The sequence below is a fragment of the Coturnix japonica genome, chromosome 7 (assembly GCF_001577835.2).
Source record: "Coturnix japonica isolate 7356 chromosome 7, Coturnix japonica 2.1, whole genome shotgun sequence".
Taxonomy (NCBI): Eukaryota; Metazoa; Chordata; class Aves; order Galliformes; family Phasianidae; genus Coturnix; species Coturnix japonica.
Genome location: NC_029522.1, coordinates 12,830,595 through 12,974,773, shown reverse-complemented (window position 1 = coordinate 12,974,773; position 144,179 = coordinate 12,830,595). Strand labels below are relative to the sequence as shown.

Here is a 144,179-nt window from a genome sequence, read left to right as displayed (position 1 = left end):
ATAAGCTGGTATTCCTTCAGCTGCCACTACTTTCCAGTTAGAAGTGGTAGAACAAACCAGCAAAGACAATGATTTCCTCAGTTATTTTCAGCATTGCTTCTTAAAAACATGGCAAGCAATCCCCTCACTCATGAAAGCACATCCTCAGAAGGCTGGAAATTAATATTATTAATTAGTGGCAAGTTGACACATCTCTTACTAAAAAAGATAAACAAGGAAACAGCTGAACTCCTCCAGCTTGCAAACAAATGCTTTGCTTTTGTTTTAAGACTACATACTTGTTTGGACTGCTTCCATCACACATGAAAGCAGCAAACTGCTAGTACACATCACAGTCTGGGTCATTATTTTTAAGTGTATGGGTTTTATTATTTTAAATTCCCTAATAATTCAGCACAAAGCTGTAAACACCTGTAAAATACAAGTATGGTTATGTATAGTTGGAATAATACAAGTATAGTTGCAAATAGATAGCCAGAGGGTATGTAAAGATGTAGACACAAAAAACCCAGTTACTAATTAGTACATTTGTGAGAAATACAGTCTGCAGCATAGTTATATTACAGGACTGGCCATTTACTTCTCATTTTCTTGTTTTTAATGATTACCTTTTCCTTTTCATCCAGCACAATGGCTCACAACATTTTTCCTCAAGTCTGAGACTGTGACTAAACTCTAAACAAGTCATGTTGACACCCTCTGAAAATAGTCAACCACAGAGAAATTCATCAAAGAAGAGCACAACAGCAAACTGGGCAACCCTTGTGTCCTGTTGCCTGAAGTTGGAGCCCCATTCTGAACTACCTTCTGAACTGCTGTTGCTTGACTAGAAACTGAGTTCAGTCTGTAACTACAACAAAACTCCCCTCTTGCTCATAATGCATGACGCAGTTCCTAAAACTTTGGATTTAACACTGAAATTATTAAACTTGCAAAGTTTCAAGCCAAGAAAATAGAGTGTCTTTTTTCTGGTCCATGTGAAACAGCTGCCTCTGACTGCACCTGATCAGTCCATTAACTGACCTGCCCTGAAATTTAATATCACTTAGGACAAGGTAAAAAATGCCTTTTTGGAGGTAACAGTATTAAGAAAAGAAATAACTAAACTGTAATAATTGAAAGCTAATGGAGAAAAAGAAATAATTTTCCTTCACAAAGAAAGCACTTTGTTAATCTGACAAGAACTGTAAAGGGTCTCATTCATGGTGGGTTTGTTTATGTTTTGTTTGTTTTTTTTAGAAAGGTGTAAAAGCAACTCCCTCCTCCTTTTGGGCTGTTAAAATGAGTCACTTCAGACCAAATGAGAACCCACAGTGCTGGAATAGCTACTCATCTGAATGACATATCTGTCATTAACAGTGCAATTATGCACCGCAGTCACTAACGTGCATTTCTTTAAATATAATAAAGCTCATATTCTACCTGTATAAATAGTCTGTTTTCTTGTTTATAGCTTAGTTCCAGCTGCCAGTAAATAATCCCTGCTTCCCTTTCACTCTCTACAGAAGCCATCTGCCAAACTACACAGGAGCAGCTAACACTTGCTGCTGAAACTGAACTCAGCATTCTGTTTGCAGTGGACAGTTTCAATTTACCTCTGTTTGGCTTTATGCTCCATGTAGATCTATCTTAAAACCTTTGAAGCTTCAGCCAAGTAAAATTCTTTCTCCTGCCAAAGGCTGAAACCTGAGTTGCTCAAATTAACACAGGCTGAACAGCTAACTACCGTGTAACCAAGGAGAAAACAACTAGAAAGACCCCAGTCACTTCCAGAGGCAAACCACTTCATGCTTTGACAGTAAATTGAATTGTCACACACCTCTGGCTAACAGGACAGAGAGAAAACAGTTCATTGTAAACTTGATATGAAGGAAAAAGTATAGAAAACAAGGTGAAAACACATATACTAAGAAATGCCCCGAATTATTGCTGGCCACCAGGCTGAACGTTTGTGGGAATGAAGGCAATCTGAAGACAACACAGGCTCTAAAGCAACACAACTCTTCAGAGACATTTTTTCAATTTATTGCACTTGGTGATTTTTTAACTCAAGGGTAATTCATAAATTTAAAGTAATTAAATCAGATTTTTTTTTTTTTGTAAGTCACAATAAACTTGAGAATAAAATTAGCTACATAGTATGACTTTTTAAATACATAAATATAACTACATACCAAAGCAATGCATATAATTGCTCTGATTCGAAAATGGCTTTTCCTTCCTTAAGAAAAATACACTACGATAGACTCATCTAGCCTTTAGTGCAGATATTGTCCGTGATCTCAACTAACTTCTCCAAAAGCAAGATAAATTTGTAAGAGATTCAGCCCAAATAGCTCATTTGTCTATTCCCACCAGAAACAAAGGTTATCATTATAGGAAGTGCTTTAACTACCACTATCATCGCTGCTTCTTCATCTGCAGTACTAATTCATCTGAAAGGAAAACAAAACATGTACTAAGCCTATCCTGGAGAACTTTCTTGTCCTGTGACCAACTGATTATCTTGTTCAATTTCAATTCTCATCCTATAGCTGGAAAAAAAGAAAACATGCCCAGACGCAAAGACATCCACCTGGCATCTGCATGTCACATTTGGCACCTGTGTTGTTACCTGCTCCACCTCCTGCTCTGTACCTCACGACCTGTTAGTGCTGCAGAAAGCCCAAAACTGAACCCCAAGGAGCTACACTGCAAGGAAGGATCAGAGAGAAAGGACATTTCTCAGCTGAACATTTTGCATTGTCAACCATCAGACACATTAGCTACAGGAAACACAAACACATTTGTAGTTGAATCCAGTCATTTTTTAGTTTCACAGATCATCTACTTTTCCAATGAGAAATTGTGTTCATCCTTTGGTACCAGTAATGTGAAAGGCAACATAAATAAACATGTACTTGACTCACTTGGAAATGAATTGAGTTATGGAAAAATAACATGATTTTTTTTTTTCTTCCCCACTGATGATATTGCAAGTAGGAGGGGTTTCCACTGTAAATTTTGTCTGTCACTACAAGGACTACAAGCTTGATCCCATTACCCTTCCTCCTTATACCACACTGCAAAAAAACACTGCACAAAATATTGAAATTGAGTATTTCAGGATTGCATCATGTTACAGAGGGCTGACAGCACACAGCAGCAGAAAATCTCTCACAAAGTAGCATATGATTAAGATATGGCAGAAAGGTGGAAGAAAGTGGCTTTATATTATTCCAGTATTAAAATTAATAAATAAATCATAAAACAGCGAGTTCTAATTTAACTTACAATGCAGTGGTTGACAGCGAGGAGTAATTTCAGACTTACATGTTCATTTATTCTGGCCTCTGCTCTGAAGAGAGAGCCTTATCACTGTAAGACCTCTTCCCTGCTAAATCACATTATTTCTATTATTTAGGGAATTACAATATTTGTACAGTTTATACACATGTAATACAATGGGATTTGCATAATACATAGGCATTAGTGCTTTGATTAGCAGAAGAACCTGCACAACCTCTTAAGTATCAGTTTCTAGCTATTCTTTCAACCCAGGCATTTCCATGTCACATACAAAGCTCCCAGAGCACAACCAAGTATATCTGCAGAAGTTTTTTTTGGTGAGTGGCTTTATTTTAGGGGGAAAAAAAAAATAAGCCACCCTAAATCTGTGCTGCAGCTACAGCAGCTCCTACCCATTGCTTGAGGTTCTGTTAATCTCAGAAAATACTGTGTTTGAAGAGAAATTCTTCTCACCACATAGGAGACTCTATACTCTCATACACACTTGTGCAGAAAGTCACAGTTCCTCAGTGATTAATCAGGGAAGGAAATAAGTTATAAAGTGCTTGTTTTTCCTAAACATTGCATATAACAATTCCACTTTTTTTAAAAAAAATTATTTAAAAGAACAGATCCTTTAAACATGAGTGAATTTGTCAGTAAGATAACACACTGTCACTCACAAGAAAGAAGCCCTCAGATCCCCCTCCTCGAGCACCCTTATTCTGCAGAAGATGGACTTCCCCTGCAGTCACTATTGCCAGCTGGCCAGACTACCTGTGTTGTCAAAGATAACACCAGAGTTCCATTTTTTGGTCTCTGAAGCCACTCCTGCTGAAGAAAATTCTTCTTTAATATCATAGCCTGAATTGCTGGCAGAGAATTCAGGGCTATACACTTACACTGGAGAAAAAGTAAACTATATAGTTACATATTAGAGGGGAAATCACTGAGGTTTCACTGACTAGCACTCACATTTCACATACAAGAGAGGGATTTATTATGCAAAACGCTTTGTTCGCCATCCAATTTTTTTTTTTTTCCAGAGCTTGAACTTTCAGAATTCACAGTGCAGCTAACAGAATAACTTACAATGCAGACTCAAAGGAAGGGTGTGCTGTTTTACTTTGGTTCTAGTTGCAAAACAGTTAAGTAGGTTATTTACCAAGAATACAGACTCTTTCATAGCCCTGAACACACATTTTCCCTAAATCAGTATTTGAAAAGCTCCTCAAAACTTAAGGGAGTACTCCTCACACTTCACAAGACAGAGTAAAGGCTCCAGATCCTATTTACTTTTGCTGAATGTCATCTGAATTCATCTCAGAGTGGAAGAACTACACTTCTTATTTGGCTTCCCAATTCAAGCCTCAAACTCCTTTCTCAGGGATTGTTACCAGCTTTTGCCATTATAAATCAGATCATAGGGAGAGGAAATAACACCTAATAACAAAGTCAGTAAAATAGTTTTGCTAATTCTTCCATGTTCAGAGTGGTTTGCCGCAGTTCTATATTCACAGCAGAGCAAGGAGCAGAGCTTGGTGTCTTGATGAACTACCTCTCCATAGCAGATCTATATCCCACAGGAAAATAGTCATTTGAAGATTTGCATGAAAAGCAGATGTGTTCCTAAAGGTGAAGTATCATAAGAATAGAATTATCTGTGCAGATAGGTCAAAGACCCTTTATCTGTGACCCCAGCTATTCTGACTCTAGAACACCAGGAGTAACATAATAAGGATAGCTGTAGAGCACAACCTCCCCAGGGTGGCAGCTAACTGCCACCAGATCTGACCGCACCAGGCAGCCTAGGATGCAGAAGTCTATTTAGGACAAAACTAGTTGCCTTACCTGCTTTACTACAAGCTCTTTGATTTATAAATCACAAATCTACAAATGAAAAAGAAAACATGAATCTCTGCAGCAAAGAATTTATCTCACAAGGCTTATTGTGATTCAAAATCTATTACAGTATTTAAATAATGGTGTTATGATTGGCTTTCCACAAAGCTATTATTAGGTTAATATTATGATTTCACTTTGTCAGCTCAATGAAACTACATATTGATGCCTTGTTTTTCCACAGCAGCTTACCCTGCTGTGTTTATTTTGCTTGGCAGCTAGATTTCGACTTTTAAATAAGTGTGCAAGTTGGAAAGAATGAATTCCATTAAGCCATCTTTTATGAATAAACAAAAGGGATCACAAAAAAAAAAAAGTCTTTTTGTGATGTCTTGAGATTCTCTGAAGTTGCAGTAAGCTCCTCAAAAGAAAGACAACTATTTCTCAGTGAAAAAAACAAAACAAACAAACAAAAAAACTAAACTAAAAAAGGAAAGAGGAATGCAAATTTTAAAGGCCTACTTTCCCCAGTGGGGTTACACGACATTGCCACCTATTTTTCTGGTCCAACAATCAAAAAGTCACAACAAAATTATAATGTACTGCAACAAATATGGGTCTAAATAAGAAAGGTCACATTTCCTCTTTCCCAGAGAATATCTGCTATTGCTGAAAAGGAGACCTTGCATGGTACAACATTTTCCTAATGGTATATTTGTATTAACAAGATGAATGACCATTAACTGATGGATTTAGCATTCTCTCTGGTTTTCTCCTGGAAATATTCTTTATGTCTCTGCTAAAACAATTCTTCAGGTGATGTGGCTTGGGCATAAAGAGATTTTTAAAAAAATCTTAACATTATAGGTGGATAGTTCTATTTTTAATGGCTGTATTTAGAGTTACCAAGAAGAAACACATGTTTTTCCTCCAAAAACTCTTCACCTTTACAGGACCAGAATTGATGTAAGTTGGTAACTTGCATCCTAAGCAGCTTTATTGATATCATTATTCACATCAGGTAGACAGGAAAAGAAAGTTATGTATATGACATAACAGGATTGGATTTTTTTTTTTTAATATATGTAATTGTTTTTACTACAATGCCAATTCAAAGCATCAAACCATCAGCTCCCAATTCCAATAAATAATGATACAAGCAGCAGAGTTTTGTACTTCAATATATAAAATGAACAAGTCAATTCAGTGCCAATACAATGTCACTGCACTTGACACCTTGCTGCATTAAAATCAGTTTAGCGAGACAGTCATTTAGCTAGCTATGCTTCCTACTGATAGCATTTTTCTTTTTTAAGGAAAACAAAGAATATTAAAATATTGTTGCATAGGGATGTTATATTGCAACTGTTAAGTGCAAAAGAGGGCTGGGGAAAGAAGAATGCACCTTGCTCAACAGATTCATGAGTCAACTTAATTTGACTTTCATTGACTAAAGTTCACCATTATGTTTCTATACTTCTGATTTCCTTTCTGTAATAACCAACTCAAATTTTTTCCCCCTCATGGTTGGCAGATTTAAGCATGTGTCCATTAATACAATCTTCAGTACACACAAAGCTCTTACCATCACTACAAGGTTATTTCTCTCTAACACCACCATTCAGCACTCAGGTCCAATTCAGAGCAAAGAAGGTGCAGCTGAGTCTGTAGTTGGTCATAATTTCCTAAGAATGTTCTCTGCAAGATTACTGCCTAATGAAATCATATGTTTATTAAAATGTATGCTACAGTCATTCAATGACATTTAAGGAGATTAAACACAAAGGCTCATGATTTATAAATTATCTGTTCTAACATTAAAAAGAAAAAAAATTAGAAATGGGCTGTAACACACAACACAGCATTCAGCATGGGGTAAATCCCACCTGGACAATAAAGGTCATGACTGTGCCTGTATGCTGGGCATATCCCCATGCCACTACATGAGCATATATGGATAAGTAAGAGTCTCTTACCCAAGTTGTTAATTTCAACTACAGAAATCATCTTCTATGCCTAACATTTATGAGGAAACAGACACATGAAATAAATGTAGACATAGTGGGGCCAAATCTGCCCAGAGCTCCAGCAAAAGTCTTGAGCAAATATCATGGAAATAATCTGTAGCATCTAACAGACAATTATTCTGAAATGTGCTTCAACTTGTTGGCAGAACAGAATAGCTACTTGTTAATTTGCTACCCCAAATTCCCAAAGATAGGAAAAATCTATAGCTCTCTGAAGAAATCCATCCTTCCTCACAAAACCAAAAGTTTTTCAAAAATCTAGTAAAAAATAAAGAACATAAACAGTAAGTTATATTTAATTGATTGTTGATGTCTATCAGAAAAAACAAATAGTGAAATGAGTTGCTTTATCCCTAAATCCAAAACCCATGGGGACACTGAGTAGATAGCTAGATTTGGCTGCAAGAAGTAGCTTGATCCCTCTCAGCTGACCAAGGACTAGACCATATCCTAGCCCAAAGTGGATCCATAACTGTGGATCATGTTGTTTTTTTGGAGGGTCATTCTTGAAGGTGATTTAGGATTTCCAGCATTTGCTGCTAATGACCAACCTGTCTTGACTTATTATAAGAGACAATTTAAACAGAAACCCAGCCTGCTGCAAGAAAGAAATAAAACAAGGCATAAAAAACTTCAGCACTGTCAGAGCTGATCTCTCCCACGGAGGCACACTGGGGTACGGAGACCAGCACAGCTGACAGCACAGTTCAAGTGCCAATTAGAATAGGACATCAGGGAATTTATTTATCAGTTGAGCAATCCAGTTATGACAGACATTTGCTAGTAAGACTTGCACATGGTTTGAAAGGATTTCTGTTACAGTGGGGTGGAGGAGAAAGAATGATGTTTACAATTAAGAGAGAATTAAGATTTAAAGCAAAGAAATAGCTAAAGATTCTCACACTAAGATCAGTTACTAAACAACACTGAAGAAAAGGCAAGAACTGGATATGGGCTATATTTAAATCTCACACTTAAGAAAACCTTGCCACAGATCTGTTAGCTATATATTTTTCCCTAAAATTTAATATCACATTTATAGAATATTTACAAATACTCCTATTTGATGTAGACTTTCTAGTTTTCAATTTGAGAGTACTCTTATACGTCATTACTACTAATATTAATTTCTAATGAATTAAGAATATTAATTTCTAATAAAAGCTTCATTTGTGTTTATGTATAAAAATTAAAGTGAAGATCGATTTTTTTTCTATTAGACATCCTTTCTACTATATCATCTTCTATATCAAGCACTGTTAAGTCAAGCATGTCACATCTGTTATTTAACTAACAGAGATGCTGAGAAAAGTTCATGAGCCATATGCCTGAATGCTTTCATTTGTGGCCTTGGCTCAGTTTAAGATATGTCCTTGGTGAACATAGTTTATTTTCATATCTTTCATTAACTGGGCTCCACTTGCAGAGATTATCCCTGTCTGGACAGACTCTGCATCTCACAGAAAATGAGAATGAAGGAAGGCAGAAGCCCCAGGCAAAGATGAAGGTCCTCTTATCTTCAGCATTTCATAATCATACACTAAAGGATCACTGCTCTTATGAGCACTAAGGAAAAAATATATCTTTGGGAATGAAAGGGCACAACAGATGGATGCAGCAAGGCAAGAGGCAGCAGAAAAGAAAGGCAGTCAAAGTAGTGTTAAAATGGTTTCTTACATAGACTGAAGTCATGTGCTAATTGCAGTTGAGAACTGTTACATCAGATTTCTTGTCCAATTTATTGAATAGCTTAGTCAATATAATTATTCCCTTCTCCTCCCATGTTTTGGGGAGAGAAACGAGAATACAGAATTTACTCCATAACAATTATTAAAATACTTTTTAGAGCTATTAAGACTCAGTAAAATGTCATAGTGCTCTCACATACCAAGAGCTTCTCTCCCCCAGGTACTCTTCTGACTCTAATTTCTAAAGAACTGTAAACTCACATTTATGAATATATGCTTTTATGGCAGCTTCTAAGAAATATAAGCCCAAGCTACTAGAAAAAAAAAGTGCAGTCACTTCCTTACCTGCACCCTGGCTGCTCACTGACAAATCAGCAGACCCAACTTAAAAAAGGCCAATGCTAGAAAAGTAGGAGAGCCTCTGGAGGCAAAGGTGACAGAGAAACAGACAGGGCAACAAGTTCTTGTTCTCCACATCACAAGGCAAGGGGAGGAAGGGAGCATGGAAGAAGGGGGAAGGAAAATCTCAGTTTTACTTGTGTTGTAGTTGATGGTAGGATGTAACAAATTGAATTTCATTGTGCATTTTAAACTTTGCATTGTCTTAAAACAGTTCAGATCATCTTTTCACTCTTTGTTCCCTGCAAAGGGCTGGGAGTGTATAGCCCATGTTAGGCCCAAATTTTGACCAATGTGCAGGAACCACAAAAACAGTGCTGGAACAGAAAAGCTGAAAACTCATCTTGAATCTACCAGCTATTGACTAGCAAGTATTGGGGCATTCTTGCCATGCCTAGCACTGAAGTGGTTTTGCTGGATAATTGAATCAGGAGGAGTTCCCAACAGCAACTTCAGGCAGAAGAGCTGCCTTTACCATCCATGTTGAAGAACCTGCACTCACTAGGTAGAACTCACAGCACTGTGCTTTTCCACAGCTTTGCAGTCCCCTTCCTCCTGATTAGAGCACAGCCTTGCTAGATAAACACCCCAGATGCCAAAACTATTTTTGTCTTAGACACTGCTCCAACAGCCGTTACCACATGGGGTTACCATTTCCTATCCCACAGGCTTCCGGAAAATACTTCAAGTCAAGACATTTCAGTAAAATTGAATTGTTTCCTTTAATATGTAGATCTTTATAAGAGTCTCATGACAGAAGATGTTCAGTGTTGAAAGACAGCTTTATGTGTTACTGCCACAAAAAATGTTATTTTAAGACAGCAAAGGAAAAATGATTTCCATGAAAAAGGCATGTGCCATTCTCCCACACCCATAAATTCTCTTCCTCCTTTCAAGAAGTCCCTTCACAAATATCCCATCAATACATTCTGCGAAGTCCCTTCACAAATATCCCATCAATACATTCTGCAGCCTTGTCTTTACTTTGAAAAGTACTACATGAGAAGAAAAAAAAAAAATCATATAGTTTGCCTTATTTGCAAATAAGGATGTTGTGGTTTTGCTGACAGTACATACTTATTATTAAAGATAGTCATTTAAATAGTACAAATTTGAGTGATAATCAGATAAAGAATATTCATAATAATTACCTTTGAATCCTAATTATCTTCCTGTAAAAACAGCAATTTTTCTACTTGAAAAAAAGGTGTTGTCATTTCACCTGAAATATCAGACTGTGCCTCTGTCAGGCTGAGAGGAGTGGTGCTGCTGGCAGTCTGACCACAGAGCTTAGCCACTTCAAGTGCAAGGAGGTCTACCAATATTTTCTCAGAACCTTTGACAGTTGAATGGAAGAAAACCACGGGTGAAGCACAGGAACAAGTTGTCCATAGATGTGGTCTCTATCCTTGGAGACATACAAGGCGGTCAAGCTTGACTGGGCCATAAGCAACCTGATCTAGCTGTGGATATCCCTGTTCATTGCAGATGGCATTTAAGGGTCCCTTCCAATTAAGTGATTCTATGAAAACTTAGTTCCACATAGCTACATAAGGAATGAAAACAAAGACCTCATACTTAATCTCCAAATTAGTTATAGTACTGAATCTTGAAACCATTATGTGCTTTAAAAGCACTGTTGGGCATCTATATTAACTGTGGTAGATGCTTCATGATTGTCAGTTCTTAAAGATAAAAATTAAGTCCTAACTAGGATTTACCTGCTGAAGTGTTATGGCTCATACGTGATGATAATAATAGAACCTTTTGGCTTTTTAAGTGATTAATCATATTGTGGGGCTGCCCTTTGCTATCAGGTCTTGTCACTGCTGCTTCACAGAAAGATAACAGTTTCTATTTTCCACCAGCTGACACAATGCTCCAAGTTTATCTCTAGCCTCTTCCTATTGAAAACTAGATTTACAGCTAGCACAAATTGAGACAGTGTGGTCTGTAATACTCCATGTCATGGCAGCTCTGAATAGCAAGCCTTGTCAGTCTGTTAAATAAAAATTTATTGCTCAGTTGACAACTTCACTGAAAAATATATTCCAAAATGTTATATTTGTTAGTGAAACAATTAGGTGCTTCCACAAATTATATGTTGTTAGTGAGATTAATGTCACAATAAATGTTAATACAAACAGGCATTCAAGTGACTATTTCCAGCACTTAATTTAAGAATTAAGAGAGGAGGTCCTCAAAAAATAAAATGTTAGAAGATAAATCTACTACTACCACCACTAGCAGCCATTCAAATATAAACCAGTAAAGCAAAATCACATTTTGCAATTCAGTTCTGTACCATTAAAAATGACTGATGGTACAGATCATGGGATTGGGCAAGCAGCTTCCAATAAGTCGGTCCAAGGAAAATAGGCAGGAATGAAAAAACGGATTGATCCAATGAAGACATTTACTGTATGTTACTGTCACTAGTATAATAGCAATGAAGTGCATTCTATTTCACCCAACATTTCACTTAGGGCATCCATAGCACAAATCATGCATCACATTGTCATAGCAATTGTTTAAAAAACAGCCTGAGCACAAAATTATGACTTGCACATGTATTTGCTTTCCTGCAGCAATATAGACTCGGGCCTTCAAGTGACTGCAACATAATGTTCAAGGTGTAAATACTGCTTTAGGATGGAAGCATCCTGAAGTAAAGGATGAGACTTAACACTAATCCTGGTCCAAACTTTCCACTTACCTAATTGCTCTGGACTTACAGTTTTTGAATGAAATTTTCTGTGCTATTGCCTGCTGAGCCTGAGGTTTTTTCCTTTAAGCTTATTTTGAAGAAGCTCCAACACATCAAAAGTGAAGAGAGAGCAGTCAGCATATTTTGTTTCTTTTCTTGACACAAGCACAGTGCAGAGACAGAAGAAGATGCAGAAAGACTTTAGTCAAAAGCAAACAAGAAACTCTGAGTGAGGAAAGATGTCCAGGGTGCTTTGGCAGAAAACTAGGTCTTGGGAAATGGACAGGTACTATGGAAAATAAAGGGTTGGGTTTTTTTTGTTTTGTTTTGTTTCTTTTTTTTTTTTTTTTTGCATAAAACATAAGAGAAACTACTATAATAGAAGACATGCATTGTGAACAGAAAGGCCCTGAGTAGATTATAAGCAACAATGAATCTACAATAGCAGAAACAGAAATTCTAATGAAACCTGCAGCAATGCACAATCTGAAGTTGCACTAGGAGCCCTGACTTTTATTCCCATGTTATAAAAATCAATGGCAAAAGCACATTTCACCTTCCTTTAGCACCTGACTCTCGCAATCAGTCTGGCACCATTATCAGATTATTCTAGTAGTTCCAATTGTATTGTTCTGCACTGCAAATCTTGATATTTGATGCTTCCTGTTCACTTTTACGAAATAATTCCTTCACAGGTAGAATTTAAAAGTTTTCTAGCTTCTGAAAATATATCCAAGATCATACAAGAATAGCACATTAAAAAAAAAAAAAAAAAAGCCAAAATCAGCCAGGATAGCTTTGCTCGTGCAACTATTACTATTCCTGTTCAATATAAATGCATCCACTTCCACTGCACTCTGGGCACAGAACCACCATTAATTTCCCTCATCAGCCCTTCCTACTTTGTGCTCTGACTACACTGACTACTTACAGATAGATTTCCAGAATACAAGTGTTCATATAGTCAACTTATAATTAAAAAAAACCTGTTTTTGTAACGTGAAGAATTTTACAAGTGAGGCCTCTTCCAAACTGAGCCCTCATTGCTTAAAACTTAAACAAGTTTTAGTATTTCAGATGCTCACATACAGCATGCAGACAGTACCTGTATTTATTAACATGTCTTTTAAACACACACTTATCCTCTAATAGATGTAGGGATAAAGGCACACATTAATACATAGGGTTGGAATAGTAGGCAGTTAATGAATGTGAAAATACACATAAATGCAACAAAAAAAAACCCCACACATTTCATGGAAAGTATTAAGTAATGCAGAAAATAGGAAAGCAACAGAAAATAAAGAAGGAAAGATTAGAACTATCATACCATATATTATGACACCAAGTTGAGATCTCAGACAGCTTGAACTCTGAAATTTCATAGCTCTTGTGTATTTCACTTTGTAGTCTCAATAGCTTCTTAACTGGGATATTTAGTAGCTTGCTTTTAAGTCACTGTGAGGCACATAATAAATTTTATAAAACCACTACATAGGAAACTAAAAATCTTTTAGTGAGCTTTATCTGACATTTAACCTAAGCACTGAGAGGATACATCCAGCTAGAATTGGAACTATTTCATTGTTTTTCCACAGGGACCATTTATACCAGGAATACCCTGCTCTTTATTATTAAGTCCCACTGCATCATTTGGTATTGACACTTCTGAAAACAGACTTCTCTTTCTCTATCCTAAGAGCACCAATTGCAGTGAACAACATGAATACAAGGCCATAAGCACAAGATACAGATTTGAAGGTGTTATTTAGTGAATTGTAATTAAATATGCACCATTAAACAATATATGGCAAAAAGATAACTTGAGATTTTCCCCTCACTATTCTGGATTCAGCTTAAGTTCCTACAAAACATTTAAAACACATGTTACTGTCCAGACACATACTCAGCAAGAAAAGAGGAACAACATAAGTTCATAAAATGTCTTTGTACTGACAGGAAAAAAAAAATTAAGGTATTTCACAAGTAACCATTAAACATGGAATCATTCATCACTTCAACTCGAAGCGGGGATCAGACTTTGACATTACCAGTAGAATGAGAGAAGACATAGAAAAGACATACAGTGAGTCATATTCTAATGCAGTTAAATTTCATTTCAGTATTAAAAAAACACGCATCATTGTAATCCCAGTGGTCTGTATGAATATCACTGAAGACAACAAGTTAGAATGCGTTCATGTTTTACACATACTTCAGCAAGGAAGACATTAATGTTCTGGAACATTTTTCTCTGTGGAAGTCTAGAGTAAAGTCAAACAACTCATGTGAACAGCAAATCTTCATTCCCCATTTGTTAGATCCCAGCTGACTTTTGTTTGAAAGACAGTGCTTGTGACTACAGTATGTTGCTTACATTCTTTTATACTATAGTACTTAAGCTCAGATGGGTTTGAGAAAACATATAGTGAAGATGAAAGGGTTTGCTGCAAAAATCTGTTATTATTTACATGTATGGATGGTAGACTCAAGTTGTCAAAGAACTCAGACAAGAGGTGTAGAATCAGTGAAAAGTCAAAGTCACTGAGTGGGGCCAGGGAGCAAACACTATTAAGGACAGATGTCATTTTATTTCTTCAAAGCTTGAGGCCAGACAGAGAGAAGACCTGCAGGAAAGCTCACGTCAGAACTGGCAGAAAAGGGCATAGGAAAGGTGACTGCTGGAGGTGATTCCTGAACTTAAGAACTATTACTCATCACAGTGATTTTGTGAACTGAGAGGAAGTACTGAAAGTACTTCAGTACACTGAAGAAGTTACCCAGTTTAAGCACTTGCTCTTGTAACTTGGATATTATGAAGATTTTGAAATTCAAATACTGTGTGAAGAGATGAAAGCCTAAAATCACATGATGTGATACACAGCTTTTAGGAAACCCAGCCCTACTGATAAGCACTACTGTCTCACACCTGGAATGGTTGACTTCAAAAGTACTTCCTAGAAAAAGAGAGCCACTAAGAGTAGACTAAATACTAAGGAGAATGGCAACTATAGAATAAGAAGTTGTCAGGGAAAAAAAGGCAGCATGAAATAATTTGACAGCTACATCATACAGAATTCCATAGTGCAATATAATCCTGGTTTTGTTGTGCTCCCAGGGAATACCTTCAGGTGTATATATTCTGAGGCTTATAGATATGCTATGAAATGCATTCTTTTCAAGAATCAGAATCTGCCAACTATTTCCACTGAGGAAAAAGAAGAATAACATTAACATTATTTTCATACTTTGTCAGCAACAAAAATTTTCATAAACATTTTTCTGCATGGGTGCAGGTCTAATCACTAACTGAGCATCCCTGATCATAAGTTGTACCTTTAAGTCTTCAGCCCTCATAGGTCACAATAACTGGATGAACACTTTGCTTCTAAAAATGAAGATCTTATTTGTTTCCATTTTTTAAAGCAAAAGAAGAGTAAATGCAGATAGCTAATAAGAAGCATTCTACTTAAGTACTCAGAAAATTATTTTCCTTCTTTCACCTTTTTGTTCACTCATCCTCTCATCACATCCCTACTGCTTCTCAGAGAGCTATAGCATGGCACCACTGCCTGAGGGTCTCAGTGAGCATCCAGTCAGAAGTGTGGGCTGACTACAAGCAAAAGGGATAACACACAAAGGTTTTGTGAGGGCCCTGAGCTCTAAAAGGAAGGACCAAAGCAAAGAGCCTTCCTGTGTGCTGTTTATCATGAAGATACAGTTTTCTCTCCCCTCTGCTCTGTTTGTCTACTTGCTAGTCTCTTTAGGAAGGCTAGCAAGACTCCCCAGTGTAGACTGATCCCTTCAGACTTTCTGGCTCACAGTAGTTATTGGACAAAGCTTCTGAAGTGGATTTTAAAAAAATTAATGAAAAATCTTGTAGCCTGGCACTTACCTTCCCATTGTAGTGCATAGACAATGGGACAGAAAGAGCATTTGAGGCTACAGATGCAGACACAGCTTTAACAGATTTATTTAATGCCCTGAGCAGTGAGATAGCTTAAGCCATCATCAGAGCTGAGAAGGTGTTGGGCAAGCACATATGCTCTGTCCTTTCAAATAGACGATCAGCTTTCCTTTTGATTTCCCACCATGCTGTCAACAGTCCCATTTTCTCAGGCTGTTCATGGCTCAGAGCTCTCAAGGAAGCTATGTCATCCACTCTCTTCCCTGAAAGGGCCAATGCCTTAAAGGCATAATTAAGTCCTAAGCACATAATATTTAGTGACATTTAGTGAAGCATGTCATCTCTGGCAAGCTGCCATGGTAGAAGAAACAGCAAACAGACAAACGTATTTGCATTGTTCTTTCAGTTAGTTTGTGATTTTTTGTAATTGTATTGTCAGCAAACACAGACTGAAGTACTGGATGAAATACACTGGTTAACAGACTGCACTAATTATGCTGATGCATTGAACAGCACTAATATATTTTGTAACAAGCACTGTTTGGTGACAAAAATAGTCTCTAAGCTACACAAAATTCTTTATTTATGCTAGTGACATTTGTATGGCTTGAACCATTCACAAGCACACAGCTTGACAAACAAAGCACTTATCACAGATTCAGAGCAGCATTGCAGTGCCCAGCTCAGCTCTACTCAAGAGACCTCCTCTCTCCCACCTGGCCACACTCCCCTCCACAAATTCAACTTCTTGCTGATCCTTAAAGCAGCAGGAGATAAGAGCCTAACCAGGCAAGGCTAAACAGAAGCATGAAACATGGGAGCAAAAGTGTTCATCATAGTAGCCACAAGAAACATCATTATATCCTGACAGAGCCCTGATTCAAGGCAGGCAGAAAAGCAAATGAATTCTGGCCAATGCAAGCCAAGAATAAGAAGTCTTTCATCATCCTTCATAGCAGCATGCCAAGTTTGAACGTCTTGCAGGAATTCCTCTGATTATTATCTAACATTGGAAGGAAAAACTCAAAAGCAAGAGCAGGAGAGAACTAGAGAATGAAAAACCCTTCTCTTTCAGCCTAGACTGATGTTCACACGTCAGGTATCTCCCATAACATTTGTCTCTGCAGCCCTGCCTCTGGGAGTAAGTGCCCTTTGGCATGTTGCATCAAAGGCCTAGAGTCTCTTGCTATCTCTTCCTCTCTACTTTCTGGGGTTTTTGACCTCTGGAACTCCTCACTATAAAAGACCTTACCTATCTAAAATTACTGTAGCGCACCATCAATTTAATTCTCTATTTAAGCTGCAAGATTTCTAGAGCAACAACTGTTTCCGTACATTTCTGAATTAGCAGCATAATAAGCTTCAGCTTGCTGGATCCTGAGGTATTACTTTAACACACTACTAAAATTACCAAACTGCATTTTCTTATAAAATGTTAATAATCAGAGGAACAACCTTCAAACCACTCTCTCATCCCAGAGACAGTGATTTATCACCATCTTGTCCAGTATGGAGAAGATGCTGCCAATTTTTATTTAATCAGAATTACTTCATGCAATGGATTAGACATTGATTTTTTATTCCCATTTAATAGATTTAGATTGTACTATTTGGTATTAATTTCCTTCTTGTTTTTTAATGTAGTTTGTCACAGCTGGTATTTACCTCCATGAACTCCTTAGAGTTCATCACAAATAGCAAAGTTAGTGATGCTGAAAACATTGCTTCAATATTTTGACAGTTCAGTATACATTCATACTTTCATTTCACCTTTGCCTGTAATGTTGCACAGTTGTCTCTGTAGTATTTACTAAACCTTGTTCCAACCTACTGCACACATACCTTGAAGTATTTTCTTCCTTTCTGATGCAATCCAGGACACAAAAGGTCAGCTGTGCATATTATATTGCAAGACTTCTGTTATTTCCTTCCTCTGAAGGTGTAGGTTAAAAGGAAAAAATCTGAGCCACAATGACCATTCAAATACAGATCTCTTCATTTACTTTACTTTGGCTCAAGTGGTCTGCAAGACTGAAAAGAGCTGTCAACTCTATTTAAGTGCAAAATCATTTAAAGCAAAAGATAAGCAGACCATTTTGTAGACCTAACATCAAAATAGTACAAACTATAATATATCTTCTGTTACTCGTTGAAGTTCGAGTGGGACTACACACTTGCATGACAAACTAACAGTAATAGTTCTTTGCATTTTAGTTTAAAAATGGGGAGGGGACAACAAAGCAGTAGGGATGTAAATTTACTGAAGAGTAGAATGCATACAGAAGCACTAAGATGCAAAAGATTTTAAACTCCCTCTGTCATTTTCTCTAGAACCAATTACTTGATTATAGATTAAACTCCTATTTTTAATACTTCATCAATAGTTAGGACTATGTCTTTACTTGCTCTAATTTTAACCAGTTCACAGTTTCACAGTATTTCTGAGAAATTGACTCAAACTGAAAAAATCTCTGGACTTGAAGTCTACTTTAAAGAACTTCTTTATTTAGTTTTCTAGTATTCTTCTTATGGGTATAAAATGAAATCAAGCTCTATCTGATTTCCAAGGCAGCGAAGAGGAATGGCACCCAAGAGGATCCCTTCTCACAATTTAGAAGATAAAACTGAACATGGATCTTTGTCACAGACAAGCAGTAGGTTTTCCTCATGAAATGCCACTGAGATGGAGTGGAGGAAATGGGATAAGATGATAGTATTGAAAACCAAGATGTATGTTTGATACAACAGGAGTGAGAGGTGATGGGGCTGGGCTAGAGTCTTTAACTATTTATTAATTTTTAAAAGCACTGGAAAGAAAACTCATTTTCTTTGAATGCGTGAACGTCATAGATGTTGTTTAGTTGAAACAGTTTAGTTGAAACAGATGTGTGCGACAATGTGATGATATTTGTGTGGTGATGTTAGTATAACGAAATGCATAGCAAGAAAAACAAGAAAAACATGCACTGAAACAGCCCAGAGGACTGGCTAGTTTGCTAAAATACTTAGAATAAAAGATAAGCTGTGAATGTAAAAACCTCCATCATAATTCAATTACCTCTTCATTTCCCAACAGTGAGTGTTGAATGCTTTAAATCAGCAGCCTACATTCTATTTGCTTAGAAAAAGTAAAATGGGAATACCTCTGAAAACTGACAAAAATCAGGTGAGGTGTTCTTTTATAGCTTACCCACTCCTTGGGAAGCTGTTTACGAGAACCAGTAAATGTGATAATACACAGCATGTAAATCAAGGCTGAAATTCCACCTCTGGTCAGTCTAATTGTTTTATGTTTCCCCTAAGATTAGACCTCATTTTCATAGCTTGAATTACTTGCTGCAACTGAGTGTTAAGCCTACATTCGAAAACTGTAACTTGCTTTAGAAGGATATTATTTCACAGCAACACTGATACATTTAATCACACACAGAGGCACCGAGGACAGCTAAACACATTGTCAGCTCCCATACCTCTATCTGCAGAAGTTTCCCAACACACATGATGAAAAAGGGGTCACTGGATGGCTGAATTGAAAGACATTATCCCATATTTGAATAAGAAAAAAAATATATTCAGGTTTTTTCTCCTTGGGGGTTTAGCACAGCCTGTGCTAAGCCTAAGGGAATCTGTGGCTGTATAACAGGCGGCTGCTTACTAAAGTAAGCAAGAGTGGATGATCTGGTATATCTTAGTTCCTCAGAGATAGTTTTCTTCTTTTAAGGAGGATTACAAAGGGAATATTTTTCTCAGGTTGATCTATAGCACTGGATATTACCCAGCTAATGAAAGATCAAATGAGAAGAAATAGGACAGGATAGATGAAACCTTTGGCCTTTACATGAAACCCATTTGAAGTTGACTGCAGTCCCTCAGCTGGAATCACCTACCTTGAAGATAAAGTAACATGCAGTTAAATGAGTACTCTAGGAAGTTATATTAATTCTAATAACAGGAATTGTCTTAATGCCCAGATACTACTGTTATCCTTAATCCTGATTTAGTGGAAAGAGTTTAACTTTAAAAGTTCATCCTCCAGGGTAAACTAGTGTTTTCATTCTGATAATTTGGAGGTATACAGAAAAAAAAACAAAACAGAAAAATACTGATTATAACGAGTTGAAGAATTTGCATCTGCATATTCATCCAGTTATAATTCTCAGACAATAAAATGCATTTCAAGAAAATAAATGATTATAGTGCACAAGATGAAAAAAGTCTTGAATAGGCCATGAAAAGGAAGCAGGGGAAGGAATCAGAGGGTGTCAGTGGCATTAACAAATTTGTAGAGCAATATCTTCTTTCCAAGGTTCAAGACATTAATACATAAGACAAAGCACTTTTAGCATGAAACCAAATAAAAACTGTAAACGCCAGCATACTCATTAATCTGCGAACATGCAACTCTATTTCTCCTACCTAGAGTATTCTCTTTTGCTTCACAGTTAAGTAATCACTCCACAGAAGCACCAGGTGTGATGGAATACAGAAAAATATAGACAGCATTGTACAATCTAGAAGCAGTTAAGTCAGGTGTGCAACATCTAAAAGCAAATACATCAGATTAGGTGTTAATCAGTTTAGACTTAGCCCTAAAGGAAGAAAAAAAGTAAGATTTGATACAAATAAGTGTTTAAGACATACTAAAATTTGGCCAATCTATTCTAAAATTTTGAAATAATCCAGTTATGCAACTCACCCCAAAAGTAATGCTTCCTGTTTCTTTCCATGAAAACTACAACATATACAAAGAGCAGAATAACACCATTTGATAGAACAATTTCTCAGCTAAAAAATACTATTTTTCAACACTATCGCCACCTATTAGCTAAGCATTCTTTGCCAGCAGTGAACAAGTGCCTGCATACCACATTCTTAACCCACACAAGTCCACAGCTGGTGGGTGACCCACTGTTTCACAGCTGTTATAATAGTTACCCATGCAATTATTTTTTTTTTTCCTACCAGCTCAAACAGATGAAAGTCAATAGGCCCCCAAATCCAGATTATAGAGTCAGCATCATAGAACACTACAGCCAAAATGGCAACATGCTCCATGGTATTCATTCTGGCATGGGGCCCAGCAAGAGAAAGGTTGTCTTTTACTCTGTCCTGACTCTAGAAGTTGCAGTATTCAGCTTAGATTACAGGAAACCTGGAAGGATCACTCTTTCCCCATCCCAACAGAGAGTGCACATCACTTCACCAACTAAAGGCTGTGCCTTGAACTGTTTCTTCAGGGAGGAATTCATACGCTGTCACTTGACAGACTAACATTTTACTAATTTGAGATAATGAGCTGACTGAGATGTACTTCATGGTGTGACAGCTGGGCATGGCCACTTGGAACGTGGCTTGTCTTTCACATCTCTGAAATGCACCATACACTACCTTCACTGTTTGGTCTCTGTCTCTCTAAATAAACATTTAGCAAACACAGATGAATGTCAACAAGTGCCATCTTTTCTGCATGGAGAATTAAATAACACACATTTACTTTATACTCACTTCCATGTCAAATGCCATTTTGTCATACTACCTCTCTGCTGCCATCTGTCACGCAGCAATAGCATGTAATGGAGTATTGGTGGGAAGGTTAAACCTCTACTGCCCTACCAACAACAGCCACCGCCGACATTACAAGGTATCACTGTCTGAGCAGCCCTACTGCTGAATACAGAATACATTCATATTCTGTCCATCAGGATGACAGATACCATCCAAAGTTTCATACAATTAAGCTATTATTAAATTATAAGCCTCTGATCATTACTTGATTACCCATTACTACGTAATGAAATTAAGAAAATAACACTGAACATTTAATAAAACAAAATAGATTGGCAATTAAATGCACAATTGTTTTATTGACTTCATTTCAACAAGCCTTCTCAAGAGTTAAACAACTATGTAAGAGCTCTTTGTACTATTCATTCTGCTTCTTTAAGCACAGGATAATATTTTATTAATTATATATACTGAAATTTATCATAAGCTCCAGAAAAATACAATAGCGTCAAGAAGATTAAATGTACATTGTAGTGTTTATGTTTGCAAACTCTAGATCTGGCAAAGCACTAACTAGATTTACTAGCAACTATCATGCAGCTTTGAATAAAGCTAGTACCATCAGTCCTTACAAATATTCCACAAGCAGACTGAAAGTAAAACATCCAGTTCTTGTGCTTTGCTTTTATTTAACTTCCATTAAACAGTAAATGCAGCTTATGAAACAATCCTCTAAATGCTTCCCTTATCTCTTATTAAAAACATTAAACCATTGAGGAAGTTCAGCTATTATTTTTACTTGGCAGAGTAAGTGAGCCCACATATGCCTCTTGTATCACATATAAAACCCTCAAAAGTTGAAAACAGGTGCTCAAAAAACAATGAAAGAATTACATGAAGATATATTGGTTAGACACATACACCTTAATACATGAATTACCTAAAAAATAACAACATTCCATGTCATTTTAATTAAAAAAGAGGGCAGAAGTATGCTTGTTTTATAGCTGTGACTTTATAGTTCATGTATTTGTATAATCCTTGGCAAAATTATGAATCAAACATAAGGGTACAAGCATAGGAAGAAGTGTGCACTGAATAAAACCCACTGTCTCTGCTTAATTAATTGATCAAGCTTGATAAATTCCAGAGGGCTGACAGAAGCCTGAACTCCCTCGCACATTCTTAATGACAGTTTTTTTTCTAAGGCCACTCTTATGGGCTGTAATAGCAAAGTATGGATAACATCACCAGATGTTCCAGTTCTTGCAGGAACTTCCATTTTCAAATACCTTCAACCATTTATAATTCAGGAAAGGAAAATATGGGTGCTTATCTTAGCTATACTAAATAATTGAGGCAGTAAAAAAATAAAAATATCTTGGCTTAAAATTTGGTCCCACTGGAAGCAAAAGAAAGACCTGCAGGAAAAGAATGACGGTGTACATGCCTCAAGAAAATAAGAATGGAGAACGAGAGCTTCCGGGAAAAATATATTTAGTTTATGTGAGCAGCCAAAAGACCATGACTGAAGGAGAGAGACATCATGTTCCACAATCAAAAATATTAGGAAGCAAATCTTCAGAGTTTCATGGAATAATGTATCCTAACACCAATACATAATGTTTTGATACATTTAAATTTATAGAGTTAATAGTTATTTTGACTTTGTAGATAATCAATGTGTAAGAAGTAAACCTTACCAGACAAACAAGAAAACAATTTCTATAAGTTTTTCCGCTATAAAAAAAATTCCTTTTCAGTTTGGAATTACTCTGTTATATTCTATAAACATTAAAAACGTGATTCGGTCTATAGCAGAATAGTCATCTTCCTTTCTTCTATTCCACTTTTTCCTATTCTCCCCTAGTGGAAAAGATAAACATCTGTCCCCTAAAATCATTTAAGACTACTCAGAATACATGAGGACACACTGCAATTTTCTATCTGCAAAGCATTTTGTGCTACAAGGACACAGTCAGTACTTTTCATAGGAGGAATTATCAAAAGAATAACATATAATCATTGTGAAGTGCAAATATAAAGGCTAGGGATACCAATGCTTGTTATTGCTCTTACACTCATCTTTATTAATAAAATAAATTATATAAATTGACTCATAATAAAATTCTTTCCCACAGGATAGAAATTGAGGAGGTTGCTTTTCTTCCTTTTACTGTTAGTGAAAAAAAAACATTAGTTTTCCACTGGGCTATTTACTAATCACAAACAATTACTCATTAGCCTGAGAGCTTATACTACAGGATTTTGAAATATTGTAATTAGGAAAAACTGAGCATAACATTAATTGTTTGGATATCTTTTTTCACGCTTGCCAGTATTCTCTGTAGTTGCTTAGCTTTGGATTGGATGCAATTCAAAGAGACTGGAGTAACAGAAACTAATGCCAGGCTTAGGTCAGGTCCAATTTCTTTTTAAAGATGTTGAATAATCATATTTTATTCTAAACCAAAAATATGTTGAAGTTGGAACAGAACCAGAATGACAGACTGGGAGAGCTATTTCACAGTTTAAGAACCCTATTCATCAATAACTAATGAAGAGACACTTAAAAGAAAATGTGGTGCACTCTAAAATTATTAGAATGAAGAAAAATACACATTCACTGAACATGTTATAATGATGTCAAGATACTGGATGTTACACACCCTTAAAAATCCACAGGTGTAAAGATGAGCAGCATGGATTAATTAATGAACCAAGTGAAGGGAGGTTTGGGGGCTCAGATTAAATAAGTATCCTGAGAAAAACAGTTTAGGAGTAATCAGATCCCAAAAGACATCTGTGGCAACTCATTCAGCAAAAGGTTGGGCTTTTTTGTTGTTGTTTGTTTGTTTGTTTGGGGGGAGGGGGAGCGGAGGAGGAAGTGTAATTTATTTATTTTCAAATCCAACGGAAGTCACCTACTTCATGCCATGATTCAACAGCATGGGATGGACCACCCTGAGCACCAAAACTGTGACTACAAAGAGAGCACCCATGCTGCTTTAGCATCACTCCCCCTAGGAACAAAAAATAAGGCAAGAGGTTCAGCATTACAGCAATTAGATAATCTTCTTTGAGGATGTTCAGTTCCCTGCTAAAAACACAGCATCCTGTCAGACAGGCACATTAATTTATATAAATTAAGCTGTAAGATTATTTCAGTTCACCAAATGGTGGTTTTGAGGTACTGCATAAGTGTTAAACTATATTTATTGTCTGCCCCAGTATATTTCTTCTAGTGATGGATATATCTGGAATCAGAACAGCACTAATTCTTTTTCTTTTTTAGTTTATTTTCATGAAAATCATTTTCTAAAGTCCGCTGCAGATAGCATAATATTTCTGTATGATAGTCTATTTACAAGTTATACAGTAAATAAAAAAAACCACCTTTCTGCATTATTATGTTTCATTTCAGTATAGGCTTATAATTTGAGTTAATGGAAGAGGGAAGTAAACTCCATTCTTTGTAATAAAATTGAAGTGAAAAAATATATATATATTTGAGAAAACATCTAAGCATGCAAAAGACTCATTTACTCAAACTTTCTAGAAACTTCCTATTAAGAAAAACATCTTTCCTCACACCTGAAACCACCAGCCACAACCAAGGACTGTTACATATTTAGTGAGGAAAGACATTTAAGTACAGAGCAGAATAATGAAGGCTTTCAGAAGTGGTACAAGTTTTCAGTCTATAATAGCAAGCCTTGATAACATTTAAATACAAAGCTCTGCTATCCAAGTAGACACTGAGTCCCAAAGCAAAATACTTTGTGTTCCAGGTCTATTTCTTAATTGCCCAACTGCATGGAGCTGCAAACTAAGCAGTATCAGCATGAAATATCGTACGATAAAACAAGTGAGACTCATTTTGCACATGAAGCAGAAAAAAACAAACACAAACTGATCACTGTGGAGAGCAGTCACACAGCAGAAAACATCGTTTTCATTCCCATTTCATATCACAAACACGTAACCATTCAGCAATTACTTGGCAACTGCCAGACAAAGGCAGGCTTTGTGTTCTCTTGAAGAACACATACGATAATTACACCACGTAGCCCAAGACACTGCAGTATCTTGTAATGATTAGGCCTTTTGATAATGAATCATCACAGACAGTAGCACTAATCAGCCATAACCTCAAACGTAAAAGATATTATTCATGTAATCCCTACATTTATTACTGCGTCTATAGATCGCCCATGTATTTTCCACACCACCATTAAAGTGAAACTGTTATTGAATGCCTATTTACATACAAAGCCCATTAGGTCTTCTGACTGGATCTGGTTCACAATTAACTCTCTTAAATCTTACCAGATCTCCATCAAGGAAGAACATAAGCAAAGAATATTAAAAACACAGGTCTTTAAGCTTTCAAAGTCTGAGATCTGAACAATCTAGGGAGACATGAAGGCATTTTTCAAAAGACTAAGAAGAATTCTGCTCTAGTCTAGAAAGTACAAAGGCCGCATATATTATATACAATTGCTCTCATTACAGTAGGCAGCATAAATCTTGAAGAAGTACAGATAACTACAGAGAATCAAAGAACTGAAGAAAAAAAGAAAAGGAATTCCTACGAATGTACTTGTACTCTGAAGACTGACTTTGTTTAAAGAGCAAAGCCACATTCCACAGTATCCAGATCTCAATAGTGCCATCACAGTTGTTCCAGGAATGGGACAGCAGCTCTGTTTGCTGCTCTTTCAAACTACAATAAAAACCAAAATTCAAGCTGGTTAGTTACACCTTGCTGAAGTCTCCATATGAATACAGTCATACTATTTTCATGTATCTTTCAGTTGTGTGGTCTTGGGTATTCACAAGCAGCATAGTAACAGTAAGGATTTGAAGAGAATATTGAACAGCTGGCAGCTGTTAAAATCTGATCATCACTTCTCATTTACCCTCTGGAACACAGAACCCAGTATACACTATTTCCATTCCTGAGTCATATTCATGAGACAAACAGGTGTATGTAACATCCAGCTGTTTAGAGCTATGAGAAATGCAGATTCTAGGGAGTCATGTTACAACAAATTCACCCATTTTAAGGGTTCCTTTATGTTTTCCTCATCTGAACTTAATGAAGTTTGGCACAGGAGACTCTGAATATGTTCACATGTTTACAAAGATAATTAAAAAACTGAGATTAATTGCTACTGTTTGCAGTTCACATTAACCTCTCAAATGTCATTTTTCATTTCTAGACAACCATTCTAAATAAACAATTCTGTCATCTGCTTTATGACATTCAAAGCTGATTACAATAGGCCACAAATTTTTAGGTGCCTGTCCTCAGTTCTGTGTTCAAGTGTTTAAACACTGAAACAGATTTCTGAACTCTTCCATGAGTAATTCAGATTAATTTCTATTAGTGTTAACTCAGAAAGGCTATTTTTGTGTCACCCCATTAAAACACATGCAAAGTAGATAAGAGGAATCATACAAGTCAGACTATGTGATAATACATATTTGCTCTTTACAGTAATTCTTTAGATTCAGTTGAAGTTAAGCATTTAGGAATAGAACAAATATTAACCACCTGAAAACAGAAACAAAAATCAGGATGTGAAGTATGTTCGGTTTCTCTTTGGTCTCCTGCACTCCTAACTCCTGGCATTGAAAAGAAGAAAAATAGTCTGAAAAACTGAGTCTGACTTATACACTAACAAAAAATTTAAAAAAATAAAAAAATAAAGCCCTTTCTCCCAGATTCTGCTCAACCACACGTCCCTACCTGACAACATTTCCTGCTTAGCACATCATAGCTCTCATTTTGAAAAACAAAGCATAAGTAAAATTCACCGCAAGGTAACAAGCATGACAAAATATTTTTTGCTCCATGACACATAACCTAGAAACTTACAAGGCAACAAGATGCTCAAAAAATAAATGTATCACTTTAAGAGGCAATAAGACCGCTTTGGGAGGGGCAGGAAAGGGAATCTACTTACACTTTTTATGACTGAATGTTTTCAATAATTTTCTCCTAGAGGGCAATAATAGTTAATATCCCATTTTAACCATCTTCCACACGGCATCAATTTCTACTAGAAACATCATGAAAGACTTGTTATTTCTAGCGCACATGTATTTATTCATGTATTAATGGGTTAATGGACAGTATTAGAAAACTTCCTGTAGTAAGAACAGATTCCTGTGTTTAAATTGTTTTATTCTGATTCTCGCCACTCTCAACTTCACCCTTTGGAAATGTTTAAAAAGAAAAACAAAAACAAAATGTGGATATTGCTATGGATGTCTTACACCTACATTACACCTTGTTCTTGAAGCCTATCAGCCAAACTCCAGCACCATAAGCCCCCCAAAAGAGCTCCCACATTAATACTGTATACTTCCAGCTTAGGCCAATTTCTTCAGCATATGAAGTCAAAAATGCTTTTTACATCTCACACAGGTGATGAACAACTTACTCAGCACATCCCATTGAGCAAGTCTAGTTCTTATGAATACCGTCCATTGAAATCCACCTCCCCAGTGGCTTTAACATTCTTTCTGCTAATTCATCCAGTTAAGCTAGTAAGGTTGTGTGTTAGAAACTATTTAACAAGCAACAGAACTGCTGTATACATATCACATTTTTGTGTCTGATGAATGTTGTTGCTCCCACAGGGAGAAAAAATAAAAAAAAAAAAACTGTTAAGAAACTATAGCTTATGCCTTGAAGAAACATGTGCAGAGGAATTTAGGCAAAAAGTGGATACACAGGGTGAAGATTGACTCAGTATCCTTGTACAGCCCTCCACACTACCACCAGTGCTGGTAATAGCCAGAAGCAGCTGTCTGCAAATGGTTCAGCTGCACTCTTGGGGTGAGACTTCGCTACAGAATACAGGAGATCACATATAGCTACTAAGCTGGACTCAGAAGTAACAGTGGTACAGCAATCTCATGGAGTGGCGATAGGGAAGAAGCCCTCTATGTATGATTAGAAGTGACTTAAGTCTTTTCAGACATCCAAATTCAAGTTATTACAGTACCATGTTACACTGACTGTAACAGATAGACTGTCAGCACTCAAGTGGTTGGTGGACACAATGTCCAGGATAAATGACAGATTATGAAGCAATGCATTTTGCAGCAGAGAGTGAGGAATAGAGATACCAAGGAGGACAAAGACTTGCAGAGTGAAAGATGCAGTGTCCATTCTGGTGTTGGGATGAAGGATTAGATCAAAGTTCTAAGAGGTATAGCTACAAGCTAGAAATCTACATTTTGCTAGTGAACTGGGGCTACTCCAGCCCCCAGAGTTAAGACTACATGGACAACTACTTTAGGTCACTTGTTTCTCTTTCATAGCTTTTCATTCACAACCTCATCACACACTTCACCCAAAAAAGAAGGAAGAACAGACAAATCTATTTTGATGTCTTAATTATTTGGATGGACTACACTTTGAGATTTTTATAACTAAGGAAGAACTTCTGTTTGCAAAACCCACCAAGCAGAAGGAAAACAGTCATAGACCAGAGTTTTATTTACCCCTTGGAAATATAGATTCATCAGGTGAGATGAGCTAATATGAGTAGATTTCAAAATCTTTTGATTTCAACAGTTTTTGAGTGTCACTGACTTAAATAGTATAATTTCCTAGAAAGACAGTGATCAAGTGGCATACACCATTTCTAGCCTCAGAAGCACACCACCATATCTATCATAGACAAAATTATCAACAATTACTTCAGGCCTGTATGGCTTTATATATAAAGAATACAAAAATGCAGTTCTGCTCAAAAAAAAAAAATAAAAAATCTTGATTTGGAAATATCTTACAGATTGAAGAACAGCTTTCCAGATTTCTAAGTTGACAAGATCATCTCTTCCCACCCTTCAAATAAATACAGCTGATACCAATGACAACATGCTTACATAGGTCTGGAAAATAAGATAATCTTTAAGTTCCATATATTCAGACATCAACAAAATCAGGTTTGTTTGTTTGAAATAGATTTGTTTTGCCATCACATTTCACCTACAAAACAGAAAGCCCATTAGGACAGGCATAATCTATGCAGCTTCAAAGCTTCCTTTATTTGATAGCTTGCTTTCAAGAGAGATGGTTGAGCTACAAGAATGCAGCAGGACAGGAACACATGAGCTCACCAGCTCCTGAGCATCCCATGAACCTCTTTTTAATGACCAGACACAATAGAACAAAGCAAGATAGCACAGCACATCTTGAGAAGTGCATTTAATACTTCACAAACACTGTAGTGCTTGCTCAGAATACATTCAAATAAATTTGGTGGAGGCTCCAATGCACACACACTTGCTCTGAAGCATGTAATATACTCAAATGCAAAATGAAAGGCAGCTCTGCACTGTCATTTTATTTGATAAAAGAGAATCAGTAACACTAATCATCATAATCCTTAAGTATCTACTCTAGAAGTAGGTAACTCCTGATAACTGAAGCTTTTCTTATAGTATAAGATCTTAACAGATAAAGCTGCCACAAATATCCAAATGCTTTTGTGAGTGCTGGATCATAGAAGTAGTTACAACAATCCCACAGATGAGTTAGTGTCTCATCCTATAACTTCTTATTTTAGCTTATTTAGGAAAGCATTCTTTTGCATTGCAGAATCCTTCGGTATTGTACCTCAGAGTTTAAATGACCATTTATTACCTGCTTGGTAAATAAGAACTTGCATTTTCCTTGCTGTTAATGAAAGGCACCAGCAACATGGACATTTTCTATTTCAGCTGCATTTCATGCACCTTAGTTTTACAAGAAGCAGAACTGAAAGATACACATCCTATCCATATATAGCCTATTTGCAGGCCACCACTGCAATGAACTGATAGCCTGAATTAAGTTCCCAACACTTAAATTCACAGCAGCACTTAATCCAGACAGCCCTACCACCATTCCCATTGCAGTCATAACTGTATCTTTAGGAAAGAAAAAAAACACCACAAATTGCTTTAAGCTCATATATTTTACAAGGCACAAAAGGGCAATACAAGAGTACAGGAAAGAATTTTTTATAATTTAGTAGTCAATTGAAATGGGAGCATATACAACATGAATATATGCAATTCCTGTGTAGATGTGCCACAGGGTTAGTTCTTAGATTCTTCTGCTTGCTAGGGGAAGCATCTCAAACAGTTACATAATTACAGAAAGCTATGAGAAAGTTCAACACAAGTCCTTTTGCGTAAATTCCAGTTCTACGCTGCTTTCTAGAATCTTATATTACTACTATAATTACCCAGAAAAGAAGCAAGTCACCTTTTCAAGCTAATGGAAATGAAATGGCAAGTTTCATAAATGTAATGTTTTAGAATTCATACAGTGCTCATCAGCAAAGAGGGTTCCTCCGTTATTGTTCTTTTTGCATTCTGTTTCCTTATTTCTTTTATAATTTAGTGCCTGCCTTCCTGTTGTTCCCCCTCCCCCCCCCTTTTATTTTTGGGTGTGAGATGGAGCAGGGTATATGGGCTTCTTGAAAATTACTGTGCTCTTCACATATTCTTTTGCCATCAATATCAACAAGAGTAAGACTGGAACCAATAATGCATGTTATGACAAAAGCAGCCTGCAAATTACCCAGCTAGTTCTTACTGCACTGCCAAGAAGGCACAATCAGTAATGCTATTATCCTCACTTTCCACTGCAGAAAGAATTGTAACACTGAGGCTGAGCGACTTGCCAAGGACCTCTGAGGGAAGCAATGTTTGTACAAGAAAATAGACTGAGAAAATCTCTTGGCTCAAAGGGCAAAAAGATCTTATCTTTCCAGAGTAATAAAAAGCAAGCTTCAGCTGAGAATACCCTTGTCAGATATTTAGGTAGAAAATCATGATGGGGAAAAGAATCAATAAAATAATCTCTAATCATTTTACAGGTACTCTTTATTTTTACAGCATTTCAGAAACCATCTACACTTATGTGGTTAAAACACTGAAGTACCCAATTCATTGCCTTTGTGTGCTCATATTTGATCTACAGGGAACAAAGGCAATAAATCTATGCAAAAAATGTGGGCAAGTTTTGAAGATTTTGGAAACTTACATACCTTTTGTACAAAATTTTATTTGTTCATTTGTGCTTAGATACATTCCTAGTTATGAACTACCACTGAAATGATATACATAACATGCATCAGTGCCACACATCATGTGAAAAGGAATTTATTTTGAGGTAATTTGAATTTGAATTCAAATTAATTTGAAGTCACAGTTCAAATAGGTAGTACAAAGTACAAAAGTTAAGAATTATGAATGTATTCAGCCTGAAGTCCTCTAAAGGCAAGTTCTTTGCAGCTGTGGTATTAAACACTGGCAACCTCAACACACTCAGTCTGCCAGATGCTGCTCCTTTACCCATACCTTCAGAGGCAGGCAGGCATTGCTTTCTACCATCAGACTGTTCCCACACTGGTCAGAGCTGCACCACTGTCACACAGGCTTTGTGCAAACCTCACCATTCATTTATTCAGGCAGGAATTGTAGGGCACAAGAGGCTTCTTAGGCAAGGCAGTCCTTCTGTAATTCATGTACATGAACTACACTGCTGCTGAACAGCAAGATTTAGAGGCTTAAAAAAAAAAAAAGAAAGCAAATTAACCACATAATTAATATGACCCCATACAGACCTCTGATGTTAGTAAGCACTGTGTTTGTCACAGAAGCAACAAATCTGAAACTAAGATGACCAATCAAAGAAAGCTGACTGTTTTTCAGTGTATACATTTCACTATGAATTGAAATTCATTCTTGACACAGTGCACAACAAGGCCCTCTTCCCCAGAAGGAAAAAAAAAACAAACAAAAACTTTCACCTGAGGGTGAACTCTAATAGATAATTATTTCTTCTGTCTCTAATTTCAACAGCACATCAATTAACAGTAAGAACAAGGGTGAAAGGATATAAGGAGCTGAGAGATGTACAAAGTATGTGAAAATAGTTTTTAAAGCAGAGTATCTGATTCCTTTGGGCAAGCTACAAAGCAGCAGCTGACATTAGCAACACCACCCCTCAATTACATAGTGTGCAGAGAGCTCAAGAAAGCAAGCATTGCTAGGCAAGTAAGTTTGGGGTAATAGATTTCCTTCCTACACTGCAAGGAAAGCTGAATGGCTGAACTAAAGTGAGGATCAAGAGGCAGAAAGGACCCTAAGGGTTAATTGTTACAATCAAGGGCAATACTAGTAGGAAGGACCGCCCATCTATTCACAGCTGGTATGAATGTAGCACAAAGACCCAACTGGTGTTTCACAGGCAGGTTTACTTACTAAAACCAGCTCCAACAATAAAGCTTGTTAAACTGGTAAAAAATAAAGACCAAGTAAGTTCAAAATAATATAAGAAATACAATGTTTATCCTGAATTAATATGGTGTGATATCTATGTTGCACCATAAAAAAATTAAAGTCCTTCCCCCAGTCCTTCCATCAGCAAGCTGCCAATTAACCAGTCTTCCCAGCCAGCTATCCTGCTCTGATTCTTGCAGCAGAATTTTAACAGAGACAGCAGCCCAACTATGGAGGGCTGTCTTCTCCCAGGCTGAGGGGGTCTGTGACCCAGCTGTAGGTCAGGAGGACTAAACCAGCATTTTCAAAAATGCTTGCAAAAACATGCAGTAAGCTCCAACTACACTACCTTATTTTGCAAAACCCTGGAACACTTCTAGTGAGGCTTTGAGGAACTCAAAACTCATTATGAAAAGGTAGCCAGATTACCTTGCTGTTGGGTGTTTTTCCACGCTCTTTGCTTCTATCACATCGATAGCAGCTTGCTCTGCTGCGTGCAGTCTCACACTGTGGTTATGTTCAAAGCTGCTTTCCAGGAGCCTGTGGGCTGCAAGCCCCAGAGCGGCTGCAGAGACCAGCTGCTTGCCAGGAACAGATACCTTAGGAAACTAGGTGAGGAATGTAATTTAATACTTGATCCTTTAGCAAGAATACTTTGACCCAAGATATGAGGCAAATCAGAGAAATGCACTCACAAGAACATGGACAGGAACTGCTCTGCAGTAAAGGGCAACAATACTCAACAAAAGCTGGATCAAGACAATATAACAAAGAAATGAACACTCACACTGGGTGCAGACAAACACACTTCACTTGAAGAAATACCGACTGCCAGCCTTGCAGAAAAGATACTTGGGTAAGAGAAAAGAGGTTTTTATGACAAGAGACCATCAGGCTCCCCAGAGACAAGACCTTCACAGAAAGAGTGGTTTTGTCTGCATCTCCATCTCCTGGAGACATTAGAGCTAGATGGGTCTCAGCAGGTGATACATCTTTTAAACCTCTGTGATGCTTTAAAGCTTGCTGTCATAGTACCTCCGAGGTCATAAGATAACAAGTAACAGAAGATAAATCTAATCATCACATTATGGTTACAAATTTGGTATCTTCACCACAATCCTAAAAACAAGGAGAAAAATCCCTATTCCTCTACAAGTCAGTGGTAAAACACAAACATACATCAAGGTCTGGAAGGTAGCTTAGAGCATGAGAAATAAATCAGTCACCCAGGAATTTTAGTTCTCCAGGCAAGACATATCACCACCGCTGAAAGCCAAGATCAGCATGCTGGACTAAGTTGTATCATTATGGAAAGAGAAAGTACTGTGTAGACAAAAATCTCAAACTGAGAACAGCCAGATAAGTAGTCAGGGTGACCACACCATTACTTTGGCTTCTGAAGGACAGGAACAATTCTGTTCAGATTTACATACTGACTCCCAAGTGAGGAGCCTTATAAGGTAAGCTTAAGTGGCATGTAGCTTTGTCATCTCAGAACACTACTTCTCTTTTTGTCTCAAAACAGATATAGGTTGGCCTAGAAGAATCCCATGAATTTTCCCCATTTGTCTACATAGAAAAGAAGCAGACTGATGCTCATCATAATAAAGCAGTAGAGCTTTGTCACTGTAGTCAAGAAAGAGGAAGAAGGGAAGGCAACAAGGACTAGATCATAGATTCTTAGAATCACAAGGTTGGAAAGGAGCTACAAGATCATCTAGTCCAACCATCCTCCCATTACCTACTACTAGCTACTAAACCATGTCTCACAACTCCTGATCCAGATGTCTCTCGAAAACTGCCAGGGACATAGACTCCACCACCTCCCTGGGCAGCCATTCCAATGTCTGACCACTCTCTGAGAGAAAAATATTCTAGAGAGAAAAATGTTCTGTAGACAAAATTCCTTATGTCTAATCTAGACCTCCTCTGGTACAACTTGTGGCCGTTTCCTCAGGTCCTGTTTGTTGCCTGGGAGAAGAGGCCAGACCCCTCCTTATTACAACCTCCCTTCACAAACAATTTTGATTCCAGTACTCAGATTTTCCACTTTTACAGCTAGGGTGGTTTCTCCAGGAAGAGGCTGAAACAAAATGACTTATCCCTACTAAGTTTTCTGCCCCAATGTACAAATTAATAAAAAAAAAAAATCCCCAAGTTTTTCAGAGTGCACCTGAAAACTAGTATTAAGATATGCTCCCTATGAAAGCCTACTAATTAACTTGCTCAAACTCTACACATAAAATACCAAGATCTAAGTTAAATATTTGTCTTCAAATGTATTATTCATGAACTCCACTAGCATGCTTTTCAAGTTTTGTATCTTTAGAGATCACTTCTTGGTTTCCTCTGCTCCAGAGCACATGAAGCCCAGGCCAAATTCTGTTCTTATTTAGAACCTAGCTACTTCCCTTGATTTCAGGTGGAGGTATAACCCAGATCAAAACCAATTCTACTCTTGTGTTTCCTGAATAAGGAAGAAAAAAAGTGACTTCAGAGCACTAGAGATCCTCAGTACATGACTATTTCTCCTACGTAACTTTCTGTACCTGCAAGAAAATGCCGATGTCTCTTAAATAAAATTACAACCCACATAAATGAACAAAAACAGGGCAATATCTGATTTCCAGTGAAGATGGCAGCAAACACTAACAGTATGGATGGCATGTTATTTTTAAAGCAAATGTCATTTATTTTTTCCCTGATTCTGAGACAAATTTTTTTCTGAGAAGTACTGGACAGCCCTAGATGCCTCAGCTGATCAGCAGAGCAGCTGCAGGATATGACAACTGAGCAGTTTTATCCCAGGCTTCATTTAACCTATATTTTTCTTCACTCAGACCTTGATGCTTCAGCCTTGACAGGATTTGTACAAACCTCCTTAGCTTCAGTTTTAGCATGCTTTTCAAAACACCTGCTCAAAAAAAAAACAAAACAAAAAACAAACACACCAAGCCACAGTAACAGTCAGTGTGAAACCAGAAAGAGAAAAGTATAGAAATACACACTTAAAAAGTAAAGCATAAATACTGTACCCCACTTCATACTGCATGCTTAAATCTTCCTGCTTATCAACATATTAGGACTTCTAGGTGCTTCTCTAAAAATGCCTCATTTAGATAAACATAGTTACAGGAATGGGAAAGTCTTATCTACAAATAGAACACCAGTGTCAAAAACTAAAGTGATTTACAAGATGTATCAACTAGATATTGGTTAACTGTGTTCAGCTCACACTGTTTAGCCCTGAAATTTAGAGTATACATAGAATATGCACTCTACACATTAAATACAGCTCAGTTAACAAAAGTGCTGCAGAATACATTGAAAGCCGCCTGCCAGCTGTTGTAGGAATACAGTTTAGGGCCAGATTGCAGACCTGTGGAGACTACTTCAAACTAAGATCTTTTATACATCTCAGAGGCAGAGACTGAACAACAGGTTATTCAAGTTTTGATTCAGAAGATGGTTGCAATTATCTTCACAAAGCATTAAAAAAAAAAAAATCCTCTGCACTGCTTCTGAATATTTCTGGAAGCATTTTCCTAAGATATTCTGTTTAATTTTATATAAAGCAAACCCCACAGCTGCTGGTAAACATAGTACCCTTATTTCCTGTAGCTATTGTTTTACCCAGGAATTTTTCAGCACATCCAGCTTCAGAATAAGGTAATGTTAGCTCTTCTATTTCAGGAAAAGCTCCAGAAGTTTGAACATGAAGGTTAGTGCATTTTAATTTTTGGAATTCAACTAAGTAGATCCATATGAATAGGAAAACTTCACAGACTTCTTAATAAGTGTTTGTTTGCTGGTACTTCAAGGGTTTTTTCCTTGCACCAAAGGATCAGATGTAAATCTACTATTCAGAGTGAATATAATACTCAAATTCATCATCATAAAAAAGTCATGCAGAGCAAGTGCTGAACCAGATTTTGTTAACTACATCAATAAAATTAAAGTCAGCTGAGAGATATTGCATTTATTACATCTAAACACAAAGCAGGACTTGACTTTCCACACACCATGTGTCAAGCACTGCTAATTTCAAAATAACAGATTTCTTTCCTCTCTAAAAGGAAATCATTGTGGAAACTGGAAGCTGCTAAGAGGGCACATCCCAGAGTTAGGGTCAGAATCTGCACAGTCCCATGCACATGTAAAGTCTTCTGCACAGCTCTTGGCTCTACACATATTAATTCCCACTCTCAGTCAGACTACACATAGATACTAATGCTCCTGTTGCTGTATCCATTGGCAAACAGTCATCATACCCAAGTCCCTACACAAGCCAGATCTCAGCTGAGATGCAACTCAGAAGACCTAATACACATCATTCACACATTCAACCATACTGTGTTAGCCTCATTATATTTGACTGAGCTCTTTAGAGACTTAACCACTACCCTAACTTGTGTCTTAATGGTTTCAGTCATTAGCCCATAACATTTAAGCTATACAAATATTTGGGGGTATTTATGGTGTTGCATACAAGTACCATTGACTTTAGTTCTAGGAAGAAGGGCAGGCAATTTCTGTTGTCAGATTTTTGGGTGGCAGCTTCTTTCCACACCTTTTTTTAGATTCCAATAAAAACTCCCATTCCCTCTCACAAGCTGACAAGATGGCTGGGATCACAAGTACTACTGGGGGAAGGGGGTGGGGGGAGGATAGGGATAAAGGGTATTTCTATTGCTCTTACTGCAGATATTTGGACACTAAGCACTCAATTATTTCTACCTTCCTTCTTTAACATATCTGACTCCTGGTGACATGCAGTTAAATTCTGGTAGTATTTCTAGAAAGATAATACCATTCCCACTGCCTTTTTTTTTTTTTAAATTCCCTTTCCCAGCTTTCATCTTTCCACTGCTTCTCCCTACTCCTACCAGTAGGGTACCTTATAAATAATTGATGATGCTCAAGCGACTACCTCCTCCTCCTTTCCTCTGCACTGCCTTTTTGCAACCACTATCATAAAAAAAAAAAAAAAAAAAGCAGCCAGGCTACACATTTGTCTTTTTACCACATGGCACCTAAAACCACTGTGGGGACTGAAACTGACAATCAAATTCAGACCTTTTTAGATATGGAGGAGCCAGTATCTTAGATGCCTGCAAGTCTGTATTGGATTTCCAGTTTCAAATGCAGAGAATTTGCTTTTTATTTGGCCTGACTTCTCCACCCCAAATCCTCAGACAAATTCTGACTACACTGGCCTATTTCAGTAGTTACTTTCACCTTGCACTTGACTGTACCACTCTTCACCACAGGCTCTCATATTGATCTTTGCTTCCCTTTTTCTCTTGACAGTTAGTAGCAGATTGCCCAGACATCTAGACAAGCAATTCTACAGTTTGATGTTAAGGTACAAAAAAATTCACATTCAACACCCTCCCATTAAAACTTTTCATCAATAGAGAGGATCTGCTTTTTCCTACTATTTTAGGTGCAGCCCATTAAGTCTTGCAGTGTGCTGCACTGCTCCAGGTTTGTCAGTTAAGACTACAAATTCATTTCCTGTAGAACAACCCAACTCCTCTAATACGAAAGTTACTTGCATGCAGAAACAGCCACTCTAACACTATGCTACACAAACCTGAGAGGAATATAGCCGAATTATAGTAGCAGGACGCATTCAGACCTTGAGCAAGACCAAAAAGCAGCCAGATTAGAGATGAAAGGTCCATAGTCCATCAAAAGGTTGACAAAATTATCCAAGACACCATAGCATTTTGGGTCTTGGATAAAGTCTAAAATGAAAAAGTCTAGAAATGGCTTTTAAAGACGTATCACAAGAGCACAGCATACTAGTCATACTAGTGTCCATTGCAGCATGGATAAAGAAATTAACATAATGTAGCTTTAACTGCTTTGTGCTTAAACATATAATAAAAATAATTGCATATAATCGTATGAAATGTAATAAATTCAGGCAGCTGATCACTCAGATATCTCTACATGCATGAACTATTTGTTGACCAGATTAGGGTATTAAAATTCATCTCTATTCTGTTGTCCCAACTAAACAAAAAGTAAGCTCAGGAGATTTAAGGGGAGCCCTGGGAAAGATGTGGGAATGTTGAAGCAACAACCAAAGCCATGGGCAAGCACATCCTCTCAGAACTGTATCTGTAAGAACCACTGGGCTCCGCTGCACTTACTACTTATTCCAGGGGGAGAGACTCCAAAGATGATATACAGAATTAGCATTACAGCTGATTTCTCAGCCAGGGCACGAGCATGATGTTGAGTATCAAGGTAAGCACAGACCAAAGCAAAATTGTGTACATCGCACAGAGCTACTGATCAGAAGCAACTGCTATACCTCTTACTGACATTACATTATCCTTTTTACAAAATAAATACCCTAAGGGTCATAGAGTCTGCAAGATGCTGATCCACAGCTATTGTAACATCCAGCCTGAAGCACTGTCAGTCTCCTTAATAGTGATAACCATGTTAATTTCTCCCTGCTTGTTAGGAAGACAACTAGCAATGGTGGAAGAGAAAGTCTACACAACAAGCCTTACAAAAAGCCTTGTGACAAACTGCACCAGTTGCCATCAGCAAAATAACTGTAAGTGCAGTGGTGCTCAGCAGCTTCTCATTCAGACTGCTGCTATGAGGTGAATTAAAAGCCATGTCTTGCTACAATAGATGTCAGAGAAAAGATTAGCTGTGGCTTTTCCCTGAAGAAACACAAGGTTCACAGAGGCAAAGGCAACAGAAAAGGGCACAAGAGCTCTTGCTTTCTTCCATTTTTCATATGACTCCGGGCACATCGCTCTTTATCCAAATCTCAACTTCTCTTCAAAAAATGTGGAAAACTGCACAGCAGCACTGTAAGATCCACTGACTAAAGAAGTCAAGTAATAAACAGAGCCAGCAACAAGTATGCAAGACAAAGAAGCTTGTCATGCTATTATACAAAAAGTAATAACAGTTGCAACTAAACTGTTCCTGCTCTCCTTTTCAAAGGTCTGCATTTATCCCTCAGATACTCAGAAAGACATTCATGTAGCTTTCCCAAATTTAGATATGGCCAGCTGAAATTTCCACACCTGTGCCTTCCTTAACACAAGCAAGAGCAAAACAGTCCAGAAACAGAGTGCATTAATTATTAATTATCAATTGCTAATGGAAACACATGAAGAGCACGCAGCATGCAAACCCACCAGCTGCAATAGCTCAACATGGGAAAACAAGAGTCTGTTGTAGCCCCTTCAGACAAGGGACCTCACAATTGACCAAGCCCCACACCAGCTGTTGTTACCTTTAACCATCAACATAAGACTGCCACCTGAACCAGCACAGCCCATTCCAAGAGTGCTTGGGCTGCTTTTTGTATTAGGGCAAGGGGATTTGTAAGGCTTTAAACCACAGAAACATGCCTGAATTTAATGCCCATGTATGAGGGAGGATCACAACTGTAGCATCTATATGCACACAATACAGAAGTGGTGGCTGCACAGTTGGAATAAGGCAAGAATAGTTATGTATGGTTAGAATAATACAAGAACAGTAATGTACAGTTGGAATAACACAAGAACAGTTGTAAATAAATAATCAGATGTTATCTATGGGAAAAACTCATCAACTCTGAGGCCTTTAGTCAAGATGGAAAACATTGAGGCTTGCCACCAGAACTCCACAAAGGAGCGACTTCCAGAAAGAGATGCTGCCTTCATGGTGGTCAGCCCTTAAATGAAATCTAGGAGAGGTTGAGTCAAGTTCCACCCCTTCCAGAAGCACAGCTGAATTACCTTCACCTGTGCTCCCACAGCTGACCAACACTTGCCTCAGATGGTTTAATCAGAGGTTAAGGCTGTGATTAACAGTTTCCCATACAGTGGTCATTGCCTTTAACACAGATCAAAATACAAGCTATACAGTAAGAAAAACACAATACATGACAAGAAAGCCAAAAATTAACAGCTTGACCACAAATACTTGTTCTACAAACTGTTTCTGTGGTGCACCTTCATCCACTACAGTGTCCCAGCCTATTCTTCACAACATTTTAAGTAAAATGGCAGAAAAAACTCAAGTTCTATTGCTCCTCCTCAGTTTTCACACAGATCACACAAATGCAGAAGATATCAGAAATCCATTTAATCCTATTTAAATTATTTTTACAATCTCCAGAAAAGAAAACATCAAGATTATATTACTCCGCTCTCAACCAGCACCAGTGGCCAGCAGTAGCTACAAACATCTTCTATGGGATCTCAGAGTTCAGTAGGACTGCGTATCCGTATTTTTATCACTTTTCAAGAAGTGCTTTAAGTGTTAATGAAATCGGCCAGAGACTATTAAACAGTGACAGAAATGACAGCTCTGCTGTACTATTACAGTGTTTGCACAGCAGTCATTCTTCAGGTTAAGTTATTTTGGTATGAGTGGTGTTTAAATTAAATGTAGTCCCCTGTGTTCTTGTTTCATTTAAAGTCAACCACAGACTGCATGTCTGAACATTATGCAGAGTCAGTAAGTTTTGCTGAGTCCCATTTGTTTATTTTGTTTTTACCCTTTATTATTCCTTCTACCAGGCAAAATGAGGAATTTGAAAGAGTTGCGCTACACTACTTCTCAGGCTTTCACAGCACAAACTACCACAGAAAAGGAACAACACTAACCTGGTGAAAACCAGGCATAAATAATTTAAGCCTAATAACACAAACTCTGAAATCTTAACTGCTTGCATTAGGCTTCTACTAAAGGAAAATTGAATTGAAGTCTCCAAATGTTCTCTGCAAAAGTTGCAGTACTGAGTTAAAGAGACTAAAGACAGAAAATAACAGGTCTATTCTCTATACAGATCTTTCAGCAAATACAGATAACAGAGCTGAAGTAGAAAAAATAGTTTCAATCTCTTTTATGCTGTTAACATGGTTGAATACAATTGTTTACTAGAGACATTTTTCAGATATGGTATTTTCTTCAGACACTTTATGCCATTTATCAAATTTTGCCAATAGCTTTCCTAGAAAGCAATAGCACATCAATGTTTGCAACCTAGCTACAGAGAACTACTTCAAGTTATAGCTTACGCTGAGCTTCCCCAATGACTTGAGAACTCATAGTAAACATTAGCATTGTACTATTGTTATTTGTTCAAACACGTTGTAATGAACACTACATACACACACATATATAAACACATGCTCTTGCATCTGACTTAAATTCTTGTATTTCTCAGAATATTTACTGCTCCTACTGTGTCACCAGGAGCATTTACTGTTACCTGAGAGACACCAATTCACATGCCTAGAAAGAGCACAGAGGACAGGATTGCAATGCTGTATGGAAACCAAGACAGGAAATAAGAGTGAGTTGGATAGATGGAAATCTGCATGATGCCCCCAAATAAATGAAGCCCACAGTGGGTGCAGGGGTCTCTTTCAGTCACAGATTTTATTTCAATTTTAACATGAAATAACTACGCTCATGACACAGTAGATAAAGAAGGGAGAAGCAGCAGGATACTTAATAGTTGTTTTTATCACCATGAGAATTAATAACAAGAGTAGGCACCATACAAGCACTAAAAAACCCCTCTCTTTGATACTTAGATATAAACCTGGAGCACAGAGACCAAGATGCTCATTTCAGCAAACTTCAATCTACTTTAATCCCTGGTACCAGATTTTCAGAATGGGACAGACTACAACTGAGAGCTTGACCCAACTTGAGCTGTTCACACTCATACAGCTCAGAAAAATTGAATGAGCAAACTTAAAATGAAGCATTTCAAGACAATTTGTTCAGAACGCATTTGTGGTACCTCCACACTGTTTTGTGCCTACATTCTTCCTTACAAATGACTCATCCTCCACAGTCTAGCAGCCATATTGCAGTAAAAACTCAGTAACTTACCTTCAGTCTCTGTAAGAAAAGGTAACAAAGCTGAGAACCCAAATACTCCCAACAGCTTCTGTTCAACAGCCACATACAATAACCCACCCTAGGCCTTCCACTCCCATATAAGCCACCTGCAGTGAAGCACTCATTGCAAACAGCTGAGAAGCAATGACACCTCTACCAGCTCCAGCTGGAAGCCCATAGAAAAGCCCCACAAAAAACAAACACACAGCCCACAGCAGAAGTAAATCAATGTAATGGAGATGTATTTTAAGTATCAGAAAACTAAGTAAGGAAACTGCAAGAGAACGTGAGCCAAACAAGGTAGATGAAAGCCATAAGTAGATTTGTGTTGTAAGTTTTACTGAAGAAGTAGTTTTAAAATTAATTCTGTTATTATTTTTTTCTTTTTGTATTAAACTTAAGTATGTGTTGGATAATAAAATGTGGGCTTTGCTGTATAAACACATGCAGATCTTTAATACCACCACGTGAAAGGAGTGTGCAAATTATCTCAAAAGGACAGAGAAAATGTCATCTCTAGAAAAGGTTCATTTTTTAGATTCCCAGTATAATATTATAGAAAGATCCTGAGGTTCTGGGGAGACAAACCCCTTGCTTCCAAGATACTGTGTTTCTTTTAACTGTTATAAACTGGAGGACCGAATCCCTAGACAAGTGAAAACCATAACGCACACATCATGTGTTCCTCAGATTGCTGTGCTGCAAGCAGTGAGCTCACAGAGCTCAGCAGGCCCACACAAGCAAGAGTTTAACTCATGCTTTGGTATTTGCAGGATCAGGGGCTTGAGATGATGAGATAAACTCTAATAAAATCTGGAACTAGCAAATTCTTGCTTGAGTAGCATTCTTCAAGATTTACTGTAAATATATGTAAACAAAGTAATGTGTTTCAGAATATCAGATTGTTACATGCATTTTCTGTGGTGTATGAGAATATTTTTACCTAAGCTAGCTATTAAAGTAGTCCACAAATACCCATATTTTGCCATCTGCTTTTGAACTGAATGATCCCTGGAAAGCAGCACCATAAATATTTCTACAAATGAGTAATCTGTTCACATTATATCCACTAATGCTCTCTTATGGCACTGCAAACAAATAACTCAGATGTCATATCACTGCGTGCAGCAACAAGAAGGTGCACTCTGACTGGGTTTTAGCGCATCACTAAGAACTGCATCACTGCATGTCTCTGAGGATCTAAACTGGCTTTTTAGAGACATATTTCTTGACAGACTGTCAAGAAAGGCTGGAGATGCACACAGAAGAAAGAATACCTTTACCATCTCATTTTTTTTAGAGATGGTGAATTCTAATCTGGGCTAACTCTCAAAAAGATCTGAACAGAAGGATGAATAGAAAGTAGCAAAAGAGAATTTAGAAAAGGTGGTTTTACAGAATGATGTCTTAATGGCAGAATATGCACAGGGAACATTTTAGGCCTTGACTATGCAACCTACATGGTTGTATGCTCAAGGTTTTGAAATATAAGCAATCAGTTTGCCACATTTATATGATTGGCTCTGACCTTTTGAGTTTAGCTATTTGAAAATGCCCTGTTCAGCTGCTGGGGACTCAGTAAGAATCCACATGAAGTTCACTGAAGTTCATCAACAAAGGAAACCAACTCTTGGTTCATCAGCTGCAGGTCCTTACTTGACCTTCCTTCCCAGCAGGGCATTCAGACTGGACACAGCAGACTCCCTCATGTTCATTTTCCAACCAGCTCTAGGTAGATCAGGGAGTCAGAAGAATTCTGGATGTTCAGAGCTGAAGGGAGGGTGTCTACCCTCCTTTACAGATCCACAGACTGCTGCCATTTGAGCTTGGAAAAATCAGTAGCTTTGCCCTAGACAGGATTGTTTGGGTGCCTACACGTGCAGCCAATGCAGAGGGATAAGGGGAGCTTAAAGCAGTTCTCATCTCTAGGGATCTCTAGGTGGCTGGGAGGCTTTCCAGGGCTTGACACCAGTTCAGTGCCTGATAGCTGCTGCTCCCTGGTGGGAAGCTCCATGGGCTCTCCTCCCTTGTTCATCCTCCTTTATTACAAAGCAACTGTTGTAAAAAACTATGAGAAGGGTGAGTGATGTCCAGTGCTTAAAAGTAGCTGGACAAATCTGCCTGGTCTATGCCTGACATCTTATCAATATAAAAACACACTTTTTGTGTTTTTATCTTGAAGCTAATTGAAGCAAACCACTGATTTAGTTAGACTCTGTTATCTGTTAGAAATAAAACATGAAGCTGTAGGAACCACAGCTGGAACAATATCAAAGAAGATGAGTTAAACTGCAGTTTCTGCAGTTTTTCTTATAGATCCTGCTCTTGTGACAGATGGCCTGACCATCCTGCCCTTCTAACAGGAAAGAAATGGCCCTAGGGGAGAAAAGTAAACAAAATTTTGGATAGATCTATTATTTCAGCAGACAGAAGAGACACCATCCTCACAAGCAGCTAACACTACTGACCAACTAACCTCGAATCTGGTCTTTTGTATGAGAGTAGAGCCTTCCTTTATGTGGCTTCTTGAGGGTATCCTCTGGGGATAGTAGACTCTGAGAGTTAGGAAACTGACTTTAGCATCACAGCATCTGATATTATATTTAATTTTGCCTCTGAGTTAGTTGTAACACCGAGGATACTGCCTATTGATTAAGAAATAGGAAAAGTGAGGCATGGTGGTAGGAATAATAATAGTCACATAATGGCACAAAGATCTATAGGTTCAAAAAAAATTAAGACTACCAGATGTTACTGTTCTTTCCAGTTGCCATGCAACCACGGCTACCCTGCTATGCTTCACCTTCCTAATCTCTTTAACAGCTAACTCTAAAACAAGTATAATTAATTTCCCAATGAATGAGACAGGACATCACCCAAACGTGTGTAGGCAGAAGTCCTTTGACTGTAGGTATAGAAATACTGAACAGCTCCAGCTCCAGCACAGAGTGAGGCACGGAGTCGAAGTTTAAGATTTACAAAAGTTATTGTTGCAAGCTATGATCTTTCCTGTAGCACAGGTTTCTGAGTAACTCAGAGCAGGCATCTCGTTATGCTTCTTAGGAGACAGTTCTTGCCAGCCTTTTAGTGATCCAGGCAGTCTCTTATCCTGAAAATTGAGAGACAAGCAGGCTATGCTTCAGCAGAGTGGTAAGACGAGGAGGCATGGCTTTGCTCACTATGCTCATTTATGCCCTTTGATTATAACTATATGAATAATTACCATATTTCCCTATGGGCAGGGTCTCTGGCAACCTGCCTCATTGTGCTCCTTAAACAATTTTTTTCTGAGTTATACTGCATAAAAATAAGATCCTTGTAGCTATGCTAAGCCAGAGCACTTCCACCATCAGTAAAATGGATGCTGAATAGAATGGAGTAGTTTTTTACTTCTAACAAATATTTGTATGCATATTTTATATATATAAGGAAAGTAATGTATCCCGCAAAATACCTTTTATTGTGAAGCATGTCTCATTTAGAATAGGCACAGTCCTATGCTACTGACATTTCTACAGAGCTTCCTGACCGCAGAGCCAGTGAGCAGCCAAGCAGTGCCCAGGGTTAGGGCTGAATATGAAGGTGTTCCCAGGGTTTCTGATTTAGCAATGAAGATTTAATTGTAATTACTATAGATTGTACAAATGACACACCAGTTTAGTGCAATACCTTATTTCAAAATACAGAAAAGAATACATGAAAGAGGATAAAAGCTGTTCCATTTCATTTCCTGTGAATTCAGGCTCTGGGGAGCTGCATGTATTGGCATATAAGCAACATAAGAACAATAACAATGACATTCAGTATTTTGATAATTATGACTTTCTGATATTTTTGAGGTGCTTTTAAATGACAAATACTTCAGTTAAGAACGTAGCATATAGACTCTAAAGCATTTAGAAATTGTGATAAATCTCCATTCCAACGCTGTAGAAAATACCACGTTTGAAAAAGCAGATGCATTTGGCTGTGAAATACAGTGGTATTAAAACCTTTCCTCCTTGGACTTGCTGTGTCTGTCCTGTAACTTTGTGCAAATGGATTGCTGTTCCTGTCATCAGCCCAGGAATCACAGTATCCTTCCAGCACAAATTTCCCGGACAGGCCCATCCACATTTGATACAGTGATCTGCACTGTGTGGTGAAAAATAGGAAAAAGTCAAACAGCCTGAAGGTTTGACTATCAGAAATTTGTATGTTGTCTATAGCACCAAGAGCAGAGCAATGCCCGGGACCTGTCTTGCAAGTGTTTCTTCCAAAAGTTTCAGATGGATGGTTTGGTAATGCAGTGGGCTGCTGTTCTGGTGGATGAATGTGGGAGCAGAACAGACTGGTTATTCCCAAAGGTATCCATGAGTGGGTTAAGTTCACCTTTGGTTTGGGGATTTTAAAGTGGAAGTTGGTAGGAATCAGGTTAGCCTGAGGGTGGGGTAAAACTCAGAGTTTTAGCAGTATGACAGTGAGCAGCACTTGATCTATGCCATGTGGAAAGTAAATGGATGGTGGCACAAGCGTGTACTTGTCTAAATTATATTTTCACGGGTTAATAAAGTTTTTGGGATCTGCCAGGCCTTGTGCACCGCCACTCAAGTAAAGATGCACAGAAAAAAATCTCATGCTGCATGAAATGCTGTGCTGTAAAGCCAACTCAGGCTTCAAAGTCAGAAATGATCACGTTAGGCTATAACATGTCATAACAGCAAGTACTAGTGCCATGAATTCCCATTTCTTGTTTTCCAGGCATGTGGAAAGACACATAAGAATTTTCCACGTCATACAAACTAGTACACAAATTAGCTGGAATGAGATTTTAATGTTGCGATTACATACTTAGATTATTTATTACTAGCCCAGCCCTCCTTATATTTTGTCTGCTTCGCATTATCTTGTTTTTGCAGTGGATGGTAAGGGAAAAAGACAGACAATCTTGAATGGTATTGTAGCCAGAGGGGCATTTAAAATATTGCTCTGCACCTGGGAAACAGGTTTAATTACTGCCGCTGTCAAAGTGTTTTAATGTAAACAGGTTTCCTGATGGATCACATTTCCTTGCTGTGAACTATCATCCCCCAAACACAATCCACTTTATGGTAAGGCTTAAAATGAAGGTATCATAAATTAGAGCAATGAAGCTTTTATGATTAAAGATGCTTCATCTGCTTTTAATGCCTCAAATTATAGAAACTATAACAAGCCTTCACATTAAAATTTAAATAGGATTAAGAGCCTGAAACTCTCTGTAATGTAGATATCATAGGCCTGATTCGTTCTGAGATGGTGCAGAGCTTTGTGCAGACTCAGAAGGGAAGCAGCTCCTACTTCCTTTGAGACAGCTTGGAGTATGTTTAGTTGTTGGCGTGTATTAAAAAAAAAATAAAAAAGGACTGAGACTGCCCTAACCTGTGTACTGGAGACAGTCTTTGATGTACCAATGGCATATAATGAGATCTTCCTAAAAGGCACCACAGAAAGCACGCTCTCTGCCTACACTTAGTGCTCAAGGGTACTTTGGGTCCTTTAAAACAGGCAGCGTACTTCCTATACATCTGTTTCAGCAGATGAATCACCGTAAAAATACCTACAACTGCATATGCAAAGTGAGAAATGATTCTGATCACCTTGAAGTATTTGATTTATGTAATCATCTTATCCAATTCACATTACTCGAGTAATAACTTCTCAGAGCATATTTCATATTAAACAGCATTTGTCATAAGCAGATCTTAAAGCTGTAATTAAAACATTTGCTTCCACAACATACTTGTATTCTGCTCATCCTTTCAGAATAAAGACACATAGCTCTTACCTGACCTAACTCTAATAGGTAAGGAAGCTCAGCTTTCCGATGTACATATTACCCAAGAATTAAAGAAGAAAAGCTAAAGAAATGAAATTATTTCACGTAGGTGGTAGTTGAAAGAGGAACTTCAATTCATCTTATAAATAATTCATGATAAATTATTCACTTGACTCATATAGAGATATAGAATCTGCTGTTTTATAGTATGAAATGTCCTCAAAACTTGCATTAACATGAAGCAATATAGTATGTAGTTGGGGGTGTACTTTTAAACGAACTTTGTGAAATCTGAGTTGGACTGAAGACGCCTACTAGATATGTACTCTGTTCTTTGATAGAAGATGACATGGAAATTGCCCAAAATAAAATTCATAATTCAAGAAAAATGGAAGGGCATACAACTTCATGACTCACAAATTCACTTATTCTTTTAGGAGATGAAGCAAATAAGTCCAATCCACTCTAAGGACATTCCTTGAGATTTCTGGTTCGTATTGTGGGACCACAGCCATCTCTACATGTGCCACAGCAGTCTTCTCAGTGTGTTTGGATTTTGTTAATACTTATCATCATTTCACACTAATAAAATCCTCTTGCTAAATTATGGAAAGCCGAAGACCTGATTCTCCCAAGGCTTTAACCATGCTAAGAATGGCATTGTGAACATTCCCACTGATATATTGCAGTAGTGTGGATGAAAGAAATTACACATCCTTCTACATATTAGTAGCCTCAGAAATACAGGAAGAAAACAGTCAAAGCCACTTGTTGAATTCTGAAACTTTCCTGTAAGTAAGTACACTGCAGACAGAGTTCCTACAACAGTAATTTTACTAGTGGAAAGCTTTTCAAGAATTTTCTGCTGTGAGAGTTAGGAATATTTTACCCCAATTTCGGTTCTGTATTCACTTACATTTGTATCATTTTTTTTCCCATTTCAGCACATTGGAACTAGGACTTAAAGCTTCTCTGTGTTTAATTAATACCTCACTTTCTTATCTGAGACACAGGGGTAACATATTATACTTGATTAAACACCACTGTTTCACATGAAAAGTCAACATAAATGTCATTTGCTAATCAGAAATAACTTGCTAAATGAGAGAACTGAGGTATCCTGCATACTCGGAAACTTGTTCTGTAATAGCACAAACTAGAAAGCTGTAATACCCATATAACAACTCTATATATTACATAACAACTAGTTTCCCTGACAATTTCATATTTCAGACCAAAAACTTTTGCTAGGCAAACTGTATGGCTGGTAAAAGATGACTAGGATGGTATCATGATATAGTCATCACAGCCTTATCCCGATGATGGCAGTAATTACCTCTCTGGACTTATGAGATTGGTGTTATATTTGGTCTGTCTCAGAAAACTGCTGGCCCACAGCTTCAGCAGTAAGAAATCAAAGTCATCATTTGAATTCCCTCTTTCCTGCCAGCATAGATGTTGATGTAAAGCTGCAGGCAGTTTATGGGTTCCATTTGATCCCACTTACTTGAACAGCTATAGCTAGCCCTGGCAGCTATACGCTGACTACATTACACCATGCATAACACTGCCCATGGTCTGCTGCCAGACCTGTGTGTTAGCAGAACATCTACACTGCCTTTAGCAACAGAAACTCTAAGTCCAGATTTTTTATGAAAGAAAGAAACAAGAGAAACTCTCACAGTTTACTGTTTAAGAACAAAGTTGTGTGCGTAATGAACTTAAAAAAAAAAAAAAAATAGGTTAAATGGAGATGCCAGAGTTATCTAAAATATCTCAGACATTAAAATTCATGTTTGTTTTTTTTTTTTTTTAAGATTTACTTTTCTAACGCAATGCCTTTTTTATTGTTTTTGCAGTTTTTAACCAGTAAGATTAAGAACAGAATAAGTTCTAGCCATTTAGGGTCAGGCAGAACTCCAATTTGTTGTAAAAAAAGAAATTGATAAATTGGCATAAAAGAAATCTAATATTATTTTCTTTATTTTCTATAATTTATTTTATTATTTTCTTTGTAGTTTTAAAGTGACATAGACTTTGTTCTGAAGATATTTCTTACATCAGTTTTTGAATAATTCTGATGCATAAAACCTTGTAATTGATTAATAGTAACTTGATTTTCATTTATAGAAGTCAGAGCGCTGTTTATCTTCAAGATAACATTACAAATCAGTAAGATAACAGTAAATATTAGTAGGGGCATACTTGAAGAGCTCTACGAATGTGACCACAGTTCTTAATCTTAATCTACAATTTTATTTGAAAGTATGCTTTTGAATACAGAGGTGGTAATTAGATTTTTTTTTTTTTAAAAAATAGAGCTGTCAGTACAAAACTAAAGCACATAAAAAAATATTCAGAACAATCTGAGAAAATCTAGCCACAAAAAATAAGCACTTAACCTTTAGTTAAATAATTTTGAGGAATATTACTGATCAAATCTCCTTTCACGGCCTTGCTGCCCAGTGGTGTATCTACCCATTTTTCTGAAGTGACTGTTGGCTAACATCCATATCTTATCTCAGGTCATACATTGCCAGAGCTTTGAATTGTCTAAAAGAAGGCTTATATTGACAAGAAGTTTATTGAAGTTACTATCCAATGCAAATATTTGTTTAGGCATATTTGTAAGATTTTGTAAGACATGCATGTGTCTAGCAATGGGTCCCTCATAAAAAGTGTTTAATTTATCACTGACAAAAACATTTAAATATTCATTTATAGGATAAAATGTTTTGATTTTTTTTTCCTAGAAGTAAAGTAAAGAATACCAAGCTAAGTCATTCTTGCTGTGTTTTTAAACCCAAACTTCAGTGTGGGAGGGGTGAGAGAGATAAAGGTTAGCAAGCACTTATTATCCAAAAGAAGAATAATTACATTTGCTGCTGTGAGAGGGACTGGATATTTTTATCTGAGAGAAAAAAAAAAAAAAGAAAAAAGAAAAAAAAAGCTATTGCAGCTACTTTCTGAAATGTTTCATGATTACACAGCAGCACTGCACACTACAGAGCTGTTTCCATGCTAAACATCAGTTTGGACATACTTAAATTTTACAGCAGTGAAAACAAGTACATATTTCTCTCTAGAGGGCCATGTCGTGGGAACAGTCATGTTACAAATATGATACATGAATCCATATACTCTGTGTACCTACTGGAAACTAAGCCTGTATCTGAGCTTTGAAATTTATGATTATTCTGTAATTCAGTATTAATTACTTCTCTGCATTCACATACAGAAAAACAGGTTATCTTGCACTTAAATTTTAGTTGAGCATACTCTGTAAATGCGAGGCACCCAGTATGGGTGTTCCTCTTCCAGGAGGCAGAAATGCAATAAAACACACTCAAGTTAATCTGCATGAGCTCTGACTGATGCTGGAGTATGAGTTAAATATGCATGGGAAAAGGAAAGAATAGAACAATGCAAAACATATTGCACATAATCCAACTTTTGCAGCTTCTTACAGCTAGAAATGAGTCTTTGGAATAGGAGTCTTTCCTGCCTATTTCGTAGTGAAAAATCTGACAGCTAACACCATGGATGGCATAGTTAGGCCTTCTTCATCTTACTGCACGGACATTTTCCTTATGCTTCTATAGTTCCTTGTAAAGAGCAATAGTATTTTAAAAGAGGTTACATATAGACAGCTTCTTTTCAGTGGGTATATCTGGTCATCTCCTGCTTTACCAAGACAAATCTTGGTACTAGCCACAGAACCTATATGAAAGAATTAAGTTCCAGCTCCAATGTGCTAGCTGTAAGTTGTCTGCATACATCCCCTGAAACACTGCACATTTTGTATGATGCTATGAGGAAACAGAAGCTTCAATGCATGTTTTATTGTAGTGGTTAGGATACCTGTCTTTTCAGTCCTTCTCTCTACCCATTTCCCCCATGAAACCCTGAGAGGTTTTTCCGTATGTGGTCAGCCTGGATACACAACAACAATGAAGCCAGCCACAGTAACTAAATGTGGACATAGGGAATAAGCTCAGGCTGAGGACTTAGAGAATTCACAGCCTTTAGCCACTGGCCCCTGCCAGCACTGCAACATCCAGTGCAACTTATCTTCTGGTTAAAGCTGTAAGAAGGGTTCCACAACAGAAACCAAGTGCACCACATAAATTTTGGAACATGTATATATATATTAATAACTTGCTATGGCCTTCTGGCCTAAAATAAGTTTGGAAGCCAGATTTCTTGCATTTATAGTGGATGCTGAATATGACATTTCCTATGTTTCCTGCTGTCCAACAACACTGTGGTTTAAATACCACCATTACAAAGCCCTTTTGTCCAGCAGCACCAAAATCATTGCATTACTACCACCCAGGTACCCCCAGGTAAAGCTCAAAAGCATTTATAGAACGTGCCCACTAAAATATTGCCAAAAGCTGTATCCTAATGGAAGATTTAAGGGTATTTATTGACATGAAAAAAATGCAGCAACTGAAAGGATACTTCTCCAAGTGACTGATGAAAATGGATTACCTGTAACATGTATAGCAGAGATTTCACATTCATGCTTGTCACAGCATCAGGAATCTGAGAAGAATCTATTCAGCTCAGTGACCTATTATCCACGCTGTTGGACTACATGCATCCAATGATTTCTTTCTTTTGGTAAAACTTGCTTTAAAATAGTTTAAAGATCCTTTTTCTTTTCTTGAGGAAAATGTGGAAGACACAGAGCAACACAGATGGTCATTATCCTAAAATGCTATGGTATGAGTTATTTGAGCTGAAATAAATAAACAAAAGTCTGTTTGGTTTACACGAAGGAAGTTGGAATCATAATTGTGAAAAATCTGGAATTTGCAAACTACTTTAATACCTGATGTAGAAACACTATGGGCCACAATTTTCAGACACAGTAGCACCTGAAGACACAGGCAGGTAATTGTGTTATTTCTAAAGTCCCTGTGCATGCATTCAACCCACATTACTGCCAGTATTAATGTAATGCTGGATACATCCTTCTGAACCTTTATGATGGGAAATTTCTTACACCCTCCTTCAGTTTCTAATCCTTGCCTTTTGAAGCCAGTGGTCCACCTGCATCTGAGCAGACATATCCATGAGCAGCTCTGAAAGAGCAGACAGCCAGCTGTGCAAAGCACTGGAGGTCTGGCAGCAATACTTGATCAGCTGCATGCTGAAGCAACTCATCCTTCTACAGCCAGTGGCTCTGCAGAGTTTGTTGACTGTGGCTGCGGGTGACAAAGATCACCCCAAACAGTCACTGTTTTGGCTGCAGTCATACTGGAAGGAGTCCATTCATTCCTCTGCTCCCTCCTGCTGATTCTGGTAATGTGTAACTTAGGAAGGCACTGTGCCTATACAATGGACGTGTGCTGATTAGTATTTGTTAGGCTGCATAAAGAGTATGATTTTGTTGGTGGTGTACTGTACTGAATATGGATGGAGCACTGCAATATCAGTGAGGCTGCCTTCACCGCTGACTGCTTCCCATTACCTAAGGAATTTAACCATTCACAGTTAAAAGCTGTTCTTTCAGCAATCCTTGGGGGCCAGGATCATGGAGATAAATACAAGTACCCACTGAAAATAGATAGGAATTGTTTTTGTTTTTTTTTTCCTGCCTCAAATTGAGCTAGTAATGACATTACAGAAAATCTACTTTATTTGATAGTGCTTCATAGAAATATTAAGCAATAAGACAAATTTTCCCATGCAGCAAAGACTGAGGTTTTCAAGGCATGGCTCCCCAAAACATACACTCGATAGACAGATTTGTCAGTGGATGGGAGTATACACAAGGAAGATTTAATAGAGACAGATACAAAAGCCAGCCACAAAGGTGTTTAAGGGAGAAGAATCTCACCTGTGATACAGAAACACACACAGTTCTTTAAAATTATATTAAAGAATGTTAAGTATAGAAGTTTTCTGAACAAACAAAGCAAATGCAAATGTTAAAAAACAAAGTAACAGCTAACCTTCAAGTTCTGGATTAACTTGTGTTAAAGAGTCAACAAAGCCTGTGAAAGTCCATGAGCTCCAGTCTCTATTCCTTGCCCATTTCCAGGCCCATGCAGCAAAGGACAATTTAATACTCATGATAAGAGGCTTAAGTACTAGCTTTCACACAGCGTTACTGCATTTCTGTCACTGGGGCTACAGATGTTACTATTGTTACAACTGGTGAAGAAATAAAAGTTCAGATGTTCAATAAATTGTCTGAAGTACTGAAGAATAAAACAGAGACAACTGAACAGCAATGATGATGACAACACAAAGGTTTTTCCCAGGGAACAGTGCAGAACAATAAATAAATAAAATCAGTGGAGGGCAACACATTAAAAACAGATAATGTGATGTAGTAGACTTGGCAGAAGAACAGAATGAAAACATAGAAAGTTCAGAAATGAAAACCGTCGTTTTGTCCAGTTAAAAATCAGTTTCTGATAAGAACATGGGCAGTATTTACGCAGAATTATTCTCAACTTCTAAAGGGGATAAACATTTTTAGAAAAAATGTTTAGAAAAAATGTTTAGGCCAGAAAATAGTATCTATTGATGGCATTTAAGGCTTTTTGTAGGTAAATTTCAAAGCACTGCTTAGCAAAAGATCATTGCTATCATCACCATTTTACCGGCACAGAAACTGCTACACAAGATCTGTAGATTACTAAAAAAAGGTATCCAAGAAATTGCCAGCTCTGCAGAACAGATTGCATAACCAGATAAATGGGTTTAAAGAGAGTACACATGTAAGCCATACTAAGGGTCTGCTTGGTTGCTATTTGATCCTAGACTCATACAATGCTTGGTCTCTTAGTGCAAAATGTTCTCCATACAAATCTGCATTTGTTTCTTTTATTTCGCAGAATTAGTTTCCTTTATTTGATAAAACAGATTTAAATTACTTCTGAATTGTCAGATGATGTTTCTCTGGCCTACTTTATCAAGTACGTTGGCTAAATCTGTGTCAGACAGCAATTTTGCCTGCTTAGATTTAATGTAACTGTCAGACATATAGGCCATTTCACCAGAGCATCTCTTAAGTACGTAACATTTCAAATTCCCAAATAGCTGTCAAGTGCACAAAAGATGTATTTTCAGTTCAGCAAACTCACTACAATTACTTATGCTTTCTGTTTATTATGCAAAGCCAACAGCATTCAGTATTTTTGTTCCATTGATAATTGCTAATTATGGAAGGAAAAGTTATCTGATTGTCAACTGTGGAATCAAATGAAATGAAAATATTCCATCAAGAATTTAACAAAAGTGTAGGAAAAAGACCAACTAAAAATAACAATGAACGTGTTCTCTGCATTGAAAGACCACTGGCAGAAGTAAACCACACAAAATTCAGATCATTATTGCTTAATCATCTCACATTTCATTTGCCACAGCTGCCAGTTGTCTTGTGCAATGTGAATTACTTTTTGGAGCAACAGCAACAAAGAAATTTAAAAAGGAAAAAGAAGTTTCTTAGCTGGAAACTGCTTCCACTAAAATAAAACACTGGAATGCAAATATTCATTTCTGAATTAATTAGTGACAGAGGGCTTGGCTAACCTGTGCTAATCACACCCCTAGGGTCCTCTAAGCCTCTAAAGCTGATTATCTCATGATTGTCACACCCACTGGGAGCTCCCTTTGTCATGAGCAAATGCAGACTGTAGTGTGTTGTGGTTTTCGTTTTTTGTTTTTAAATTTCCTTGTTTTGCTGCTAAGGTTGGATAGCAAATAGCAATTCCATCTCTAATCCTTTGGCTGGCTGACAGGAGGTAATACACTCCAGTGTGTCTCATTGCTCTCATTAAATTGTTAGAATTCAGAGAGAAGCAGCAGATAGCAAGTCATGTGGCAAGATTATACATTGATAAGATAGCTTTGTCCCTCCAAAGTTAAACCAGATGCCAATAATAAATACATGCAATTTTTTTATTATTATTTTAATCCCTGATTTTATCTCTGAGGATGTCTCTTTTGTTGAGAAAATCGCATCAAGTCATGAAGAATTTTATACAACATCAACTGCAAATACCCTGTACAACACACATTTTCAAGATGCCCTTCCAAAAATCCATCTTCTACCATGACAGTAGAAGCTGCAGAAGGAGCAGATAAGTTTATAGCTTGCATGTGAAAGAACTGTTAGTGAACAGGTGACAACCTTTTCCAGCAGGCATTTTTTGATTCTATGTATTAAATCATATCAGTAGAAAACTAAGGTTAAAACATAAAGCTTACAGATGACCCACTGCTGGTGGACTGCAAAACAGTTTGTACATTGGGCTACACTGTGTCTCACAAAACAAAGGAAAAAAAAACTGCTGGTGGGCAGATGCATGTATGCACATGAACATTTGGGACATACAAGAATATAAAAATCAACTACCTTATGCAGCTCGCACATAAGAAAAGTGCTGGTACTGATTTGATGTTCTTAAAAGTATCACAGCATTACATACTCCCGTGTCATTTATATTGAATCCATCCATCCATTTAAAGTTTCTCTCAGCTGCAGAATGTCCAGTCTACACTACATAGAGCAGACTGTCTTGCACAGTGATATACATACTGATCCTGTGAAGTATCTATTACAGTATCTAGCACTCTTTCTCCATATATTGCTTTTAAGAAGCAATATAATTCTCATTTCATGAAAGGAAACATGATGTGGAATGCATATGACCTGGCTTATTAAGTTCCAACAACATAAAGAAGCACCAGATCAGCTCTAGAAGTTGAATCAAGGTTGCAGTTTGTGATTACATTGGTAGGCAATATGAAACTTACACCACTAAGTTTGTGGGGCTTTGAATGTACTGTGAAATTTTTGTCATTCACATTAGAACATATGACTCTTTGCATACTGAAAAAAAATGTAACTGTTTATTATGAAGTTGGTACTACATGCTGCTATTTATGTGAATATTTGCACATTCTACAGGTTGTGCTGTAGGAACTGTATTAAATGCTCCAAATCACATATGCATGGTGAGCTACACAATAAGAATTTGTACTGAGTTTGCTGCATGGCTAGCACTTATCTCTCCTACTAGGTACTCACAAAATAAGTATTCTGTGAAATTTTCATTACAGAACGGAGAATGGAATTTACCAAAAGGAAAGTAGCAATGTAACAAAGACATGTGCTCACTGCACAAACACACAGAGAGATACACACAGATGGTATGTTCTTGAAGATGATAAAGAATTCATCAAAGCTTTATCTACAACAATAGCAAGATTTCCCCTCGAATGTTTATACAAATCTAAATAAAATTCCACATGGAAATATAGCATGAAACAGGTTCAGATGCATTTCCATGAGAAAGGTTTGATGAGCTCAACAGTTATAATGACAAATTTATGAAAAGAGCTTCTTCTGGAAATTTGCATTATGTGCATGCACTGTATTGTATGTATATATATATATAATTTCAAACTCCGTGCTGCCAATTCTTGCAATATGCATGACTTTTTCATACAGCCTAGACTCTCTATAGAAAATACTCATGGGAAGACTTAATCTTTCATTCAAACAAATTACTCATTAAAATTACAAGAAAGGAATAGAAGCATGAGGCTTTTTTGCACATGGACCAAAAAAAAAATAAAAAAAATCAGCCACCACTACAAAAAAAACTCATTTCTTTCAACAGCTTGACACCTTCTACACTGGAAATAAATGAGAATTCTGATCAACTAAAGCCACTGAGCTAATTGTCACATTTCAAATGTACAATCTTGACTATCCTAAAGAATTTTGAGATTTTTCCCACTCAATTTCTAGGGTAAGTTAAGTGAAGAAACTGGCAAACCTTTGAGGTTCATGTGAGAAATGCACATCAGAGTATGAGTATAATCAGAATGTGAAACATTGTACATTTTACCTTAATTAGCAGTTTCATACTCCCAATGTTTTGAGCAGCCTACTGAAACATTGGAAGCAAAATTCTTATTTTTAAATCATACCAGGTAATACTCCCACAGGGAATGGAAACATCTAAATCAGTATCATAGAACAGCAAAACCAATTGAGCTGAAATTACTGTATTTACAGATCTATTGCAGAACCATGACTGTACTACAAGGACTAAGTAATGCCTCCTCTTTTGTCATGTTGGCTTACAACCTCAGAAGTGGGTGTTAGTGGTATGGCAGTAGATACTGAACCTTCCTACCAATATTTCAGTTGATTTTGTTGCTGTGTGACAAATGGCAGCAGAGGAGCTGTCTTACAAAATGGTGTTTGACATGGAAGCACAGATGAAGCAAAGACATGTCACAGAATTCCTCCATGCAGAAAAGATAGCATCTATTGGCACTCATCAACACTTACTGAAAGTTTATGAAGACCAAACAGTGCATGTGAGCATAACAAGGTGGCGGGTAGTCCATGTCAGCAGTGGCAATAGTGGGTCACCACTGCTCATGTAGACTTTTAAAAGTGAGGTACACAGTCTCACATTCATCACTGGTGAAAATGCATAGCTAATGGTAGTGACAGTTGAAAAGTTTTCTCTATCAAATTGTGTTATTGAGCTCTTTGTATCTGTTGTCATTTCCATGGAAATAAATAGGAGGCATTACTTTCAGAGCAATCCATGTATATACATGCCAAAGTTTTATGTCTGCTTCAACTTTTATCACAAAAATTATTATTCTGGTTGCTTTTAGAATCTAAATCTTTAAACTGTTTTGATTATTAAGTCTTTTAAGTCACTCTGGAATTCTTCAAAATGTTACAGTGCAAGTCTAGCTTTCTAGAGTGCAGATGCATAGAATCTGTAGGCATGTACCCATGTATATATACAAATATTCAATGCACTACCAAAGCAACTGTTTGTCTTACAAAATATTACTTTCTCCAATGTAATCATAGCATAGAAAACAGAAGAGTAATGGAAGAAAAACAAAACCTTTTCAAACCTAACGATCTATAAACTAATATTTTCACATGAGGAGGGAAAAGAATTCTGATAAATACAGTATATTTAGAGAAAACAATTTAAGTACAAATCTTTTAGAAAAAGTTGGAGAAATGCAATGTCACTTGTTTCATATCCCAGACAACTGATGTGGAATCATCTCAAGCTGTGCATGGTTGAACAAGAGGAGATGGACCTGACACACTTCAAGGAAGGAAAAATCTTGGGATAAAACTGTAATGTCAAAAATGCAGTAAACTGCATGAGTCAAATGGAAATCAGGTGGTAAAAATGTCTTCCAAAGCTGATAATGTACTAGTCATATTTATTTGTATTTGCCAAGGTAAAATAGATGCTCTGTTAAAAAAACAGGTTCACTCTCTGTAAGACAGAAGAAGGAAGAAACATGCTTTTTGATATAAAAAAAAGAGAGAGAGAAAGAGCTTGATAGCTAACATTATGCATTCTATAGGAAATTATGTGGACCCTATTGGTTTCTATAACATTTTGAAAATGCATTCACAATAATATTCTATTTCCATGCTAGGAATGTCAGTGGGTGTCCTGGTAGTACATTATTTAGGCACATTGAGAAAATAATAGGATTTACAATAGCTGGCAATTTGTTTTCTACTGCCACAGTGTATGCCTTTGTTACAGTCCTTGTAGACGTTGGAAATTTCTTTCTGGCTATTCTGTTCATCTTTTTCACTGAAATATTTCTACAGTGTGAATCACTTTAGTATGAATTGGAATGTTTTCGCTGTCAAAGGTTTTCATTATTAGACTTTACATAAATAGTGCAAATGTTTTTTCAGGAACAGTCATACACATTTTTAATATTTTGTATTTCTGTTTGGAGGTCTGACTAATGGCATTACCAGTAGCACTAGCAGACTATTTCAGAAGGCAGGGAATACTTCCAAATACAGGCCTCTTTTTTAAATTATTTTCTTTTAAACCTTAATAAATTTAGATTTAAGAACTAGATTTTAGGGATTTAACCTTATTTTTTCTGAAAATTACCAGCACTAGAATCTTTGTTCTCTGAAGTTTACCTATTTAGTCAGGGAAAAATATTTGTGCATACTTTGTTTTCCTCTCTCTTAATTCTGGGACACCAAAGATTTCAAGCAGATAATTGATTAACTGTACATGACACATTTTTGCCATTCCAGTTTGATCAGTTCATATACAGGCTGCCTGCTTTTGAACATAAAGTCATCTGAAACTGCAAAGTCAGCAACTGTACAACACAATCAGAGTTATATTCATCTAATAGATGACTACTCATCATTGATAAACCTCCACCAAACATCAGCCAGACTTTTGACCCATTTCCTGCTGTATGTTCCATCACTCATTTCCTAGAAAGATGCCTGTTTCTCCTTCTACCTACCCAAAATGCATCTCATCCCTGGACAGCATACATAGTAGTGCACATGTCCTTTCACCACTGGTATCAGAGACCAGTGCCCTCTTTAAAGGAACAACTAACCACTTCTTAATCAAACACATAATATTATGTCCTATGATGTAGACTTATTTGCTTAAGGAATTATTCTTTCCAAGAAGGACCTCCTTACTTTGAATGAATTAACACCTTTGAAAAGAGCTCATTAGATCACATCCTTTCCAACCTATGCTCCAGACCAAATCCCCCTAACAAGAAGGATCTAAAATTCCCAACGAATACCCTCTGGCACAGAAACATACTGAAATTCCTTTCCAAGGAAATAAATTTCTTTCCTGGGGAAATAAAAAAATAGAATTAGATGAACTCTCCCCCAAGCCTTGGCACTACACATATGCACATTTATATACAGAAATTATATTCACAAAACATGTAATAATTCACTGTATAGTATGTACATATTCATGCACACAGGGCAAATGCCAGCTTTTTCTTTTATCCCACCTCTTCATTATCTGCTACATAAAGATGCTTAGGGAGAACCAAAGTAACTTCATGTATCCATTATTTGTGGCATTCAGAAGACAAACTCCAACTAGATTTTCCTCTTTCAGAGATTCAAATGCTTTAAGCCCATGCTGTATGCCTGTATTAAAAAAGGACACTTCGATTTGAGATATTTCTAGATTTTTTTTGACAAGTTATGCAGTGAGATATTAAAGGGTCAAGATGAATGTTAAATCCAAAGGTGCATCTTTGTGTACTCTACACTTCTCTGACAGGTTAGGTTCTAACATTGAAGAGAATCTGCCCACAGTGACAAGAAAAAAAGAGATATCAATAAATTGACACTGTTGGAAAGATCACATGTATTAGAAAGGATTGTGTTTTTCTCTGTCTTAGAATTGAATATTTCAAAAATAACCTCACCTAGATAGGTAGATATGAAAGAAAGGCCTTGGGGAGATTAGAACTTTAATCAGTACATTTAAAATGTGGGGTTTTTGGTTCTTTTGTTTGTTTGTTTTTCCATGGGAAATACACATTTTTTATAGGAAGTTGAAAAAATTTACTGTAGTCTTAGGGGAAAACAAAAAGAAAAAAAAAAAAAAAAAAAAGTAGAATTGGTTGAGATTTCATTTATAGATTTTTTCCTTGCCTCCCCTTGCAAATAAGTCCACACCAACAAAGGCTCTCAATGTGAGTAATGTTGCTTGCACATAGAAGTCTAATTGAGGGTACTTTCTATGAGTCACACCATGTTTTGAACTGATGTGCTTCTTATCAAGCAGAGATACAGGATCCTTAGACTAACCTTTTTTTAATGCCACAGCTATAGAGACAGATGTATTTTCTAAGTGTTGAGAAAACCTCCTGATCTTAGTCCTCAATTTATTCTATAAACATATCCCTACTCCTTTATTGTAGTATACACAACATCTTTTTTTTCTTCAAAACTCTGTAGAGATTACATTTTCATTACACACACATTAAAGGAAGTACAGTCTCTCACAGATGTTAAATGATATGAAGTAATTATTAACAGACAACTCACTTGGTGCAGCACCAACAGACTCGTGTCAAGAACATTTCAAAAGCATTTATTTTCAAGTGCCTAAAATGGCATCTTAAGGTCCAGATATGCAGGGGGCACAAGGCAGCATTTATTAGATATGCAAATCGGTGGGCAAATAGGCAGGATTAACTCGGGAGTAAAAACAATCAAATTTCTGTGTAATGAACCAGATGCAAGACAAGACTCAGCAGTTTTCATTGAGTTTGGATGGATCACTGGACCCAGTACAACTTAATCCAACACATAGAGCCACATATCTTGTCCCAAACTCAGACGTATCAAACAGCACACACTGTCCAAAAGTCACATGCAATTGGTCCCTGACTCTCTAAAGGTTTTTTTCACTCTTAAGCCTCAGCATCTGACTCACCACCCAGTATTTCCAGCTGGGTAGGGCTGAGTCTGGAAGAAGCTAAACCATGAAGCACAAGGCTAGATTCAGGAACAGTCATGTCAGCTGAAGTTCAGATAATACCTAACTGATTTAGTACCATGGGGCATAGCATTCGGCCCCAAAGCTGGGGTCAAGGCAGCTATCCCAGTGGCACAGGTCCAGCAGAATCCTCCATGGAACTTTCTGACTTCCTATAATTAGATAATATGATACAAACACATTAAGTAAAATATGATTATTGGAGGTTAATTTGCTGCAATTTTTTCCCTGCCAAATTACCAATTAATGCAGCTGGAAATAAATATTTTACAGATCTATAATCAAGCTGAGAAAGAAATTGAATCCTCAATTGGAGTCTCTAACTATTAATGTATTAAATTATCCTTATATATCTTCAGCTGATTATATCAAGCACTCTTCCACAATTTGAAAGAGTAGTACTAAATTAAATGATAAATGAGTATTGATTATTTTTTAAAATTACATTCCTCTGGATTTTGATATGGATATTGCTAACTGTTGCTGAGCCACAGTGGACAGAGGCTCAACTCAACATCTGCATAATAACCAAGGGTTGAATATTTTCTTGTCATTACAAGGATGTTCTATTACTTTCTAAAGACACATATACATACATATATCATCATAGCAAATGTTCTTAATTTGTAGTGTGATTGCCAACACAATTACTTTTGCCAACATGTCTAGTGCCTTTTTTGACCACCAGAACTTAACCATTTATCACCAGAGGAGCCCTTTAAGAAAATTAATGTTTCAATAATGAAGCATCTTCCACCTTCTCTCTTCCATCCTCTTCACTTTCTGACATTCACAGAACAAATGTGTAAAATGCACCAAGTACATTCCTTCCATTATGGTAGCAGCACTTCTTACAAAGTGTGTATAACAGCTGGGTTTGCCTCTTCCATTTAAAAATATTAGCCACATAGATTATACAGTGTTTGGAGAGTCTGATCAACATATAAGCTAATAAAGCAGGTTGCATTTACAGTTTATAGGCACAAAAAACAGTGGCAAGGATTTTGTCAACATTTAAAGATTTGAAAGTCAGAAGTGCCAGTGCCAACACCTTTGGTAATGAATTACTACAAAAGAGCCCTGAAAATACTGCTATTGACATACAAGTCATGTTGATAACTTTGCCCTACAAAGAGAAATACTGCTGTAATCAGCAATTTTCTAGATGCCAGGTGCTTCTTGCTTCAAAAGCATATTGTTTATCTATGTAAACTGCTACCTGCAGTAGGTTTTCATTAACAGTTAAAACTACTAGGGTATATTATAGCTGGTATAATATCTAAAAAAAGTGATATTCATATTGAGTAAAGTAATTCTAATAAATACACCATTTCTTATTAATTTGTGGCATAATAAATCCAGTCATTTTATAGCATATAAGAGTGCTTTATTGGCTGTTATGAAATTCCATTTCCTCCCAGATAGCTCCCTGCAGCCTTGTCTCCAAATTAAATAAATATTCTTGAATGCCTTTTAGAGAGTCACAGGCCAACCTACATAAAAAGACACCTGCAGGCCAGCAAAGTATCTCTGAAAACTAGCTTTTGGAACATTTTTTTGAAAAACTGATTCAGTTTTCCTTCACAAATTTGGCCTGGAAACACAGTCACCAATTTAGGCTCCAAAGGATGAAGGAAAGATATCTTTCCTCCCTGTATGCCCCAGGAAACCTACATAATCAACTTCTTTCAGGGAAGGAAATGCAGAACATGACCCTCCTTTGCAAAAGGTTTATGTGGATCCACATTACCATGTGGCATCAAAACACTTTCAAGTTGCAGGTGAAAGCAAATGTAATTACGGAATCACAGAATCACAGAATTGTAGGGGTTGGAAGGGACCTCTAGAGATCATCAAGTCCAACCCCCCTGCCAAAGCAGGTTCCCTACACCATGTCCACAGGTAGGCGTCCAGCAGGTCTTAAATATCTCCAGAGAAGGAGACTCCACCACCTCCCTGGGCAGCCTGTTCCAGTGCTCCGTCACCCTCACTGTAAAGAAGTTCTTCCACACATTGCGGAACTTCCTATGCTGTAGTTTCATCCCATTACCCTAGTCCTATCCCCACGCACTACTGAAAAGAGACCAGACTCACCACTATGGCTCCCACACCTCAGGTATTATAAACCTGGATCAAGTCCCCTCTCAGCCTTCTTTTCTCAAGGCTAAACAGACCCAGTTCCCTAAGTCTCTCCTCAAAGGGGAGATGCTCCAGGCCCTTTACCATCTTAGTGGCCCTCCTGCTGGACTCTTTCCAAGAGATCCCTGTCTTTTTTGTACGGGAGCCCAGACTGACACAATATTCCAGATGAGGCCTCACCAGGGCAGAGTAGAGGGGGAGGATCACCTCCTTTGACCTGCTGGACACGCTCTTTTTAATACACCCCAGTATGCCATTGGCTTTTTTGGCTACAAGGGCACACTGCTGGCTCATGGTCAATCTGTCATCCACCAGGATGCCCAGGTCCCTCTCAGCAGAGCTGAGATCCATTTATAATTGCTATAATTTATAATTGCATTTATAATGTAATTGCTACACCAATGGATTAATATGGAGTTCTCCTGTACAGAATTCAGACTATTTCACTTTTTAAACACAATTCAGGCACACAGTTTTGAGTTCATTAGGTGCTAGCATGTAGGCAGCTAGAGGATAAAGATATATCATAACTAGAAATGAATATACAGAGAGTTCTGAAATAAAAGTGAATGAGTTAACTACATTAAAGTATAGGAATTACACATACAGTGAGTGAAGAACATGTAGGACGCAGCTAGACATAGAATTAAAACAGAAACAATTGTGAAATAAAAGCTTTAAAAATAAAATCCCTTCTGCTACTAATACAATAAATTTCAACACTAAACTTGACAAAAAAGCTAAGTAAAGTCAACTGAAATTTGATTTCAAGTACATTGAGTCAAATTATATGTTGCAAATAAAAAACACTGTAAGTTTGTTGTTCATAAATCATTTGTGAATAGATTTTCTGTATTTGTAGACATACACCAAATTACTTGTATGTAAGCACACACCAAATTATTAATCTGGTTCCTGGAAGGGGTGGAGGTTAACTCAAACTCTCCCAGATCCCATTTAAAAGCTGACCACCACTAAGGTAGTATCTCTTTCTGGGGATTGCTCTTTTGTGGAGTTTTTGTGGTATCCATCTCAACTGCAAGCTTCAGCACTGGTGAGTCTTTTCTTAGATATCTTTTGGTTATTTACTCTGTAATTACAACTATACACTTGTATTGTTCCAACTATTTAAGCTCTAATGCTCAGAGTTTCAGAAGGAAGATACTGGTAAAGCATTGTAATAGTTCTCAAAGGAAGGAAAGAGCATTGAACGTAATTTGGAACTTTTGGTTTAACCAGTAACTGAAATGACTTAATTCTTTGGAGAAAACATCATTATAAAAATGTTTCATGGAAAAAGAAAATACACAAGGCAGCAAAATGCAGTTCTGAAAAATCAAGAGAAAATGAGCATTACTACAAACTCAAATAATTAAGCCTCTCTAGCCTAAATGATCTACCCCATAGAAACACAAACATAATTGGCATTTTTATGAAAAAAGTCTAGCCCACTAAGAATGAAGAAACAACAGAAATTAGGTAAAATAGTTGCAGAAAGACAGCCAAATGAAGGTCTAAGAAAACACAAAAACAACTCCTTAAGTGCTTACAATTTTAAGATAAGCCAGGATTATTTAAATCGGAAAAAAAAAAATCATTAGTGGTAAAACTAAAGAGTAAGTATAAAAATAAACATTAAATATATTTAATACTTACTATGCAAAAATCCTTCCATCTCTCCATATAGGAGGCTTTAATCACAAGTATCCATAACATTAGTGACTTTAATCATCAATCAACTTGAATCGTCGCATATGCTGATTATTTGGGATCTTACCTTGAAAGCCATGCAAATTAAAAAAAAAAAAAAAAGAAAGAAAAAAAAACGTTGTTTACCAGCTTTATTTTGTTTTTGTAATGCATGAACTTCATCCTCAGAAAGTGTCTGGAAAGGTTCTGGCCAGGAGAAGGGAAAAATAAGCCAAATGATGAATTGTTAAACAGAAACAAAGAGAAAGGTAGTAATTTTACTATAAAATTAAAAGAATGGCAGTACTTAAAAGTTTTAAAACATCTCTAAAAAGCTTTCTTATTCTAAGGAGTAGATTTTAATATCTTCTAGCTAATGTGTAAAATCTTTCAAGACAAGATTAAACACATTTATTTTACTCAGTACTTGTCAACTGATAGCAAGTAGACTCAATAAGACTATCAAGACTATTTTCTGACTGCCTGTTTTCAGTACAGAAAAAGGTATTTCCTTTTACTATTGAGTTTTATGAATTTGGTAAAACTCAGTCTCAGTGATTTAGCATCAAGCTTTTTTCTAGCTTGAACAAAAACCCTAGCACCCCCCCCCCCCCCTTTTTTTTTTTTTTTTTCTTTACACTCTTACAAGTGAACCTACGGAGTATGAAACACAGGAAGGAATCAAAAGTAGACTGGCTCACAAAGTACTATACTTTAATGTCCACAATAGCAAAGTCTAAGATTGCAATAGCTCCTATGATTAAAAACCTTGCAAATTATCTAGTTAACTATTTCTGAAGGCTCAGGACAAACTCTTTTGCTTGTCATGGTGGCCTTTTTCCTTCTTAAAGGACATGATTGAAAAGCAGTGGTAGATATTCAAAAATTTTTTTGTGAAGAGTGTGAAAAATTTATTAACTTCTCATGCAGTGTGACACTTCACATGCTGTTATTCATTATCATATTCAGCAATAGGAATAGAAAATGCCACAGAATAAAACCAAATTGATTCCTTAGGAAAAGAAATGGAATGCTGTTGAGTTTGATGGCTATGTTCAATTCATTTCAAGAGTTTTATATCACTACTAGGTTCATTCAGTTCTATATCATCATTAACACACTGGAAGTGAGGAAAATCAAAAGAAAAAGCAATGGCATGTGGCATAGAGGTAACAGCTCATTTTGCAATTGACATTCTAACAGAGGGATGACATAGCCAAGCATAACTAAAAGCAATGAAACTATTTAGGGAACACTTCATAGAAGAGGATGTGTAGAGCAGGGAATATAGCTGTTGCATGTAAATAGGAAATGAAGATAGAACTAGCCTTTTCTACAATACTTTATCTGTTGTATGTCATCATTCCATGCTGGATTAAAGCAGCTGAAGACAAAGGGGCTAGTGTCTTCAGATCTTAACCCTGTTATTAGCACTGATCTTATGAAACCATTGAACAAATTTGCAGTTTTCTTGAGGCATATCTAGGTACTTTGCTATTAATATGGTACTAGTATATCATTGCTATAGCAACAGGAGTTACCATTGAAAAGACATTTTCTAAATGCTTCTAACTATGTGCTTCAAACTTTAAAATCTTTTAAATGGGCTTTGAAATATTCTCTGGTTCAGCTGTGGTCAAGACAACAGCACATAATCCCAAAAAGTGTTTGTGGGAAGGGAAATTTCATTCTTGGTGAATCAGGACATGAAAATACTACATTTCTTGCATTAAGAGAGAATTCAGATCATCAGACAGCATTCAGTGTAAAGGAAATGTTGATGAGCGTGGCTGAAAGTCCACATAAATCTAAATTGGAAAATTAAAAATTATTATATCCTCAGGATGTGTGATTCTGCCCTGAGAACAGATATTAACATATTAAGCAGTGCACACATTAAACAAAGTGAACAGCATACACAGCAACATAAAGTACAGCGTAAGCACAGGTTAAAGTTATTTTGGGAAACATTTCTGTACTCTTGTTTACAAAACTTTATGCCAGCATAGGACCAGACTTACTCATTAGAAGAAAGGCAGCAGGCATGACAAGAAAGCCCATAAATCTGTCATTGAGAAGTTGTTCCTCTACTGGTTACTTCTACTCATAAGTCACAAGAGTTTCTAGCTGCAGACCTATATGCAATTATACTGAACTTATCTCTTGAAGATAAAATAATTTGTTCATCTGGAGATGATGTGTGAATGATGATGTGCTGACTTGTGAAGCTACATCATCTCTCCTCAATGTGTTACCCTGTAAGGACAGGCAGTTTATACTTTTAATAGAAATCATTTAATTGAAATAGATACACTCCTCTGGCTGGGAAGTCCAAATTTTAATACATTCTCATTGTTACTACTTAGTTCTTCAGTTCTATGCAGGAGACAGTGCATCTTGAGAAAGGGTTCTTCATGAAGTGTCTTTTTTCCATATAATAGAAGTTTGATACTGAAAGAAAAATTGCAGTGATTTTTCTTGTTCTATGCATACAAAAATGTTTACAACTTACCAAAAAAGTCCCTTACAAATAAAAGATACATACTAGTAGACATTAAAGACTAGGTTATTTTCAAACAGTTCTTTGAAAAATTCATACAGCACAAGGGTCTTGTTTCCTACAAAACACACTTAGCAGAGATGCTACTTTCATAGCATTTGTTAACAGAAAATAATGATTTTCTACTTTAGGTTAGTTATTTTACATTTCTTAAAGTCAAAAATGCACAGCAGTTTCTCACATAATCAGAAGAAAAACATATGGAAAACAGACTAGCATAGAGATTGCTACTACTCTCCTAACAGGGAAGAAACGATCTTACTAGGTGTACTTTATACCTTCAGATACTGATTAAACATAACGATGGATTAAAAATATGGAGAAGAATATACAGGCCAGTTCTGCTCAGTTGTCAATGAGAAAAGATTTCAAAAGTAGAGGGCAGAAAGACATTCAGACTAAAGTAAGTTTTTGCATCAGAAACTGTGAGCTCAATTTGCATGTTACTCTTCAAAGGAAAGAGTACAGTAGGTTTGTTTGGGACACAGAGGATGCAATCAGAGACAACATAGCATGAACATATGAGTAGTGATCACAATCTCATTTTTCATAAAGGTACTGAAGTTGCTGCTGCTAAATTTGTTCATTGTCACAACAGTCCAGAGGGATGATTAACAGCATGTGACATTGATATAGTTAAGTGAAATAAAGCTGGAAAATCCAAGGAATACAGCTAAATTTTCTCACTGAGTCAAGTTGGCAATGTAGTGTCTCCAAAACCTGACAAAGTAGAAAACAGCTGACATGTGCCACCCCAGAAGAACTCTTGGATGTAAAACAGCTCCTTGGATGTATAATAGCTCATGGCAAAGAGCTTGTATCTTGATCTCGACCTGCTGCAATGTAATTGCAGCTCTATGGAAATCAATCACCTAAACTGTCTGAATTTAATTCTTCTGGGCTTTATACTGGTTTCCAGTAAGTTTTCCTATTTATTTTTTTCCTGCAATAACAACAGTTGTTCTAAGTGGTGTCAATTGCACAGTAAGATGACAGGTATTAATGGCCATCTTGAGATCTCTAAAGATTCCTCTGTGTTGCCTATGGAGGTGTTGAACTGGTGATGGCATCATCACTACTTTTGTTTCATTGCTAAAATGAAAAAGGTTAAGAATTCAGCTCATGCTGTAGTCAGCCAGTAGCCCCGCTAAAACAGTAATATGCTTTTCCGCATTGAGCAATTCACATAGCTCTTTGCATAAAAAAGGACTTCTCAGAGGAAAAGCAACTTAGGTATTAACTAAAGTAAGAGGCTGGTGTGTATAGGAAAAACTGATTATATTTGCAAACACCCGTGTCAACCACTTAGTTAACACTGGACTAGAATGTGTCATGTTATTTCCCTCTTAGAATCAAGTCAAATCACTTTTTCCCTGCAAACCTGTCCACAAATTTCTGTGATGTTCAAGAATTTTTTCTGGTCTTTTGCTTTTTGGCAAAAAGTCAAAGACAGAAACTTAAGAAATGAATTTGATAACTAGTCACCTATTGTGACAAAGGTTAAGCAGAAATGTTTGTTGTCAAAAGTGCTCATTTATCACTTCTGTGACATCTAGGGGACAGAAGTATGCTGAAGCATGAAAGTGATGTATTCAAAATATTTGTTGTTTCTTCTATTTCTAGAATATTTTTCCATTAGCATAAATAACAGACAAGAAATGCCGCCCCATCCCCCCCCCTTTTTAATAAAATGCTCTATTTCTTCTTCACACCTTCAAGTAAGATATATGCTCTTGCTTTTGAAAACCTATTCATACTTGAAACCAACTCAAGTCTCTAAAACATGTTTAACATATTCTAGGTAGGGGAAAAGATAATAAGTAAATAAGGAAAGTCATTTATTTACCAGTCCCCTGCAGCTACTGTATTATTTATCCCAATACAAAATGTTACCAAATAAGAACTGTGACATTCCACGCAGGTGTAAATGATTAATTACACACAGGCACACAGCATACAGCAGATTGCACAGGATGCAAAAAATGTTCCTGTTCTTACTGAGAGTCATTTTTAACTGTCACTAAATACACCTAAGTACAATTTCTGTTTTTATTCATCTCCCATTTTTGGAAGTTTTATCTCTGTGTAATTATTACTCTTAGAATATTCTGGATGGAATAGGATTGGTTACAGAAGTTAAACAGGTTTCCTTCAGGAACAAGCTCTCTTTATAAATCCCTCCTCCCTCCCCTTCCCCCCATGCACACACACACAAAAAAAAAAAACCAACAAAAAAACCCAAAAAACAACTACAAAAAAAAAAAAAATTAAAAAAAATCCCAGCACCGTAACCACAACAACCTACCTTCTCTGCCACTCCTGCAGGACAAGTTCATGGTACCATAGACCATAGCCAGTTCTTACATCTTCCTTATGTGCTGCACAGTTACTTTACTGTAGGTTTTTTCTCTTCAAGCGACATATTTTCTGTTTTCAGTTCAGATTTCTGTATTTTTCTTAAAAGTTTGTTTTAAAAATTCTGTAGTATCAAGTTAAAACTGAAACATTGCAAGGATATGTTAAGGAAGCTTCAGTTTGACAATGTTAAAAGGCAGTGAAACTAAAAGCAAGTTTTTTTTGTGTGTGTGTGTTTTTCTTGAAACATACTTAGCATATAGAAATGTTTAAGAAGTACAAGAACATTTTGACTATGATCACTGCTTACTATTCCAATAAGATATAGTAGTCAAAAAATCAGAGGTGATCCGTATCCTGAATATTTGTTATCTGAACAGACTATGCACAGACAGTAGATTAAGAAACAAGTACCATAAAGCAGTAATATTGTGAATATTAGATTCCACAATGTCGTCTTTTCTGTTTGTGTTGTACTGTGTGATTGATTGCTTTATTATTGAACAATATTTATACACATAGTATACATGTTATTGGAAAGCAAAGACTATACACAGGAGACAAAACTGTTCACAGCTGCAACTCTGGAAAGAGCTGATTCAGAATTTACATCTGGAGAATCCTTAGAGGAGAGAAACCTAAATTGCAGCTCTAACAGTTGGTTCTAACTGAGGCTTTAAGGGCTCTAATAATATAATATCTAATACAAAGAGAATCCTACAGTCTTCTTTCTGAATTTTACATTGTCTAGTAAAAATAAGCTCTACCTTCATTCTTTCTTTACAGAGGCTATCGAGCCCCTTTTTATTCTTTGTGGTCGCCTTCCTCAAAAAACAAGATACTTTAAATCCCTCTGCTACTCTTCCAGGTTTGACAAAGGTTGCTCAGTGCAAAGGATAAATATATGCATTCATGCTGTATAATTACTGAAATTTTGTTCTCTTATGAAACCAGGTTGAAAACAGGATGAAGGAAGCACTAATAAGAATCCCTTGTTTCCATAGGGTGAGAGATGACATGGTTGGAAAGGCAGGCTCTCAAGAAAGGGTAGAGAGGATCTAGAGTGGAAGGTCAAGTGACACAGTGAGAAGAGTTGTTAACTTACTAAATGAGTAGTTTTGGGGATGGAAACAGACAAATGCAAGGAGCAGGAAAGATGAGAGATGAAATCAGAGGACAAAGTGAGAAATGAATGAGAACAGGAGAATGAATGGGAATACAAAAAGTAATTAATATCAGGCTTGTTGGGGTGAATATCTTGATTTAACAACTAGTCCCCTCTGGAAAACATTTTCTCAAATTACTTGCCAGCACAAATTCATTCATCTTAATGCAAATGAATAATGCAAGCCATGGAACCTGCAAGAGAGAAAACATGTATACATATTTCAGATAGCACAAGAGATGGCAGCGATCAGAAGTTCTGGATGTCATTTATACTCCCCAATATGGAACAGAAGGAGCAAAAAAAGAATGTTCCATGCTGCAAACTACAAGGATCCGAAGTCATGCAGCACAGATATTTGAACATAAACTTCAGTAAAAGAAGGTTTATGCTTCAGGAAAAGAGGTCACAGTGAGAGAAGTTACAGAGCTATGACAGCTAATAACTAATAATGAGTAACTGTCTGTAGCCAATGACATGATAATGGGTTTGGAAATGTTATAAAAATGGGAATAATTTTAAAGATTAAAATTAATCTGGTTTGAGGATGAAAAGGTCTTCAGTTTTATTTAGTAATTTATTCAGGGTTTAAAGTTAATTTAAAGCCTAGAAATGCAACTTGGATGATTTTAATTTTTTCCTGAAACTGGCTTAATGAAGGCCAGACTGTTGTATTGGCTCTGGTACTTTCTTTGCTAACAGAAGTGCTGTGGTGGGTGATACTGAAGATAATGCAAAGGGCAACAGTTTCCATAACTGCCCATGCCTGCCATGCAGTTCAGAAGCACATGACACTGGTGCAAATCCCACCCTGCCTAACTGTGGAAAGGCAGACACGGTTTTGTTTGCAACACCTAACCCTACAGAACTGAGGCTTCACCACTTTTTCTCTAGAAGGAATGTCGCAGTTTGACTTCCTTAGGACAGCAGCCAACAAACAGTCCTCTTTCACAGAACTAAAGGTTTCCATTGTATGGATGGAAAAGACAAAGTTGGCACCATATTTTCAGCTCTTGTAAAGAAATGACCTCTTGCCTTCAAAAGAATATGTTAATTTTAGTTTCAGAGGACAGTTCCACAAGGAGTCTGAGCAGTCTATGAGGTTTGGCAGTGCTTGATGGGAATGTATGTGTGGGGGGCAGAGGGAATGGGCACAAGCAAACAGCCAGGAGAGTGCATCAGCCCTGCTTTTCTGCTTTAAAATTAGATTGGCTTCATTACAAGTCTTCCTGCTCTCTCTCTCTCTCTCTTTTTTTTTTTTTTTTAAAGTTGATCAATTTCTAAGAAACTGTAAATTTACAATACATGTCTATTAAATTAATTTGGCTAGATTATAATGAGATTTAAGACAGCTCAGAAGAAGCATGTTATTCTAGATTTCCAATTGGTAGTCTCAAAGAGCCTTAACAATAAGCATCAATTACTGTTTTCGAGAATCTGAATTGTAAGTAACAACAATTCTCATTTTACAGATGAGACAACTCAGACACAGGTCCTGTGACTGCAGGGGTCACAGTGTAGCGACACTGTCTTGTCTGTCAATCTCTGCTCTTTCCCACAGTATATGATCTTTTCTCAAGAAATTAATAACTAATGTTACTAAGTGTCACAAGCCTAAATTTGCTATTTCCTTTGTCTAGACAGGGGTTTATCTGACTTATTTCTTTTCACTCTTCATCCTGACTTTTTCTGCTTTCCTCTTTACCTCACTGCTGCTTGAAGTTGAGTACATGGCGATGGTAGTGTGGCTAAAATAACATGTTGTACTTTACCCTGAGGGCTGTGAAGGTTGTGATCATTCATATCTGTTTCAGCAAGGGGTTCAAAAGTCTTCTCTATTGCTGAGAAAATTTTAGCTTCTACTGTCATGAGTTTTACCCTTGAGGTCAGAACAAGTGCTGTTCCTAAAGTAAAGTAGATGGCAGGAAAAAATTCAGTCTGAAAAACAGCTGATCTCAGCAGTAACTTGAAAAACAAAGCTTTTTATAATGATATTCTGAAACAGACACAAATTCTGTGGAGGGTCAGCCTACAGAAGGGAACAAACCCTTTTGATCCCAGTCACCACAGTAACTATTAGCGAGCAGATGTACCTGAAGATAGAATGGAAATCTCTTTCTGGTGATTGATGGGAAAATATTTGTTACTTGGAAAACCTGTTGTATGTAGAAATAATAGGGCATATGGTCTAACTTTTGAGCAAGATACTAAACAAAACAGTCTTGCTTTTTCAAATATGGTCCTAACAATGTCTCAGCTCCTTTGCCAGGGCCTGAAGCATCCTGCAACAAAGACAGACACCATCCAAAATTACAAGCAAGCATCAGTTTTATTCTGCATTTCTAGGAAGTGCCTTTGCTCAGAAATTTGCTGATATCTTTGCAGGATATTAAGGCCTGTGCTGTCTGCAAGACTACCACCTGCCTAAGATCACTGGAGAATTCTGTTAAGTATGCTCCAGTTTCTTGAGAGTACAGTTCTTCCTCCACAGTATGCTATGTTCAGTCCTGTGTTAGGAACTATGTTCCAATGTGCTTTATTCCTGATATATCTGACAATGACAATAAGAAGGTAGAGGTAATACCTCTAAAGAAATGAAATATATCTATTAGCATGGACTGGTGAAAAAAATGAAAGAGAGGCCATGAGAGGAAATAAAAAAACACCCAAAAAACCAATAATAACCAGATCATTTTCTCTTCAGGGAGGTTTTAAAGCACCTGAGCAGAAAGATTTTCAGTTTGAAGAGAGACACACCAAGGCAGGTGAGCAACTCTATATTTCAGGCCACTCCTAAGTTTGCAATTGACTTTTTGATGTGACCAGCACATGCCAAGCTGGTTACCCAAACAATAATCATGTAACTGACTGGAAAGATAATTTGGGAATGTCTGAGTGCAGTCTGTGCGTAAAATCTGTAAGCAGCACTTTGGGAACTCTCTCTTGTGTTAAGAACTGACAGCTGGCTTGATGGCAGTTGCATTCAAATGATATTGCTGCCATTTTACCCATTGTGGCTGAATAGTAAGTATAATGTATCTCTCTTCCTTTTCAAACAACCTGGTGGACTGAGTTTGGCTACCTGGCATCATCTGATCTGGTTTTCTTAACACAGGTCAGGGCAGAGAAGAAGATCAGCACAGAGGTCAAAATTCAGCAGTTCTTGATTTTTACACTCAACATCATGAGTTTTCTGTCAGTATAGTGCGAAAAGAAACAGATACAATCAATTCACGTATAACTATTCAAGATAGTGGTGTATTTTTTACACCTCTGTAGGGGTTTTTTTGCATCAAAGTACAGTAGAATACAGTGTTGAGTGAGATACACCAAAATATTATGAAAGGGAAGATAGGTGATTTCTCCAAATTGTTTCACGCTTTTTTTTTTTTTTTTAAAGCAGAAATATAGCTTATCAACTGCTAGCCACAAATCTTAGCACAGAAGCTTTTCTAATTCTAATGGACATTAGTCATACAAAACATGCTTATTTGATATCACTGATATCAATGGCATATTAAATGCCCAGAGACAATGTGTAGAATGAGATCTTTTGCACTTTGAAGCCTCTTTCCTGTAGGGTAGGATACTCTGAAAGAAATTTTGGAGTGTACTTTGCTGCTTCCTTGCTAATAAAAAATAATTTAGAAAAAACACACAATGAAAAATAATGTATTATTACACAGGTTTTTGTTTGCTTCAGGAACCTACATGTTTTGAGTCATTTCTCCAGAATATCAAAGTTTAATAGCTATTAATTTGATAAAATGAATCTTAATGTCACTGTATTTCTTCAATGAAGGAAGTATGTATCACACAAGCATTTCAGTTAGAATTGCATTAGCACCATACTATTTCAAAGTTAAGATTGAGAAAGATAATTAAATAGGAAAAGAATGTACTCTGGAGACATAAAACGCACATTGTAAAATGTCCGCTATTAAATAGATATGCTTTAATCAATTCAGACTACCAGAACCGCTCTGGTCTCCTTTCTCCCTGGTTTGATGATGAGATAGTATAGATCTCTGATATTCTGATATGGTACTTTATTACATATTAAAAGATACCATAGGTAAAGTATTGGTGGGAGCTACTAGCTGTTTTTTTTTCTTTTTTTTCTTTTTTTCCTAAAACAATCTAGCCACTTGTTTACGTACTGGGAATTAAACACTGGGATTTAGTCACTTCACTTTAAATATCTGTATATAAATTAGATGAATTTGATTTTGTTGGCTAGGTTTCCTAATCAAAATTTCCTTTTATCATTAGTAGGATTAACACAGTCTATTAGCATTACTGTTTAAAATCACAATTGATAGTAAAGGCCAAAAATTCATCTTTGCAGACAGTTGAAACAGGGACAAAAATAAGCAGTCCTCTGGAATGATGATCTCCATTTAGCAAATTAATTAAAACAACGTTAGGTAACTTAGGAATAAGAATACCCCTGAGGCTTTTTTTTTTTTTTTTTTTTTTTAATGTCTTTCAAGATCATGGATACAGTACAAAGTAAAAAATCGTTTGATGTTAGATGTGTGGAAGCAGCTTCACTGGCATATTTTTTCTGCAGTTTTGAAGTTAGCTCCACATTCTGATTTCTCCTGGCATAGCATGGTCACCTCTGTTTTTATTTAACCAGAAAGCACTTCTCACGACACAGTATATTAATATTCACACAAAATATTAGCAAGAACACAGTAAAGAGAAAGTGAAAAATGACTGTTAGAAACTTAAGGATGAATTGGCAGTGCTACAGGTAAACAAATGCAAGCTGAGGTGTCACAAGCAAGTTCACTTTTCCTAGTTCTCCTCACTAGTGTTTCTCAAAACACAGGAGCATTGTTTCAGCTTCAGTCAGACTGGAAATGCTGAAACACTTTGGTTGCACTAATTGTATTTCAAACTTGCACCTAAAGCTGCTGCTCTTCTGCACTGCAACTTCCTTATGAACAGCGTGCCCAGTGATACAGAAATGCAGGTATACAACTCCCCTACCTGAGCAGATAGTGTGTTTATTTCCATATTTATTAAACACTGTAAGTACTAACCCACATTATAGTGTCACATTGCATTATAAAGGAGGGCTCCACAAGCAGCTGGAATGACTGCCCTGGAAAACACAGAGCACTAAGTCTGTTGGCATATGCAATAACCATGGCAAGGAAATGGTGCTATGGGTCTCTGAGAGAGCAGCCACTTGAGGGATAACTGCATTTGGTAGAAGCATGGAGAACATCCTTGATCTCTGCTTGATCTCTTTTTGCTTCCAGAGCAGAAAGGGAGTGGTAAGTGCAAACAGTAACACTCCCAGACAAAAAAAAAAAAAAAAAATAGATGCCATAATGCTATTCTATTGGACTCTTCAGTAATCCTGATCTGCAGAGGCTTTAAAAGACATTGCACAACAAGTAATCAGGCAAGCTAGCCTTTCATCCATTGCAGACCAGATGACAAGAACTACGCATGGGCCATATGATATAAATAGGGTGCGTTCAGAAGTGCTAAAGACTTTCAAAGCAAGCAGATATAAGGCTCTGTGACTCATCGTAAAGGGCAGTGACTGCTCCCTGGGATTTGCGACTATTCTAAAATGCTGACCAGTCCCTTCCTCTTTGATGAAATGGCAAAACAAGAATTGGAAGAGCCTGTTGGGGGCCAGTGTGTCAAACTGCTGGACAGGTAAGCTGTACTAAGCTGGTTGTGCCAATTGTCACCAGCCCTAAAGGTGACAGAAAATCTTTTGTGCGCCCACTCTCAGGGAATTATATTAGCCTGACTGAAGGAGCTCTCCAGGATCCTTTTGTTTTTAACAACCCCATCAGAATCAACCAATTTAGTCACATAAATTTTATTTCCCATTTAAAAAAAAAAAAAAAAAAAAAAGAGGAAAAAAAAAAAGCAACTATCAATCAGCTTATGAATAATGCCCTGCTTCATGTGTATGTTTCTTTGTGACCTCAACTCGGTTAGTGAGCTTGACTTTGTAATTATCTTGCCTTCTTCTGGCTGGCATGAAAGAGGATATTAGCTCTATTACTACCAGCCTATTAACTTTCTGCTTTCACTCACACAGCACAGGCTGGTCTTTTGGAGCCAAAGGTTTTATGAAGCCAAATGTCTCCAATCTGAGCAGTCTGTAGATAGCACTAATATCTATGCCTGTGTATATAGTTAGAAATAATTTAATCTGAGATAGTTTAGGGGTGGAACATCTCTATAATGGGGAAATTAGTACTTTATGAGGCCTTCAGCATTGTTTGCTACAACAGCTACAACTTTTGCAAGAGAATATTACACACTGAAATGATAGCACCATTTTACTATGGCCCTTCCGCAGAACAGGGGCAGATTCTCAAACAGTGTTATCCGAGAATGCTGGTCTGCCAGGGTTGTATTTATACAGCTAAATTCTCCCTAACTTACAATTTACACATTACTCAGTTGAATATGCACCCAAAAATAGTTTCCTGGAGTTAACGAAGTGGCTTGTAGATACATTGCTCACACACTTAGCTACACATAAAAGTCTGACAGCATTTGCATCTTACTCTACTGCAGTCACGTGCAATACTACTAAAAACTGAGCCTGTGTTAAAACAAGCTAAAACTATTACTTTATATGCACCAAGGCTTTTTAAAATCAAAATTTCAAGGAAACAAAAGTTTCTTTATGATATTGTTTGCAGACAAACATTCACTGAAATGATGCCTACTTGCAAAGATAAAAACACCCTTATGAAGTGCAAATTATTACTGCCCAGTTTACACATTAATCCCACCTGGATTTTCTCTTTTTAACCTTCTTCCATTTTTCTCACAGCTTTCCAAGAAAACAATAGCTCTATACATTGAAAGTGTTTTAATATGAGCTGCTGGCAAAAATAAAAGGTATGGATTTTTTTTTAAGTACTGATTATCATTTGACATGCACAGACACTGGATTAATACAAATGATTTCAGAAACTCCAAAGGGGCCATTATGATCTTTTCTTGCATCAATAGTCCACACACAAAGAGAGAATTTACACAACAGAATACAGGGACTCCGTGGGAAAACTGAAATCAAGACATTCGTGCTTCAAAAACACCCATTTACCTGATATGTTTTCTAAGTGCTTAATGCTAATCTACTCATTAAAACCTAGTCCAACTGACCACTTTGTGTATAAAAAACATTTGTCAATTGCAGTGCACACCATGCAGGAGAACCTGCTAGCTAGCTAGCCCCTTTAAGTGTCCCAAATTCTAGGCCTTGTGGTAGTCAGCATTACAGCAGTCTCAAGACTATTGCTGAACAACAAGAGAGCTTCCAAAAAGCCATTCTTCAAAGAGGAAAAACTGAAGCACAGCAGGATTCTGGCTTTTGCCTTCATTTTTTCCACTCTCCCTCCCTCCTTTTCCATCCTTCCTCCACCACATTCTTGTGCCACAATTTGGAAGATGGCAACACAAAGCCAACAGATGGGCTAAACATAGGCTGACACAGAGAGAAAGAAGTGGTTTCCTAACTGTTGGATCCTGCCTGCTGCCATGCTTACTTGACCTTTGAGGTTTTTTTGTTTGCTTGTTTGTTTGTTTTGTAGATTCTTGAGGATCCAAATGAATTGAAACATACCAAGAAGATTGTTCTTTAGGGGTTTACTTTTCATTCATAACCACAAATAAAGCCATAGCATCACAATATAAAATAATCCTATTTATTGTAGTGATTTTAAGTTTAAGGCACCACAGGATGAGCTGTAATTACTCACTTTGTAACAGGCTTCCTTGCTCCATTCTGCAAGTTGTTGCATCTCTTCCTGGCACAAGGTTTTACTTTATTATATGTTATTTTACTACCTCTACCTGGCAAAGTTGTAAATTATCTGGGGAAAACAGACTGGTTATCACACGAGTTCTCTCACAGAAGGGTCAATAGTTGCTGCTATGGAAGTAATTAATAGAGAAAACACAATCCAAATTTTAACACATCACATGGACTTTAAAAAAATATTTATTTCATTTCCGTGCTCCACAGTCTGTGAACATTCAGCTGCAGCACCACAGTAGAGTTCCAACATGTGCTTTAACAACACAGCTCGGTATGGGAACATGCATGGGATAGAAAGATGCATTGCTTGTTGGAAATATATTTGTTGTCAGGAAACAATGATTTTGTGATAAAGAAGATGAAGTATATGACTGTAAACATTAAGTAGTATTTACAATTGATCTGCTCTTAATCACAAAAAATGTATGCCGGCTTTATTTTACCATCTGTACACCCTTAAAATGGTAGGGGCAAGGAGATCAAGCAATGATTTTCTCATCCCTCAGAGTTTACTTGTGAGAAGTGGAAAATGCCTTTACCCTAGTTCTGGTGCCAGGCATTGAGTTGTTTGCTATCACAGCATTTTGCATCCAATAGAGGAGACTGAAATGTGAATTCTTCCTAAATGCAGTAAAATATTTTCAGATGCCTGTACAGCCCAAAGCAGATGTTAAACCTCTGCACGCTGACAGCAACTTCACACCTGTGCTCTGATAGAATAGGGATCAGGACGTATCTAAGCGATACTGGGCTTCTTAAGGAACCACCAATGCTTGTGCTGGGGAAAAACAAACAAACAAAAAAAAAAAAACTAAAGGGCATCTGAGGGGAAGAAAAAATGAAAGCTTCACACATTTCTAAGTGCCCAGGACCATCTAGACAAGTCTGAAAGTAGGAAGGGTTAGGAAAGCTCAGGAGGGCTCTGCACTTCACCCTACTAGTTGAACTTTCACAGTTTAAGTACTCAATAAACTGACAGAAAAACAAAAACAGATAGATGTATCGGTTAAAATTACACCAGTGTAAAATCACAAGGAGCACAAAAAGTCACAGAGATCATGGGATGGAGCTTTATTCCTATAGCTATTGAAATCAGCACTTTCTCTGCTTCCAACTGCATTACTTTTTCTACAGTTGACAAGATAACAAACCCCCTAGGAGAATACAGCCCTGTAAGAGGAAAGTATCATGCTTTGAGCCTTGATGTCAAACAAATGCATATTCATTCAGATAAACACCTGTTGTATCCATAAGTTCCTGTAGTAGAACAGTTTTAATTAGGTACAAAAGACTGGAGAGAAAAAAATAAATAATGAAATCCAGGCTGGCTTTCAATTAGCCTCTGTTAAACAGGCTTTATTTTCATTTTTTCTCCTAAAAGCCACAGAAGCCACAACATGTAACAGCTGATGTGGCCAGCAGCCCTTGACCAGCCTACTTACATTCATTCTGTAGATGCTTTATTTATTTTTCTTTTTTGACAGCTGCATTGATTATCACCAGAAACAAAATAAACACTTAGTCCTGACCCTCAAAGTGCCAGCCAGCCCCATTTTGAGCATCAATAGGGAAAAGAAATGGTTTTACTGCTGACTGATAGATTTTTGATATTGCCACACTTCCCTTTTACTAATTATGCCCAGATTGCTCATCATGCCAGATACTGTTTATGCAAAGAATTTTCTACAGCATACCTCAGGGGCAAATCGCTTGTAGTGGTGATCTGGGAATTCTCTATAGCCCACTTTAACAAACAAACCTCCGGTATTCCTCCCCACCATTTCACTCAGCTCACCCACGGAACCTTCAGCATACTGTTCAGCTGAGCTAATTCCAGCTACCCAGAGAACAGAACCCCCTGACGCACCGTTCAGCTCCTACAGAACGCAACCTGTGGCCTCTCGATCCTGCTAAACTTAAGCAGAGAGGCTTGAAGCCCTTGGACTATTGGCAAGGAAAGCCCTCGAGGTGCACAGTGCTGAGGTGAAGCCCAGCTGCTGGACAGCGGTTTTGCGTCCATTTCTATAACAGAACTCAAACCGCATTGCTCATTTCCCCTCTGCTGGACCCTGTAATCTGCAGCACAGGTACTTATCACAAATAGTTAACGCTTCTTTTACAGGTGGGTTTTATTGCTCCAGGATCACTTTGGAATATTCACATTACTCTAATTGGTGGATGGCTCTTACTGCACACTGACCACAGCTCCTCAGGTGCGGCTGTGATGGGCCTGGGAAGAAATTCAACCACCATCCTACACAGCCACTGATACAGACTACCCCCTTCCCTCTGTGATAACAGTCAGAACTCGGCACGTAGATGCATACGGTGCAACTCCTAATTGTGTTTCTAATTTGGAATAAACCACCATGACCGCACACAGTGCCGGCCATCACTTGGACGCGTGGATCGAGGAGCGGGGCACGAGGCGGCTGTAACACCGCTGTCAGACCCCGCGGGCGGCGGAGCTGCAGCCGGGACGGCCGGCGGAGGGCACCGAAGTGCTGATGATTCTGGCGGTGCCCACACTCAGGAGCTGTGCAGGATCGCGCCGTGCCCCGCCGCGCACAGCAGCCGTCGAGGTCCACCCGCGCGCCGCCGCTTTGTCCTTGCCCGGCCCGGAGCACGCGCGCCCTCGGCCGCGGCGGGAGAGCGCCTGCGCGCACCCCAGCCCGGAGGGGGGCGCGCTCTGCTGGCCGCCAGGCGGGAGCGAGCGCCCCCTCTGCTCTCCCGTCCCCTCCCCCGCTGTCGGCTGCAGCCCGGCACAGCGGCGGCGGCCGGGGGCGGCCGGTCTCCCCCCCCCTCTCCCCAACCCCGGACCTTCTCCCCCGCCCCCGGCGGCGCGCGCCCGCCGCCCCCCGCCCCGGCCCCCCGGCCCGCCGCGGGAGCCCGCGCCGCAGAGCGGGGCCCGCCAGCGCCACCCGCCGGCCGCGGGGCCGCACCGCGCCTCCCCCCGTCCCCCCCTGCTCCGGCTCTCAATGTTCCACACCGCCCGGCCACAGAGCCGCCGCCGCCGCCGTAGAGCCCCCCGGCCGTCTCCGTCCCCTCCTCGGGCGCCGCGGGCCCGGCCCGGCCCCCCGCCATCCCGCCCCTCCGACCCAGCAGCGGGACAGGACGCCGGCGAAGGTAAGCGAGAGGCGGGCGAGGCGGCTGCGGCGGCGGCGGCGGCGGCGGCTGGGCGAGCGCGGTGGGGGGAGGCGGGGAGGAGCGGGGGGGCCGCCGAGGAGCTTTGTTCTTGTTTTCGGCGCTCGCTGCCTGCCGGCGGCCGGGGGCGCGGGGCCGGCCGAGTTCACGCCTCACTTGGTGCACACACACGCGCGGCGCCGAGCGGGGCCGAGCCGAGTGGAGCGGGGCCGGCCGAGCCGAGCCGCCGCCTGCCGCGCCGCGCCGGGCTCACCCCACAAAGCGCGGCCGCCCCCGGCCCCACCGCGGCTCCCGGCCACCGGGCAGCCCCCTCCCCCCGCCGCCACCATGTCGGAGCGGGGCGGGGGGGCGAGAGGGCGACGCGGAAGGTGCGGGCGGCTGCGGGCTGCCTCCCCCCCGGCGGCCCTGCGGGGGCCCAATGCGGATCTGCCGGCGGGCAGTGGGGCTGCCGCTTCCCGAGTTGCTCCCGACGCATCTTCTGCGGGTTCCGCGGGGGTTTTCCTTTAAAAACAAACAACCCGCGTTCTCCCTCCCCCCCCCACCTCCCCCCCCCCCCCCCCCCCCCCCGCCCAGCCCTTTAAATGCACAGAGCAAGTGTATGCTTCGGTCTGATAGCAGCCCGAGTCTCATTGGCAATGGAGCTCCTCCGAGAGAGGGGTTGAGGGGGGATCAGGCGTTTGGACCCAATAAAACGCTCCGTTCCAGTGTAAATATTTACAGGGTATCGGTGACTCCTTAAAAAACATTCCCAGGGAGGTCTGTTATTTACAATGTGTCATAAGTTATTAATGTGCGTTTCCTAAGTGCCCTGCTCAATCTGTCTGTGCCTCAGAACCAAGCCGACAATTGGCATATTGTTTGAAGCATGACAAAAATGCGAGTGGGTTTAAAAATGGGAAATGCCGGTGTTTTCCGAAGTGTAAATGTTGTGGTGTGGCTGTCAAGTTGCAGCCCTGGCGGATGAGACAAAGAAGAGGATCCTGGTGGGTTTCTCCATGAAATAGAGTTATCGACAACCAAAGTGTTCTTCAGAGCTCAGGACGGCGAGGGGTGACCTGCGTGCTGTAGTAACTGCCTCTTCTCCTCCTTCCCCACAAGTTCCCCACGATGTCCAGTGACAGGCAGAGGTCAGATGATGAGAGCCCCAGTACCAGCAGCGGCAGCTCAGATGCTGACCAGAGGGACCCCCCGGCACCTGAACCTGAGGAGCAGGAGGAAAGGAAACCCTCTGCCACCCAACAGAAGAAGAACACCAAACTCTCCAGCAAAACTACTGCTAAGCTATCTACTAGTGCTAAAAGGTACTTGTGGCATCCAGCGTCCTGTAGCGGTTTTGCACGGTGTGTGGACTCGCAGTGTTGCACTGCACTTCCCAAGGCAGAGGGATTGCTTTAAAGCCACGTGGGAAATAGCACAGTACAAAATTCTGTAGCATGCTGGTCTGCTGGGAAGGACCTTCACCAGTCCAAATCCTCTGGGGCACTAATACGCGGGCTGGCCGTGTTTCTTTGGAGTTGTTGGAAAACTTGCTAACTCTCAGGCTGGTCATGGGGCACCTGTGTGCCTCTCATATTTGTTAAAATGAGTGAGAAAGCATAAGCTTCAGGTGTCTGGTTTGCAGAGACAGGTTTACATACCTTGTTGGTATAGGGTGGATCTTTCTGGTGTATTTCAGTGCAGGCTGCAGTGCAATGACAGTACTCTTTAATTACAGAAGTCACAAAAGCCTCGTGGATTCTGAAGGCCTTATGATTGCAGTAGAGCCCTGTGCACCTTAAAGTCACTGTTCTGTCCTGCAGTGCTTTCTGGAGAAAGTCAGGCAAATGGTCTCTTGTGGGATCCATGGATTCCAACCATAGGGTTCTTCAAGTGTAGCCTCTAAGTATCAGAATCTCAGGAAACCTTGTCTAGTTTTATCTGCTGCGTTTTTGTTTACACACAAGGTTACTGGCAGTCCAGCTCTCAAGACATGCGTGCTAATTATTTTCTGTAAGTTCAGCTGTGTGAAATAAAGCAAACTTTAATTCCCTCAATCCCAGTTGTCTTCTGAGATGAAACACAACTTTCAGTCTTTTCCCTGGAGTTCCCTTTCTTTACAAACATTTACAAATACACTGTGCGAAAGCCACATTAGCCTCGAGTTTTGCTTATCCAGCCCAAATACAGTAGCTCAGACTTTGAGGAACGTTGTAGTAACTTTGCACTGTACTTAAACTCAGTAAATACATTTTGCAGTGTCTCAGAATTATTGCAGAATGTGACTGGGTGACTGATGACTTCTGAGTTTGTTAAAGAAACCCTTTGGAATAGGACTTGGCTGCAGAAGGAAAAGTTCTGGAAACAGTGTAGACTTTGTAATTTATTGTTAGGCTTTGTGTTCTTTTTAGTGCCTGAGGTACATCATGTAGAGGCTCACAGCTGAGTTTTCTCCTCTTACCTTTGTTTTGGTTAATCCAGTAGTTCAGTAGCATGGTTGGGCTTAATAGAAATGGTGCATGGGCTTTTGGGGCAGTCCCTGTCAGCTCATGTTCTACACTTGCTATGCACATAAAAAAGCAGTCTTGCTCGCGTGGGTTTTGTTGTGCAGTTTTGTTTGTTTGTTTGATTTGACATTTAAAAGAGGAAATTGCCTTGAATCTTTAAAAGTTACACCTCCTATATATATATATATATATATGAATAAATAATAAGGTTTACCCAAAATTTTGAGTGTTGCTTTCTGGACTGTAACATCTTGGGAGTGGTTGTTACAATGTCAAGCTAAACACAGATTATTTCAGGTTATTATGTTGCTTTTTATCATGTAAATACGGCTCCTGTAAGGCTGGGGGAGGAAAGGCAGCAGAAGGTGTGGAGAAGAGCAAAGTTGATGCAGAGATGATTCCAGTGTCAGAAGCAGCCAGGCAGATCTGCAGACCTACTTTTTAAACACCCTGCAAAGCAGGAGGTAGAATATTGCCAAAAGAATACATTTGCTGACAGCACGGCTCGCTTCTTCAGCCTCGATCACAGTTCTGTAGTGCTGGTTTAAAGTCATTGTCAAATGTGCTTGTACGGCCCCCCCTCCCCCCGGCTCATTTGCATATTAGCTTGAAAAGAAAATCTCTCTGGCAAAATGTGCTCAGATCTGAAAAAGAGTTACTGTTCCGAGTACTTGTGGGAGATTCCTACCGAACTCGGCTGTGAGCGTTCTGTTTATACACAGGATCGAGCAGGAAAAAAGCTGCAAAGTTTCTCAGCTGTGGGATTTGGGTTATACCTCTGAGAACAAAGAGGAAGCAGCCATGTTAGCATTACTGAAGGCAAAGCCAATCTTGCATTTAACTGCATGGTGGTAGAGGGCAGTGTAATTCCCTGATTTATTCTATAGACTATCTCAAATGCTTTGTGTCTGTTCTCATTTCACCAACAGAATCCAGAAGGAGCTAGCTGAAATAACTCTTGATCCTCCTCCTAACTGCAGGTATGTAACAGCTTCTTAAATCGTGGACAGTGCTAGGAGATTAACGTGCTCAGGCTAATAAATGGGAAAGTTCATGTTTACAGCTGGTGACTATTAGACGACAATTGTGTGCAGTGGGTTGAACAAGCAAAGGGAGCATTTGATATTTCGTCTGCATGCTGTAGGGATAGTCGTTTGCGGTTGATGCACATAGAGAAATGTATACAGTTTGTTTTATGTAGCTGGTCACTGCCTTTGTGAAACGCTGATTATGTGAACTTCAAAATACACTGAAGCTTGCAACGTGATGTTTGCACATAGGTTGAACTGTCTTTTGAGTGCCGGTTTAGAGTCACCACTTGATTCTGAAGCAAAAGTAAAGAACTGAATGTGATTTTTATATGCTTTCTCTCAGCGTGTTGCTTAACAGTTAGATAAGAAGTGTTGCTTTCACGTTTATGTGCCTGTCAGTCAGGGCTGCAGTCTCTTGGTAAAGAATGTTTTTAAGGAAGTTCCCAGCTTGGGAGACACTCCTGTTGGTTTTTAGAGAATTGTGAGCTTGGAACTCTGAGTGATATAGTCTTAGATAAAGGAAAGGTAACTGGAGCACTGATCTGTAGGGAAGTTAAATAGTAACATAGCTGGCTTATTTCTTGAAATCTTTAACATGTTTTACTTTTGTTTAAAAGATGCATAAAATTCTCATTAGCTGTGAGCATCCAGCAATCAGACTTGCGCTAAATCACATTTAAATAGTGTTGTTTCATTTGATGCATCTCTGCGTGCTTTCTGACTGTAAGATTTCTTCAGATTAACAGCTTGTTTGTAACAGCAAGCAGTGGACATGATAAAAAACATTGGAAGTGCTTTCTGATTCTGGCTGAGAATTGTTGGACATTTGGAATAGTTTGAAAGGTTGGTGCAAAGTCTCATGAATTTGCTAAGATGTGAGTTGCTCTCATTATCTTAGTAGGCCTGGAGAGGCAGGGACTTACCAAGCTGTGTTTATTGAATCTGTGGTAAAGGTGTCTCTCCTTGAGAGCGGTGCTGTGGATCGCCTCCGGGCTGTCTGATGTGTCTTCACAGGGGCAAGCTCTGTAGACAGAGAAAAAATGGTCTGCTTTGGTTTGCTTTTAGTTTGTAAACTATTTAATAACTGTCCTGTTACCATGATCTAGTCCTATCTTTGTTGTGTATTCTAGACTTAAACCATCCCCCCCCCACCCCTCCCCCTTGGTGGGGCACCATAGGAGAGAGAATTTCTGAGGGAAATAAAACACTAATGCCTTGCCTTATAGATACTGAAAATATAGTGGAGCAGTTTCAGGTACAGCAAGCTGCAACTTGGCTTCCAGAAAGGGAAACCCCTCCACCCTCCTTATGCTTTCCAGTAGCGTTTGATCTTCAGCTCCTTGGGAAAGCAGGTTCCTCTGGTAATAGCACAAGTGAATCCTTGTGAGCTGTACTACTAGATACCCAGGAATGCCATTGAAAATGATGAACCCCCACCCCCAAAGTCTCTAAAATTATTCAAGCTTCTCTCCTACAGAGTGCAAGGGAGAACATGATTATTTTTGACAGTAAGTCAGTGCTTCTTTTCCTATAGGCATTTTTGTAGAGGAATTCACCCTTTAATCAAAAGCAACAGTATGATGATTATATTTTTACCTCCTGCAAATATCAAAAATACTTAGAAAGAGGCATTGACGGCTTTAACAGAAATTCTGGGTGTTCAGGATGAGCAGTTTGAACAGAGTTTGATTGCCCAAAAGGTTATTACGACACTGCAAGTTCCTTTTCAGGAGGAGCCTTTCGGTGTATAGTAGTGCAGACTAGGCAACAAACTGATACAGCAGGCACCTGCATTTAATTGATTTACATGCAACAAGCAGCAGAATGTTGCTTTATGTTATTTAATACATTTATCATACATGTAAAAGTAAAGAAAATGTAAAATAATGCATTTAAAAGCCTGCAAAACTCGGACCTATTCACGCTTGCCTTAAAAATGACAAGCTGCTTGTGTCTCAAGTTCTCCCAGAGAGATTTCTTCATTCCAGGTTGCATCCCCCCAGTCCTAGATTTGGCCCTTACCAGTCGCAGGGCTCACAGTAATGAAGTGATGCTCTCAGATACCAGCAATCCTTCTGGTTACCCACTTATTGAAGTAACTAAGAAAACCCAGCATTTTTAAAATACAATAATGCACATGCACACAGTATGTGCTAATTTGATAGGATGCACTCTTTTGTGCTGTGGTAAGCACTGCTGCTGCTGCTCACCTGACAGCAAGTTGCTTCCTAACACACTTCCACCAGAAGGACCTGAGGTTGGTTTAGCACCTTACAAATGACACTGACTGGTTGTGCTGCGATTCTCACTCAAATGTGTAGCTGTGTAGGTCTCTTCAGCAGAGAAATTTCCCAGACTCACAGCTATTACTCTAACAGCTGTTTTGTAAAAATGCCTGAGCCCCAGGAGAGCCCCATTCTTGGGTGTGCTGAGGAGGCCTGGGCTGCACATTAAGTTCTATTTTAGGCACTGAGGCAGCAGAATGGCAGGCATGTTAAAAATGTCTAAAAAGCATTTTTTTGCTTGCTTATCTCAACAGTATATTTTATGATTCTGTTAATTTAATTGGGCAATGAAACGTTAGAAAAGTCCTGTTGTTTACCACTCACAAATACAACACAAACTGCATCTTAGAGGATACCTCCCCAAAAAATCTTAATGCTGTTAGCTGTGTACTTTAACATACAGTAATAGCCTACATTCTTTTGGGTTACATGATGATTTTCAAGAAAGACAGAGCACCAAAACCAATGAAATTCGATTGATCTTAAGTCACTAAAGATGATGGGAAAGAAATCCAGTACTGCTTTCACCTCATGTTTACTCCCATCTCATAGAATAGCCTGAAATGAGTCACTTACTGTCCAGCTGTAACACCAGGGCAGATAGGCAGGTTGAGGACACAGGTATCAAATCCTGTTTTTTCTTGCTTTTGCTGGCTTAACTCAAAGCTCTACTACTTGATGCAATGTGCTGTATTTAATTTCTTTTGTGCTTTTAATAGCATAAAGCACAGCTAAAAAGGTCTTGGCCCTATTGCTCCTAGGCAGTTCAATTTCAAACCATTGCCAAGTGCTTTTACAGGCTTCAAGGTACGGAAATGTGCCAAAACCCACTGTTGTACATTCTCAGAAAAATGCTGCAAAGGTCTTGCACATAATGCAAGGTAAATCTGTGCTGCAGAAATGCTCTTAAATAGGTTTGACATATCTGGAATGGCTGTTCTCAGTTCGTGGTGTAAAACTGTTCAGAGATGAGGTCAGCACACCAGAGCTGAGGTTAGATCTGAGGCTGCTATGCTGACCTGGGTAGCTTGGAGGCTGTAGGGCACAGCAGGGCTCCCACCCTCCAGGTGCTTCCTGGCTTTTAGGGCTGACATGAGGGAGGCCATTCCCAAGGGTGCCATGATTTAGAGCAGTTTCTATTAGTAGCTCCTGGCTGCTCTGCTGATCCACAATAGCAAAAAGATGCATCTCATTGCCTTTCCTCAGTCCTCCTTTCTACTCCAAATTTAATTGTTGTTCAACTTGATGAGAAAGTTTTTGAAGTTCAACCCAATACTAAAAAAATTAGTAACATCTATGCCATGTACTTTGTAGTTTACATTCAGTTTTACAGCAAATTCAGTTTGGTGTAAACTTCGGAGGAAATGAAAGCAAACACTGAAATCAGTGTATCCACTGAGAACTTAATTCATGTGGTTTAGAAAGGAGTGAGATAAGATAGCATGTCTTTCCTATGCAAGTGTGAGAATTGGAACATTTTACAATCTAGTCTGTCAGTTGCATTTAATCACTTCTTTTTGTTAAATTAAAGATCAGACATCTGAAAACAAGTTCTTATAAGGGCCAGACAAAGCCATGTGCCTTACAGGCCCAGTCAGAGGCAGCTTTTCTCCTTCACTGCTGCTGGGAAATAGGATTTCTTATCAAGAGAGAGATTCTTGTATCACCCCAAAGGCTCCCTTGCTCTGTTATATCCTCTTGCTAGTGAGCATCTGAACCTAAACATGATCAGGCCACTCAGAAGATTTTTCTTAATAGAGATTACTATCTCTATTATCAGATCTTGTATGCTAATAGATAGTAATGTGACTTTTTCTTTTCTGTTTTTTTTTCTTTTTTTTTTCTTTTCTTTTTTTTTTTTTTAAGCTGTGCTACGGAAGGTAGCAGTGATGCTTTTGCTGTCTGTACCTTCTCCTAAGCTGGCAGGCACATTGATAATTTACGAGTGGCTCATTTTAAAACTCCTGATTTTAAAATAACACTGCAAAGTATGTGTACTAAGCTCAATGGGAATATGATGGGTAGGGGTTTTGTCTTCGTGTAAGATTCTTGTGCTTCCAGAGGACTCTGTTTGTCCCTTTCATCACTGCTACACCTTGGGCTAATTCTGTGCTGTAGAGTTTTGCCAGCTGAACCCCATGATCTCATGTATGACACAAAGAAAAATGCCTGCAAAACCCAGACAGATGCTTTCTCTGGTTTAGTTATGGACCCATGAATCCAGATGTTTGTAACAGTCTAACTGTGGTTATTACCCCATCAGTGAGGAAGTACTGCAGTACGTATTTAAAGCAATATTGTGCAGGTATTCTTCAGAGTAGCAATTTAAGCTCTTTCAATTGAGCTGTCTGAAGCAATGAATGATTGTGCTGGTGGTGCAGAGGTAGCTCTGGATCGAGCACCCTTCCACAGCCATGTGCTAGTAAGGAAGGTGCTGCAGATAAGCTGCTAGAATCTGTTCTTTTTGTTAACATTCTCTATCTACAGTAAGGTTGTAGGCAAATGTTTACTCTGCAAACAGTCATGCCTGTTGAAGATGTTACTGCACAGCTGTGGTTTGCTCCAGTTGTGCCTTGGAGGTGGCGACTCCAGTCAGCAAGTGAAGGAGGCTCATCTGCTAGTGCTAGCCACAGGGAAAAAAAACACATACACATTGCTTAAATAGCTTAAATAGATGACTCAAATGAACTCTGCTGGATTTTTCCTCCCTCTCTTCAGAGTAGGCATTGTTCACATAAAGCATTTTGTCAAACACACCAGGATATGAATAAGTCAATCCATTCCCTTGTCTCTCAAATGTAATAAGTTCCCATCTCTCCTTTGTCAAAGACAGGCCTTCATTTTGCTACCTTTCTGAAATCAGTAGGAAGAAGAATATTCTGAAAGCAGTCAAATACAGCAGCACAAGTGCATGCCCAAGTCCTCACATGTACTGTTGTGGCATTTATTCAATCAAGCTTCTGACTTTTTGATCACTGGCAGTCTCCCCAGTTCTCATTTATTCCCTTCGTTCCTTATTGGGTAAATGTCTTCATATTGCTAAATATTGAAATTCATTAAAAAAACATGTCAGTTTGGCTTGTTTACACCTCTGCAGTAGAAACCACAACTGTGAACACTAAATAGTTGAATACAGAAGAAGCTGTTGATTAAGGTAGATATATATTAGGAATATGTGCAGAAATGCCCTTGCTGAAGTTGAATGAGCAAAACTAAAACAAACAAAAATAACAACACAACAGAACCCAAACCTGACTTGATAATGCACCTCCTAACAGCTGCATTTTGCTTTCTATTCTGACTTTTCTTGCCCTGGCACTTGATCACTATCAAGTACAATAAACCCATTCTACAAGGAAAGAAAGCTGAGGTTTGCAGAATGGTTCTGAAAACACAAATCCACACAATTATTTCTAACACTTCCTCTCCTGCACAGAATTTTGCAGTTGTAATTGCAAAAACACAATTAAGAGGGTTCAGAAATCCTGTAAGAACATGTTTGAAGTAGCCCTCAAGCTATTCAAATACTGCTTTCTAGTATTGTCCAGCTCTGTTCCTTTGTTATTAGTCTCAGAACATAAATCAGTGGCTCACAGTAATTTAAAGATATGTTTATCTAATGATAACCTTGATTTATCTAGAGTTATTTCTACTGAGCGGTTTCTTCCATGCTCTTCCTTCCAAGAAGGATCTAACCCAGGTTAGCCTAGCAAGGAGCAATAATAATGTAGGACAGCAATCAGAAGTCTGTGTTTTGTAGTCCATTTATAGTAACAACCTTATTCTGCTGTCTTTACATGCAGAGTGGCTGTCACCTTGTTTGCAAGTAGTTATTCGAGCTGATTGCGGAGTGGGGGTGACAAATGTAGAGAGGCATTTTGGTAAAACATTGAAGCGTTAAGTTTTGCTGGAGCACTCTGTTATTTAACATGCTTCTATTAAAATATGCAACAGTAGAAGATTGTATAACTCCTGAATAGAATATTTAAACTACTCTCTTTTCAGTTGAGAATGGATGACAGATTGCCTCAAGTTTGTGTTTTTTTTCCAGCCCATGTTAGCATTGACCTCACTCAAGCACAAAACAGTGGACGAGTTTTTGGTCTTTACTTGTTTTTCTGCCCCCACCCACCCCAAATCACCACACAGCGAATTTGTCACACAAGAAATATGAGTGCCATAGTTAAGACAGGGTTTTGCATTACAAGTCCACATGTCCAGTCATAGGAATAAGTTCTTATACCCTCAAGTTTGCAGCTTGGGTCCTTGTGTAAACATCACCCACAGTTCTGACATACATGTTCTTAAACATCTGTATGTTAGTTAAAGGGTCTTATAAATCTTTCACCAGTTTTCATTGGCAGTACTCTCAAAAACAGGGAAAAAAATCTTGGCTATCTGTCTACTCTGGAGTTGCAGAAACAGTTCAAACACTTTTCACTCAGCCACTGGTATTACAAGACTAGCCCTCATTATTTCTAGTTTTGTCTCAAAACAATAGAAAAGCCTGAGACTGAGCAGTCTGTTTAAACAGTTTTCTTATATGTAACACAATGGAAAGCACAGCAATGACAGCAGAGCAGCAAGGTCCCAGGCTGCAACAAGTGAAGATTTGCTCAAATGCAACAGCCATGGGTACAGAAAGAAAGGAAAGAAACAGTTTACCTTCAGAAGGCATTTGGTACACAGGGATCTCCAGCAAGACCCTCCTGCCTCCACTGTCAACCCTTAAATGAGGTCTGGGAAGGGGTGGATCCTGACTCCATCCCTTCTGGTTGCTCAGAGGTGTTGCATATGCCTCAGCACACCTGGGTTGGCCTTTCCCATCAGATGCTCAATCACTGCTTCAAGCCTGTCTTAGCATTTCTGCTACAGTGTAAAATTTGTATAAACCACAATGTGTCGTTAGACTGAAAGACAAATCTGCTTTTCAAATATCCATTTGCTGAAAAAAGCCCTTCTAAGACACTGTCATAAAACTAATTAAAATATGCCATATAGATATATGTTTTCAAACTCTGCATTGCTCACTACTGCCAACCTATCATTTAGTTTGTAAGGAGCAGAGTATATGGCAGTCTGAGCACACTGAGCACTTCCCTATCAGATGGATTTATCTGTGTGTATCAGTTACACTTCTTTGACTTGATCTTTACTTTTATAGCCTTGGAATACCTAATTTTAACTCAAATTAACAAAGTGAAAATAGGTGATAATCAGCTAAATGATATTAAACCTTTTATTTATAATGGGCAGACTGCTTAATGTAAAATTGATGTGTGGAGCTTTCCTGCACCTTGTGTAACTAGGATTTGCATGTATGTGGAACATTCTGAAACAAATAGTACAGGTATCTTGAAAAACACCTTAAGCTTGTTTCTGAGTTAAGGGCTAAGTAGGCAGGAGTGAGAATATTCAGCTGCTACCTAGAACAGGAGCATCCATTCCATTAAACTAGCCAAGAACTATACTGTGGCTTTAAATTGGTGTTAGCTTTGAGCCAGTAACCATAAGTGAAAAACATACTAACCTGCTTGTGTTAATTTGGATTAATTTTCTATGGTGTCCTCCTGCAGAGATTGCCCTGTGTTATTATCAGGTTTAGAGCAGAGGTTAGAACAGTTCATAATTTTATAGCGCTTACTGGAGAACAGGATCTTTTAGAAACTCAGATAAAGATTGACTTGACTGATGGAAGCATCACTTTCAGAAACAAATGGAGAAAGATTGCCTTGATGAAATGCCACTGAGATCTGTAGTTAGCAGTAGCTCACTTTCATGTTGTGAGAGTTTTTAGTGAGGGCCTGTACAGGACCATCCTGCGATAATTCATTATTGATTTATTATTATTTTTAATTAGTTATGGATAGAGGCATCCAAAAATTGTGTAGATTTGGTACTGAGGGATATGATTTAGCAAGCATGGTGGCCATGGACTGATGGTTGGCCTAGATGATCTTTGTGGTCTTTTCCAACCTTCATGATTCTATGATTTTCAGTGTCTAGACTGTTACAATGCTTACAGTTGAATATATAATATACGGTGCTTTAATGAAGTGTGAGCTCAACTTGGAGTTTGGCCAAATGAAATTTGTGAGACCTGTGTGGAGCCAGGAGTTGGACTCAATGATCCTTATGGGTCCCTTCCAACCTGGGATATTCTGTGCATTCATTACTGACCTGAACACAGGTCTAAAGCATATAAATATTACATTGGAAGTTAGCAAAAAAGATTGCTTGCCCATATCACTTTGGATTCAAAGTGACCTTAAGTTACATGCTACTGCATGTGAGTTAATAATGAGAACTGCAAGGCGCAGCCCTTTGCCTAGGCATAGCTTTCACAATCCATAGGCAAAAAGATTGGTAAGGAGTTGTATGGGAAATTGGTAATCACAGCCTGAACCTCTGATTAATCAGCTGAGGTCAGGTCAGCTGTGGGAGCACAGGTGAGAGTAATTTAGCTGTACTCCCAGAAGGGGTGGAGCTTGACTCCACCTCCTCTAGAACTCATTTAAGGGCCGACCACCACTAAGGCAGCATCTTTCTTGGACTTTGCTCCCTGGTGGGGATTGCCTCAGGATTTCCTAGCGAAGGCTTCCATATTAGTGAGTTTTTCCTTGTAAGTAGCTTTTTTAATATCTGTTATTATATTTCCATTGTTCCACTTTATAGGAGTGCTTCTTCAGAAAGGGTGTAACAGGTCTGAGTTTTATATGCCTTCCAGGGGTGTGCAATATGAGGCCAGAGAACGGAAATAAACAGAACAGCAGTCAAAGTGGGGGTATATATTAAAGCCTTGGAGACATGGTGTATTAAGTCATTCCATTCTGTATAGCACTGGTAGTAGTCAGCTAGAGTACCTCACCAGTTCTAAGTGTTACACAGTAAAGCAATACAGGCTAGCTGGAAAGAATACAAATTGACAAAAGAATAATCTTTGGATTTAAAATAAAGTTGCTGCCAAGGAAATGCATTAGTTATTGCTAGCTCTGTCAGGAGGTTATGGAGAGCAACTTACATTTCCATAAGGAAGATTTAGGATAGATGTTTGGAGTTCTGAACTGTAAAGACAGCAGCAATATGTGTAAGGAGGAGGTGGATCTGTATCACTAAAGGTTTTTAAGAATAATAGTTAGATTAACTACGGTCAGGAGCTGGTTGGGTTCAAGTGATCCTGTGTACGAGCAGGCAGTGGACTGGATGACTGCTTGAGGACTAATTTCACCAAGCAGTGTATGGTAATGGATTTAAATAATCATATTAAAGTGAGGTTCCCCAGGAAGTGCTTTTTTTTCCCCTTACTTAGAAACTCTGCTTTAATTGTGAGAGGTTTTTATTATAATCACCCAGTGAAAATATATAGATTCTATCATTTCAAGTTACAGAGGTAACATCAATTATGAGAGGTTGCTGGCAGTACACAATTCTAGTCCAGTTGTTATTTAAAAAAAAAAAAAAAAGCAATTGTTGCTGTGTATTTTTGTGCTTTTTTTGTTTGTCTGCTTGTTTTTTAATTATTACTATTATTTTGGGCCTGATCCTACTTTCCTTGAAGAAAGCTGTTACATTCTGCTGATAACTGCAAGTAAATTAGGTATGTGTCATGTATTCTACAGAGATGTATCACCCTTGTGAGAAACTAACAGTGCTGTTGTACAGTAGTTCTTAATTTTGGCTATGCCATGTGCTGTGTGCTTGGATTCTCTGGTTTTGTTCGCAGGCACATAAGTACCTCTAACACAGATAAACAAGAGCAAAGGGCGTTTTTTTTCCCTTCTAAGCAAGTAGCAGTAGGTAGGCGAGCCCTAATGCATCTGTGCACATGCTTAATGAATAGATCAAGTACATCAGAAAACTGACCAAGAGTCTGCAGTGGATTCTATCTCGAAGCACCCTCAGGAGTCAGGGCTCAGAAGATTGTAGTGAAACTGTAAGCAGCCTGGCAGGTTTCCAGCTGATGAGTTAATGCTGCTATAAACTTCAGTAGTTCCTCTCTGAGGCATGCAGAAGGGTGCAGACACTGGGAAAGTAGCCAAGAAAGGCAAAGAGCAGACAGCAAAACTAAAGGCCAGCCTCAAGGATCCGCAACACTATTGTCTTGGAGGTGGTTTCCTCCTTTGCCAGAAACCTTCTCTGTCATTCCAGTGGAAGCACTGGGAATCAGCAAGCAAATTATGGAGTGCTTTTAGAGCAGAAGTGGCCTGACTTGATTAGAAGAGCTTCAGCAAAGGTAGCTGTGCTCCACACCCCAGCCACAGTTGTTGGTTGGCAGGACATGGTGCTGTGAAAGGTGGTGGGTTCTTGGTCGTGCTGTGGTAGTTCATTGAGCTTAAAGCTGCAGCCTGACGGTTTAGGTTTTAACTTGGGTTGGTGCTTCCATCTCAAGCCTAGACAGGAAGCACTGAGGACTGGGTAAGTGAGTAGAGCATCAGCACATCAGATCCATGGGTTAAATGGAAAACAAACAGCAAACAAATATTTTTCTTTTCTCTTGTAGGGAGAGCTAGCAGCAGAAAGCTATTTTTTGTTTTCAGTTTAAGTGAAGCATTTAGCTCCTAAATGTTTTGTGCAGGGTGAGTTTGGGGGGGAAAAAAATAGGCATTACAATGGATTATAACTACGCAATAGGAGATCTGCTCAGTTGATGATGGTTCTTGCTGAGAAGCAGCAGCTTTTGCAGCAAACAATGGGCAGCTAGATTCCTCCCCATGCACGAGCACCTCTGGTAACAAACAAAGGAGTTGGCTGCTGAGCAGTGCCTGCCCAGGCTGGGCTTGCACTTTAGCTGGTGTTTATCCTGCTGGGGCCTCAGCATCAGTCTAGACTGAGTGCACTGCAGGCCTGGTGTGGGAATGGTGATTTGGTATTGCATGTTGCAGCGTAGTTGTTACACATTGTGCTAAGCATAACTTCTCCTCAGGTAAGCAGAGGTGTACTTGGGCCAACTCTGGTGACACAGAGGTCAGGAGCTGTAGTGGGATGTCCCAGCTGTAGTAGCACCTCCCTCAGCATGCATTTAAGGGCCCCTTGAGCCAAACCCACTATACCACCTAAACAGTTCTGTGTTCAGTTTTGAACTTCAGAGTCTTGGGAAGGAAATGAGATTCTGTTTAATTTCTAGTCTATAAAGCAAAAGCAAGAAGAATTCTTAAGAGACTAAAATCTACTTGTAATGAGTGCTGTAACAAACACTGTATTCCCATGGAAGCAAATTTAAATGATCTGAGTTACCCAGTGTGACCTCCTGCATATTAAGCATAGTCTGACTGATTAAACAGACTTCTTATGCCAAAAGAGGGAAATAGTCCACCAACTAAAATTCTACAAGCATGATTAAACAGTAATCACATCTGAGAGGGTGATCTTCATGTGCTGACCTGTTTGCAGAGCAGCCTGTGGCTGCAGATGTGTTTGTTTGCCTGGAGAAGATCCCTTGTAGGAAAGTAAGATCCATACAGATTATATATGGTCAGGTAATGCTGAGCTCCATAGGGCATCCTCTCCTAGCACAGAGTGCTGTGGTGCCCATAGTTAGGATGAGTTGAAATAACAACTTTGTTGCCCCTTTTCCAAATTTGGTTTACTGTTGTTTATTTATGTGAAGCATCAGAAAGTTGTAGTCTCAGCTGGCGTACTTAACTTCACCACAGCAAATGCATTTTAACTTCAGTTACTTAAATAAGAAAAAAGTTACTGAATTAAAAGGGACATCACAAAAGCAGGACAGTAAGAGTGTGGTAATTCATTTGATAATGTACAGTACCTAACCTTAAATGGATTGATATGTGGAGAGATCAATTTTTCAAATACTATGAAAGCATAATGTTTTTCTCCAAGTATTTCAATTGACTATTTTTCATATGAAGAACACAGAGTAGCATTTTGCTTTTTTTTTTTTTTTTGTCTTGGGAATAGCAGAAATGAAGTAATTTCTTATCAGCCAGGAGACGAGCTATTGGTAGCAGTTGTTGATACTGAAACAGTACTGGGGGCTGAGCACCGCATGGTTCCCCTAGATATAAAGGGCATGCTGGGCAAAGTTCCCATAAAGTGGGTGCACCTTATTAGAAATTAGAGAAAATAGGGGCAGAGGTAGAGAAAGTAGAGATGGGAATTGTATTAATTGCATACTTTTTTTTTTTTTTGTCATTGCTTCATTTTCATTTTGTAAAGCAACCAAGCACTATAATAATAGGCCTGCAGTTTGACACTGGTAATTCTCGTCTGGGTGGAAGGAACTGAGAGAGTATTTCTCATGTATTACACATTTGTCTTTTTTTGTGATTGTTCCACGTGTTGCTTAAAATGTCATATGAAAACTAGAGATAATGATTTGCTGAATTTGGTCTGCCACTGAGCTCTATGCAGTGCTTTAAAGAAGAGGAGCTAGTGCCACAAGAAGCACCTGAAGGTCTTTGAGCTTTTCTGCAGAACTGTGTTACAGCACTGAGGTTGTACATAGTCTGACTGTGTAGTGGTAGGTTCTTAATGAAGGTATTAAAATGCTGAAGATAAAAAGGTGGTGTTTTGTGTGTGTTTTGTTTTCTGGAGACTGTGTTAGATGAATCTTTCCTAGTCTAGATATCATAAGCCAAAATCCACCTGTCCTCACACATTCCTAGGCTGTATATAATGAACAGGAAAATCTTTGTACTTGGGACCCAGCTCAGAGGCTGTTCAAGAATCCTGATCCAGGCTTCCTGGCTGCCCACTACCTTGGCTGTGTGCACAGTGCTGCTCCCATTGCAGAGCTCTGGGCTGGGCTGCTGGGGAGGCAGCCCGAGTGCAGGGCTGTGTCATGCAGGGAGGTAGAATGTGGCTCCTCATCTTCTGGGGATTCCTTCAGCCATTTGTAACTCCTCTGAGTTGCTCTGTGCGCTTTCTCCTTGTTGAAATATGAGGAGCAGGCAGTGCAATGCTTGTGCTCTACACTTCTGCTGCCTGCTTTTCACTCATGCAAGAGTGTCTTCTGACGTAGTAGTTAGACAAAATTGGTTTTGAAATTCTACCAGAATAGCAGCATTACATACACGTTTGGCAATGCCTAATGTTTCTTCACTCCTGTGTTCAGATTGAGACCTTTGAAGTGTGTTAATAAAATCTCTGGTCTGAATTGTCAGACTCAGCTTTGGCCTGCACTTTCTTTTTGTTCTTCAACATGGGAGTAATCAGACAGGAGTGACAGTGAGCAGACCTCTTCCTGTGCCTGAGATAAGCTGCAGGCTTCTCCTTTCAAGTTCTCCAGGCAGGCAGGAAGCTTTCCACGGTAGGGAGCACCTGTCCACCTCAGTGATAGCAGCTAGCTTCAGGGTATAAGGAGGTAAGGCTACTGTTTAAAAAACATTTGTGCGCCAATGGAAATACTGCTTTGGTCGTCTCCTTCTTAAAAGTCTTTTAAAAGAGCAGATGCTCAGAGGAGACTGTACTGCCCCAGGTCTTGGCCCAGACCACTTTATGTCCAGAAGCATTTCAGGTTTGTTAACTTTGAAAGATCCATGGACTTCTGAAATCTGAAAGGAAATGAAAGAAAAGAACAGTGGATCACAGAGAGAGCATTACACGTAGTACAGTGGATGTTGTTTCTGAAAGTAATTCTACTGATTGTTTTCTGAAATTGACTGCTCCATTACAGAATGGAGGAACCTGTACTGGGTGGTTTTGATGTAGGTGTCACTAGAGGTGTGTGCTTGGAGAGCAGTGGTTCTGAGATGCTGTGCTGGAGCCGCTTGTGCTTTCCATATGCAGAATCCCTGTTAAGTACAAAGTAGACTGACCAAGTTTTTAGCTCCGAGAGTCCTCCTGGCACTGCTAGAACATGTAGCCATGGCAGTGCCAGCTAGATAGAAGACAAATCCTGGAACGTATTCAGTCTGTATGCAGAGCAGTGCGAGAAATACTCCACTGTGCTCTTCTGTCTTAGTGCTGTTGTGGACTGTGTAAAATTGCAGTATTTTGAGTGCTGTCTGAAATTGCAGCTATGATCCCAAATGACTTCAACTTTGAATAGGAGCAAATGTTTTACTTGGGGGGGGGGGGGGAGGTGAGAGGGGACAGTTGTGCTGCAGAGCCAAGCTGGGACATCTCTTTTTGTTGGTGAAGAGCTCTTTTAAAGCTGCATGCTCTGCTCAAAGCATGGTTCAGTGTGATTGTGCTAGCTGGTGATGTGCCTCAGTCTAAGTTAATAGTTGCTCTGATTTTTCTAGTCTTGTGCTGAAGTTTTGGAGCTTGAGTCTGCAACATCATTAGAAGAGGTGTCTGGGGAAAAAGTTTGAAAGACATCAGCTTTACTGTAAAATCTTTCTGTTCTCATTTTGGGAGTTTGCAATAAGTTCTTCCCTATATTATTAATCCTTCTGGCAGGCAAAGTTAATTTGTTTGTGTGTTAGTCTTCAAGCTGCTGGATGAATTATAGATCTAATTATGGTCCGGGTGCTCAGAGCTTTGCTGTTTGTCTAAAAGTGAAATAGAAAAGTCAGTAATTTTTTGTCTTGTTGAATCAATGTAAATATTAGGAAACCATGTCAGGGTATAAATAAAGGGAGGGTTTATTTCACATAGGTTGTTGTTATCTGCTTCAATTTGTGGGAGAATTCATGCTTTGCATTGGACAGGGACACACCTTTTATGTCTAGTGCTGTATGCAGCAAAAGCTTAGCAACTTTTGCCTGTGATTTCCCATGCTTTTAGGCAAAGTTTCTTCTGTGATTACAGCCAACTACTCCTGGCCAAAGGTTGAACTGAGTTAATGTAGTCATGACAAGAAACATTGCCTGGATTCCTTGATAGGTGCAGATAAGCCACCTACTACTTGTGTTCATCTCTGTCACTCCCATCTTTCCATCTTTGCTTGACACAGTTTTATTCACAGTCCTTGAATGTTCTCTTACTGCAGCATGACTTAATTATGTTTGTTTCTTGCATTAAAACAGTTTTCCATCATTCTTTGCTTTAATCTGTATGAAAATTACCTTTTGGGGTGACATTTAAATCCATGAGATATCTTTTCGTTACTTGTTCACAGTGAGGGTGGAACATAAAATCCATGGAAAAGTGTAATTTCTGCACTTTGCGAACTTATTTTTTTTTTCCTGGCAAGTATAGAGCTCCTTTAAAAAACATGAATTGATGCAATCTCCCCACTAGCACTGGTCCTTCCTTCGATCCTGGCTGTCCAAAGCGTGTTTTCTGGTGCAAGCTTTAAACCTTTTTCTTGTCAGGTAGCTAAATACTAGCAGGTAAGAGCTTTCTTCCCTTTTGTAAGGGAAACTGTTGATCACAGCCTGAACCTCTGATTAACCATCTGAGGCAAGTGATGAGTCAGCTGCTCCTGCACAGGTGAAGGTAATTCAGCTGTTCTCCTGGAAGGGTTGGAGGTTGACTCCACCTCTCCTGGATCCCATTTAAGGGCCGACCACCACTAAGGTAGCATCTCTTTCTGGGGCTTTCTGGGGATTGCTCTTTAGTGGAGATTTTGTAGTGAGCATTAATGTTAGTGAGCGTCTGTCTTGATTGAAAGCCTCAGCACTTGTGTGTCTTTCTTTAGATACCCTCTGGCTATCTATTTACTCTGTAATTACAACTATACATTTGTATTATTCCAACTATACATGTGTGAAAGCAGTGTTGGGTGGCTGCTTCCTGCTCTGTACCCAAGGGTAGGGCTGCAGCATGGAGCTCCGCATCCCAGCAGGGCAGTGTGGGCAGGGACATGGCACTGCAGGCTCTGCGTATGTGTGCATGCATACAGATAAACTGTATTTATACTGTGAGGTGATGTTTTCCTTTTTACTGAGATTTCAAAGGATATTTGGTCAAAGGGCAGGTGTGTGAGCTACACTAACTCATTTGGACTCGCTTCTCTTCCTCTTGCTTCTACATTAATTACTGCCTTTCTGCTCTGTGTCCTTGACTCAGACAAAGTACACCTCACCTTCCTCGCCTTTTCCAGGAAAGCCCTTGTGTGCACGAGTGCAAGGCTTTTCTGCAGGGAGCATGAATTGGCCCTGTGTCAGCTGCCTTGGGGCATCACTTGGCAGGGCTGTGGAATAACACAGGTGTATGTCTGCTGCGGTACATGGGGCAACAAACAAATACAATGTTTCTTAGTGTAACTAGCTGTTGTAGTATGCTCTTATGCTTGGAATAACATGAAATTTCAGACAAAGATTAGTCGCTTTCACAAGATAAATTTATCTTTGCAATTGTCCCTTTATGCTCCTTCTCATTTGGGGTGTTGACAAACCCATACCGTGGTACCATAACAGGTACCGTCACGAGCCTGCTGTTCCTCAGACTGAATTAACATATTTTACGTGTCTCTGAGGAAGCAGCCAAAAGTACATGCTCTGACCTCATCCTTCAGCTTTTTCATTTCCTTTACTGACACTTAATGAAGTTACCAGCATGACCATTAGAGATGATTATGTAATTATTCAGTTTCTTGTTGTACTGTTTAAGCGTGAAGTATTGATGCTGATTCTTCATTTCAGCCTGGTATGGCCGTGGCAGTTTGCTCCGGTTGTCTGTTATGAAGTGCACTGGACATTGGAGGTGATAACGAGCTTGTTTATGTGAGGGAAATATGCTTGTTTTAGAGCACCTTGATATTTTGGTTTGGCACAAGGAGAAATTGTTTTATTTTAGGTACCACTTCTTAATGTCTCTCCATTTCCCTTGTTTTTTGATGCTGAGTGCATTTCCTAAAGTTTTGCCAGTGTTATTGGATTTGTTTCTTCTGCCTTGCTGTTGACCCCCTGAAAAGCTGTGCAACCCTGTTTGCGATGCTGCTGTGGTTAGTGGCTCTGTGAGTAAAGCCTTACAGATTTTAAGTTTCTTTGGTAAGTGGCAGCTTTTGACTGCAGAAGGTATGTGTTCTATTTCTTAATTTGCATACATCTTTAATGTGGCTATGTTTAGAATAAGATTAGGAAGTAAACTCTTTGTAGGGGATTTTCCTATTAGAGAGCCTAAATTTAGCTTCTCTTTTAAGTAAGGATAATGTTGGATTGTAAAATATGTTTTGTGGTAGGTTTGTGAATGAATGGAGCATGCGTTGACCATGCATAGACTTTCAAGTCCTTTACTAAGGAAGGAAATGAAGCTGGTGGCAGTAAGTTGTTGTGATGGAGTGCTGTCACAGGACACTCTGTGTAACTGCTGGCTTAGAACCACATCTTCATCTGGTACTTCGTTCATTGTCCTGTCCTTAGGTTATTCAATAAAACATGCAGTGAAACAGTAGAAAAGCTCCTAGACCTTGTCTTCCAAACAGCTGTTGCTGTCTTATACGAGGTTCTTCATGTCTTATACAAAACAGTCATTTTCTTTAACGGCAAAGCTGTGATTATGAAGAACTATTTGCTCTTCATGTTACTATGTATTTTTATTTAAAAACTTATATAGATCAGTTCTTTTCCCTTGGTTGGAAGCCAAATGGAGTGTACTGTAATTTCTGGGGACAGAAGTGCTACCGCATGAAATCCTTCTTGATGTGTTTTTCTCTGTATTTTTAACTTTAAAATAATGCCACACTCCTCAGATTCCTCTTGTTTCTAGTACTGAATGTTCTTAGTGGGCTTAAAACATTGCTTTTTGCATGTGGTTGTGAATAGCTGCTTGTAGTGGTGCGGTGTGTTAAACGAGGTTGGCTTTGCACAACTGACATGTGATCCTTAACAGTGCTTCACTGTAAGCACACTCTAGATGCCCTCTGCCTAGTGCTGAGGAACTCTTTCCTTGAAAATCGTGTGCCTTTTTAATGTGTCATGGCTCAATTATCACATTGGGTTTTGGCTGCCAAAATAGCCGTATATATTGTCTAGCAAGTGACAGCCTGGGCCTTTCTCTCTCACTGGCTGTTTGCCAGCTGTTTAATTGAAGCCCTGTGTTTGCTGTGTGTCACATCTTATGGCGGTCTATTATACCCAGCTAAAACAATATTTTGAAAATATTTCAAATGTAAACTAATTCTGTGAGAGTTTACATCCTGTTATTTATATGATCTGCTAAGGATGCCACGTATGTCTTTTTTTTTTTCCTTACATCTATGGACATTTGTACCTCAGATCATCTCCTGAATTTCTAGGGCAGAGAGAAGACAAGATGGGGATGCAGAAATGCTATCCTATCCCCATGAGAGAAGTAATTAACGATGTACACTCTCCACGTAATTTTTCATTTGTGGCTTTGGAGATGTTTTTAAAGCCAAACATTCTCTTTCTTCTGCCCTTTAGAAAAGAGCACAGACATACAGCAGAGATCCCAGTGGAGTAGTACAGCCTGTGGGTTGTGCTTCTCATGCAAGAGAGTACTCTGGGTTTTGAGTGAGTGGTGCCAGAGGCAGGGAAGGATGTGGCCGCTCTGACAGCACGTTGGGTTGGGCAGCCACTGGCTTCCAGTCAGCAAGGACTCATGACTCACATCACTCATGGCAGAGTTGGACTCCAGAGCTGTGTTGCTGCCCCACACAGCTGGGGGTAGAGCACATGGTGTAACACCACTGTCTGGGATGAAGTGCTCTGCCATGCCTGAACAGGGGATCTTTGCATTAAGTGTGAATCCAAGAGAGCTTTTCCCCGCTCATCTTTGCGGAACTATTAATCTCTTGCTCAGTCACTTACAAAAGAGCTTTTTTGGGAATTATGGCTCCTGGGTGAGATTCCTTTCCTTAGCTTCAGAAGTAATGAATGTACATTAGCTGACATTCTTGACTATGTAGATATTTTTGGCAGAAACTTTTCTGCTTCTTAAAGAAGAAATCAGGATTTGTTCTACTGCTTGTTCAATAAGAAGACAGCCTATTTAACAAGAAGGGAATGATAAAAGTCTAAGGAAATAGCTTTACAATTTTAGGTCATAGGAGAACAGAGCAGAAGAGAGCTTAAAGATCCCATTTTTGTGCAGAACTCCAGACTTGTAATTAAGTAGTAAGTGTTAGCATTACAAAAATGGAAAAGACAATCTGTAGGCAGGGTTAGATCGCCAACATTTTTTTTTCTTAATTGGAGGGATAAACATCCCATCTGGATAAAGCCATGTAGCATTTTGAAAGAGGTCTGATATTAAAATACATCTTTATAAAGGGAAGTAATGTTGCTGGAGTTAATGATGTTAAGGCTGTTTTGTGGAAGCAGTGCTATTGGGTGTGTGCATAATATACTTGGGTGTGTGGGTGCATGTTTTTTTTCTGGAAAATATATCCTCACCTTTTTCTGCACTTTGCAGGTAGGGGAATGGCTTTAAAAGACACCTAGAAGACCACTGTGGTATATGGGGGCAGTGTGGGTGTGAGAGAGGGCGGCTCTTCTACTGTGTTGTGTTGATTGTATTTTATTTGTGAGTTATTTGCATGTTTTAAATCACAGTACTTTCCAGGGAGTCTAGAGACATTATCAACTAGCTTTTATAATGTACGGATTAAGTTGGTGCTGATAGGTAGCTCGACAGAAGTTCATAGTGTGTATGTGCCACCAGATTTGATAAGGCAGGTGTGTATGTGTATGCTGCCAAAACAGGGAGTTTGGGAAGCCTCCCCATGTGTAGATTATAAGGATTTGTTAAAAAGTTGTATTTTCAGTCCTTGTTTTTTCACATATTGTCCCTCCCTCTCCCTTCTCCACAGTTGCAAGGTAGAAACAACTGGGGCTGGGCACTGGCTCTTTGGGTGGAATACAGGCTGTGACTTGGTAGCTGCTTTGAAGAAATGAGACTTCCTCTCCGGGAAGGTGCAATGTTCAGGGCTAAAGGAGGCCATGAAAGGGACACTTCCCGTTCTGTCAGATTGCCTTCGTTTTCTCAGATCCATTATACTGGAATGCAGCCCTGAAACACCAATTTTCTTGTAAGGAGGAAGCAGAGCCAATTGATTTAAACTTCAAGTTGCATCTGCTGGTGATTTCCAGCAGCAGCTAATTGCAGCCAGCAGCTCTCAGCAGCAGGTGACTGAGCTGTCCCTCCTCACCAACAAAGCAGGGAGCTTAAACCTGCACAGGGATTTTTTTTTTTTTTCCCTTTTCCCCTTGAGACTGTAAAGCAGATGTTAAATTCTTTAAGTGGGCATTTGGGTGGTAATGGGAGGACGGCTGGACTAAATGATCTTGTAGGTCTTTTCCAACCTTGTGATTCTGTGATTGACACGTGCCAAGAGAAGTCTTCCAAAATTAGGTAAATAATTTTATTGTGCAAACAGTATCTGTAGCCGTTCCCTTGAACTGGAAGGTAACTTGCAAGGCTTTGCACTGTATCCCTGTATTAATCCCAGATAAGTTCTGATGTGAGTACGCAGCTCACTTTTGATGGTGGAAGTTCTATAAGTTACTCCAGGGTAAATAAAATGGTGCAGACCTTCCTACTGAATTGAAACAGTAGATTTGAAAAAATATTTTCAGGTATTGAGAACATTAGGCTTCCAGAAATGGTAGCTTTACTGACAAGAATTTCCTTCTGCAAGAATGAATCTTTCAATAAAAGGACAGGGTACGTTTGTTTCCGATTCCCATCGCTAGATGGCGGTGCTTAGTAGCGTAACTATCGTATGTTACTGTGAAAATAGCCAACGTTAATGTACATCGACAGAGCAATTCCATAATATTTAAATCTTTCAGTGCGCTTGTCTTTGCTTTCTTCCGTTCTAAATCCCACTTGTAATTGCTCAGGAGCGACTGCCTCATGTGAGTGTTATTTCTGCATGTAGAGCTCCTGGGTGAGCAATCTGCTGCAGCTCCTGCTGTGTCGCTGCTCCCCCCCTTTGCCTCATTCAGACCCTTGTTGAAGTCGCTGGCTGAGGGACTGGGGCTCGGCAGGACCCTGTGCCACACAGTCACACGTGCTTTTCTGTGCATGACTGATCACTTCTTTCTGTGTGCTTAGATGTTAACAGAAGGCTGCAGGGATGGGGCTAGCTCAGACTACAAGCCATTGCCAGTGTTACTTCCTGCAAACTCTGTGGAAGATGTTCTTCTTGACTGAGGTCTGCTGGTTTTACAAGCAGTATGAAATCAGTGAAAGAGTTTTGGGTGTGTTTTTTTTGGGTTTTTTTTTTTCCCTGTCAATTGTGTGTGCTGGCTGACAGGTAATATTTTTCCAGCTGGTTTCCTGTGCTGTGTCAGTGGTCAGGTGTGCTTCCTGGCTGCAGTGCTGGCATGGCAGCACTGTGCCATGCATGGGCATGGCCCTGCCTTGGCTGGCTCTCATGCAAATTTTTCCCAGGCAAGGCAAGAAGAAGCTTGGCTGTAAAGCCAGCTGCCTGCTTAGTACAGAGCCATCAAGTACGTGTGCTTGCTAAGGGAAGACAGCAAGGGGAAAGGATAAACCCAAGCAGCTTTTGTTCAGTGCTTTCTGTGCAGCTTCATCATCTGGCTCTTCTAAAATGTAAGTGGAAATTCTGCATCGTCTACTCCTTATATTTTTTTTCTCATTCACTGGTCCTTAACTTAGATTTAAAATGATCTTAAATCTGCAAAACTGAAATAACTTTAATTATGTAACTCATTGCGACTGCTTTCATTAGTCTACTAAAAAGTGAAGAATTATTATTATTAGCTGGAATTAGTGTAACTTGCTTTTTTTTTTTTTTTAGGTAAATAATAGCTCTTACCATTATCAGAAATTTCACATGTAAATGTAGAGAGCATCCATAACACTGGTTGTACGGTGTATTAAAATGTTTATAGTGAAACTTCAGTTGTAGGCTAATGTTGCTGATTTGCCTGAGCAGCTTGGAGACCTATAGTACTGTTTACTTCAGAAGCTGACTAGCAGACCTTACTTGCACAACTTCCTGAGTACCACTGCCGTGTATTTCTAGAGGTCTAGGTGCCATCTCACAGTAGCAATGGCAAATAAGTCTGGAGGAGAGCAAGGCTGCTGGAGAGCTCTGCAGAGCAGTGTCTGAGCCTCCTCATGCAAAGCAGGAGTGGTGTAAGAGTGCCTGACAAAGCAACCTGTAATTGTGTTCTTATCTGTTTGCTTAGAAATCAGAATGAATGGAAATCTCACTTTGAAGTAAACCAATCACCTGTGGGCTGTTTTTTTTATTACTTTACATGGGGCAATTGATAATAAAGGTCCAGAAGTTACCAAAAAGCATCAGTAGCAGAGGTCTACATTCATTTGAAGGCCCGGTTCAGAAAAGTGCAGAGATGTGTGCTTATCTCCCTTTAAAGCAGTGAGCACACACAGAAGCACTTTCCTGAACTGAGGTCAGAAGGAAAGAAGTCAGCAGAATGGGGTGATGTGCAGACATAAAGAGAAGGCAGCACAGAGAATGCCAGCTCAGAGCAGCTACTGTATTCCAGTGCCTGTGGGAAGTATTTTACAAGTGAAGGCTCTCCTTCTATCTCTGTGGTGTACTGATAATATTTTTTTTAACTGATCTTAAAGCCTTATTTTCAAAGATGCCCAAACTACAGGGCACTCCAAATGTAGCTTACATCTGTGCCACATTTGTGTATTTGAAGAACAACCTTCTGAGCCTGACTAGGGCTGGGAGAGGGAGAACAGGGCAAGAGGGACCTGCCTGCTTGTCTGCTCTGTGCCAGCACCTTGCTTTGCCTGTTTTCTTGTGGCTATTTCAGAAATAGGCCATTCAGTGGAACAATATTCCTGCTATACCTTCATCCCAGTATGCTTTCTGGAGGCAGCAAGAGGCAGAAATCTGAAACCAGCAATTGAGAATGTAATGGGAATCAGAGCACTCAATCAGTGCCAGTTTTTCTTCCTAATTTTTACTTGAGGGCTGAATGCTCATCTAACCCTTTTTATCTGGGGGCATTCAGCACATCATACTAAATGTGCTTGATTTTTTCTTTTATTTACAGGTCACCTTTTAATGGAGCTGTAAAAGTAAGTGTAAACTGCACCTTCATTTGTCATCAGTAAGTGCTGGAGGGCGTAGCACTCAGAGTAGGAGTGCCTATGGGCTCAGGTGTGGGAGAAGGGTGGGCAGCCCCCAGTGCTACGAGTCAGTAAGGGGGGTGAGAGGTAGCTGGGCTCTAGGTCACTTTTCCTGTCTACTTGTATAGGCTTCCTTAACAATGCAAATGGGTTTCTTTTCTTCTTCTCATTCTTTTTCTTTTTAAGCAGTTGTTACTGATGTTCTGCTAGCACCTAGAAATGCCTGCCAGAGGTTTCTGATGTGCTAATCCCAGTGCGAATGCATTCAGAGGGACAGTTTGCATTCTGCCAGCTGTAACTTGTGGCTTTGCTGCTTGGTGGAAAAAGGTGTGTGTTTATCTTGATAACCCCCAGGTCAGACATGACTAGGAAATGGAGCTCAAGCTGTTGTCCTGCTTAGGGAAGTAGTACTAGCCCCTTGTAGAGGGTTTTAAAGATCCTGATCTTTGGTGGAAGTCAGTCAAGCATACCTTCTATACAATTTAGTGGTTTCACACAATTCCAGTGGTTTCTATCTAAGGTGAAGAAAGTGTGATCTGGATGTACTCTGAACATTGTGCAGAAATGCACATGTAAGCCAGATGATATGCTCATTGATCTCAGACCTTCTGCCTCTGGGCTGTCTGATTTGCATCTCTTGCATATGTTAGCTGTGCATGTAAATAAGCAGTGACCCAAACTGGGGAGGAGCAGTTTCTGCAAAGGCTTTGGGGCTGCAGTCTGGGTGGGTGGGTGGTGAAATAAAACATCAGCTTTGGAGTCAGTGTCTTTCTGAGCTGTCCTCTATTGCAAGAGTAGCTTCAAGGCCCTAGCAACTGCTGTTGTTAATTCTCCTTGTTTGTTTTATTGCTTGGCAGCTCTGGTTTGAATAGGAGATAATCTAAGTCTTACTAAGAATTTTCAGTTATCTGTTTTAACCTCTGTGTATTTTAGTGGTTGTGAGGAGGTTTGTGGATTGTCTGTACGAGTGGCTGTCGTCTTCCTCTATGCAGAGCCAAGCTTCATGGAGTGCTGTTACCATTCCAGGAGATCATATAAAATGTATCCAATGTCTTACCTGGTACTTGGCATGGGAATTTCTCTGCTTTGCTTGAGTCAGTTGTAATAGAAAAATCCTTTGGCTTGCCCTCAGCATCCGCAACACATTTTTATGAAATTGCAGTTCATTTCATTCCACTTGTGTTATTTCAGCGATTATTCTCTGAAATAAGACTTGTTATCTGTTCTGTGCATGTGGGGGGAAAAAAGCCACATTAAGTGCCAGAGTCCAGCAGCTGAGAATTGCTTCAGCTCTTGAGGACAGAACTGCAGCAAAGTGTGAGGTCTTACATGAAATGCTGGGCATATTTACAAAGCACACACAAGGTTTGTTGCATGGCAGAGCAGTGCGGGGTTCTGCACTGCTTCCCTTGGGATCTGTTGCTGCAGGAGCATTGAGCCATTGAGCTGCAGGAACTATCAAAAGGTAGAATTTTGTAGAGGAACAAATACTGTAAAGATAAAACAACAAATATCACTTCCTCTAGAGGGCTGCAGTGCAGAAGTGTGACTGGATCCCAGAAGATCCAGAAGAGTGGCACAGCTGAGACAGGTCAGTGTGTGGTGGGAGAGCAGCTCTGTCCGCTCCTGTTAGTGCTTTTGCGGAGAAGGAGACAAGACAATTGGCACAGTGTACTTCTCAGGAGATGCTCTTCCCCTGCCTTTTTTCTTTTAGTGCTACAGGAAAACTGCAGTATTGAAATAGAAAGAAAAATGATCCTTTTGCATGGAAGCAATGCAATAGAAAAAGCAGAAGATCAGGCTGAAGCTTGCTGGCAGAAAGTAAGATTTTTGAGGAAACAGCAGTTCAATGGGACATTTGTGTAAAGCTGTTAAATGAGGCTTGCAAGTGAGGCTCATCCATGTGCATCCCCCCCACCTCTGAAGGTGAAGCTTTGTGCTGTTTTTTAAGAAGCTTCATGAATCATCTGGGGATTCTCCAGCTGAAGCAGGGAGACAGCTGTTATGCTCTCCTTAGAGGCTGGAAAACATCAGCATGCCACCAGGCCTGCTTATATTACATGTTCTAAACACATCCTGTTCCTTTTTTCTGTCTGTTATTCATCAAAGGGTCAGTGCATAGACTGAAAGAAAGGGACTTAGAAGGGCAGAGCCCCTTGCTAATTATGAGTAGGACACCTTGTAACAAACAAATGAGCTGGAGGCAGCCTCCCAAGTCCTCTAATTCCTGTTGTCCAGACCCACGTAGGAGTGGTGGTGGTCACTTTCCATTGGGCTGTTCACCAGTGCTCCATTCCTAGGTGTCTGCTCCCTGGCTGAAGCTGGTGTTGTGGGGTGAAAGCAGGGTTGCTGTTTGCAGGGTAAGCATCTCTCCTTAGCAGTGAATGTGTCAGAACAGACACCAGTGTGAGTGCTTGCCAATTAACTCTAAGGCTTTTATTTGGCAAATGCGGGGCTGTACAAGGAAAGGCACTTGGGGATGTGGAGAAATGTGCTCAAAAGACACATCTATGCAGCTGCATCTCCTGGGTGTGCTCTGAGCTTTCTGTGGCCCAGGCACTCTGTCTCACCTGCCCAGGTGCAACCCAAGATCTGCAGTCTCCAGCAGAAGGCCAGGGCAGGTAGCATTTTCTGCAGTGGGCACAGGGAGGTTTACTCTGGCTGTTGTCTTCTATGTGTTCTCTCTGGCAGCTTCCACCTGCTGCCTGTTGGCCTCAGAGAGCATCTCATGATCCCAATGCTGGCAGGAGAGGCCTGGTGTGGACAGCAGGGCCTTGTGGCCAGCTGTCACTGCCAGATCCTCCCTTGCTCTGGCTCCCCTGCCTCACTGTCCAGACAACTTTTCAGCAGCATCCTAGTCCTTCTGGGATCTCTCTTATAATCCCTGGCTTTTAGCTTCAGGCACCAGGATTTTTCTTTGAATGACTTTTCTGGGTGGCTTTTCACTTTGTCCACAGGTGTTTCTGGCATTTTTGGCTGCCTTCTAGGCTGAGCATGACAATGACTGAAATTTTCCCTCTCCTCCTTTTGCTGCTGGGCAGTCAGATTGTTACCTGCTTGAAAACCTCTCTAGCCATGAAAGAGCCCAGGGATGCATGAGGAGGGTTGAGTAAGCATTGTACAAGCAGAGCAGGAGGGAGGAAAGGCAGCTGCCCAGCTGGCCACAGCAATGTGCTAGAAGAGATGAGCCCTGTGTGTGCAGATATAAGAGGGCAAGGAGTCATTTACAGTGTGAAAGAGGCTTAAAATAGGCTTAAAAATAATTGGCTTAAGCCTATTCAATACTTTTTCTTTTTTTCTTTTTTTGGGGGGTGGGGGGGATGGGTTTTGAAAGCATATATTGACATGTTTATAAACAGTGCCAAGACAAGAGTTTGTGGTTGATTTGTTGATGGAGGAGTAGGGACTTGGGTAGTCTGTGTTTGCTGGCAGGGCAGGTGGTCCTGTCTGGTCTCAGACAAAACAAAGCAGAAAACAAATTGAGATGATGGAAGTTAAGGAACAGGCTGTTGTTAGATGTGTAATCTCAGACAGGCATACTGATACTGCAGCTGTAAAGGTAGATGAATACATAAGGGTGAAAAAGATTTCATTCAGTAGACAGGATAGCGGCAGCCATGAGAGTTACTTTACATTTTTATTAGGCATTCTCATTAAGGCAACGGGAGAGTAGGATTTATACTTCTCTCATATCATAAGGTGTATATGGGATATTTCACTACTGGAACACTTAAACACCTAAGACTAATGAGAAGATCCTTTCAGGGCTCTTGAATTGTTTTATAGCTTATGGTAACTAAAAGTTATGTTTATTTCAGGAAACATTATTTAACTGGTAGAGAAATGTGTGTGTTGAGTGCTGCGGAGGTTGTCATGTGTATGTAATTCAGTGGATGCAACATGTTTACAAGACTCAAATAAGACTGTTTTTCTCATTGCTCAAAAGAACAACGAAGTAACATGAAAAGTTTCTGTAACTTATAACAGATGGTGGAGATTCAGGGAGTGAGATTTTTTTTTTTTTCCTTTAGAACAAATATTAAATCCAAAGAAACTGCAAATCAATTCTTACTGAATCTATTGGAGGTCTGTTTCATTTTCAGTTTTGTTGCCTCTTTTAACACTGTTTATTAATTCATTAGGTACAGTGTTTTTTTTAGCTGTACATTATTAATGTTAATTCCTGCTAATTGTTAAATATTAATTATTGTTACTTCATTAGCTATACATTAAAACATTTTTATGTAGGTGGTTTTAGATCAAAACACAAGTTGCAACCTTTTTCTGAGTTTTAAGATAAGTTTGATTCTATTAGCACTTTTCAATGTCTGTAATACAGTGGTGTGTTGGTAGAAAGCACCGCCACTAAGGTTGGTGACAGCAGTCCAGCCTCAGACTGTGCTTGTGTTGTACGCCATTTGTGAGTTCCCTGCTATACTGGAATGCATAGAAACTCTTCTATAGAATTACCCCACTTAGGTTACACATGAGGTACTTTTCCATTGGACTTCACTGTGGTGTGTAAAGTCAAACGAAATCTTCAGAGAAGGAGAGAATAGAAAGCCTTCCTGTAATGCATTTGCTGCAGGATATTTCTGAAGTTATTTCAGATCGTAAGCTTTATCTGTTTAAGAACAGAAGGTAATACTGACTTATACAGCGATCTGATTTATCACGTTAAGGCTTATGTTAGTTGACCACTTGCTGCTGACACTTGTCATGTTTCTAGGATAACAGAGTGGAGCTGCTGTCTGACTGTCCATAACCGGAGGATGATGCTCCTATCTGCTCTGGTCCACTTCTCCTCCTGCATGAGCCCTGCTGACAGCAAAGCAGCAGTAATATGAATTCCTCTGTTGGGTTTGGACCTGAACAAATTGCTGTTCAGTCACTTTTGGATGTGCTTTTGATCACTGCCCTCCTAAGTGGGAATCATGATTGTGTCCAGCTGCTCCAGATTATTTAAGTTTTTGTGAATCTGTGTTTGTTCTGGAAGAACCCCACTGGAATGAAAGTGTAAAGTGCCAAGTGTATCTTTGGCTGCACTGAACAAATCCCTGTATGATAGCATGTTTCAGTTTGTTTTTCAACAGTAGAGTGGTTTTGTTGAAATTTCAGTGATCATAACTAGCCTTTGGAAGTTAACATAGCATCACTGTACAGAAAAGAAGTCAAAAGAGGTTGTTCCTTGAGGTTGTTACTGCAGACTGTGTTCGTTTGTTGCTGTGTTAGAGGATTTCTGCCATAACAAAGATGTGTTCACTCTTTCAAAAAGGCATTTCCAATCTAAAATCAGTAACACTTCCAGTGTAGGACATACTGTCAGCCCTTTTGTTGCCGAATGAGGCAGCAGCCAGAACCCTTTTATAGTTGGATTTCTCTTTCTTTCTAACCCTTTGCAAGCACCTTCATTGGATTATAGTTACTTTTCCTGCAGTGAGTTTGCTGACAAAGTCAAGTTCATTTTTTGTTATAAGCAAATGACTCCCTGCATCAGTACAATTTATTTTTGGCATTTCTGAGGAAAGCATGATACAAAGAAAGCCTATAGAATGTGAGGTTTCATTTGTAAGGGCTCAGGCCTTTCTAGTTGGTTGTTGAGTTTTTGGTTTTGTCTTCACAGTGCACGTTTGACCTGTTGAAGTGTGAAGGAGGTGTTTGAAAGCTCCTCAGAGTTACAGAGTAGGGCATAGCACAGGCACTGTCAAGTTGATAGAGATCTGAATTATGTGTGTCAGCAACTCATTGCAGCTAAGCAAGGAGCTGCTTATTCCTCTGACTACATGAGAGCTATCTATGAGAACAGTCTCCTAAACACTTGTGGTTCTGTGTGGCAAGACTGTCTCACCGTGTGACTGAAGTCAAGATGCCTGAAGTGTCTTAGGAAAAAAAACCACTAGAGAAGTGTTAAAGTATTCCTGTTTATGCAGTTTACACCGGCAAGTTAACGTCACTGCATTGACTTGTGGCACACAGCTAGCAGCATGTGGCTTGCATGTGGCTAACAAATTAGATTAATAATAATATAACACATTATTCCCTGTAGCATTGGAACTGTGTTCGAAGTGGTCATTTTGTGGGTTATGTTTGCAGTGAACCTGGCTCAGCCTATCAGCCAAGATCATTGCTAAAATTTGGGTATCTCTGAGTGGCAGGACATAGGGTAAGGACAATCTGCCCTGTAGGTTATAGATACAAGATACCTGTTTTATTATAAAGTGACATCTATAAAATTGTGTAGATGTACTTAAGATAAAAATGTATAGCCTAAAGATAATTTTAAGAACATGTGGGAATAATTACAATTAAGATTGTGACATATAACTTCAGATTTTGTGTTTTCTAGCTTGTGAGTATTTAATCAAACGTCCCTAATATTTCTTTATCTTTTTTTTAATTTCTGTTCTTTGCTATTGTAATATTTCTGAACTATAAAGAAAAGTTTCTAAGGTATAATAAGTGCTGACAGCAGACATACAAGCTCTGTGCCAGATCAAAGTATTTCAGGTAATGATAACAAATTTGCATTGGTATGCTTGTTTGAGATTAAGATGAAAACAGAGGCAGTCTATCATCCTCTTCAGACTGTGGTTATAGTAAAAAAAAAGGATAGATTATAGCTATATTATTACACAGCATACAGAAACTAATTAAAAAGTGTTGTGCTGTGCACAAAGAGGATCTCTTTGCCTTCAAAATACTCAAAATTAAGAAAATATATTCTGGTTTTCTGGTTGTTATGTGATTATCACAGCATGCTGTGTAGAAAAGTTTGGGAGATAATACTTATTCAGTCTGAGTATCAGTCTAAAAAGAGTTACTAAATTGCTGAAGAAAGGTAGTCAAGCATTGCTCTCACTCTATTTGATGAATATTTTCATTAGATATGGAGCAGGTAACTGTCATTTGTCATTAAAACAGGTATTTTCTTCCTCCAGTCCCTTGAATTTTGAGGAAAGTGAATTTTGCCTTCACTGTAGGAAGACTGTCTTCTCTGCAAGTGAAGTAATTGTTTGAGGGAGAAGCAGGGACATGTTTGAGAGCAGAGGAAGACATTGGAAACTGGAGGGAACACTTTTTCAGCTGGTCCACGTGGACAGAGAGAGAGGTAGAAACAATGCAGGGCAGTCTCCAATGGGTGAGGTTTTAGGGGGAGATGCTCACCTTACATTGCTGAAGGAGGTGGAGAGTGTTGACGGTGGAGTGGAACGGTGCAGAAAAGCTTGAAAACTTCCAATGTGAGGAGGTTAGACATGTACAGTCCACAGAAGTACATTACTTTTTTGGACCTGACTTGTCAAGATCTTTAGAGTGTTAGAGATTTTAAGGCTCAGGTATTTGAGGGATGTCTCTTTACTGCTTCGCACCAGCTGTCTCAGGAGCATGCTCAAGCTCCTGTGGTGTATCCCCATGGCACCCGCTCTTCACAGCATGGCTAATTCTCTCTTTTCTGTGCTTGACAAAGTTCTCTCTTCATCAGACTGCAGGTCAGAATTTGTAGCTACAGTATAACTGAGTTTGACTGTGCGTTGTCAGTTTTTAAGTGACTGATTGAATTCTTGTTTATAGGAAGGCTTGGCATACCCACTGAGTTGATTCACATAGCACAGAAATGACAGCCTGCAGAGTGTATGTAACACTTAAAAAGAAGAAAAATGCTAGGAGGTATGATCAAGAATATATCCTCATGGTGCACTGTGCTTCAGGTTATAAATCACCATTTTTACAACATCAGTGGTGTAATGCCTGTTGCTAAGAGTGGGCTGCACCTCACATGAGCCAGGTGAGCCAGCAGCTGATGAGGTGGGGATGGATGCTGGAGGGCTTTCTGGGCTGATCTTTAATGATGCTGTGATGCTGTGCTCTGTAGCATTTCAGATGCACCTGCAAGTGTTCTAGAGCGGCTGCTCTAGAGCATGTTAGGGAAGCAGTTTTTCACCAAGTCACTCACCAAAGCGCCATAGTCTGAAATTTCTTAATTTTTAAAGAATTCTTCAGTTTTTCTAGCAGTCAGGATATCATGGGTAGCTAATGGCCATGGAAGAAGATGATATAAATAACTGCTAGCTTTTTGACAGGCAAAACTTAGGATTGGCTCTTCAGAACTGACAACAGCAACTATTCTACTAAATATAAGTGAAGCGTATGGATAAAATCATATAGGATTTACTAGTGTCATCAGTTCAGCATTGATTCTCAGCAGCAGAGTAGTGCCAGATTTTGCAGTACTTCCTTTCCTAAAATATGTTTTGAACAGTTTATTGCTTTTAGTCTGATTGGGGGGGGAAAAAAAAACACTGCTGCTGCCTTAGCATTATGTTTTTAGTTTACAAATAATGTATCCATGTTAGGCCTCCAGTTCACCACCTGTTCTTAGTTCAAGAACATGATTCTACATCCACAAAAGGGAGAAACTCTTCTGTGTTGTTACACTGAATTATTTCTAATGAATAAGACCTCTTTCTTGCTTTCTTCTCAAGGCATGAGGAATGTAATGTTGTAGGAACATGCAGTGTAAGGATCAGGTCTTTTCTCTGAGTTTTGCATGTTATCATATTGGAGCTAGCATATGGCTGTTGTCTGTGGTGCTAGTAATTTTCTATCCGTCAGTGATGGCATTGGTCTCAGTTGTGTGTAGCAGAAGATCTGTTCTGGGACATTGGAGAGGGACTGTGCACTGAGTGGTGTTAGGTGCTGATGGGCATTGTGATGGCTTCCAGACCTGGGTTTGTTCTGTGGAGGTGTCATAGGGGGACCTGGGCTTCCCAAGGAAATATTTATTAAAAGGAAAATGAGGTTTTAAAATAGCTTTTGCCTTTTCCTGTAAAGGTTAAAATAAAGTAGTCAAGCATATGGCTCTTCTGTAGAGAAATAAATACAGAGATTCTCCTTAGCAGCAGCTGGTCACCTTGATGAGCTGGATGTGAATCTTGGCTTCTTGTGTGACATTGATTTGTACAGAAACTGTGCCTGTCTCAAAAGCTGCCTGGAACTGTGCACTGTTGGAGAGCTGATGTACTCATTGAGCTTTTTCTGTTTGGGTTCTACATCAGCTGAGCAGCAAGGTAGAAGTTAGCAGTGCCTCATCATTGTAGTCAGTGGCAGTCTGGTTTGAGATTCAGCAGAAGAAATGAAATTCATGGAGCAATGCAGTTTGAGAACAGTTTAGAGGGGAAAAAGAATATCTCCGCTCCACAGTCACAGAGGGCAAGCAGCTAATGTTCCTTCATTTAAGTCATGCAGTATTTCAGTGTTCTACTTAGAGTGTGGGGAAGGGACTTTTCAGGGCAGGCAGTCAGAGGTAAGGTGCCTAGCAGCAAAGAACGGCAGAAAGCGGAGGGAGCTGGGGAGGGAGACACCAGGGCTGTCACAAGGGTGGAACACGTCCAAGTACATTATGTGGGTGTGAGTGGGCAGCTGTAACTGCAGAAATGTTTCCCTGTGGGCTTCCTGTCAAAAAATATCAGTTCTGTAGCTGTATTTTTGGGATCTGCTCTTCTGCTTCTTTCTTTAAGGTGGAAATTCTCAAAGTGTGCCTGGAAGCAAGATTTATTTACTTCTTAATTGTCAAAGTTCTCGTTCTTCCTCTTTTTGTTACAAAAGGGTGGAGAAGGAATGAAGGAAAAGTATAATGCCATTTTCCTTTCATTTATTTCTTTCTTTTGCCCTCTGTCATTCTCCATGTTTCCTCTTGTTTGGTTGTTCTGATTTCTTTTGTTTTATTTTTTTTTTTCCTTGGTGGGCAGAGTGTGTGTGTGTTCTAGTGTTGAAAGGGGTGAACTTAAAGGAAGCTGATGTGATGTCTCAGGTTTTGCCATTTAATCGTGTGACTTTTTGAGTAAAACCAAAGCATTCCTTATCTGTAATGTTTGTGCTGCACAATCCTTGAGCTACTGCTGGGCTTTGCATATTCATGTGGTTTAGGGTAGCAAAGTCTCCCCTGCAAGTGAATGGTGAACCTTTAAAGATGAATTCAAGTGATGTGAGTTCTTTTGCTTGTTCTTTTTGGTGTTTATTCTGTTTTTCCTTGCACTTAAATTATTTGTTTGGCTAAATGCCATCTTAATCTTTCCTATTAAAAAAGAAAATAACAACAAAAAGAAGCAAAGGCTTAAAATTATACAAAACCCATTCACTATCAGACCCTTTTGAGGGCCAGGGAATTTCCAGTGTGTTTCTTCTTTCACTAGCTCCATGCTTTATACTTTACTTTTTAGCAAAACAATTTTTTAACAAGTACGAGTGTTTGCTAGCAACAGCACCTGAAATGAACATGGTTAGTGAAGAGTCGCTTAATTTGGGGTATAGCTGCTCCTTCCATTCTGACAGTCCTGAGAAGTTGGTATTTCCTGAATGCTTCTGCATTTTTTTGCTACTTTAGTTGGTATTCTGGGGGAAAATATGCTATTTATAATGGACAGTTTTTACGTTGCAAGAAATGCATTCTGTGTTAGCCTTTTTATCCAGTGCATCTAAATAAATGTAATAGTGAATATTGAAAGGGATATTTTCACATAGCCAGCATCTACAAGGATAGAATTTGTGCAAAATGAAGTTCTGGTTTTAGTCATGACAAAATGCTTCCAGCACCTTTGTAATCTAGAAGCTTGGGTGTTTTGTATTTCTTTTAAGTGCAGATTGTTGCTTTGTTTTGGCCAAAGAGGTTTAAATAAGGTGACTTTGATGTTCAAGGAACATTTCTGCTATAGAGTTCACGAAAAGCCATATGTCACCAGTTCCTCATAGCCCTGGGTGTAGGACACATCCCAGGGAGACAGCAATGTGCAGCACAGTGTCAGTATTCATGAACGGAATGGTGTTAGATGGAAGCTGGAGCAGTTCTCAGGGCTTGGAAGGCTTCACCTCAGCACTGTTTGGCTCCAGCTGGACAGAACTTTGACCAAGCACAGTTACATCAGAGGAAACATCTGATTTGGTCCGCTTTTCAGCCCCTTGTAAGATTTGCACCAAAGTTATCCTCAGTAAATGTAATGTTTTAGTGACCATATGTTTGGCAAACCATGTAAATAATTTACAACCATTGTTTGTATTTTTGTTGTTCTGAATTTATTTTAAAGAAACAGCCCAAAGTGCTGTTACCAGAATGAATAAATTTGCACATAGATCTGGATAGGCCCATCCTTCTGCTCAGATCTCCATAAAAGTGTGTTTAATTCATTAGTTTCATGCTGAACTGTTAACTTTTTAGGTTGTTTTATTAGGAGAGAACAAAGAACTCCCAGCTTGTTGAAAATTTGTTAAATAAAAATAAGGATGAAAAGGTTCCAGAAGAGCTGATGTTAAGCATTGTGGAGTGGATGAAGTTGTGCAGATTGGAAAGATTTACAAGATGTCTGGTAATTAGCTTCCAGCTCCTATGGAGCTTTGCCCTGTGAAAGTTACTGCTGCTGCTGGAAGGGGAGGAGAGCAGGAAGGAGATGAAATGTGACCCTGCAAAGCCAGGTCTTTATTTTCACAGATTGTCAGTGCACTACTGAGGCCTGATGGCAACCTTCTGGAAAACTACCTCCTACGAAGAAAAAACAAAAACAAAACAAAACAAAAAAAAACCTCAGCATCTTTTCTTATGGTTGTCCCCTGCTGCACTTGGCTTAGTATGGAGGGGAAGAGAAGCAAGTTATCAAGGAGATTTTTCCAGCCTGAGCCAATCTGCCAGGCTGACCCAGAGCAGCCTGCAGAGCCCCTGCCTGGCCCCAGGCATGGTGATGTTCAGTTCGAGCTTCTCATCATTATTATTTCTATTATTGCTACTGCTGTGACTTACCAGCGCTAGTTTTTAAAATCCACTGAGGAGGATTTAAACAAAAAGATTTTTCTGTTTTGGATTCATTTTATAAGTTATCTTTTGGGAGCATTTCACCACACTGTGAGTACAGGATAAGCTGTGTTTGTTTCTGAAATTCTGATGTAGGAATGTTGAAACACTGTTAGNACCACAGAGACCTAGTGCACGTTACCCTTGAGCCTTTGCAGGCTTTGCTTCTGTGCCCACCTCTGCTCCTCATTGCTTTCAGCAAGTCATTGCCCTGTCATCTGTATTTTTCTGTCTGTAAGACAGAATATTGATCTTGACTTGCAGTAAAAGCCACAGTAAAAGTGCAAAATAATGTATTTGCTTGTTTGTTTCTTTGCAAACATTTAATCATCTACAAATCAGGAATCCATTCCAGCAGGCTAACTGCTCATTTAAAAAATGTATGTTCTCTCAGCTCTGAATTTAAGTACCAGAGTGAGCAGTGTGTCTGAAGATAATTTTCCTAGAAATTGTGTACTTTTAAACCTTAAAATTAGGCTTTTTTGAGGGGGGAGGGAAGGAAAAAAAAAGAGGTTTATTGAGATGAGTTGACATCAATAATATTTTTCCTGGATTGCACATGTAAGCAAATGTGCAAGTAATGTTCATTAAGTTATGTGAGTGATTGAAAATACTTCAGGAGTAGGTTTATAAATTAATACATGAATATATATCAATAGATAGTATTAGGACATATTAGAAGAGATCCTTTGTTTATAATCTAATTAATTTTGCAGGGATAGCAGTTAATTGTATTCTTTATACCAGTAAATTGTGTTTCCAGTCTCAAACAGATATAAACAGTGTGAGCCTTTGTTGCTGAGCTGACAGTTACCATGTGCTCTGTTTGACTATGGCTGTAATTCCTGAATGCAGCACAACTGGTGTTAGAACCATATCCATGGAAAAGACAGATTTAGCTCTCCCACAGAGGTTGGTGCTGTGTATACACTTTTGCTTTGCCCAAGTCCTTAGTTGCTATATCCCAGTGCTGCTATGTTCTCAGCTGCTGCCTTGGTCAGCCTGAATTTGAGCACCAGGAGAGAAGTTACATTTATTTTTAATAGTATTTACAATAAAAAAAGATATGAGTCCCACTTACTTTCATCTTTTTCCACACCTTTGTCTGTGTGTAACAGTGATTTGAGCTCTGTGGCAAAGCTCTGGGATGCTGCTTTCTCAGCTCATCCTTCTGCCTGTCAGTTGCCTTAGAGGAGGCGTATAAACGCTCGTTGGGAAAAGCAACTCATTAAATTAACATTGTTGGGAGGCAATGGCTACACTTGGAATAAAACTGTGGTGTTTTGTTGTGTTTTTTTTTTTCAATAAACAGATTTTACTGAGTGATGTGTTTCACTCAGATGGTTATTCAGTTTTTTCTGGTCTGATTATTATTTTCATATTTTTCTTTGGTGTAGTATCATTTCAGTAGGGTAAATAAGCTTTCTTTATCAAAAATTGATTTCTGTATGTCGTGGTGCTTTCTCAATTTCACTGAATTGCTATGCTTTTGCGGTTAAAACTGCTATTCATGTGGGTTTAAAATGCTTTTATTACACATTACACTTCTGTCTATGCTAAGTGCTGGTTCAGTTGTCTAGTTGTCTCTCATTCTGTTTTATATAAAGCAAGTTTATTTTTTCAACTTCTGAGTCTAGAACTGTCTCAATTGCTCTGCCTGATTGGTGATGGGTACAGAGCTGAGCTCATATTCTAGCACCTGCCTGATGCATGGTACAGCTACTGCGCACACCTTTGGCTACTAAGTGCTGTGTGCCAAACAGCTAAGGAACAGAATGGGAAACAGGCAAAGGCTGGATGCTGTGACTCTGCTTGTGTAAAAAGAGCAAGTAAGGGCTGCGCAAGTTGTGAAAGAATGTGAACCACATGTTATTCTCAATACAGAAAATGTAGTGAGAGTGAAACAAAGTAGCTAGTCATAAGGGCCAGGTAGTAATCACAGCTGTGTCCTAGAAAGAGTCATACTTATTGACAGGAACTAAAGCTTGTGTTGCCAACAGCGGTATCTGAGTAAGTGGAAGTGATAGTAGCTCTATTTCCTTACTCTTATGAAGGTCTTTCAGAGACTACATCCCTACAGCATTGACCATAAGAGCAGCCTGACTGCTGAGGAGCCTGCTTGACACACATGCTATGTGTCTTTTAATAGAGAAGCAGGGTGCTTGATTTTCAGGCACTGCTGATCTGTCTGCATTAAGCACTAAGTTTGCTTCAAAATGTTTTGCTGCTTTGACAGCATACGAACGCTCCATTTTGTGCTTTTTGAGAGGAGGAACATTTTTTAAATGGTATAAACATGATAAAGGACACTTCAAAGAGCAGAGTGTCTGCATCTCCTGCTTTAGGCTCTTGTTTAGTGTCTTGCCTCAGATCTGAGGGCATTCCTTTTAGCAGAGAACATCAACCTCCCCAAAAAATGAGAGTTTAAAAGCCAAGAAGCTGCTCTTAGCCTAGGCTTCATGTAGCACAGAATCTGACTTGACATGGTGTTTCTGCATCTGCTTTTGATGGTAGTGAACTTCAGGAAACAGGGAGGTAGTCTGGAAGCTGTGGATCTCAGCAGTGTGGCTTAAAGGTGGTTATTTAGCCACTGCCAGCTCCCACTCCTCAGTGTCGCTACAGCCCTTTCCAACTCCAGGCTCCTGCCTTGCTCATTTTGAAAGGCTGAGCTGCAAACAGAAGCATAATTCTTGCAGTTGTTTAAAGTAGCACTGTTCAGTCCTCTTTGTAGCAGGGTCTGCATGCTGGCTTTGGAGAACTTCCAGGAGTCAGTCATACTGGAAATGAAATGGGCAGTGGGGCTGGGAGCAGGCCACGTGGATGTGGGCTCTATGAGATGCTCAAAATAATTTCAGAGAGTTTGTAAACCATATGCACCTAAGCAGCAGGTATAAAGTAAACAGCAAAGTTATTTTTATGATTAAACCAGTATGTAAATTATATTACACATGTTTGCCAGGCTTCTGTACTCTTGTCATCACCTTTCATGTTCTTTTTCCCATCAAGTTAGTCACCTGTAGCTGCAGAATTGCAAGTTCTGGACAAAATTAGATTTGATTACAAGCATATTTTGTTGTATGTGCCAAAAGAGACATTTGCATGGCTGTGTTTTTCTGGTATAGGTGAGGAAGGTTTCACTTTTCCTGCTGCAATTGCGGGAAGTTTGCGATCCCCTCTGTGGGTTTCCATCTCCAGAATGATGGAGTACATGCATTCAGAGGTTCTGGTGAGGATCTGCTGAGTCAGTTCTCTGTCAGCACCAGCAGGTGAGCAAGCTTCAAGAAGAAGCAGAAGGAACTATCTTGATGTTGTAGTGCTATTTAATCTTCCATTTTCCTCAGCTGAGAAACTCAATAATTGTGTAGTGACTGAGATCTGGTAAGTGAAGCTCCATTCTGTCTCAAGGTGGACAGTATATGCTAGATGTAGATTTGTGGGATTTAGCGTGGGTCTTTTGGCAGTACAGCAGAACTGTGACACTGCTGTTCCTGTGGGATGTGGAGAACGTCAGGATTTGTGTGCAGTTCACATTTTGCTTATCAGCTGCAGTAGCTGACTTGGATGTGGATTCCGAAGAGGTGGAAGACACAACTGTCTGCTTTAATTGGCCATTGAGGATTGTGCTGTAAAACAATGAGCTTTCCACTGCAAAAAAATACTATCAAAACTAAAGATTTATGCTGGTTTTACTGCTATGAAGATTGAGTTACACTGAGGCATAGGTGGAAATGGGGAATGTCTTTATGCATGAACTGGAAAGGGTCAGTTTTATTTTTGAGAAATACAGCCTTTTCCTAGTTACAGAAGTTTCCATCAGAATTCTGCAATTTCAAGTTAGCTATTCTACGCAGGGAGCTACAGTGCTACTTTTTCTGTTTTGTTGACCTGTACGGTCTTTGATGGAAAAATGAATGGGGGAAGTATTTAAAAGGAATAATAGAATTACATTTGGAAGCATGTGTGTTCTGGATGGTTAGAAAGACTGCGCTGTGAACTGACTTCAGTGATGGCTATGCAGGCTTCTTTTGAGGGAGAATGTTCAGAGCTTGCTATTTAAGAGCATGGCTATCTGGAAGCATTCAGGAAGGCTGTAAAAACATCTAAAAGCATAAAACTAATATTAATGTGTTAAAAGGTCATTAAATCCCTAAGTGGATGCTTCTTACTCGGTATTAATGCATTTTAGTGTAGGCAGACTACCCAACTAGCTGTTTTTGCCCTCTCTTCTGTGTGTGTGGGGGCAAGCTGTAAATTTATTGCTGAAGATGAAAGCTGATTTTTAATAAACCATATTCACTAAATTGCACTTTCTCACTTTGGGATATTAGAAGAAAGTTTTTGCATGACGCAAACATCATTCAGTACTTTAATCATCAAGTTTGCCTTTAGACTTGAATTGTTGGACTGTGCTAACTTTCTTATCAGTTAATGTGCTTTCTGTATTGAAAAACACTGTTTATAGGAAGGGTTCTTTGGGTATTTTTGGCCGGATATGTATTTCTTAAGCAGAAAATATTGTTAATATATTGATCAGTATTTCTAATAGCTTAATAATACGGTATTTTGGGTAGGCAGCAGGGGACTTCATTTTGATAGCTTTAATTGACTTGCAGGCTTAGTCTCGTGAAAACTTCCAGTTATTATTTGTGGGCATAAATCTTTGTAAGTTGACAGTGTTTTTAAAGCCAGTTGTATTTTTAGATCAATTAGATCCTTCATTGAAATTGATTGTTTTAACTGTTCTCTCCCTCAGTCTGAAGCATGTGCGTAAAGGATGCTGGGCATAGTGTTGGAATGACTGGGTGGTTGTTATTATTATTATTATTATTATTATTATTATTATTATTATTATTATTATTTTAATGACATTAGAAGTGTCCTTGAAAATACTGGTAGGAATCCTAAACTAGATGTCTCAGTGTCACTTAACTTCTTGACTTGAAAATGTTTGCCGTGAATGATGGAAGTAATTGATTCCATCATGGGCAGACATCAGAAATTATGGGTGTACCATTCCCAGGTACTGTGTGTTTCTCTAAGTGTGGATTGCTAGCATCATTATGGATGGAGGCTGTAACAAATTAAAGAAAAAATACATACATTTCCCAGATAAGTTTTGCTTGTGTTAGTTGAGAAGAATTCACGTGTCATGAAAGACAAGCAAAATTTGCCACATTTCCTAAATATAGGTTCATCAGTAAGAGATGTTGAGCAGAGGGAAATTTTGAACTGTATTCCAGCAGACTAATTTTTTTGGCAAAGACCTTAGTACAAACTGAGGTTTGTACCCATAAGAAGAAGGCAGCATAATAGTGGTACTGCTGTCTCAGTTGTGGTGATGGGGAGCTGATCTTTTAATGTGTCCTAAATTAGGACCNATATGTTGAAATTGCTGAGAATGTTTCCCTTAACTGACTGCCCTCTGTGTTTAATAGAGAGCACAGATAAGAGCTATGGTGCATTTGTGTGAAAGAGTTCTGTACAGGCTTCAAGGTATTTAAAATAAGCCTAATATTCAGCATGAACTTTATTCATGCCAGTAAGCCCTGTGATTTCTCTCTTTTATTTATGTATTTATTTCAAAAACAACTCATATTTGTTAAACTTTCTATGTATTGCCTGAAGAGTAGATGGTTATTTACATCTCCGCTCTCAAGAGCACAGACTGAAACAATCTGATATGTTGTGTTACTTGGTTTAAATCCAGTATCCATGTTGTAGTTTATCGAATTACATTCTGGGGATAGATATGTTTTGAAACAAAAGTTACAGGAATTTGACCTGTAAAGGTGGCTGTGTTTGTTCTGGAATATGGAGAGAACCTGAGTAGTGTTCTAAGAGCGTCGAGAAAGGTCCTAGGAACCATCAGGAATACAAAAAGGAAAGTAATGCTGAGCTATTGTAGCAATGAACTAATTTGATGGTGCTTTTGGTAGTAGAAAAACTATCTGCTTTCCAAAACACATTTCTGGGAGTATCACCGTATTACAGCTGTGAAGGAATTATCAAATGATTTGTTAGACAGCTTTCTTGAATATGCAGTATCAGCACTGCATATTCTCGTACTACTAGCAAGTTTAGTGCTGGCCATTTTCCTTGTCTAAAGCCTCCAAAAATCATCAATCTGGATCCTCTCTCTTTGGAGGAATTAATAGCCAGTGTGTACTTTGTCAGTTTCCCCTTGAGATACAATTTGGCCTGAATCTTAAGTATGACCACGTGATTACGTTTCTAACCCAGACCATGCAATCTGAAATTTATGCCCTTTTATGCAGCCTGCAGGAGGGCAGTTGATACCTGAATAAGCCTGAAGCCTGGTGTTACAGAGCTAATAGATTGACATTTTGGAACACATATGGTTCGGCAAAGTTGGTTTACAGTGGATCAGTCTTGCCTTTGAGTAACCACGCTGCTTTTGATCTGGTAGTAGGAGCTCTGAAGTTGGATTTACTGCTGCATCGAGCCATGGCCTCAGTCTCAAGTCCTGTTTCACAACCAGCAGAATTAGCAGGGGATCCCTAAGTTACAAATAGTCTTTTTTTAAGCAATAATTTCTAGACTTCAGTCTTAAGGGCATGATAGTCTTTTAAGGAAGTGACAGAAGCAAAGGTTTGTACAGTGAACTCGATTTCATATAACTTAAGTTACGAAGAACCTCTATGGATCTGTTAGAAACAGTAAATAATGTTTTTCAGCTGACAGATGTAACAGATAGTTCAGTGGCAGATAAAATAATAACAGTTATGGCTATATAAATAACACAACAGACTGAAACTTTTTCTTTTTAAGAAATTGTACATAATGTGGAAACCTTATAATATAGAGTGCTTTATCAAAAAGCATTTTCAATGTGAATTTGATATAATGCCGTAGACAACCCACTTGTGTCCCACCACAGCAAAATGCTAGCATCAAAATATCACTGCTACACTTGAGGCTGTTGCTGATAAAAGAGAGTACTTTCTGTGCACAGAGGGTATGTTGTTCTGATGCTGTAAGTTTAAGTTCTTAGGCTCTGGCACTGATGATATGAATGCTGAGCACAAGTAAGCCAGAAAGCCCTGGAAAGTAGGCACTGAAAAATAAGGCAAATGGAACTTGCTGTCCATCTTTAATGTTAATTTCTAAAGGTCACAGTACCGGAAGCCACAAAAAGTATGCCTTTTAATTAATGTTCATTTCATTCACTGTGCGTTGTAACCAGTCATACAGAAGAGAATCTCCAAACTTGAGAAGAGTAAGAAAAAGGTAATGGATAAATTTTCTTCAAAATGTTAAAAATAGCAAAGCAGGAAAAGAATCTGAGCAACAACAAATGGGCTTATTTCCATTCCTAGCTTTAAAATATAACTAGTAGTTTGGGATTTGTGCTCTCCAGGCTTCACAGACTAATGTTTTACTTCAGACACAAGTGTTTCTCTTAGTAAAGAATAACATGGAGTCAGCATCAAATGTAGCTAACTTACATTTTCCTTGATGCTTTTTCTTTGTAATTATCACAGTGTCAGTACTATGAAGTTCTATCACCGTATTTGGAGCAGTGTGTATTAGAAGAGTGCTGTTGACAGTCAAAGTGTATTTAGTGAGTACAGAGAGCAGCATGCTGCTAGCATTGTGCAGACTGGAAATATCTTGTCCTAGTTTCTCACCCTGCAGCTGGTTCCATATGGGCAGCTTTAACGCACTTTCATATAGAGAACTGTAGCAAATGCAGGGCTGAGACTCCTTGCTGGTGTGAATGCTGCTGCATCCATGTGAATGTTCATAGCACCGGACTGGAAAAGCCATTCTTCATCAACATGAAACCTGAGAGTCTGTAGTGCTAGGTTTAAAGGACCCGGTGTCACCTCATAGTGTTTAACCTCACATCTTCTCAAATTCACCATCTGAAGTCACACTTGTAAATTAAATCTATTCAATTTACTTGCTTGGATGGAGCACCATTATAAATCCTCTGTCTCATCTTGATCAGGTTTAGATCCCTCAAAGAAGCACATAATGAATATTTGCATGGGAAGCAGATATAGCTGGTTAACTTTATTCTGTCAGCGCATCTACTTTATTAAAAAAATAAGTAAATTCAATGCAGCTTTTATGTATTAAGTAAGAACCCTTAATTTTGTAAAGAATATTTTCTCATTTCATTTGCTGCATTATTTTCTCTGAGATTTTTTAGCACATATTTAAAAAAAAAAAAATAAAAAATTACTCAAGTGCTTCTTTTACTAGGAATATACAGATGGTGGCTTTACAGAATTTGTAAATACTCTGCAGCTAATTCAGGAGGGTAGCAGGCTGGTAGCAGTGAACTGTGTGTGGTGTAGTCACATCTTGTAAGTCATCATCAAATCTGTTGCTCCACCAAGTTTTGGTATTTTGAAGGGCAGACTAGAAGTGTAAATTATCAGCAGGGTGATGCTTCCTTATTCCCAGCTTTCAGTCCTGGTCTTTAGCAGTCCTCCGTGGGAATAGATGAGTTGGGCATGCACCAAGATGCGGTGGTTCCCTCCGTGCAGCTTCCTATGGGGGAAAAGCCAAGGCAGTGGCCCCACTGGTTCTGTGGCAGTGGCCCCACTGGTTCTGTGGCAGTGGCCCCACTGGTTCTGTGGCAGTGGGTGCACAACCGGGGTGTCCCTTCTGCTCTGCTTCACAGTCCTCCAGGTCAGCGTAACCCTGCCATACTGTCTGGTTGGAAATGGAAATGGCTGCAAAGGCTGAACTGCTCTGAGTGGCTCTGCTGTGTTCTGCGAAGCCTTAGAGAGGTTCTGAGAGAAACGAGTGCTGTTTAATTTGCTTCCAAAAGAGATTATATTGGTATGTATACAGGACACAAAACAGTTTGTGGCTGTGTGGATGTGGTCTGAGTGGAAACACACAACCAGTAAAGCCAACTGTGCTGTCTCAGCTCTCTAATCTTGTCTCCTCACACCAGTAATATCGTAATAGCTAGAGTTCAGGGGTTGTTAACAAAGCAGACTGTTATTTTACACCACTGGAAGTGAGATAGTTCTTCAGCAGTCAAATCAAAATTTCACAAACCTCTATCAGTTGTAATGAAATTGTTCAATTTAACCATTTTCTCCTTTATCCGAGAGCATTTATTGTTACAGCTTTGTGTTACTTTTGATATTGCAGTGATGTCTTCTCAGCAGCAAGCTGAACAAGGTGTTTTCTTCTTCTTACAAGGATAAGAATCCTCCTTCTCACATTATAGCCTGATCCATTATATGTTGCTAACCACAGCATAGGAGAGGACAGCAGTGAGTAACAGGCAGAGAGTTATTGCACTTAGCTTCTGGCTATTAACTGATAGATGCCCTTGTTCTGACTTGGTGAGTGATTGCCAGATAGTTGGGCACCGGCTCGGGTGCTATAGACACACTTTATTGTGACTGATTCATTGGGCTGGAATATGTCACTAATTTAATTCAGCTATTTCATTAATCTGATTGAACTGCATCCAACCATTAGAGGTGTATGGAAGAAAGGTATCTGACACACGAGGCAAGAACACTAACCTCTGCATTAAACTATAAAACAGCCATTAGGACATCTAATGCCCAGATTGAATTGCTCCATAGAAACTTGGTTTCCAAGCTTCCAACACTAATTAGCTATAAGCTTGATGAATGTCAAGAATTAATTAAAACATTTCAGTGGCCTGTGTGGGTTTTAAATATCATCATTATTGCCCCAATATTTTCAGTTCATACACTAATTGCTGTATGGAGAGCACGCGTGGAATTATCTTTCGGAGTGACTGAGGGGACAAATGGTTCACTGTGTCATTGAGCGTGCCCCTCCTTGCCTCTGGATTTCCCTTTTCCCTAAAATGCGTCTACAGCTTTTCTTCTACTTCTGTGCATGCACTGCAAATTGATAGGTAAGATCTGTGATTTCAGACCCAAATTTCATTTTGACAGCACTTTTAATCTTCCTTTCTTAGCTGTTCTCTGGAGTCTAGCACAATTGTTGTTACCTACTTTCATTTTGGCAACAGGAAAATAGCTGCAGTTCTATCAAATGACCTTATTGTTTTAAATTAAATAGGATGTCAGCCAAAATCCTTGATTATTTTTGTCCTGTTAATAAAAGGCCTGCAATGGTTTAGACTTTTAGGACATGAAGTAGACATAAAATAAAAAACATTTTGGGAAATTAATGATTGAAAGGCAGTTCATACTTGGAATCAGTTTTTGATTCTTTCTTGAACGTGATCTTAATGTAAAAATAGCCAAGTTGTTGATCCAGGAATTGTAGGTGCATAGTTCAAACTGCTCTTATTCCTTCTCCCTGATGAATGCTTCCACATATTTGGCTGCCTAGTAGTGATGAGGGGCCAATATGCCATTTTATAGACTGCATTCATATGTATGACAAATGTATGAGATGACAGGACGCTGGAAGAGCTGTATCACCAGGAAAGCTTGTAAGAAAGCCTCTGAGTGTTGGGCAGTGCCAGAAACCACAAACTCCCTGCCTGCAGCTTATTGCTTTAGACCTTGCTTTATATATCTGATAGTTCCTCTTCTGTGGACCTCAGAGGGTGGGAGGAAGATGGTGGTAGTGCCTGGGAGGCTGCTGAATGGGGAGAAGTGAAAGAATCTTTGCAGTGCCATGTTGTTGCCCTGACTATGGGGATGTGATGGACCCACAGAGCCTCTGTGAGCTTAGCGTTGTAGTTCATGGCAGTCTGTTTGTATCTCAGCACTTTGGACTCGGGGACTTTTTGTGAGACCTTAGTTTCTACACTGAGATTGGCTTCAGGAAGCAACATTTTGCTTTGATTTATTTAAATATTTATTGTGTGAGGAAATATAGATGGTTACTGTGTTATAATAGCATGAAGTGTGGCGTTGAAGCAGTCAAGAAACTGCTTGTTCATTATTCCTTCTTTCAAAAATGTAATTAAATAGTCATGCGGCAGCTCTTTCCCTAGTGAGAAATGTGTTCAGTACTGTACTTCTTAAAATAAACTAATACTGGTTAGTTGCCTAAATGCCAATTGCTTTGAGGCATAACATACACAAATAATGAAGAAAACTATTTGATTTGACAGTGCTGTAAGAAACTCAGTTCCAGGTTACTTAATCCTATTCTCATCCCCAGTTTTCCTACTCAATGGTGCTAATTTCACTCTGTAGCATGTGAGAAATGCCTAGCAGCATATTTGTAGGTAACATTTTGTATGAAAGCATGAACAATTTAATGCTCTGAGAAGAGGGTGATTGAGATGCACAATTTGTTCTGTGCAGGGATATCACGTTATTGGAAAAAACACAATGCAACCACAAGCTCACAGCAACCATATACTTGAGAGAAAAGATCTGGTGATAGCTTCAGACTGACTGTCATAGAATCATAGAATCATCAAGGTTAATAATGAACTCTAAGATCATCCAGTCCAGCCATCGACCTATCATCAATATTTCTCACTAAACTATGTCCCTCGGTACGACATCAGCGTGTTTCTTGAGCCCCTCCAGGCTCAGTGACTCCACCGCCTCCCTGGGCAGCCTGTTCCAATGCCTGGCTCTTGGAAAAGAAGTTTTTCCTAATACCTAACCTGAACCTCTCCTGGCACAACCTAGTCCTATTGTTACGAACATGGGAGAAGAGGCCAATCCCTACCTCACCACAGCCACCCTTCAGGTAGAGAATGATAAGGTCACCCCTGAGCCTCCTCATCTCCAGACTAAACAATTCTAGTTCCCTCAGCCACTCTTCATAAGTCCTGTTCTCTAGACCCCTCATCAGCCTTGTACAGCTACTTGTGGGCACTCCATTCCATTGCTTTATATTCAGAGGCACGAGAGCCCGGGGACAGTGGAGAGCTTAGCTACCATGTCTGTTTAAAACACTGAAATTGGTTGGAAATCAGGGAGATGCTGAAGGTGTTATCAGCGGTGAGTATTAAAACAAAATGAGTATAGAAGGAAATTTGTACAATACCTCTAGAAAAGGTGTTTCTGACAATCTTCTTTTCTCTCATCTCTCTCTGTCTCTCCTTTTTCTTTTATATATGCAGTGCCGGCCCTAAAGGAGATAACATTTATGAGTGGAGATCAACTATACTTGGACCTCCAGGTTCCGTATATGAGGGGGGCGTTTTTTTCCTGGATATCACATTTTCATCTGACTACCCATTCAAACCACCAAAGGTAAGGGTAAGGTTTTTATTGTGCTCTTTGTTGTGTGTTTGCTTTTTAGCACACAAGAAGAATTTAACTTGTAGTGGGTGACTGCTCATCACCTTCTGACAATCAGAAATCATTATTTATGGTCTTAATAACTGAATGGTCCAAAATCTTTCCCTGCGATTCTAGAAAATCCTGTGTCTAAATTATTTTTTGACTACCACAATCAGCACAGATTTTCTAGCTTTTCCAAGCCATAAATGGCATGATCCTTCTGATCGAGAGTTAACATGAAGTAGACTGATTTTAGTAGAAGATTGCGTGAGACCTTCTTGTGCTTCCTTCATCTAATTCAAGTAACTAAAATACATGTAAAATAAACTTTTCTGTATTATGAACCATATTGTATACGGTATATTTTTGCATTACTGTTAGCAAAAAAAAAAAGCCAAACAAAAACCAACATCAGAAGTAATATTAGACAGGCAGCTGAAGTGTGGCATGGGGACTTGGATAATTGTTGTGATGACTTCCATTATTGTGAAATGTCAAAATATTTACTACTGGTTAGATCAGCAGATTGATTTGATAATATTTTTCTGCAGAAGTTATTTTTATAAAATGAAACTAGTATTAACTTCAATTAAAGCTATATTTCCTTGCTTAGGAACTGTATGCACATTTAAGGGATCATTATTTCCTAACATGTGTCAAAGACAGTCATGAGTTCCCCCACCCATACATATCACCAGTGTGGAAAAGAAAATTTTCCCCATCTTGTGCTATGTGTAATCAAGGTGCTCAAATGTTTCTAATTTCTTATCTCTGTAAAATAATACATTTTTAAACAACACTCGTCTGTGATACAGAAAAACAAGGATGGTGTCGGTTCAGGGTGTTTTGTCTTAGATATATGTTATATTCTACTGAAACGTATTGAAAAGATTTCAGTGCTACTTTGGACATGAATAATAGAACATTCCAAGGTTAAATATTAATTTTCATGGTCTATATTTGGATTTGGAAAGAAAAGAAAAGATCAACTAATGCTTCACATGCAGCCAAGCTGTGTCTACTGTTTCAGCTTTGGTAGCCACAGTAAAGTTTTGTTTGCAATTACACAGTTCTTGTCATGCAGCGTGTTCATGAATTAGCATACAGGACTATGGAGTAGTCCCTCATTTTTGTGGGCACCGGCCAAAGGGCTCGTGTGAGAGCAGTCCCTGCACCAAAGGTCTCCTTGGTAGGTTTCTTGTAAGTAGCTGTGACTTCATTGAATACACATTCTTCTGTTGCAGAATGTTGCTTTAGAAAGCTAGCAGAGAGGAGCCGCCTCCGAGAAACTCTGCAGAATAGAGAAGGGCCTTCAGGGGTGCTCCTAGGCAACACTAAATGACTTTTTCTGTCTCTTGTGCTGCAATTCTAGGTTACTTTCCGCACCAGAATTTATCACTGCAACATCAACAGTCAGGGAGTCATCTGTCTGGATATCCTGAAGGACAACTGGAGCCCTGCTTTGACTATTTCAAAGGTCCTGCTGTCTATTTGTTCTCTTTTGACGGACTGCAACCCGGGTAAGGAGCTGACAGTTTACTGGGCAACAATTCTTAGTCATTTAATTACTTTCCATGGAATATAATTTGTATGTATGATTGTATTTACATCAAATCAAACTTGAAATCAAATGAAACACTCCTGTTTGGATACGATGCTTTTCAGTAGATGATAGCATTAAGCCTAATTATTTCAAAGGTGTGCCGGAGAAAACAGAGTCATGTCTCTGAAGGTCTGTATCCCAAAGGCTGCAGCAAACGAACGGTAGATCTAGCAGCGTGGCAAAGTTCTCTGAGTTACAAACTCATAATTGATTTAGGTCAGAAGGGGCTGCAGGAAGCCTCCTCCTCTTAGCACAGCAATCAAAGCGTGCAGGTGACAACATTTAGAGAGATTTTATCTTTTTCAAAGAGAGTTCCTTATTCTTGTTGGGGAAAGGGAAACTTAACTAGAAGCAGCACAATTCTCAGCAGCAACTGCATGGTGAGCATTGTTGTGTAATGAACGCTAATTGCGTTTGGTCAGCAGAGAAACTGAGAGGTGGTGCCAAGATGACAGGTCATTCACAGGAGACCAGTAATGAGCAGGAAGAATGGAATTAGCTCTTTTGATACAAAAGTCTGATGGCTCTTGAGACACCACAGCTGGATCTCTTAGTGGATGTCCTGCCATCCTGACGCCTAATGTACTCCGGCACTGTAATGGGAGGGAGCCAGTCTGCACTCATCTAGTGTAGCAGCATCTCCAAAGGAATGCAAGGTATCTGGCTGGGGAAAGCAGTGATGGTGCAATTCATTACGTCCTCCATAGGGATAGTGCTAAGACAGGTTTCAGATGATGCCCCTCACAGGTAAGTTTCCATCAGGCAGGAGGTGACTGGTGGCTGGTGTATCCTGGAGTCAGCTCACGGAGCTTTTCTGCCCCAGGGTGTAGGCTCTGCTTATGAGGATCTTCATCTCTTCGAAGTTAAGAAATTAAACTACTTTATTTATTTTCTTTTCTGTACCAAACTGCTGTTTCACCACCTCCAGCTGGCAGCACACCTGTCTGTACAGGAGATGTCTACCCTCCTTTAGAACATTAGATCTTTCAAAGAGCAGAAGGTTTTCTAGGAAGGTGTGTGTGTTCAAAACATCAGTTATTAAAAACTATGGACAAATTGCACCTGATGAAATGGTATCTGGATTGCCGGTGCTCTTACAAAACTTCTCACCACACCTTTTGTCAGGTTTTGGCAGAAAGGAGCAGCTGTAGCTTTTGGACATGGGCGTCTACCTGCCATTTGACACACTAATAAGTAGGCAGCCAGAACAGATTTGTTATTTTTCTGTTTGTTGCGTGCTATATCTTGGAAGAGCCCCACTACAATTCATAGCCTTTTATGTCCTAACAAATATTTTATTTTGGAATAGATAATGCATTGTAAATGATGATAGGGTTGGGGTTTTGGTGTTTTTTAGTGTGTGTTTTTTTAGGGGAGATGGTTTGTTATTTCCCTTTTTTTGTTTCATGTTGTTTTGTTTATTGCAGAATAATTTCTAATGCATCTTCTCCTGCCCATTACAGCTGATCCTCTGGTTGGAAGCATAGCCACTCAGTATATGACTAACAGAGCAGAGCATGACAGAATGGCCAGACAGTGGACCAAGAGATATGCAACATAAACGACAAACTACTTGTGCAATGTGAAGGAGCGGAAGGCAACTTTACAGTGTGCAACAAATCTTTATAGCCTTTACAATACGGACTTCTGTGTATATGTTATACTGATTCTACTCTGCTTTTATCCTTTTGAAGACTGGGATACTGCTTCCCAAAAAGGTAAATGCTATCAAGAGTAGAAATTTGTAGCTGTAGATTAGTTATGTTTAAAACGCCTACTTGCAAGTCTTGCTTCTTTGGGATATCAAAATGTATTTTGTGATGTACTAAGGATACCGTTCCTGAAGTCAACCAAATATTAGAGTGCATTTTAGCCTAATTCATTATCTGTATGAAGTTATTAAAGGTAGCCGTAGATTACTAGGAATTATGTCATTTGTATTAAACCCAGATCTATTTCCAATATGTGGTACATGCTGTTGTGAAAACTGTTTTAACTTTTACCTTTGTCAGTTTGTAATGAAAGGATTTCCTTTTTCCCTTTGTAGCTCAGAGAGCACCCAGTGTATCATCTCAAACACAATAAACATGTTCCCCAAGGAGTAATTTCTTTGTTTTCCTATTTTAAATTAATATTTGAAAACAAAATGAATTATAGTAACAAGGCAGGGCTTATGTATCACAGTTCCCTGTGGATAATCTTTAAATTAATATACATAAGCAAAGGCTTGCTATTAAATGTTTAATGCACACCTGTGGATTGTTTTTATGTTTTCCCTGGGTTTTTTGGTTTGGTTTTATTTTTACAGAACAAATGTCATTTCCATAATTTCCTTAACTAATCCCTCAGCTCTTTTTCAAGTTGGAATGAGAGCATTGCATATGCTTCCTCCAAAAGCTAATGTAACCAGTCCCTTCAGGGCCAGACCTGTCCCCATAACAGATGGCCTGGTCTTGCTACGAACTCCTTTTTGCAGGACCAGAGTCCAGTTACAAGTAGTCTGGTGCTTTTGTGTCAGAGTAAAGCAAACCAGGCTCGCTAATCTGGAGAACCACAGTTTTCCACTGAAAATGGTCTTCCAAAGCACGGTTTAACACTAGTCTGTCCAGAAGAGAAAGGAGTAGAATAAACTTCAGCAGATTTTGACGACAGAAAAAAAAAAAAAAAAAAAAAAAAAAAACCAGTTGTGGGGGAATTTAACCTTTGTTAGTGAAAATGCGAGATGTAAAACTTTTAGACTACTTTTCTCCCTCCCCTCTTCACTTTCTGTCTTGGAAATTTTGTAACATCTGTAAGTAACGAAGATGCAGCTTTATAGCACAGACAGCAGAGTCACCAATAGTTTTATAATGTAGCTTTTGTAGGTTGCCAGTCACAGTATTGATTATACAACAAGAGATCTGATCCCTTTAAATGATTTTTAATACTACATCTGATTTTAAAGTTTACTATCCCCTTTACTACCTGCTGTTATTGGAGGGAACGTAGCACTTCCGTCAGAAGGATGCTCTGCTCACTTAATATATGAAAAATGAATGTTAAGTTTAAATAATAAAGCAATAGAAAAAATGTTAAAGATTAAATCTAAAGTTAGCCATCGCTATATAGATCCCTGTTTTTTGTATCACAACCTTTGATCATGAATTGTCCACCCTACTTTAAATATTTCTGCAGATTCCTGAAGGTGGCTTGAAGAACCGCGTATCCCAAATATCTCAACCTAGAAGCCAGTCTCTTTTGATAGCTACGAGATAGCTTTAGACTTCAGGTTATAAAGTACAAAAGGGAATGAGAAACAGGGGATCTGGCAGGTGAATATGCCTAAGTCAGGTAACAGACTAATGCCAGGAAATGAAGTGCTGGGAATCACTGCTGATGGTGACCGGAGTTTCTCATGGTGTCATTGAACATGTGAGAAATAGCACAGATTGGCAAAGCAACAAGGGGCTATCGCATCCGGGCTGGACGTCTACGGTCTGCTCACCGCTGTCCAGTAGTGCACCGCTGTGCTGCGCAGTGCTCGTACGCCACTCCGGTGACTTTCCAGTGAAGAGCAAACTATATATTTCATGTGTTAATTATGTTGCCTATGGAAATTACAGATATTTATATCATGACATAATATGGTATTAAAAAAAAAAAAAAGACAGGTTTTAAATCTAATTTTACTGTATTTTGTTTTTGTATTGTACCGACAACTTCAGCTACTGAGGTGTAATGAGCGAGATGCCTCGTCAGCGTTGCCCCATCTCACTTTCCTTGCAATTGGATCCTTTACACTGAATTCTCATCCTTTTTCTTTTCTTTTTTGTTGGTTTGTCATGATTCTGTTCTTTTTTTAATGTAGATTTTTTTTTTGTGTGTGTGTGTAAATTTTATATTTACTGAAGTAAAGGTTGTTTTTGTGTAAACATTTAAACTTTAAAAAAGAAAAAAGAAAAGCTAATTTTGTTTCTCAAGTTCTCTCTGCTAAAACATGCAGTAGAAAGAAATTTGTATTGTTAAATAAATCAAATAGTTGTTAAATGCGAATGCGTGTCTGTTTTCATGGGGAGGGGAGAAAGCCCCGCTGGAATTGTATCTGAAATCCCAGTTGCAGAGAGCATCTGGTGCTTGCAAACCACTTTCTGGCTGAAAGTTTGGGCAGTACCGAATCAGCACTAATCCTGTTTTACAGTTTTATTTTTAAGTTCCATCTTTTCATCACCTGTCACATAGCTTATGAGGCTGCATGTTTGGGAGAAGGTGAATTTAGATGACATCGTGAAAAAGCCAGCCAATGGCCACCGGTCACTTCTTCCATTCTGCATCGTCTCTGCTCTCTCCTCCTAAGGACTGGAGTCAGAAGTGCAGGGGACCCATGGGAAGCAGCCGCTCCAACTGGGAAGCTGCAGGGAGCAGAATGCCTTGGCACTTCACTGTGTAGGGATGGGTAAATTGTATTCTCATGACATAGTATATTAAATACAATGGAAAGGCAAATCTGCATCAATCTATGTGAGTGCCCTGAACTTGCACATCTTTAGAAGACAAGTGATGCTAACATGCCTAGAGAGGTGGTCAGGAGAAGCTGTAGCATCATACAAGCATGTTAAAGGGAGAAGGTGTGACACGGGAGCCCAACTGCCAGTACTTGCAGCCTGACCTTGCTGAAATGATAATAATTAGACATGTTCATCTATGGCTTAGGTGGAAAAGCAGAGAACGCACCGGTAGTTAGTTGCTGGAGCACTTGCAGCACTAACAGTCTTTTGCTTTTCTGTCCTAAATAAGGGAAACTCGCTGCAGCTCATCATCCTCAACTTCTCCATGTACATCTCTGCGGTGCGCTGCTATGACCAGTTCTTTCATTACATAAAGCATCCAACACTGCAGCAGGAATCTAGGGGTTCCTTAAAAATAAAACCTGATCCTATTTTTGATTTTATTTATCATCATTGTTATCAGCCTGTAATAAATTCTTTCTCCAGGCTGGAGACTCCACTTTAATTAATCTCTCCCTGTACAGGTTTTCTTCCCATCCCAGTCACTCTCACCTGAGCAGTTCACAATTCTGCTGCAGCCAACTCAAAGCAATGAGCGCCATGCATCATACACAGAAGGTGAACGATGTTAGGCCCTGGAACAGGCTGCCCAGGGAGGTTGTGGATGCCCCGTCCTTGGGGCGTTCAAGATCAGGTGGACAGGGCTCTCGGGCAAACCTGATCTAGTATAAGGTGTGTGTTTGGTGGCCCTGCCAGGCAGGGGGGTTGGAACTACATGATCCTTGAGGTCCCTTCCAACCCGGGTCATTCTGTGATTCTGTGAACTGATGGTTCATCTGGAAGCACATTGCTGGCTTTCTCTGCTTGCTGAATAATCTGTAATACTGCTTGCCTTTTTGACCGCTGCTTATTGCTTGGGTAAATTGTCAGTAAGCCACATCCAGAAATGCCGGAATCTCTTTTTTAAGAAATAGGTAATGCATTGTCAGCATAGGCCTGACAAAAGCATCTTTTCCAATATCCTCTACTTGGTATCATCGGTACATTCACCTGTGATCTCAACTCCCAGTTCTCTGCGTCATAGAATCCTTCACAAGCTTTGCACAGCTACATTCGAGCCTGCCCCGAGAGCCGCCGTTCCGCTCACTGTGGTCGCGCTGGGGCTGGAGGCAGACAGAGGGTAAAAGGCGACGCAGCCGCACCACGCCGGACAGGTCTGCGTGCCAAGAAGCGACCGGTCCCCGCGGACAAATTGTCATTTGGCTTCTGAATGGCAGAAATGAAAGCGGCCGCCAACCGTTTTCATCAGGCTGGGCTTTGTCTCCCTCTACAGAACAGAAGTCAGGTCATTAATTAAAGAGGAGCTCGGGGTGGGTAAATTTTCCAGAGTTCTGCATGAGCTGTCGTGCCGCAGATGAGTTTTCTGGGATATCGTCTCGATAGACAGGGGTGAATCTCGAGTCCCGCGGGAGACCTTCCTTCCGAACGCGGCGATCGGGTTTGGCTCGGGTTTATTCAAGGACAAAAGCAGTAGGGGAGGCACGGGAGCAGCGGGCGGAAGCGGGATGGAATTACCGACGTACGGCGGTGGGGGGAGGCAGCGCTCCGCCAGGGAAGGCGGCGCCGTTGTCAGTTTCTGGGGGGAAATATACCCGCGCCCTGCGTGGTGGCTGTGGAACAAAGATGCCGTCTCCTTACCGCTGGGATAGTCACTTGTTATGCACGAGCAGCGTTGTCCATCCCACTCACTTCAGGCTGTAGCTGTTTCCATCTTAATTGTTTCATAAGCACAGATTTAGAGAACTTAAAGCGTTACGGTATTGCTTAAGCTTCATGCAGATGTAATTGATATTTTACAATAATATGCCCAAAACTGTCTTTCCTAAGCTCCGAATAAGAATTAAACTACACAGCAGCTCTGGAAGACCATTTTATCAGCACACCTGGGAGGATGTTATCTCAGTATATCACGTGCTTCACCATAGTGTTCTTTTGGCTACTGCATAATATTTGATCCAAACATTCCTAAAGTAGCAGGCGGAAACAAAATAAAAAGATGAGGTACTGAGAGAGAAACTTTGCCGGAGCGAGAAAAGAGATGCAAACCCGGCGGCTGCCGTGCCCTGCCCCAAGAGCGGGGCCCGTGGGCACCGGAGTTCCTTTTGCGCCGGGTTGCTAGAAGTGAGCAACCGCAACGGCTCGTCAGGGACAACTTGCGACAGGTTATCGGAACCCGCCCCGCGCTGTGCCGTCTCACCCAAGTTCACAAAACGCGGATCGCTCAAGTCGAGCGGGGCGTGGGATCCGTGTCGGCAGCGCCCACTTCGTCCACCTCCGCGGAGCATCCCTGTTCGCTCAGGCTGTTCGTTCAGAGCTGTGACAGAGCGCTCTGACGGCACTGCTTAGAAAAAAGAGGCGGTTAAAAGCAATGAAATATGCAAGCGAGAGACCTGCAGCTCGCATTCAAAGTGACGACTCTGCAGATGGATGGATTTCATCCAGATGGAGTGAAATATCATATTTAGTTTCTATTTTCTTCATTAGAATCAATATTAGGGTCCTGGCAGTAGAAAGCACTTCTTCCTCTTTTTATAAAATATATTAACTCACAAAGTCCCATTCTGTAACGTAGCCGAGCAGGCGGCCGGTTTGATCTAAGTGACAAGGAGTTCGGCAATGGCTTTGCTTTCCCTTTTGTGTGTTCCGTTCCGCCCTAAGGCCTGGGGAGCAATGCTTGTCGCACCTATTAAAATATTCACCCGTTCCTAAAGTAGCAACAGCTCACACCAATAGTTTTAGTCTGCGAGCTACGACTCTCTTCGTCTCCCATAACAATTCACATACAGCGTTCAAGTATGTGTAAGGATTTGGTTCGGCCGTCACCGAACTGCCGCTTGTCCTGGAGAGCACCGCAACGTATCGCACACCCTCAGCGGGATCTGTCACCTCACTCTGCACGTTCAGATCTCCCTTCTTTTCAATCACATTTTCTGGGTCAGGTACAAAGTATTTACAGGTTCAACAAATCTGTTTTTATTTTCTTTTTTTTTCTTTTTTTTTTTTCTTTCTTTTATTATTATTATTTTTTTTTATGAAGGGGGGAAGGAAAGGGGAGTAGAGACAGTACGAAGCAGAGGCCGCTGGAAACTGTTAAGGCCGGGGACGTTCTTTGGAAGGTGTCGTGAGACGACAAGTTGAGTGCTGGATTTGGCACAGTGATTTATCTTAATTAATGAATTCACAGTGAGGTGAGGAGAAAGCGCACGAAAACTTAAAAGCGCAGTTCAGATCCTTAGTTCAGATCTGACGTCCGCGTGTCAAACTGTCAGGGCCCCCGGCCGGCGCTAACGAGGGAACGACTCCCAGGTGCCGCGGCCGCCCGGGCGCAGCTGCGGCTCGTTCTCGGGCCGGGGGTCGGTTCTCCGCCCCCAAACGCTCTTTAAGCTCGCCGGAGGCGCAGGGAGTACGCCAGAGGGCTCCGGGATTTCCATGAGTACGTGTAACCGGCCGTGGGCTCCGCTTTCTGTCAGGTTTGGGCGTTCTGGGGCTGCAAAGCCCCGTGAGGGGCTGCTTTTGAAACGAGGCTTTGACATGGGGTTTTCTGTAATGTTCTCTTTGTGTCGTGCTGTTTTGTTTCAGGTTGTGGTGGGGCGTCTTCTAGTGAAGATCAGCGCGAACCGATGAGCCGTTCGGGTATTCACGGGACCGCAGAGCCGGGGAGCCGCCCGGGGCCAGCACGGAGCTCCCCCGGCTTCTCGGAGCCGGGCGAACGTCGCCGCCCGACCGCTGTCGTGTTTTCGGAGGGGACCGCCGCTCACCGCTCCTTTCTCCGTGTCTCGGAGCCG

General features: G+C 39.3%; 1 protein-coding gene and 1 long non-coding RNA gene across 3 annotated transcripts; one reads left to right on the top strand and one right to left on the bottom strand.

Annotated features, from left to right (window-relative positions):
• Positions 1–31,303: 31,303 nt before the first annotated feature.
• LOC107316615 lies at positions 31,304–42,583 on the bottom strand. Its single transcript, XR_001556478.1, has 3 exons — positions 42,517–42,583; positions 33,070–33,248; positions 31,304–31,924 (listed from the first exon to the last, which is right to left on the bottom strand). It is a non-coding gene; the product is annotated as an uncharacterized LOC107316615 (long non-coding RNA).
• Positions 42,584–83,332: 40,749 nt separating this feature from the next.
• On the top strand, positions 83,333–139,495 carry UBE2E3 (ubiquitin conjugating enzyme E2 E3). Of its 2 annotated transcripts, XM_015868368.2 has the most exons (6): positions 83,336–83,508; positions 84,625–84,827; positions 86,939–86,989; positions 134,085–134,217; positions 135,620–135,767; positions 137,314–139,495. In XM_015868368.2, exons 2-6 carry the CDS (start codon positions 84,634–84,636, stop codon positions 137,409–137,411), a joined length of 624 nt encoding a protein of 207 aa, XP_015723854.1. In that variant the 5' UTR covers positions 83,336–83,508; positions 84,625–84,633; the 3' UTR covers positions 137,412–139,495. The 2 variants fall into 2 exon arrangements, with proteins under 2 accessions (XP_015723856.1, XP_015723854.1); XM_015868370.2 differs by lacking the exon at positions 86,939–86,989 and having other exon boundaries at positions 83,333–83,508.
• The last annotated feature ends 4,684 nt before the right edge of the window (positions 139,496–144,179 follow it).

Coding starts and splice junctions, on each gene's coding strand:
- UBE2E3 (XM_015868368.2), top strand. CDS start 84,634: ATGTCCAGTGACAGGCAGAGGTCAGATGATGAGAGCCCCAGTACCAGC. Junction 86,990..134,084: donor GATCCTCCTCCTAACTGCAG/GTATGTAACAGC, acceptor TTATATATGCAG/TGCCGGCCCTAAAGGAGATA. Junction 134,218..135,619: donor ACCCATTCAAACCACCAAAG/GTAAGGGTAAGG, acceptor CTGCAATTCTAG/GTTACTTTCCGCACCAGAAT.